This window comes from Chenopodium album, chromosome 6 (genome assembly GCF_948465745.1).
Source record: "Chenopodium album chromosome 6, dcCheAlbu1.1, whole genome shotgun sequence".
Classification (NCBI taxonomy): domain Eukaryota; kingdom Viridiplantae; phylum Streptophyta; class Magnoliopsida; order Caryophyllales; family Amaranthaceae; genus Chenopodium; species Chenopodium album.
Window position 1 is genome coordinate 1,807,598 of NC_137839.1, and position 143,871 is coordinate 1,951,468.

Here is a 143,871-nt window from a genome sequence, read left to right on the forward strand (position 1 = left end):
TATTAAGGGCATGTTCTCATACGTTTATTTTCAGTTCAGTTTAGTTCAGTTCAGTTCATTTCAGCTCAACTCAGTTCAGTTCAGTTCAGCTCCTAATTTCCTTCTCTTATAAAATATTCAGTTCAGTTCAGTTGATTTCAATTCAGTTCAGTCTATGAGAACAGACCCTAAGTTTGATACCATAGTTTTGAAGTACCTAGCTATAATAAAATCGAACACTCCAAAGAAAAAGAAAACATAGGCTACAAATAATTAATATTATATGTGTTTTTTAGGTACTCTATTAATATTACGTGTTGATGAAACAAGTATATTGAGCTTTAGAAATAAAATTTTTGTTTCTAGATAAACAAATATTGTCAGCTTGTGATGATGATGTGGCTTAGGTTGGTTTGGTAAGATTTTGGCTTAATTGCATATAAGATTATAACTTATAAGTATAATAAATAGGCTAAACATTATAGAGTATTAAATCCATTGCTATCGTTGAATTTTGAAGGGGCTTTCATCGGATTAACCGGCGGAAAGCCCCAATCGTTGTTTCTTTTATACTTTTTTTTTTTTTTTTTCTTGTTTTAGGTTTATAATAATTCTTTCTCTTCTAGGAGGAATATTTCCCCCTCGAAAGACAGGGTTTTTCTTCCTCTTTAGGAGGATTTGGATCCTTCAAAAGACCGGGTTTTTCTTCTCTATTTTGAAGGAGGATTTGCCTTTTTATTTCATGGATTGCTATATAGTTGTTTCATGGGTAAAATTTTGTGCGGGATTGAAAAAGAGATTAATATTTCGACAACAATCGAACGAATCAGACGGAAATTTTCTGCACGGCTACAACAGATCGATAGACCCCCTCGCCGAAGAAGGCTGTAAATCATAGCGATATGAAAGAGGGTATGAAGAATGTACGATTTGCAACAACGGTCGTAGCTTTGCTTACAGAATGTTTTTATTTGATTCAATTATTATGTATTTGTTAGATCTAAATCTCTTTGTAAATGTCGTATGACTTATTTATGAATCAATTTTATTTCAAAAAAAAAAAAAAAAAAAAAATCCATTGCTATCAATCTATACTAATACTTCTTATGTTCTTTTTTTATTGCATCATAAAGGGTTTCACGCTTGCCATTGCATTACTTTGACTATTAATATCTTTAATTTTACTTTTGTAAAAATTATAAAAAATTGATATTCAATAAGTAGATTTCGAGACGAATGTAACTAGATCACACATGACTATATTTTTCCTAATGGATAAATCACAAAAGATGGTCAAAGAAGATTCAGTGAATAGTGTAAAAGTCCTTATGGTGCAATAAAAGAAAAACGGAGGTAATATAAGTATATATAACGTCCCGTAAATCGGAACATGCCCTTAATCGTTATACCACATAACCTAAGCAACCCATATTACTTCATTTATTAATATAAGGTTAAGGGGATTCGAACATCCAATCAATTATAACAAAGTTGGCTATTTAACCATCTTAGTCTATTATCAAGCATGTTATAAATATGTAAAAGATCGAAATGTATATAAGTGTCAACCACATGATTTTTTTTTTAAAAAATTCAATAAATATCGATTTCAAATTTCAAAATCCTTAAAAAAAATACTTCAATGACACGATTACAAAAGTAGCAACCCAGGACAGCGTCCGAGCTACTCACTAGATTCTGATTAAATCGTGTCAAACAACTTCATTAAAAGTTCAGCTTTCAAATAGGGTAATTTAAATTGAGTAATCAAGTACAATTATATGAGTCAATATTAAAATAGTTGATATCCAAATTTCCAAATACTTATCTAAAATTCTAAATGCGTTAAATTAATTCATAACTAATCTCTTCATTATACAATAATTCACACATTCAAATTTACACATATACCAATTCACAAAGGTTAGCAATCTACTCTGTATATATTTATTAATGTATAATATTAATAAAGTATATTGAGTATAAATATAAATTATTATGAGGCGGAGGATTACATTTACAAGGTAAGAAACACACGCATTGCGTGTGTGTATGTGAAATATAGAAAATTAATTAGGCTATATTCTCATCTTTATTCTATAAAAACGATAAATATTTGTTGATATATATATTAGTAAAAAAAATTATGAAATAAAATGTTGCTAAACTTATGGAATATTTTTTTATTGTTTTAAAAAAATTAAAGCCTTCTATCATTTTGACTTAAATTTGAACCTTTGACATCAATTCCTGTGTAAAAGGTAAAAAAATAATTAAGAGCAATTTCAATTATTATAGAGAGTGGGAGCAGTTTTTTTTTTTTTTTTTTTTTTTTTTTTTTTTTTTTTTTTAAATTGATGAGTGAGAGCTGTTATGATAAGGTAGTTATTTTCCCTAAAAAAAAAAGTAGTTATTTTTAGTTTTTTTTATAAAAAGTAATTTTTATTTTTTATTTTTTTTTATTTTAATTGTGAATAAAAGAGGTAATATTGAAAATTGAGAAGGGCAATTTGGGAATAGTGAAATTTATCACCCAAAAAGCCCTTTCTCTTTATCTATAACTTTATACTAAAGGCGAAACCAGGAATGACACATGTCATTTCCTGGTTAAAAATATTCCCTCCAAAAGTTGGTTTTTTTTTTTTTTTGGTTTTTTTTTTTTGGTTTTTTTTTTTTTTTTTTTTTTTTGCCAAAGCTTCTTAGAGAAGTTTTTAATACAAACTATGCAATAATATTTCATTTCCTATTTGATAAGTATATTCTATTTGTACTAATTTAAACAAAGATATTATTTTTTTATACAATAATATGCAATAATAGTTTATAACTTTGTAATGTAATTCATAGTTATTTTTATGAGTCGTGCATATATTATTGTCTCTGTTTTCTTTAGTGTGATAAATTTTTAAAATTGTTTTTTGTAATTACAGATCTTTCATCCTATTTTAGGTTTAATTTTTAATAATTAAATAATAGTGTTAAACTAATGATAAGTATTAAGTATTAAAAATTACCGTGCATGGCACGAGACTTAACCTAGTATATTACTATAGATAGATAGATTAATGTATAATATTTATAAAGTATATTTAGTATAAATAGAAGTATAAATTATTATGAGACGGAGGAGTAGTATTTATTAGATACCCGTACAATAAACACTACACTAGTAACACGACGACACACGACAGTGAGTCCATTCCTAACTCTCTGTTGGTAATTAATTTTGTCAAATCCCTAATTAAAAACGCTAATTTTGACTTTGTGGCTAATTTGGAAATCAACTTCGAAATATAGAATTTGGGCGGTTCAATAATTTCTCTCTCTTCTCAAACAAACATTTTTTTCATTTTTAATTTTTTTTCCCTCTGTCTCTCTCATTTTCTCTCTCCTCTCCTCTCGCTCTATCGAATTCTTTCGTTAATGGCGATCTGAGAGGAAGAGGGACAATCATAAATCTACATTAATTTACGAATTACACGATTTTTGGGATTTTTTTGCTGATTATTTTTAGCTTTGATTTTTTTGTTAAAATTATTTGCTTGAAATTATAATGGCTGCGTTAGAATCCCTTGATTCGTTTTTGTTTGCTGCTAGTCGAGCTTGTCTTACCCCCATTGCCATATTCGTTCAGATCCAGGTCAGTTTTTTTGCTTCAATTATTTGATTTTATTTTGTTATTATGCTGATTTTTAATTTTTTTTGTTTTTGTGGCTGTTACTTTGCTGAATTTGTATATTGTTATTTTAGAACGAAAGATTATGTTTTGTTGATTAAATTCGAATGTTTTTTTGATATATTTTTTTGGGAATTGGTTAAAATTTTGAAGTATGGATGTTTTGGATAAGGTTAAATTGCAGTTAAAATTTGATAATTTGGGATTGCTAGGTTGAAATTGTGTTAATGTTTTATGTTTAATTAGACTATTAGGGTTTGCTAATATATGAGTTTGATGCTGGCGGGCAGCTTTTGAAGATTTGTTTAATACTAGCTTGATGTTCATCGCCTAGTATTTTGGTGGAGATGATCATATACAACTTTGATTGTGATGTTGCTGAGGACAAATTTGTGAAAGGTTTGGTTGCCAATTGCCATGACCATAATCTAATTTTCGAGGGCGAGGCTTGAATTTCATGATATGTTGATTTGGGTAATGGAGGAGGTGAATTAAGAACTATTGCTTCTTCTTAATCTAGATTACTTCCAGGGGTAGCTTGGGAGTGGACTTATTGGCCTCTGATAACAATTATCTCAACCTGTAAATTGACTTTAGAGTTGATGTGGCGGATCGAGGAATTTTAAATGGGATATATCAAATCAACCTCAACTTAATAATTTTTCTCCTTCCAACTGTTCCAAGATTATGCCTTTTATACTTTTGGGTTGGCATTTTTTTTTGGGAGGGCAAAAGTTAATTAAAAATTTCTCCTTTAATATTAAATCATGCTTTGGCAATAACATAGGCTCTCTCATCCATGTGTGGACAAACATAAATGTTAATCAGCAAATTTCACCCTGACGGTTCTGTGTAATTCGTTCGCAGCATCTGTCAGAGTCTCAATAAGGATTATAGATTCATGTTCTATTGCCTTGACGTTTGACTAATAGGGGGTGATTGGGAGTTTCCTGGACTAATTACTAAGAAGGGGACATTTTTGGTATTGTCCCTATGAGGTACTTCCTCGTATTGATGCTTGTTTTGTACGAGTATGGATGTTTTATATGGTCATTTGATGATAAAATGTGTTTATAAGTTCTTTAGAAGAGCTCTAGATCAAGGCAAATCCTCCCACGTAGTCACATTATTGCATTGTTCTTTCTAAGCAATAACCATTGCTGCCTAGAATGACTTTGACTTAGTTTAGACATATATGTCTGTATAAGCACTTATTGAATGAATCAATTGTGCAGTGATGTTATTTTTTCCATTTTGATTTCTTGTTTCTTTTTTGCATTTAGTTGTACCTTTCACACTATAATTTGTCTTCTTGTCATAGTATAGGGGGGTCTGTTCATCAAAACCTTTCTATTATCCTGCTGATACCACCCATTATTATTTTGATTGATGTTTTAATTTGGACGATAGATCTTAAGCTTCCTTGTTTATTGCTGCAGGGATGTTTAATATGTCTAGTTTTAGCATTTGGGTGGGCCTGCGCTGCTCATGTCAGGTACTAGTATTGGAGGACAGATTAATGAACTGATGGACTACATATACATTATGGCATTCAATATTTATTTGTTGGGGACCTCTGATGGATCTCTCTCTCTCTTCTTTTTCTTCAGGAATAGAGAAATCAAACGCATGAAAAATGAACTGAGAAAAGGAAATAGCTTTGGTTTTCTTTGTCATGACATTAATGAGCTTGAGCACTCTTATCAAGTCAATCTGCCAAGAGTCACAGTTGTTATGCCTTTGAAAGGATTTGGAGAGCACAATTTGCATAACTGGAAAAGTCAGGTGCAACACTCTCTTCCCTCCTTCGATTTTTTTAATGGATGAACAGTATATTCTGCTTTGACACAGTTTCTCATTCCACACCAAAACTTGGTATGTTATGTTTTTGGTCAGGGAATTTGGAATTTTGAATGGGTTGTGACATTTTTCTTATACTTCCTCTGTCCTTTAAATATTGCAACATGGGGGGAATTACATCTCCCAAAGCACAATTTAAACCTTTATCTTTTATTAAATAAATTTATAAGGTAAAAATATAATAATTGTGAAAATATATATCAAGATATCTAATAACACCCCACAAGACTGTATATTTCTTTACGTACAAGTCACAATGTGGTTAAAGACTTAAAGAGGAGTGTGTGAATAGTGTCAAAAAAGCAAATGTTGCAATTTTTTTTATATAACCGTTCTTTCTTGGGTTCATATCACCAAGGTGATTCATATTCATTATCTGGTGGCAATAGGTCTTCCATATCTTTGTGAAGAGTCCTTCATTTTCTCAATTTCCTTTTTGGCTAAGATGAAGTGGAATGCATATTGACAGTTCTGTTGATGTCTGTTTCAATGCAGATTACATCCCTATACGGTGGGCCTATAGAGTTTCTTTTTCTTGTAGAAAGTACTGAAGATCCAGCATATCACGCTGTATCTAGGCTTATAAAAGATTATCAGGTGTTCAACTTATTATTTATTATTACTTCATTGAAATTACTGTCAGTTAGATGCTTTGTGAGTAAAGTAAACATGCTTACATGCGATCATGATTCTTGTAAAATTTATAAATAGCCTTTGATGGCATAAAGTGTATTTTAAAGTAGCATGGGATCAATTTCATTTAACTGTAGAAGATTATAAGGTTGGTTTGTTTTTGCTATTATAGCAACCTTCATGACCTTATAATAGTGGAAGATCATATGGTAGCATGTTTGTGATAGCCTTACAACATCTTCAACACATCATAATGTCCTGTGTTGTGTGTATCCTAACTAATTATATGGGTAATGACAGGATGAACTTGATGCTAAGATCATAGTGGCAGGCTATTCAACCACTTGCAGTCAGAAGATTCACAATCAGCTTGTATGTTATTCTTTTCTTATTTCCTTCAGTTATGTGTAAATAAACCTGTAATTGAGTTTGATTTTGGCATTTGTGGTGCATTACAGTGACCGTGTTTTTAAATTTAAAATGTTTAACTATCTGGTTTCTGCTAAGAATGCTAACTAATGTACACACAGATGGCGTTGGGCTTTTTCCCCCAATAGCTCTTCACCCTTGATAAATTATTCTGCTGTTATCCGCTTATTTTTTTTTCTCATATTAATGGAATCGTGTATGTAATTCATCGCTAGTACACAGGGTGTTTCGTTTGATTAGAAAGAATTACTCTCTTTTTTGGAAGGATTTTTAACTGTAAATTGCATTGGGATATAGAAATTTGTAATCATGTTGTTCAGTTATAATTTGTAAATGAAAAGTTCTGGAATCTTGACTATAAATCTGTGAAATATGGAGGCCCACTGAAAATCAGATGGACTAGACTTGGGGTGTATGGATACATTATCAGTTTAAAAAATTTAAAACCATTTATGATCAGGTGACATTGTTCTGAGAGCTTGTCAGAGGTTTGGCCAAAATTTATCTGTTTATATCTATATACTGTATGATCTATTTGTACTTGCATAGATGCGATTTTGAAGCTGACTGCTGATGTTAACTTCATATGTGAACTTTGTTCGTTCTCAGGTTGGTGCAGAAAAAATGCATAAAGATAGCAAGTATATACTGTTTCTAGATGATGATGTTAGACTTCACCCAGGATCAATAGGTGCTCTCACGGCTGAAATGGAAAAAAATCCCGAGGTATCTTTTGGCTTCTGTATTGTTAAATTAACAGTTTCAAATGATATGCATGAAATTTATATTTTTACGATTTGTTTTATTGTATTAAATCTGGGTTTGATTCATTCTATGTTGCTGTTATGTGCAGATTTTCATTCAAACTGGTTATCCACTTGATTTGCCTTCTGGGAGCTTAGGAAGTTACTGTATATATGAATATCACATGGTATGTGGTATTCTATTGTTATGTTATTTTCAATTGTGTTGATAGATGATAGCCATAAGCAGCTTATATTATCTACGTTAAATATGTGTGATTATGAATTTTCTTTCCTATCCTTCTATTTTATGGTTCTGGACTATCATTATTGTTGCTGTATAATATGAAAGATGATTTATGGCACATTTGTCACGTATGATGAATGAAGATATAGTTTACGTAAGGTGAGTGATAATTCAGTGTCTTGTGATGGGCAGATAGATGGTAGGATGACCTTTTGTTTTACTAAAACAATTCTGCCTTAGAGTGGTATCCTGGATATATGCAATTCTGAGTTACGATCATATGCGTAAGAATACTAGCTTGTCACATGCCGTTGTACAGGGCTTGGTCTCTTCCATCCATGGTACCAAACATATGGGTGCAGTAGCAGTTGCGAAACTTGGCTGATATCGTTTCAGACTCCTTTCATTCCTTTTTTGTTGGTTATGCTTTCTACTTTCGTCCATTTCTGTAGGTTGGTTACCCTTTTTGCTATTTTCATATTTTGGCAAGTTTTAATTTCACCTTACCCAACATGAAACACTCCTTTTCATACTCTTCTTTCGCAAACCCCTGTGATAGCATTTTTTCTTCTACATTTCTTACACATATCCCCTTATCTACACTCTCTCTCCTAGCTCCTAGTGTGCTAACAGTAAGTGTAACCAACATTTAGGAAGGGAGGTATTTGTTTAATTTGTTGTAGTAACTTTTGGTTTTACCAGAATCTGCAACGCTCTGTAGACATTTTCCCTGGTTAAATTAATAATAAATTGGCATTCCAAATATGGGATTGGGCTGGTTGCATTGAAGCAGATTCTGTTTGATTCTTAGAATTTAACATTTGCCATATCACTTCTCAACTGAGATATGATGCGGTTTTTTAATAATACATGGAACAAGGACACTGTTCCCTTTATTATAAATCCTCGCCTTCAGCAATGTTATGATGCTTAACATCCTCATGCTTTTGAGAAGCAGAGAACCCACATAATTTCAGCCCTTGTTGTGAGTGTAATGTTGATATTGATTAGATATGCACTTACAGAGTTACAGACATGAGGATGTTAATTATTTTTCTTGCTGTTTCTGTGTAATTATATTTACCCTACTTAAAAATTCTTTGTTGTCTCTACAGCCTTGCTCTATGGGGTTTGCTACCGGTGGGAGAACATTCTTCTTATGGGGTGGTTGCATGATGGTAAGTAGTCACAGTATTGCCAATGGTGCACACACACTACAATTTGTTTTTTCCTGATTTCCTACAATCTCAGATGCATGCCGATGACTTCAGAAATGACAACTATGGTGTAGTCTCAGAACTACGAGATGGTGGATATTCTGACGATATGACTCTTGCAGCTATATCTGGTAACGTATCTACATCTACAAAATTAACTTTTCTGTTCCTTTTTGTCTAATATCCCTTCTTCTTGGTAATATTAATGCCCTTTGTAATGCCCTTTGTAATGCCCCTGGAGTTTTAAGTTGTGTTTTTACCTAGTTACTCTGTTCTGATTGACATTGACTTACCTATAGTATGTTTAGTAGACATTCAGCTTTCTTTTTCAAGCCTGAGTGATGAGGAGATGAGGACCTATATCAGTAAAAATATCCTGTATTGTAAGATGTGAGCTGGTTTTGCTGTCTTATGAAGCTTCAAGGTCGATGTGTAATATGCATTGGTTAAGGACAGCAATGTGGTTATATTGTGCATGTGATTGAACTGGAAATTATAGGAAAAGATCTAGAGAAAGACGAAGATGATATGAATGCATAGAAATAATCTGATTCAACATTTGAACACTTACAAAGTTAGCTAAGCAAACTAAAAAAAACTATTTAGTTTACTATATGCTGTCTTTCCTCCTGTTCCTCTATTTATTACGTTTCTTTTTTGTCCTTTTGTGGAAAATATTCTGATTTTCCATGTGGCTTCCCTCCCAAGAATTCACTTAGCTGACTTTGGTCTCCAATTCCTTTTATACACTTTCCTCAAATAATAGTCTGGGATGTTGCTGAACAGTGCGAAGAAAAACCTTATAATAATAGGCAGAGAATGGCACGCCTAAAAAAAGAAAAATCAAGAGGCTGTGTGTTGCTCAAATATTATTCTTGGGATATTTTATGAACAGTAAGGTGTCCATGTTCGATATCCTCGGTCTTTCTCATTGTTTGTATTTAGGCAAAGTATATAACATCTATTATGTATTATTAGCATCGAACACCGTAGCAAGAAAAGTAGAAATTCTTTGTCAGTGATATTGGCTTTATATGAGTTGTCAGATCTATTTCCTGTCCACTTATTACAGGTTTACAGCATGTAGTTGGATTCTATTTGACAAGGCATGCTCCTTGTGCCTTCTTATTTCGTAATTTATGCCTGGTAGTTTTCACCAATTTGGACGATAGTTAAAATGCAGTTATATTGAATCTGAAATGAACTAGCTTAACCTTCTAGAAGTTTAATGTCTTGCAGTTGATACCAGTCATAGCTGTTTAAGCATGCAATGGATGGTTGAAAGTGTTCAAAGTTGTAGTTCATTGAAACGTTGTTTCTTTTTAAAATTTTGATCTTGTAGCTTCATAAGAACCTTGCTTACTCATTTTAGGGACCTCAAAAGGCTCCTTTGACAGTTATCTGTTGCTTATTGCGAAGTGTGTTTTTGTTGTAAATCTGGTTGTTGAAGCACATTTGGGTATTCTATCTTTACAGTAGTTGATCCTTGTCATTTTTTTCAGGAGCTCACAAAAAACTCATAACATCTCCTCCAGTTGCTGTTTTCCCTCATCCACTTGCAAGTGATCTTAGTTTCTCCAGGTTTGTTGTAATATTTGAGTGGTTTGTTCTTTTATACAGAATTTATCTCTTAATTTCATCTGACTATATTTGATGATTTGGTCTCTTTGATCTTCTAATGTAGGTACTGGAACTACTTGAGGAAGCAAACATTTGTTCTAGAATCATATGTGTCAAAGGTTAATTGGATCATGAATCGTGCGTTATTTTCTGTGCACTGTTACTTCTCATGGGGATTTGTGGCGCCATATGTCATGGCTGTGATACATGTTGCAGCTGCACTTCGGATGCGGTACGGAGCTTATACAATTGAGGATAAGTTTCTTATCTCTGGTGGTAAGTATAACTAACCTCGTTGGTAGGTAACTCAACAAGATCTTATTAGCTGAATCACCTTGATTTCATGGGTTTGTCAAGTTATTATATCAGCAGAGGACCGCAATGTGTTAGGATGGATTCATGCTGATACTGTGGTTATTTAGGTTATCAGCTAATCCCCAATGATTCGCTGGCTAAATTGCATTTATAGGGCTCAGATGATTTGAAATAGGATACGAGGGGCTGCTACTAAAATATCATACAATTTATTTGTGATTAGGTCATGTACAGCTGGGCTGAGCAAGATTAGGTTTGGTATAGGATTTTCATTTCAGTATAAGATACTGATTTGGGACAAGTAATGATGAAAGGACACAGTAGGGGTGAAGAACCTTTGTGATATTGGTTGAGATATGCTGCTGAAGATACGTTTTTAGACTTCATCAAATTAAATTATCATCTGCCACTTAAGTATAGGACCTTGTTTGAAAAGTATTTACATGTTATCCTCTTTTTCACCTGAAAGTCCCTTATTTGAAACTTACTTATTAGACCTTATTTTATTTTTACTTGTGAATTAAACATGTCAGCCCATGTTTTGAATTTCTTGAACTTAATCTTAATGGAAATTCAAATTTTTTTTTGGTGATAAGATTGAGGCTGTTGTAATCTTTATTAAATTCCAAAAAGGAAATATTTCCTACAATGCTTATATCTTAGTACGTTAGAAGTCTTTTTTCTTGTATAAGACATACTTTTAGCTTGAGTTTCTTCTCTGCAGTGATTTTCAAGCTTTTTGATATCGTAATTTGGAAGGACCAAAAGCTTAATAAGAAGACGTTGATTTACTGCTCCACTTGAATGGAAAAAAATTAGTATTCTCAAAATGCTTGTAGCTTAATGTTTGCTTACTATAATCAAGTTTGGATTCTGCTGAATAGTTACATTAGTATACAAGATCACAGTTGGCTGTTAAGAGAAGCTTTTTCTTTGTGAAGTCTTGTTATGTAGAACCGAAGCTCACTCATAGAGGATTTTGTAGTCGAGATCTATAACGTAGCCACAGTTGTGCAGAAAACAAATTTGTAGGGCAATGATGAATAATTAAGTAATAATAAGTGCAATTATATATCTTGTCAACAGTTACTCATTTGCATCTTCCTTTTTCCTATTTTCTTGTAGGGTGGTTATTTGTGGGCTGCCTTGCCACTTGCACTGCTATTGAGTTACTTTCCATGTGGAACTTGACAAGGATTGAAGTTCACTTGTGCAACTTGTTATCCCCTGAGGCACCGCCTTTGTCACTTGCTACCTACAATTGGTGTCTGGTGTGTTTCTTCTTCTCACCATTAAAAATTTTGCGGTTCGACTGTTATTTGGCATTTGTTTCTGTATATTGTATCCTTTAGTATTTGCATTATATAATATATTTTATGCCAAAAAAAAAAAAACTCTCTTATTATCACTAGAGGTAGTAGTGTTAGAAATCAATAAGATTAACTCATGTTTGGTAGTGGAGATTGCATTATCATGGACATTCACCTAGAATATCATGTAAATTCATCAATAAAACAATCTGGAGAAGGTTTATGCTGAGTGAAGAGTAAGAAAATAAAAACAATAACGCTTCAGTGGTTTGTAGCTATAATAGATTCAGTGTAGCACTTAGTTTTCTTTTCATGGACTGTTTAAATCTGGGAGTGTGAAGTCATTGATATTACTTATCTTGCGCATTTTTTTTTTTGGTAATGTGGCCCATAATATGCTGCTAATGTTTTTTTTTTCTTCCTATTTGATGCCATGTTGAGCAGGTGTTTGTTGCAATGCTTGTGGACAACTTCTTATATCCTATCTCTGCGCTGCGATCTCACTTCTCACAATCTATTAATTGGTCGGGTATAATATACTACTTGAAGGATGGGAAAATATACAAGGTATACTAGTTTTGTTTTGGTTATTTTTTAACAATGTAGATCTATGCTCTCGTGCCTTTTTGTTATTTTTTTGCTGTCAAATTGGTGTTAAATGGCATGGAGAAGCAGCTATGAAGCTTTCATCTCCACTTTCATGCAAGTGAGTTGATAACAGGTTATAGGGAGGTTGTAGTGGTTATAAAAAGAGTGGATTGACTGCGTTCATAGCCCACCACATAGTCATCTTTGCCCAGATTTTCCCAAGTTATTTGGAGGCGTTCCACCAACACTAATGACCCAGAAGAGGCATTCCTTTAGATTGGGGAGTGCAGGAACTCGTTAATGCTAATAATCAGCTACCACAACTCATTTTTACATATTAAGTCTTTCCCATCCATGTTTTCTTGTTCTAGTAAGAGAGTATATTAATGTCCTCCATCAGTATGGTTTACTGCTACTTCTCCTTGCCACTTCACACCTTCATAAACGTACTTGTTATCATCAAATCCAATGTTTTTCATTAGCCTAGATTAATCTAATTGCAGTTAAATATTATTAAATGGTAACAGATTCATCCATAGTTTGTGAAATTCGTAGTATGGTTTATAATAATGCGTCTTTGGATGCTTGTCTTCACATGTAAGTGAAACTATAACTAGGTTGCTTAATGTGTGTTATTTTACAACTCGAGATAGTGTTCTTCATGATTTGATTTGAATCTGAGCTTTACCATCAAGCCATTTTTGTATTTATAAAACCTTGATTACTGTAAGTAATATTTTTTTGATGTGTGGTGACTTTGAGAATCCTGTAGGTATATTCATGTTTAGTTTAGCTCATATATTCCCCTGTGCAGATTGATAGAGGGAAAGATATTGGACCAACACATTCAGATCTCAGTGGAAAGAATTTGTACGGGAAAAGAGGATCTCCACCCAAAACTTCATTCATCAGTTCATTAGCAAGAACGTTGGTACAGTGGCGGCAACCCAAAAAATACGATGTGTAGGATCATTGATAGCATTAATGACAGGAGTTGCATTTATTCCAGATGCAAGGGACTTTGAAGCAATATTTTTTTTTGTGAATGTCACCCTTGCATGTCAATTTGGCCATTCCTTATTGATTGATTCATGCATTAGAATTCTTCATTTTTTGATTCTTCAGCCAGTTTGATCTTCGGCTTAAGGTGATTTTTTGTAATTTGTATCAATATCATTATGTAGTTTTTTATCAGTGTTAAAATTTCCTTGTACCATTGTAAAGTTCTGAATGTTCAGTTTTTCAGGTGATAACCTAGTTGTTTGATTTAATTTTTGTTTGTTTTGGCGCCAACAAGTTGTATATGTGATCAGTTGTAAAGTAGAAAAAAGCTCTGAATGGAAATTGCAAGTGTTTTTTTTAAAACTTTTTCAGACTGATTAAGAAATTATTACAATTCTTCATTATACAGAGCAGCAATTACCTATGCCATGCTTTGATTATAAAAGCAGGCAAAAATTCAATTTCAGTGTCCCTGAATGGTAGCAAATTAGAAAAAGGTCTACTTCTCATTGATGCTTACAATTTTCACCATATGAATTCTGAATACAGAAGATTCTAGCTTAATATAATACCTAAACATTTAACAAGTGAACTATAAAAGCTTGAATTGAATTTCTGCGAGAAGCTTTCTGTATAACATAACCATTAACAGATACAAATGAATTTCTTCATTCAAAATGGAGTAGGACTAAAAGTCACAAAACTCAAGAAATGAAAGTATCCATGACATAAAGTTGATTTGATTCGCGTTTTTGTAGGATTTCAACTTAAGTCATAGAGCTGGTAGCTCAAACAATCCAGCACCTGCTAAGAGTTAAATATAACATCAAGAACTTGGAAATGACATGAATAAGGTTGGGACAGCAGATTGAAGGAGTAGAGCCTCAGCCAAAAAAAATCTTGTCACCAAGCATTTAGAACCTTTAAGTGGTTGCACAAGCTCAGTTACTGTTCCAGTTCTCCAATGCAGAAATCTTCTATTATGTCAAAAACTCGTGTACCATGCTGTGGCCTGCCAAGCACACACGCAAGTGTAAGAAGGTAAGGGTGCCAAAATGTTCACAAAACATAGTTGCCAAAGAAGTTATGTGCATCAATTAACAACAACAAATAACAGTATGAAATCATAAATCCATGTGATTTATGGAACTTCAGGATGAGGAGCCCTTTATATCCCGTTCAGAGGGGGAGGGGACGTCCATATATTAGTTATTTTTCCTTGATTGGCCCTGATCCTTGTTCCTAGCCATGTCTAAACTATGTTTTTCACAAAATACAAAACAGCTTCAGATCACAGAGCCTACAATGCTACAAGCATTTCCATTAGCAGGAAGGTGCCAAAGCATTCCCTCCAAGGCAAAACTAGTGATTTCAATGCACTAGAAATAAGCAGTTTCCTTCTGAATAGAAAACAGTCCATACATGATCACAACATATTGGTATTGGAGCCTTAAAGAAGCTAAATAAGGTACATGAAGACTTGTTAGATTAAGTTAATACAGCATTAATTTGACTCAACCTAGATATTGGTAAAGATGAGGTCTAAGGAGGTCTCTATGCAAGCAACTTTACTTCTATCCAGCCACAGAAAACAGAATCGACAGAAGTAATGAAGACTTATAAGATTAAGTTATTACAGCAGTAATATGACTCAACCTAGATCTTGGTGTAGATGAGGTCTAAGGAGGTTTGTATGTAAATAAACCTTACTTCTATTAAGCCACAAAAAACAAAATCAAGAGAAGTAATCAACTATCAAGTAATGAAAGGTGCATTACTGTAACAGCAACATACAAGAATGACATAATAGACTCATACGGTCATACCCATAAAATCCTTCAGTTGAATCATCCCCTGCATGCGTTAATATAGCATCACCACCAGGGTGCTCCTCCACATATGAGGTTACATCATATACCTACATCAGCAGCACCAAAATGGAAATTAGAGCTTTCAAAGTAATTCTCATTTTTAAGAAACAAGTTACATTGGAAGACAACATGGAAAAACAAATATACCTTATCTTTGATGATGACCCAACAATCAGTCCTTTTGTCGTGCAATGAAACTTCAGCTATAGTATATTTTTTAGGTTCCTAGTAACAAGAAGAAAGTAAAATAAGAAATCTGTTCTGGACTTAGAGAGATCAAATCAAAGCGTTTTCCATGAGTTGATATCGATTGAAAATCATATATGTACAACGAAGATCCTGCAGATTCACCCAAAACTATGAAACCAAAGATTTATGTCTACCTTGATAATTGGAATACTTCTAACTAAAAGTTGACAAGAAAATCGAAAGCTCGAATCACTGAAGCCACAGTTCTTTCCTCAAGTCAAGGCATTTAAGATGCAGTCAAGCAACACAAATTACAAGATATTGTTAATGATTGCATTCAGCCTCTACAACTAAGCTCAATCGGCAATAATTCTATCATATATCCGGGTGTACTGTGCAACACTTTTAGAGTACAAAGTATTTCATAAGAACAAAAATTCTTTGAAGTATAAAATCAATAGGAAATTGATATGCTTACAAAGATGTATGATATTTAAATTAGCATAGATTCAGTAAAATAAACTTAAATGCACTTCAATTTAAGCATTTCATCAAAGATAATAAAACAAAGGCGAAGAAACCAATAATACCCACAAGTTAATAGAACTTTAACTCATCAAATATCAACAATTAAAATCCAATGTGATGATACCTTTGATATTTTTTTGGTGTTACTACTCAAAGCTTCAGTTTTCGATTGACCTGCATTGAAACAAACACCAGAAAATCGATTCAATAGTAACTCAGATTACAGATTATTTACATAAAAAAGTCAAATTTGAATTGGGTTTAGAGAAAGAGAGAAACTAATAACTGGGTTTATTAAATCGTGGGATAATGAATAGAAGGGCTAATAGAACACCCAATATCAATGTCACTGCTTCAATCATCTCCATTTTCTGTAATTTGGATACAATTGCAGCTCACTCTGAGAAGAAGAGAGAACATAGAATGAGAGAAATTATAAACGTCACATTTGATCGAATTATCTCAAACAAACACGAATTAATAGTATAAATCGTGGACTAAATTACCTGGAAATTGCAGTTGAAAGCTAGTAGCTAAGGAAGAACAAAAAAATAGGAGAGAAAATGGGCGATTCAAGATTAGAGTTTTAATTTATGTATATGTTCATAAAAAGCTTGAACAGATGGTTTATTATGGGAGGAAAGACAAACGAGAAAATACAAGTTTATTTTCGTGATAATAAAAATTGTTTATGCAGTGCTATTTTTGTAAATAAATTGACAAAATAACCGGATATGAGAGGTTTTAGACGAGGGAGCCCCACTCGATCTTAGTTCAGTTTATCTCTTCTCACAACTTTATGCATTGAAATTTGTGCCAAAGAAAAAGATTAGATTGTGAGAACCCGTTTTAGACTGATTTCTTAAAATTGTTTGACTGGGGATTTCAAAAGTTGATATTTAAGGCTAGTTTACCTTTTAAAAAAAATATTTAGTAAAAATAATTTTAATTCGGTAAAAACAAGTTCAATAAAATTAGTAACCGTAAAAAAGAAAAATAATAGAGAAATCAATAAAAAATATTAAGTTATGCAAAATTAATTTCAATTCAGTAAAATAAATTTCAATTCAACAAAATAATTTTATTTCAATAGATTTATTAATTTCACTTCAGCAAAAAAAAAAAAAAAAAAAAAAAAATAATGAAGTGAATATGCCGTAAAAAGTGCATATTAAAATGGATGGATCAAAATCCCAAAAAATTATATGCTTTGAGGTGAACTAATACTCAAAGTTTATTTAGAATTTGTTATAGACACCTGGGGTGTACTGTACACCCATAATGACCATAAGTATTTTGTTCTCATTTGATGATTGTTTTTTATTTAATCATCAAATGAAGAGCAAAAACTAACCATTGATTAGTTGGGTGTACCTTGTACGTAGAGCTGTCAAAAGTTGACCCGATCCAAAATACCGACTCAAACCCGATTATTAACAGATCCATCTGAACCGAAAAAATGGTGACCCAAACCCGACCTGACTCGACTTGAATTCAACCCTAAACTCGAGTTGACCCGAGTATGTGAGACCCGAACCCGAACATGAACTGACGTGGAGATGACCCGACTCGAATGTAACCCGTAAATTATTGACCTGAACCGAACTCGACTTGAACCGAAATTGACCCAAACCCGTGTTAACCCGTGAAAAACCGAATGTAACCCGACCTGTTATTAACCCGACCTAAACCCGACCCAAATCCGATAAGAAGTATGATCCGACGTGACCTGACTCAAGCATGACCAAACCCAAACCCGACCCGCATAGGTTATATTATTAATCCAAGTTGACCCGACCCACACTTACCGACCCAAACCCGACCCGTTTACCCGAATTGACAGATCTACCCGAAACCTCCAAAATTTCTCAAAAATCTTGGATATTAGCCTTCAATTTTGGAATTTTTTGACTTTTTTTTTTGCTCGGATATAAAAATTGCCGATATGTTTACCATGGTCCCTAATATCCTCCGGGAGTCCAATTAGGTGGGTGGAACCATCCAATTTGCCTTTAAACGACCAATTTACAGGTTTACAACTTGCACCGATTTCAATAATTCGGCCTACCACGAACATTTATGACTAAAATAATGATCCCGAGATGTATTCATTAAAATTTCAAGACTTTTTGACACTGTGCCCCGAATACTCCAAAAATTCTCAAAAAGCGTGGATATAGCCTTTAATTTATGAATTTTTTGACTTATTTTCGCCCGGAAATGAAAATTGCCGAAATCCAAGAGTCCAATTGGGTGTGTAGAACCATCCAATTTGCCTTTAAACGACCAATTTACCGGTTTAAAACTTGCGCCGATTTCATTAACTAAAGTCTACCACAAGCATTTATGACAACATATAATGATCATATATGGCTCCAAACGACATTATATGACCCCGAGATGTATCCCCTATAATCTAAAGGCTTTTTGACACCGGGCCCCGAAAACTACAAAATTTCTCAAAAAGTGTGGATATTAGCCTTCAATTTTAATTTTTTTTTTTTACTTTTTTCGTCGAGAAATAAAAATTGCCGAAATGTTTACAATGGTCCCTTATACCCTCTGGGAGTTCAATTGGGTGAGTGGAACCATCCTATTTTCCTTTAAACGGTCAATTTACCGTTTTACAACTTGCACCGATTTAATTAACTCAAGCCTATTACGAACATTTATGTCTACATATAATGATCATATATGGTTCGAAACGGCATTATATGATCCCGAGATGTATCCCGTAAAATCTCAACACTTTTCGACATAGGGCTTCGAAACATCCCTAATTTCTCAAAAAGTGTGGGTTTGGAATTTTTTGACTTTTTTTCGCCCGAAAATAAAAATTGCCGAAATGTTTACCAAGCTCCCTAATATCCTCTGGGAGACCAATTGGGTGGGTGGAACCATCCAATTTGCCTTTAAACGACCAATTTACCGGTTTACAACTTGCACCGATTTCATTAACTCAAGTCTACCATTAACATATATGACAACAAATAATGATCATATATGGTTTCAAACGCCATTATATGACCCTGATATATATCCCCTAGAATTTTTTTACACCGAGTCCCAAAACCTCTAAAACTTTTTAAAAAGTGTGGATATTAGCCTTTAATTTTCGAAAATTTTGACTTTTTTTCGCCCGGAAATAAAAATTGCCGAAATGTTTACTATGGTCGCTAATACCTTCTGTGAGTCAAATTGAGTGGGTTGAACCATTTAATTTGTCTTTAAACGGCCAATATACTGGTTTACATCTTGCACCGATTTCATTAACTCAAGCTTATCACGAACATTTATGACAACATATAACGATCATATATGCTTCCAAACGGCATTATATGACCCCGAAATGTATCCCCTAAAATCTCAAGCCTTTTTGACACCGGGCCCCGAAACATCCAAAATTTTCTCAAAAAGCGTGGATATTAGACTTCAATATTGGAATTTTTTGCTTTTTTTTCGCCCGAAAATAAAAATTTCCGAAATGTTTACCATGGTCTCTAACATCCTCCGGGAGTCCAATTAGCTGGGTAGAACCATCCAAATTGCCTTTAAACATCCAATTTACCGGTTTACAACTTGCACTGATTTCATTAACTCAAGCTTACCACGAACATTTATGACAACATATAATGATCATATATGGTTCCAAACGACATTATATGACCCCGAGATGTATCCCCTAAAATCTCAAGGATTTTAGACATCGTGACTCGAAACCTCCAAAATTTCTCAAAAAGCGTGGATATAGCCTTCAATTTTGGAATTTTTTTGACTTTTTCCGCCTGAAAATAAAAATTGCCTAAACTTTTACCATGGTTTCTAATACCCTCCGGTAGTCCAATTGGGTGGGTGTAACCATCCAATTTGCCTTTAAACGACCAATTTGCCGGTTTAAACCTTGCACCGATTACATTAACTCAAGCCTACTACAAACATTTATGACAATAAATAATGATCATATATGGTTCCAAACGACAATATATGACCTCGAGATGTATTCCCTAAAATATCAACTCTTTTCGACACCAGGTTCCGAAACCTCCAAAATTTCTCAAAAACGTGGATATTAGCCTTCAATTTTGAAATTTTTTGACTATTTTTCTCACGGAAATAAAAATTGTCGAAATGTTTACCATGGTCCTTAATATCCTCCGGGAGTCCTATTTGTTGGGTGGAACCATCCAATTTGCCTTTAAACGACCAATTTACCGGTTTACAAATTGCATCGATTTCATTAACTCATGCCTACCACGAACATTTATGACAACATATAATGATCATATATGGTTCCAAACGACATTATATGACCCCGAGATGTATCCCCGAAACCTCCAAAATTTCTCAAAAAGCGTGAATTTAGCCTTCAATTTTTGAATTTTTTTATGACTTTTTTTGCCTGAAAATAAAAATCGCCGAAACGTTTGTAGTGGTCCCTAATACCCTCCGGGAGTTTGAGTGGGTGGATGGAACCATCCAATTTTTCTTTAAATGCCAATTTACCGGTTTACAAATTACACTGATTTCATTAACTCAAGCCAACCACGAACATTTTTGACAACAAATAATGATTACATATGATTCCAAACGACATTATATGACCCCGGGATGGATTCCCTAGAATTTCAAGAATTTTAGACACTGGGCTCCGAAGACTCCAAAATTTCTCAAAAAGGTGGATATTATTAGCCTTCAATTTTGGAATTTTTTGACTTTTTTTCGCCCGCAAATAAAAATTGCCGAAATTTTAACCATGTTCCTTAATACCCTCCGAAAGTCCAATTGGGTGGGTGTATCCATCCAAATCGCCTTTAAACGACTAATTTACCGGTTTACAACTTGCACCGATTTCATTAAATCAATCCTACCACGGACATTTATGATAAAAATATAATAATCATAAATGGTTCCAAACGGCATTATATGACCCCGAGATGTAGCTCATAAAATTTCAAGGCTTTTCGACACCGAGCCTCGAAGCCTCCAAAATTTCTCAAAAAGCGTGATCTTTGCCTTCAATTTTAGAATCTTTTGACTTTTTCGCCCGAAAAGAAAAATTGCCGAAATAATTACCATAGTCCCTAATACCCTCCGAGAGTTCAATTGGGTGGGTGGAACCATCCAATTACCTTTAAACGACCATTTACGGGTTTACAACTTGCACCAATTTCATTAACTCAAACCTACCATGAACATAAATGACGACATATAATAATAATATATGGTTCCAAACGGTATTATATGGCCCCTAGATGTATTCCTTAAAATCTCAAGGCTTTGCGACACTGGGCCCCAAAACCTCCAAAATTTCTCAAAAAGTATGGACATTAGCCTTCAATTTTGGAAATTCTTGTCTTTTTTCGGCTCGAATATAAAAAATTGCCGAAATGTCTACCATGGTCCCTAATACACTCCGGTAGTCCAATTGGGTGGGTAGAACTATCCAATTTGCCTTTAAACGACCAATTTACCGGCTTACAACTTGCACCGATTTCATTAATTCAAGCCTACCACGAACATTTATGACAACAAATAACGATCATATATGGTTCCAAACGACATTAAATGACCCCGAGATGTATTCCCTAGGATCACAAGGCTGTTCGATTCCGGGCCCCGAAACCTCCAAAATTTCTAAAATAGTGGATATTAGACTTTATTTTTTGAATTTTTAGACTTTTTTCGCCCAAATATAATAATTGCCGAAATGTTTAACATGGTTCCTAATACCCTTTGGGAGTCCAATTGGGTGGGTGGAACTATCCAATTTGCCTTTAAACGACCTATTTACCGGTTTATAAATTGCAACGATATCATTAAATCAAGCCTACCACGAACATTTATGTCAACAAATAATAATCAAATATGGTTCCAAACGGTATTATATGACCCCGAGATGTATCCTTTAGAATTTCAATACTTTTCGACTCCGGGCCCCGAATCCTCCAAAATTATTCAAAAAGCGTGGATATTAGCCTTCAATTTTGAAAATTTTGACTTTTTTTCGCCCGGAAATAAAATTTGACGAAAAGTTTACCATGATCTCTAATACTGTCCGAGAGTCGCATTAGGTGGATGGAATCATCCAATTTGCTTTTAAACGACCAATTTACCGATTATTACAACTTGCACCGATTTCATTAACTCAAGCCTACCACGAACATTTATGACAACAAATAATGATCATATATGGTTCCAAACGACATTATATGAGCCCGAGATGTATTCCCTTGAATTTCAAGACTTTTCGACACCAGGCCCCGAAACCTCCAAAATTTCTAAAAAAGCATGGATATTAGTTTTCAATTTTGGAATTTTTTATCTTTTTTTCGTCCGGTAATAAAAATTACCAAAATGTTTACCATGGTCCTTAATATCATCCGGGAGTCCAATTGGCTGGGTGAAACCATCCAATTTGCCTTAAAACGACCAATTTACCGATTTACAACTTGTACGGATTTCATTAACTCAAGCATAATACGAACATTTATGACAACATATAATGATCATATATGGTTCCAAACGGCATTATATGACCCTGAGATGTATCCCCTAAAATATCAAGGCTTTTCTACACTGGCCCCGGCCCGAAACCTCCAAAATTTTTCAAAAAACGTGGATATTAGCCTTCAATTTTGGAAAATTTTGACTTTTTTTCATCTAGAAATAAAAATTGCTGAAATGTTTACCATGGTCCCTAATACCCTCCAAGAGTCCAATTGGGTGGGTGGAATCATCCAATTTGCTTTTAAACGACCAATTTACCAGTTTACAACTTGCACCGATTTCATTAATTCAAGCCTACCACGAACATTTATGACAGCAAATAATGATCTTCCTAAATTATAGACTATAGTTCCCTAGTATATTGTCATATATATTATAGTTAAAGGAAATAATTAGTTTGATAAAAATGATAATTATCTATTTATAATTAGTTGAACCCGAATATGACCTGACTTGGAAATGACCCGACCTGATTGTAACCTGCAAATTATTGACTTGAACATAACCCGACTTGAATCCGAGAATCACCCGACTTGGAAATAACTCAACCTAATTATAACCCGCAAATTATTGACTTGAACCGAACCCGACTCAAACCCGAGAATGACCCGACCTGATTCTAACCCGCAAATTATTGACTTGAACCGAACCCGACTTGAACCTGAGGATTACCCTAACCCGTTTTAACCCGTGAAAACCCGAATTAAACCCGACCTATTGTTCAACCGACCCGAATGTAACCCGACTTAAACCCGACCCAAACCCGATAAGAAGTATGACCCGACGTGACGCGACTCAAGCATGACCCAACCCAAACCCGACCCGCATAGATTATGGAATTAATCCGAGTTGGTCTGACCCGACCCGAGTTGACCCGACCCACTGTTACTCGATCCAAACCCGACCTGTTACCCAAATTGACAGCTCTAGGTGTACGGTACACCCATGAGTATATAACAATGTCTTGAGCCGCATCATTCATGAAGAACATGTAGGTGACAAGGTTTTGGAGTCTATCTTACCGCTACTTAGTACGATGTCAATTCGAAAGTAATTGGAAAGTATGAAGTATAGAGTAGTAGATTATGAATGAACTCTAGAGAACTGTACAATTTACTAGAAAGTGAAATTGCTAGTTAGTTGTATACTCGTACAAGTTAATTTTGAATTAGCTTTAGATATTTGATTGATGATGAAAAGTCTCTAGAACAGTATAAAAGACTGAGTCAAGGAAAAAAACAAGTCATGTAATTGAATTAAACCAGTAACCTGACTTGCTCTCCTTTTAATTGCTATATGATTGTACAATCGTACCTTTGTACGAAGTATTAATTAGGAAGAAAAATCCACAACTGACTTGAAATAACGAGTAAAGATAGATGGATCTTTTATTAAAAATGCAGTAGACTCGTATTAACCTTTGTGTAGAGTTTCAATGGGTTTTACAGTTAACAAACTAATGAAATTCATGTTATTCCTAGTGCAACTGATTCATACATTAGCCTACTATGGCGATGCAACTGATAAATTTGACACATCTTGGATCAAGTCAGGTTACTGGTTAACAGTTAGCGAATTTCCGGCTCCTGATGTTGATTCCTCTCTCTTCACCCACCTCTATTGTGCTTTCGCGGGCATAAACTCCACCACTTACCAACTCTCCATCCCTTCGTCTGATGTCCAATATGTCGCTTTATTCACAAACACTGTCAAACGCAACAACCCTTCTATCCAAACACTTCTTTCCGTAGGAGATCACAGTATCACACCCACTTTCTTATCTATGATCTCTAACTCTTCCTCTAGGAAGTCTTTCATCAACTCCTCCATTCAAACAGCCTTAACTTATGGTTTTAATGGGTTAGATCTCTGTTGTTTTCTGCCCAACACCACCTCTGACTCCTTAAACATGGCAAAACTCTTCGATGAGTGGCGGTCTTCTGTAGATCATTGAGATAAAAGATTAATCTTAAGCATGGGCATCCATTACTTGCCTACAACCTCTACTTTTGATCATGCTCAAAAGGATGGAACCGTCGCAGTTGATTTCCCTGTGGCTGCAATCCAGAAGAACTTTGATTGGGTTCATATGATGTCATTTGATTATTTTGTGCCCCAACAATATAAATTTGCTCACCCTCATGCTGCATTGTATGACCCTTACAATCCTCATGCTTGTACTGAGTATGGCCTCAACCAATGGATAAGTAAAGGTCTACCAGCAAACAAGATTTTGATAGGGATGCCTTACCATGGCTGGGTATGGACCCTTCTAAATCCAAAAGATAACCAGATTGGAGCTCCGGCTTCAGGTCCAGGAATCTACCCAGATGGATCATTGGGCTACCGATGGATCAAGAGCTACGTGAAGAGTTATGCGACTAAGATTGTGTACAATTCTATGTATGTTGAGAATACTTGCTCTTTTGGGTCTTTCTGGGTGGGCTTCAACGATGTGGATGCAATAAAAACCAAGGTTTCGTATGCTCAGAAGAAAGGCCTTCGTGGGCACAATGTCTATCAAGTTGGTAACGACGATAACTGGGTCCTCTCTAAGGCTGCAGGTAATTTAAAGTGTTAGTATAGCATTCTGAATGATATATCTCCTATTTCATACTGTAGTGACACAGAATAACAGGGTTACATTTATCAGCTGAAATAACAGGTGGAAATCAACTCAATAAAAGGCCACTTTTAGTAAAGGTGTTGGTTCCTGCAGCTAGTATCTGCTGTCTCAGCTTAATCTTCTATATTCTCAGAGCAAGAATGCTTAATTATTGCAGTAAGTAAACAGTTAAAGTATGATAGGTTTGGCAGATTAAATTTTGGAAATCAGTTGATTGAGATTATAATCATTTTTATTCTTCTAATTTCTGCTTGGGTGCTGTGTTTATAGGATCTAAAACAACAGACACTCGAACCTTTAGTTATGATTCACCGGATGTAAAAGCATTTGGTTTTGAGGATATTAATGAGGCCACAGATAATTTTTCATTTTACAAGAAGCTTGGAGAGGGTGGATATGGACCAGTTTACAAGGTATGCAAACTACACTTGCTTCGTTTTGGTTTATAGGAGTATACTGTTTTTTATGTCTGTGTCTGAGGAAATATGGAGAGGATATACCTCTCAGAAATTTTTGAAAACGGATGTTAGGTCAATTTTTGTTCTCATAAGCGAATAAGGTTGTGTTTGGTTGGAAGGAAATCTTTTCTAGAATAAGCATTTTCCCTCCTCGGCCCTTCATATAAATACAGCTTAAACATAATCTTATCCTCTTCTCCAGGGAAAATTAAAGACAGGACAGGCAATAGCAGTTAAGAGACTTTCAAAAGCATCAAAGCAAGGATTTGAGCAGTTCAAGAATGAAGTAATGCTCACTGCAAGACTTCAACATGTAAACTTGGTTAAGGTGATGGGATTTTGCGTGGAAAGAGAAGAAAAGATGCTTATTTATGAATACCTTCCAAATAGCAGCTTGGATTTCTACCTCTTTGGTATAGCTGTTGTTCGAATAAGTTTTATGATGACACACAATCTAGCTAGTGAGCACAAGCATAATGTTCTTCCAGCTTATAGTTTCCTTTCTGTGTCTTTTAAAATGTTGCAGATCCTGAGAAAAGTTTACAGCTCGATTGGGGAATTCGTGCTCACATCATTTAAGGAATTATTCAAGGCCTTCTGTACCTGCAAGAATACTCGAGGCTAACGATTATTCATCGAGATCTAAAAGCTAGTAATATTTTACTTGACAAAGATTTAAATCCTAAAATTTCACACTTTGGCATGGCAAGAATATTCGAAACAGACGAATATGAAGCAAATACAAGCAAGATTGTAGGAACATAGTGAGTATATGGTTATACTTGTATTCTTGTTATTCACCAATTATTTAGGTTATACTCGGAACAAACCAATCATATTTTGGCAGTGGATATGTCCCTCCGGAGTATGTGAAGCAAGGAGTATACTCCAGAAAACATAATGTTTATAGCTTTGGAGTGCTGCTGCTACAAATCATAAGTGGTAAGAGAAATAACCAATTCTACGGTGCTAATGAAGGATACAACCTCTTGGAATATGCAAGTAAATAAGCAGCCAAGTTTATCTAGTAACTGATTTCTGTATATGACAAACCTATATATTTCACATATATCAGACATAATTTCTATGGTTGTTAAATGAATTTATCAGGCATATGAGTTGTGGAAACAAGATGAAGGCATGGAATTTGTGGATCCAGCATTAGATGATTTAAATATCAATTATAAGCTAATGAGATGTATGCAAATTGCTCTATTATGTGTTCAAGAAAAGCAGGAAGACAGACCATCCATGCTGGAGATTTCAGCCATTCTCAATAACGAAATTGAACACATTATGATCCCCAAAAGACCAGCGTTTTCTACCAAACCAGATGCAGATGCGGAGCCAACTCCATGCTCACAACATCTGAATAATTTTAATTATGATTCAGTAATATCTGAGCTTGAACCTCGATAATGTTCTATTTCCCCTGATTCTCCTCAATTTCCGTTTGTTTTGTAGAATTAATGCTAAACTTATTTTGAGTTAGCAGGATTATAAATGTAATGTATAATTAGTCCCTCAAGCATGCAGGATATCATAAAGATATCACTAATCTAAATCAAGCAGAGGCAACTTTTTTAATTCAATAATTCTAAAAAAGAATCCTTCATTCATTCATTCATTCATTCATTCATTCATGCATGTAGCAAAAGGCAGAAAAGAGCGTGCTTACATGTTATTGATCACTCAATGTTATTGAGAGTTGGCCTTCAACAAATTAACACAGCCTACCTTCACATTCACACAAATACTACAATAATCAGCCAAGCAATGCAATGGGCTATCAGCAAACCACTTACCCAGATATTATCTACATGAGACGACTTAGTCCACTGATGTCAACATATACAATTGTCATTTCAAGTCTCTAAACATAAGCTTATTTATTTGGTTGATGCCAATATCCGAGATAGGTTCAATAGGCTGATCATCTTCAGCAGTTGATGTCATGAAACTTTGTGGGTCTCTGCTGTGCTCATCTGTCAAGCAAAACAGCATTAAAAGTCATATCTAACCTCCACGATGCAGGATAGAGGAAACATTCAGGGAAGTTTGACTTGGTTTCCAGCAGGAAAAGGTAGCTTACCATAAATCACATTCAAGGAAGTTGGGGAAGGAGTTGCCATAAAGTTGAGGCCTATATAAAATGCCAGTACCAAGACTATAATGACCATGCAATACGTTGGTACAGCTACAGCCCAGTACCTAGAATGAGAAACAAACATTAGCATATTTCCATATATATAGGTTGCCGTTCAACTGTGTTAGAACTTGAAACTCTAACCAAAATCACACAAGGGATAGCACTAGAAATCCAAATGACCATGCACTGATGCATGGGCAGCAGGTTCAATAGCAAGGTTATAGTGTAACCAACACTTGTCAATAGAGTTGTCAATTTGAGTAAACGGGTCAGGTTTGAGTCGGGTAAGAGTGGGTCGGGTCAACTCGAGTTGGGTCAATTCAGATTAATTCCATAACCTATGCGGGTCGGGTTTGGGTTAGGTCATGCTTGAGTTGGGTCACGTAGGGTCATACTTCTTATCGGATTTGGGTTGGGTTTAGGTCGGGTTAATATTAGGTCGGGTTACATTCGGGTCGGGTGAAAAATAGGTCGGGTTTAATTAGGGTTTTCACGGGGTAAAACGCGTTAGGGTAATTCTCGGGTTCGAGTCAAGTCAATAATTTGCGGGTTAGAATCAGGTCGGGTCATTCTCAGGTTTGATTCGGGTTCGATTCAAGTCAATAATTTGCAGGTTATAATCAGGTCGGGTCATTTTCAAGTCGGGTTATTCTCGGGTTCAAGTCGGGTTTGGTTCAAGTCAATAATTTGCGGGATATAATCAAGTTGGGTCATTTCCAAGTCGGGTCATTCTCGGATTCAAGTCGGGTTATGTTGGGTCATTTCCAAGTCAGGTCATATTCGGGTTCAACTAATTATAAATAGATAATTTTCAATTTTATCAAGCTAATTATTTCCTTTGACTATAATATACTTCCTTCGTTTTTTTTTACTCACAACACTCTCCTAAAAAGGAAATGTCACAATACTTGCAACACACTATAAAAGGAAAGTTACTTTAGAGAAAACTATACTATTTCCCTTATTTAAAGCACATGGCCCACTAAATTACACTCCTAACAACCACTCATCCTATTTTAAAGTTTATTATACTCCCTCCGTCCCCTTTTGATAGTCCCTTATGGGCAAATTTTGGTCCCAAAATGTTTACCCCATTTGCTTTTTCCAACAACCATTAATATTAATTTTTTACCAAAATTCCATCTAATTTGCAACAATACTTGTGCAAATATAAATTTCCCATGTAAATTTTGTTTTCCCATGTACTTTTATTACTTTCTCTATCTACTTTTTTGCATACCCAATGTCAATTTACTTTTTCAATGTATTTTAACTATTCTTATTTATGTTTATTAATTCCCGTGAAAATTGCCCATAAGGGACTATCAAAAGGGGACGAAGGGAGTATCATGTAAACCCCACCTTTCTTAATTACCGCGCTAAAGGGTGTGTTGCATCTAAAAGAAAACGGAGGAAGAATATGACAATATACTACGGAACTATAGTCTATAATTTAGGAAGATAAATATCTCCTTTGACCATACAACAAATATATACTATATTTAGCTCTTAAAATTGAGGATGATGCTCCTTTCTTTTGCTGGCCTGGACCGACTTGGTCTCAGAAGACAAATTGCTTTGATCAACAATAATAAGGTGGTCTAAATTGCATTTAAAGTGATTTGAAATCGGGTCAGAAACAATTAGGGTTGAATTTAGGTCGGGTCAACAACAAGTCGTGTTAATTTCAAATCAGGTTAGTAACAAATCAGGATGAACTTTTGGGTTCGGTAAGTCATAGGTATGGTAAAATCGGGTCGGGTCAATAACAAGTCCGGTTGAATTTGGGTCAAGTCAATAACAAGTTGGGTTGATTTTGAGTGGGGTTTGTAACATGTTGGGTTAAATTCGGGTCGGGTTAGGAACATGTCGGGTTGAATTCAAGTGATGTTAGTAACAAGTCGGGTTAAATTCGGGTTTTGACGGGTAAAACGGGTTCGGGTCAATTTCGGTTCAAGTCGGGTTCGGTGCAAGTTAATTAAATTGGCCGTTGTAAATTGGTAAATCGGTTCAAGTTGTAAATCGGTGAATTGGCCGTTTAAAAGCAAATTGAATGGTTCCACACGGGCACACACCCAATTGGACTCCCGGAGGGTATTAGGGACCATATAAACATTTCGGCAATTTTAATTTCCGAGCGAAAAAAAATAAAAAAATTCCAAAATTGAAGCCTAATATCCACGCTTTTTGAGAAATTTTGAAGGTTTTGAGGCCGGTGTCGAAAAGACTTAAAATTCTATAGGATACATCTCGGGGTCATATAATGCCGCTTGGAACCATATATGATCATTATTTGTTGTCATAAATGTTCGTGATAGAATTGAATTAATGAAATCGGTGCAAAAATTGGTCGTTTAAAGGCAAATTGAATGATTCCACCCACTCAGTTGGACTCCTGGAGAGTATTAGGGACCATGGTAAACATTTCGGCAATTTTTATTTCCGGGCGAAAAAAAATCAAAAAATTTCAAAATTGAAGGCTAATATCCACGTTTTTTGAGAAATTTTGAAGGTTTCGTGGGCCCGGTGTAGAAAAGTACTAATATTTTAAGAGATATATCTCAGGGTCATATAATGCCGTTTGGAACCATATATGATCATTATATGTTGTAATAAATTTTCGAAGTAGGCTTGAGTTAATGAAATCCATGCAAGTTGTAAACCGGTAATTAAATTGGCCGTTTAAAGGCATATTGGATGGTTCGACCAACCCAATTGGACTCCCGGAGGGAGAGTTTTAGAGATCGTGGCAAACATTTGGGCAATTTTTATTTGCAGGCGGAAAAAAGTCAAAAAATTCCCAAATTTAAGACTAATATCCACGTTTTTTGAGAAAATTTGAAGGTTTAAGGGTCCGGTGTCGAAATGTCTTGAAATTTTAGGGAATACATCTCGTTTGTCATATAATGCTGTTTGGAACCATATATAATCATTACTTGTTGTCAAAAATATTCATGGTCAGCTAGAGTTAATGAAATCGTTGCAAGTTGTAAACAGTTAAATTGGTCGTTTAAAGGCAAATTTGATGGTTCCACCCACCAAATGGGACTCCCGGACGGTATTAGGAACCATGATAAACATTTCGGCAATATTTATTTATGGGCGAAAAAAAGTAAAAATTTTCAAAATTAAAGGCTAATATCCACGTTTTTTTAGAAATTTTAGAGGATTCAAGGTTCGGTATCGAAAAGTCTTGAAATTATAGGGGATACATCTCGGGGTCATTTAATGCCATTTGGAACCATATATGATCATTATTTGTTGTCACAAATGTTTGTGGTAGGCTGAGTTAACAAAATCGGTGCAAATTATATACCGGTAAATAGGCCGTTTAAAGGCAAATTGGATGGTTCCACTCACACAGTTGGACTCCCAAATGATACTAGGGACCATGGTAAATATTTCGGCAATTTTTATTTCCGAGCAAAAAAAGTAAAAAAAAATTCCAAAGTTGAAGTCTTATATCCACGTTTTTTGAGAAATTTTAGAGGTTTCGAGCCCCGGTGTTGAAAATTCTTGAAATTATATTGGATACAAATTGGGGTCATATGATGCCGTTTGGAACCATATATGATTATTATTTGTTGTCATAAATGTTCGTGGTAGGCTTGAATTAATGAAATCGGTGCAAGTTGTAATCCGGTAAATTGGTTGTTTAAAGGCAAATTGGATGGTTCCACCCACCAAATTAGACTCCCAGAGGGGAGTTGGGACCATGATAAACATTACGGTAATTTTTATTTCCGGGCGAAAAAAATCAAAAAATTTTAAAATTGAAGGCTAATATCCACGCTTTTTTGAGAAATTTTGCAGGTTTCAGGGTCTGGTGTAGAAAAGCATTATTATTTTAGGAGATACATCTCGGGGTCATAAATGATCATTATATGTTGTCATAGATGGTAGTGGTAGACTTGAGTTAATGAAATCGATGCAAATTGTAAACCGGTAAATTGGTCGTTTAAAAGCAAATTAGATGGTTCCCTGTTGGATTCCCGAAGCCCGAAGGGTGTTATGGACTATGGTAAAAATTTCGGCAATTTTAATTTCCGGGCGGAAAAAATCAAAAAATTCCAAAATTTAAGACTAATAGACACGCTTTTTTAGAAATTTTGGAGGTTTCATGACCCAGTGTAGAAAGTCTTGAAATTTTAGGGGATACATCTTGTGTTCATATGATATTGTTTGGAATCATATATGATCATTACTTGTCGTCATAAATATTCGTGGTAGACTTGAGTTAATGAAATCGGTGCAAGTTGTAAACCGGTAAATTGGCCATTTAATGGAAAATTGGATGTATCCACCCACCCAATGGGACTCCTGAACGGTATTAGGGACCATAGTTAACATTTCGGAAATTTTTATTTCCGGGCCAAAAAATAGTCAAAATTATCAAAATTGAAGGCTAATATCCACGTATTTTGAGAAATTTTGGAGAATTCGGGGCTCGGTGTCGAAAAATCTTGAAATTCTTGGAGATACATTTCGGGGTCATTTAATGCCATTTGGAACCATATATGATCATTATTTGTTATCATAAATGTTTGTGGTAGACTTGAGTTAATAAAATCGGTGAAAGTTATAAACTGGTAAATAGGTCGTTTCAATGCAAATTGGATGGTTCCACTCATCCAATTGGACTCCCGGAGGGTTTTAGGGACTATGGTAAACATTTCGGCAACTTTTATTTTCGAGCGAAAAAAGTCAAAAAATTAAAAAATTGAAGGATAATATCTACGCTTTTTTTTAAATTTGGAGGTTTCGAGACTTGGTGTCAAAAAGTCTTGAAATTCTATGAGATACATCTCGGGGACATATAATGCCGTTTGGAACAATATATGATCATTATTTGTTGTCAATAGATGTTAGTGGTAGGCTTGAGTTAATGAAATCGGTGCAAATTGTAAACCGGTAAATTGGCCGTTTAAAGGCAAATTGGATGGTTCCACCCACCCTTGGACTCCCGGAGGGTATTAGGGACTATGGTAAACATTTCAACAATTTTTATTTTCAAGTGAAAAAAGTAAAAAAAAAAACCAAAATTGAAGGCTAATATCCACGCTTTTTGAGAAATTTTGGAGGTTTTGAGATCCGGTGTCGAAAAGTCTTGACATTCTATGGGATACATCTCGAGGTCATATAATGCCGTTTCGAACCATATATGATCATTATTTGTTGTCATAAATGTTCGTGGTAGGTTTGTATTAATGAAATCGGTGCAAGTTGTAAACCGGTAAATTGGTTGTTTAAAGGCAAATTGGATGGTTCCACCCACCAAATTGGACTCCGGAAGGGGTTTTAGGAACCATGGTAAGCATTTCAGTAATTTTTATTTCTGGGCGAAAAGAATAAAAAAATTTCAAAATTGAAGGCTAATATCCACGCTTTTTGAGAAATGTTCGTAGTAGGCTTGAGTTAATGAAATCAGTGCAAGTTATAAACCGATACATAGGCTATTTAAAGGACAATAAGATGGTTCCATTCAGCGACGTGTACTCACGAAGGGTATTAGGGACCATAGTTTAACATTACGGTAATTTTTATTTCCGGGCGAATAAAAGTAAAAAAATTCTAATTTTGAAGTCTAATATCCGCGCATTTTGCGAAGTCTTGGAGGTTTCGGGGGCCCGGAGTCAAAAAGTATCGAAATTCTAGGAAATAAATCTCGAGGTCATATAATGCCATTTGGAAACATACATGATCATTATATGATGTCATAAATGTTCGTGGAAAACTTGAGTTAAAGAAATCGGTGCAAGTTGTAAATTGGTAAATATGCCGTTTAAAGACAAATTGGATGGTTCCAACCACACAATTGGACTCCCAGAGGGAATTAGGGACCAGGGTAAACATTTCGGCAATTTTTATATACCGGTGAAAAAAAGTCAAGAAATTCAAAAATTGAAGACTAATATTAACGCTTTTTGAGAAATTTTGGGTTCTTGGGGCCTGGTGTCTAAAAGTTTGAAATTCAAGGGAATACATCTCAGGATCATTATTTTTAGTCATAAATGTTCGTGGTAGGCTTGAATTAATGAAATCGGTGCAAGTTGTAAACCGGTAAATTGGTCGTTTAAAGGCAAATTGGATGGCTCCACCCAACCAATTGGACTCCCGGAGGGTATTAGAGACCAAGGTAAACATTTCGGCAATTTTTAATTCCGAGCAATAAAAATTATAAAAAATCCAAAATTTGAATCCACGCTTTTTGAGAATTTTGGGATGTTTTGAGGCCTGGTGTCGAAATTTTTTGAGATTTAAGGTGATACATCTCGATGTCATATAATGTCGTTTGGAACCATACATGATTATTATATGTTGTCATAAATGTTCGTAATAGGCTTGAGTTAATATAATTAGTGCAAGTTGTAAACCGGTAAATTGGCCGTTTAAAGGCAAATAGGATGGTTCCAAACACCCAATTGGACTCCCGGAGGATATTAGGGACCATGGTAAACATTTCGGAAATTTTTATTTCCGGGCGAAGAAAAGTAAAAAACTTCAAAAATCGAAGGTTAATATCCACGCTTTTTAAGAAATTTTGGAGGTTTCGGGCCGGTGTCGAAAAGCCTTTTGATTTTTAGGGATATATCTCGGGGTCATATAATGCCGTTTGGAACCATATATGATCATTATATGTTGTCATAAATGTTTGTGGTAGGGTTGAGTTAATGAAATCGGTGCAAGTTGTAAATTGGTCGTTTAAAGGAAAATTTGATGGTTCCACCAACCCAATTGGACTCTTGGAGGGTATTATAGACCATGGTAAACATTTTAGCAATTTTTATTTCCGGGCGAAAATAAGTCGAAAAATTCAAAATTTGAAGGCTATATCCACGTTTTTTGAGAATTTTTGGAGTTTTCGGGGTCTAGTGTCTAAAAGTCTTGAAATTCTAGGGAATACATCTTGAGGTTATATAGTGTCGTTTAGAACCATATTTGATCATTATTTGTCGTCATAAATGTTCGTGATAGTCTTGAATTAATGAAATCAGTGTAAGTTGTAAACCAGAAAATTGGTCGATTAAAGGCAAATTGGATGGTTCCACCCACCTAATTGAACACCCGGAGGGTATTTGGGACCATGGTAAATATTTCGGCAATTTTAACATCCGAGCGAAAAAAAGTCAAAAAATTCCAAAATTAAAGGCTAATATCCACGCTTTTTGAGAAATTTCGAATGTTTCGGGGCCCGGTGTCGAAAAGCATTGAGATTTTAGGGGATAAATCTCAGAGTCATATACTGCCGTTTGGATCCATATATGATCATTATATGTTGTCATTAATATTCGTGGTAAGCTTGAGTTAATGAAATCGGTGCAAGTTGTAAACCGGTAAATTGGTCATTTAAAGGCAAATTGGATGATTCCACCCAGCTAATTGGACTTAGGGACAATGGTAAACATTTCGGCAATTTTTATTTCTGGGTGAAAAAAAAGTCAAAAAAATTCCAAAATTGAAGGCAAATATCATTGTTTTTTGAGAAATTTTGGAGGTTTCGGGAACAGCTGTCAATTCGGGTAAGCGGGTCGGGTTTGAGTAGGTAAGAGTGGGTCGGGTCAACTCGTGTCGGTCAACTCGGATTAATTCCATAATCTATGCGAGTTGGGTTGGGTTGGGTCATGGTTTATTTGGGTCACGTCGGGTCATACTTTTTATGAGGTTTGGGTCTGGTTAATAACAGGTCAAATTAGAATCAAGTCGAGTCATTCTCGGGTATGAATCGGGTTCGGTTCAAGTCAATAATTTGCGGGTTATAATCAAGTCTGGTCATTCTCGGATTCAAGTTGGGTTCGGTTCGTTCAAGTCATTAATTTGCGAGTTATAACCAGGTTGGGTCATTTCCAAGTCGGGTCATTCTCGGAGTCAAGTCGGGTTATGTTCAAGTCAATAACTTTGCAGGTTACAATCAAGTCGGGTCATTTCCTAGTCAGGTCATATTCGGGTTTAACTTACTATAAATAGATAATTATCATTTTTATCAAGCTAATTATTTCCTTTGACTATAATATTTATGGCAATATACTAGGGAACTATGGTTTATAATTTAGGAAGATAATTATCTCCTTTGACCATACAACAAATATATACTATATTTAACTCTTAAATTTGAGGATGATGCTCCTTTCTTTTACTGATCGACTTGGTCTCCCTAGACAAAATGCTTGATCAACAATAATACGGTGGTCTAAATTGCATTTAAGGTGATTTGAAATCGGGTGAGGAACAATTTGGGTTGAATTTAGGTAGAGTCTATAACAAATCATGTTGATTTCGAGTCAGGTTAGTAACCGATCGGGTAAAATTCGGGTCAGGTCAATAACAAGTCGGGTTGAATTTGGGTCAGGTCAATAAAAAGTTGGGTTGATTTCGGGTCGGGTTTGTAACTGTTTGGGTTTAATTCGGGTCGGGTTATGAATTCAAGTTAGGTTAGTAACAAGTCGGGTAAAATTCGGGTTTTGACGGGTTAAAACGGGTTTGGGTCAATTTGGTTCAAGTCGAGTTTGGTTCAGGTCAATAATTTACGGGTTACATTCGGATCGGGTCATCTCCAGGTCAGTTCATGTTCGGGTTCGGGTCTCACATACTCGGATCTAGGGTTGGTTTCAGGTCGGGTTTGGGTCACCATTTTTTTGGGTTTAGATGGGTCGGTTAATAATCGGGTTTGAGTCGGTATTTTGGAACAGGTTAACTTTTGACGGCTCTACTTGTCAAGCAGCATTAAAAGTAGACTATTAACTTGCTTGCCAACACAGTATTTGTTCTCCAATGCCTAAGGCTTGATGCATCTAGGGTTTCAAGGCAAGGGGATAAAGAACACGATGACTTGCGACCTTTGCTGTCAGACTAAAAAAAATCCTTTCCTAGTAAGGTTTTAACTCTTCTGAGAGCTCGTATGCCTCTGTTTAAGCCATGGAGGCATTGCTAAATGAGGTAGTAGAGGGTGCTCTTTTAGATTATGCTTAGTTTATTTACAGTCAAAGTTTAACAAGTGCACAGCTCACCTGTTAGGATAGTAGAAGATCCCAATAGAATGCAACCACTGCTCAGGAGCATATGCCCATATGAAGAATATAGCTGTTCAACAAATATAACAAAAATTCTGTTAGTAAATACCAAGAAAAAAGAACACAACATTTGCAGATCTCAGCAGATTTATTTATGGAAAAATGTAAACTAATAATCCCACCTTTAGTCGGTCTTCCACAAACAATCCCACCTTTTGAAATTCCAGAAATAATCCCACCTTTTACCCCTATCTTCCATTAACAATCCCTGACCGGTTGGATTGATTTGGTAACCGATTTTCTTAAGTTAAAAGACACGTGTAGGTTTTTAATAGGTTTAGTCCGATTTTTAATAATTAAAAAAAAAAAACAAATCTAATTAAAAAAAAAAAAATAAAGAAGAAAACCCCCAGCCCCGCCACTAGCCCAGCCTGCCACTGCACTCCTCTCCCCATCCCCGCCCTTGCATTCTCCGGCAACCACCACCCTGAAAACACCACCAATCGCACACCCCTTCCACAACCATCAATTTCGCACAATCCCGGAGTTCAACGATGATGTAATTCGAACACACGGAGTTTTGAGATTTTTCGTGGGGGTGGGATTTCGTCGGGGTGGTACTTGGGTTTTGTGGGGCTGTAGGCGTGGGTTTTGTGGGGGTGGTGGGTTTTGTATAGGTGGGTTTCATGGGGTGGTTTTTGTGGAGTTTTTCAGGCTAAGGGTTGAGTTTTTAGGGCCAAGAGGAGTTATTTGGGGCTGTGGGTGGTGTTTTCGGGGTTATCATTGGTGTTTTTGGGGCTGTGGGCGGTGTTTTCGGGGGTGTTAGTGGTTTTGGGGGCTGTGGATGGTGTTTATTTTGGGGCTGTCAGTGGTGTTTTCGGGGCTGTGGGTGTTTTCGGGGCTGTGGATGGTGTTTTCGGGGCAGTTAGTGGTGTTTTTGGGGTTGTGGGCGGTGTTTTTGGGGCTGTGGGCGGTGTTTTCGGGGGTGTTAGTGGTTTTGGGGGGCTGTGGATGGTGTTTATTTTGGGGCTGTCAGTGGTGTTTTCGGGGCTGTGGGTGTTTTCGGGGCTGTGGATGGTGTTTTCGGGGCAGTCAGTGGTGTTTTTGGGGTTGTGGGTGGTGTTTTCGGGGCTGTGGGTGGTGTTTTGGGGGGCTGTGGGTGGTGTTTTGGGGGGCTTTCGATGGTGTTTTTGGGGCTGTGGATGGTGTTTTCGGGGGCAGTCAGTGGTGTTTTCGAGGTTGTGGGTGGTGTAATTTGAGTGAGGCTCGGGTTTTGGGGGTGGTGATGGTATTCCGGCGTGTTTGGGTGTAGAAGAGATTAAGTTTTAAAAACAAAGGGAATTTTTTTTTAACCTGTTTAACAGGTTGTAGGTCAAAGGGATTGTTAGTGGAAGATCCCTATCAAAGGTGGGATTATTTCTAGAATCTCAAAAGGTGGGATTGTTTGTGGAAGACCGACTAAAGGTGGGATTATTAGTTTACATTTTTCCTTTATTTATTCCAAGAAGCTCAAACGAATCACAACCAGAAAAATCCATGAGACAATGGCACGACGGTTAACTGTACCTGTTGCAACAATAGTTGTTATAGAACCCACAAAGCCATATACTTCAGCTGGTTTTGGACCATGTTGACCAGATACACCCAATCCAGAAGCTTTATTATCAACATTTAAGAAAGAGCCAGCACCTTTCCTTTTCCTTGACAGGCTGAGAACTCTTCTTGGGCTATTAACAGGTTGAGGATCTTCCATATTGTTCTTTGGTACAGCACCTATCAGACCCATTAAATACAAGCTGAATTCACTTACGTAATTATTATATGAGCAATTTTGAAATCATCAAGATCCAGCGTTCTGTTACCTATTTACAGCCATCTGAACTTCCAATAAAAAGGTAAAGAATACAGAGCATTACAGATGATAAGCTACTAAGCTGTCAGTGCAGCTGTAGTCACAGTCTACATAATCAATCTGCTTGTCATTATATTAAAGAAAACTTCCTTCATTCATATTTCTTTATAATTCTAACAGGAAGAAAAAGGAGCAAACATCAAATATTATAATCTCTCTAACTTTCTCATTTGTATACCATGATCATTTACAACTAATTTACATGTTCTTCATGCTTTTATTAAACTTTCACAAAAAGCAAATCCAAAACATTTAAAAGAGTGATCTATAATAGAATAATCAACATAATTTAAATAAAAATATTTCCATATGAACCAAGTTGCTCCATATCAGCATCACAAAAGCCAAATTTGATACTTCTTAAACATCATCTACAACTACCCACGTAGCATCATCATCAAATTATCAGATTCTTCTCTCGTTCAAATTGGCTTTTATCTCCCAAAAGTCCCAGTATCTCACACCCTTTAAATTTGTCACCTCATTGCTCAAATTCAGCTCAAAAATCAGAAAAGAGACTTAACTAATTACCACGCAACATTTCAAACCCCACATTCCCATTCAATACTCCTAAAAGTAACCTACCTGCCTACTTCTATGCCTATGACCCTTGAAGACAAGCAGCCATATGCCCATATCTCTCTCCTCACACTTGTTTCTCTTTTTGAATTCAATTTTTTATAAAGGGTCTTTCACCAGTCTTATACTTGCTTGGTGCAGTCATGGAGCACCTTATATGCCAATACATTCCCCTACTTCATACTGCTCCAGAAGCTTCAAATACATACATTGAGGGAATAGAAGGAGGATTGTGGGCTTAGAAATGCTGCTAAGATCTACAGGACAAAGTTTGGATCCTCAGTTGATTTGGAGGAGAAATGGGTTGAAAGAGCAATGGGATGGGTAAGTCTAAGTGGATAAGGGTTGCTGTAGTGAGTAATCTACTTTGTTAATCATAGTGTTTGGTGATAGTATCACAATTGGTTTTGGCCTTCTGCGTTCTATTTTGGAGATGAGAGCTAATTCAGACCAGAAAATCATGAAATCTAACAGCTAGCATATGTTGCCTAATAAATTCAGATCAGAAACTCCATCAATAGAATACAGTACATATCTAACTAGAATGCTCTTGCAGAAACCTAAGCCTTGATTTGTTTAGTACTGCACCCATAAACAAAGTTGCTTGCACCTATAAATCAAATTAGCTTGTACCTGTAAACCTAAGTTGAAGACTGTTAGGTACTGCACCTATATGGATCTAACAATCTTCTACCTCAGCAATAAGTTACTTGCATACTCAGCTAGTTCTACCTTTCTGCACTGAAGTCAGCATTAGCATAAATATAAACACGTCATTTCCCTCAAATGACAATTCCACTAGACATGAAAGGGCTTGGTCAAACTAACTAAGATTACCAGGATTTTTTTTTTTAAAAAAAAAGGGATCATGCATTCCTTTTTATCAAAAAAAGTATGTTTGTACGGAGTATAATTTTTCCAAGAAACAATTCCATAATATGATTAAAAAAAAAAACATATATGTGGACTTGCAGGTTAAGGATCATGGAGTTCAATATTTTACAAAGTCCCAGCTTGCATCTATTAAAGCAGAACTAGTAGCATACAAGTACATCAAAGTTACAACACAAACAGACTGTTACCAGCTAGGTAAGGTAACAAGATTGCTTCTATTCCATCATGCACTAAAACATTTTAGATTAGCTACCATCTAAATTCCTTCAAACTTCAAGGTGTCGTAAACTATTGCCAGTTTGTCGTTTTCAGTTAACAATGATATTTACAATCTGTAGCACTGTCAGTAATTTAGCAAATAATTGTTGTGCACACAATATTCCAATCTTGATGCCTAATTAAACTTGTAACAAAGTTTACAACCCCCCACAACTCGATAAAGTGCTGCAGGATGATCTGGCAGTTGATACCACATTGAGGACAGCAGAGCTTCTAAAATTGAGCTGTTGACCCAAATTGCTAATCACTTACTGGTCACATTTCACCATTTATTTCAGCCTTTGCTGAACCTCCCACAGCAACATTGAGGAGCTCATTTCTATTTGTAAATTAAAGATCTTTCACCATTATTACGCGACACGATTACTGACCCTAATAGGCACCTGACATGCTAGTCCATATTCCATAACAAAAGGCCAATTTTATCAAAGTCACTTACATGTAAGAGTGAGACAAGGTTTTCCTTTAAAAAAAAAAAAAAAATTTGCTTCTGTACAACATAATTACTAGTTCATTCTGAAATAGATTTAATTGTTAGAAACTAAAAAGATAATCACTATTAATTGGACAGAAATTATGATAGCAATTTACCAAATCAACAACAATAAGAATACCAATCAAAACAAAAACCAAAAAAGAACCACAATTCAACAAAAACTTAATTAAAGCACCAAAATAGAACTCAGATTACATGAACCCTAAAACCCTAACATAATCGGCGCGAAATCTGGAAGTTTAAATTTGGGGAAAAACAAATTACCTCTAAGAAGGAGTGGAAGACGATTTGGCGGTAATTTAGCGTCGTTATAGTAGAAGCAGCTCAGAGTTGCACTAACAATGGTGAGATTGTTGATGGTGAAGGCGACGCCATTGATGCAGCAGACAAGTGCACAAGTTTACAGTTTTATTCAATCTTTTACCAAAAAAATACAGTTATTATCGTCACTAATTGAATGTATGACGTATTTTTTTATGCAACATTTTTACATGTGATTTTTCGCCGTTGACTAGTTGAGTATAATTTGATAAAATATCTACTCCCTCCGTTCCTAAATTACATTCCTCCGTCCCTAAATTACATTCCTCTTTGGAAATTTACACGGGAATTAAAGAGGAAAAAATAAGACAAATAACAATAATTAGATAATGCAATGGAAAGTACAAAGATAGATTAGCTATTACTCATGACATGTCATCAATCCTTTGCAAAAAAAAAGGACCAATCACATGCTCCTAATTGAAAATTTTTAACCAATCATATTCATTGTAATTTGGCACAAGGATTATGAGTGAGATTAGGTAAGGATGAGTGAGAAAACATTAAATATAAAACAGAAAAAGAGAGTTGATTTACTAAAAAAACTTACCAAAAATAGAAAGGAGGAATGTAATTTTAGAATACCAAAAATAAAAAGGAGGAATGTAATTTAGGAACGCAGGGATTAGTAAAATTGTAAGTGGGGTTTGTTGAAATTTTAAAATGAGAGTGAGAATGAATATTCATAATATAATTCCTCCATTACTTTAAGTTAACACATTTTGATTTTAGCTTATTTGATTCAAAGATATGATAAAACATAATCACGTGAAATCTGTTTGAATCGTTTCAATGTAAATTTTATTAATATTTTATGACTTTGCAATGTTATAATTAGATATATTAATTGTTAAAATTGTGCATTGACTTCCTTCCAAAAAAAAAAAAAAAAAATAAAATAAAATTGTGCATTGACAAGGGTGAAAAAGAAATATGCAAAAATAAAAAATAATAAATTTATAACTATATACATTGGACAAGGCTGAACTGAATACGTTGGAGCTGAACTGGACTGAATAGTTTATAAAAGAAGGAAATTAGGAACTGGATTGAACTAAAATAAACTGAAAATAAGCTGAATAGAACAAACACTTACTCCCTTAGTATGTAAAAACAAAGGATGTAAAAAAAAATATATTACGAGTAAAAAAAGTGGTAATGGGGTGCGACCGTATGAGTGTAAAGGAATCCTTTTTTGTAAACAATTACTTATTCAATTTACAAGTTACATTTCTTTCTTCCTTTCACTTCTTTCTCAAAGTGTCTAACCTGATTCATAAGAAAATTTAGGTTTCATGAGACATACTTGAAATTTTATAACATAAATAGTAATTTTCTTAGAGAATTTGCATGTTCAAATTCTGTTTACCAAAAGGCTCCTTTGCATTTTGGGTTCAAGAACTAAACTAGAGCTTAAATTGGGCTTAATTAAAAAACTAGTCTCGCCTTTAAAAATTGATTTCTTAGAAGTTTCTACTCAACTTTCTATGCATCAGATTAATTGACTACCTCCGTTTCATATTATTTGTAACAATTTGACATAAAGTAGAAAGGAAAAATATCTAATCGTTTCAAATAATATGAAACGGATGTAGTACTTACGATTTTAAAAGTAGAAAGGAAAAAAATATCTAATCGTTTCAAATAATATGAAACGGATGTAGTACTTACGATTTTAAAAATAGTAATGGCGCAATTGTCAACTGAAAATAGTACGGAGTAGTGGCCCAATTTTCAACTAAAAATAGTAATGGCGCAATTTTCATAACTACCCACAATGTTATACACCTGTGCCAAGTATTACATTGGAAAATAATGCACGCAAGTAGGCAACTAATTTCAAAGTTCAAACTTCAAAGATAAAGGGGACCTTAAACCTGTCTCTTTTAAAGAATGATGGACTAAACTATTAAGCTTGTGTAAAGCTTCAATGGAATATACAGTTATCAATCTCATGAAATTCTTGCTATTTCTAGTACAACTGATTTTTATACTAGAGTCTACTATGGCGAGGCAGCCGATGGAATTAAAAACATCATGGATCAGGTCAGGTTACTGGTTAACAGTGAGTGCAAATCCGGCTCCTGACATTGATTCTTCTCTCTTCACCCACCTCTATTGTGGTTTCGCCGGCTTAAACTCCACCACTTACCACGTCTCCATCCCTCCATCCGACCTCCAATACTTCGCTTCATTCACCTCCACTGTTAAACGAAAAAACCCTTCAATCCAAACACTTCTTTCCATAGGAGATCATGGGATCAAACACACCTTCTTCTCTATGATCTCCAATTCTTCCTCTAGGAAGGCTTTTATCAACTCTTCCATTCAAACAGCCTTAACTTATGGTTTCAATGGTTTAGACATCTGTTGTTTTCTGCCCAACACCACCTCTGACTCCATAAACATGGCAAAACTCTTCGATGAGTGGCGGTCTGCTGTAAATCGTTCTCCTCATGAAAAAAGATTAATCTTAAGCAAGGGCATCCATTACTTGCCTACAATTACTACTTTTGATCATGATCAAAAGAATGGCTCCGTCGTCGTTGATTTACCTGTGGACGCAATCCAAAGGAACTTTGATTGGGTTCATATGCTGTCATTTGATTATTTTGTACCCCAAAAGGACAAATTTGCCCACCCTCATGCTGCATTGTATGACCCTTATAATCCCCATGCTAATACTGAGTATGGGCTTAACCAATGGATAAGTAAAGGTCTACCAGCAAACAAGATTTTGATAGGGATGCCTTACCATGGCTGGGTATGGACCCTTCTAAATCCAAAGGATAACCAGATTGGAGCTCCGGCTTCAGGTCCAGGGATCAATTCAGATGGGTCACTGGGCTACCGATGGATCAAGAGCTTTGTGAAGAGTTATGCAGCTAAGAGCTTGTACAACTCTACTTATGTCGAGAATACTTGCTCATTCGGGTCTTTCTGGGTGGGGTTCGACGATGTGGAAGCAATCAAAACTAAGGTTTTGTATGCTAAGAAGAAAGGCCTTCGTGGGTACAATGTCTTTCAAGTTGCTAATGATGATAACTGGGTTCTCTCTCAGGCTGCAGGTAATTCAAATTGTATGGTACAGCATTCTGAATAATTTATTTCATATGTTAAAACTGTAGAAACACAAAATAACACGGAGTATGTTTATCAGCTGATATAGCAGGTGGGAATCAGCTCAATAAAAGGCTGGTTTTAGTTAAGGTGTTGATTCCTGTGGCCTGTATCTGCTGTTTCAGTTTAATCTTCTATTTTCTCAGAGAAAGACTGCTTAATTACACCAGTAAGTACAGTTAAAGCATGACAGGCTTAGCAGCATGAATTTAGGAAATCAGGAGATTTTAATATAAGATAACAAAACAATCATATTAATATTTTTAATTTCTGTTTGGGGTACTGTGTTCACAGGATCTGTAAGGACTGACACTCAAAACTTCAGTTACGATTCACCAGACGTGAAAGCATTCAATTTCAAGGATATAAATGCTGCCACAGATAAATTTTCATTTCACAAAAAGCTTGGAGAGGGTGGGTATGGACCAGTTTACAAGGTATGCAAACTAGGCATTGCTTCAGTAATCAGTATCTGAGTCTTAGATTATCAGAGTATATTTTTAACTCTCTGTCTCAGGGATAGAGGGAGAGGAAATACCTACCAAAACAAAGAAAAAACTGAAACCAATAGTGTAGGTCAGGTCAATTTGATTCTCATAAGCGAATAAGGCTGTGTTTAGTTGAATGGAAAATTCTTTCGAGAAAAAGTAATTTCCCTCCTCATCCTTCTCACATAAAATACAGCCAAAGTAACATCTTATCCTCTATTACAGGGAAAATTAAAGACAGGACAGGAAATTGCAGTAAAGAGACTTTCAAAAGCATCACGCCAAGGATTTGAGCAGTTCAAGAATGAAGTTATGCTCACTGCAGGACTTCAGCATATAAACTTAGTTAAGGTGATGGGATTTTGCGTGGAAAGAGAAGAAAAGATGCTTATTTATGAATACCTTCCAAATTGCAGCTTGGATTATTATCTCTTCGGTATAGCTTTTGTTTGATTAAGTTCACCGATGACAACAAATCTAGTCAAAGAACTGCTGAAAACATGGACATAATGTTTCTACCAGCTTATTGATTCTTCTGTGTCTTTCAAATCATTACAGATCCTGTGAAAAGTTTGCAGCTTGACTGGGGAAAGCGTGCTCACATCATTGAAGGAATTATTCAAGGCCTTTTGTACCTGCAAGAATACTCAAGGCTAACAATCATACATCGAGATCTAAAAGCTAGTAACATTTTACTTGACAAAGATTTAAATCCTAAGATTTCAGACTTTGGCATGGCAAGAATATTCCAAACAGATGAATATGAAGCAAATACAAGCAAGATTGTAGGAACATAGTGAGTATATGGTTATGCCTGTATTCTTGTTCTTCACTAATTATTTAGGTCATACTCTGAACAAATTAATCATATTTTGGCAGTGGATATGTCCCTCCGGAGTATGTAAAACAAGGAGTATACTCAAGAAAACATGATGTTTATAGCTTTGGAGTGCTGCTGCTACAAATCATAAGTGGTAAGAGAAATAACCAATTCTATGGTGCTAATGAAGGATATAACCTCTTGGAATATGTAAGTAATTAAGCAGCCAGCTAAGTTATATAGTGAGATTTAAATCCTGTATATGAAAAATCTAATTTTGAAAAATATATATGGTTGTTGAATAGGCATATGAATTGTGGAAAGAAGATGAATGCAAGGAGTTTGCGGATCCATCATTAGATGATTCAAATTCAAAATATAAGCTAATGAGATGTATGCAAGTTGCTCTACTATGCGTTCAAGAAAAGCAGGAGGATAGACCATCCATGTTGGAAATTTCAGCCATTCTCAATAACAAAATTGAACACATTATGATTCCAAAAAGGCCGGCGTATTCCACCAAACCAGATGCAGAGTCAAGTCAGGCAACTCCATGCTCACAACATTTGAATTTTTGTAATCTTGATTCAGTATTATCTGAGCTTGAAGCTCGATAATGTTCCATTGCCCTGCACCCCCCCCCCCCCCCCCCAAAAAAAAAAAAAAAAGAAAAAAAAAAACCCACCAAAATTATACTCATTTTAGTTTGTTTTTAGAACTCAATTTAAAATTACTTCTGAGTTAGCAGGAGTATAAATGTAACATTTTATTAATCCCTCTAGCATGCAAAAAATCCTAAAGACATCACTGATCCAACTCATGCAGAGGGAAATTCTTTACTTCAAAGGTTTAAAAAAAGAATTCTTAAATTCATTTATGTGTGTAGAGGCAGAAAAGAGCATACATATATGTTACTGAGCCCTTGATGTTATTACAAGTTAGCCTTACAAAAATTTAACTAATCAGACAAGCAATGCAATGTCGTTTGGAACCATATGTGATCATTATATGTTGTCATAAATGTTCGTAGTAGACTTGAGTTCTTTAAATTGGTGCAAGTTGTAAACCGGTAAATTGGCCGTTTTAAAGGCAAATAGGATGGTTCCACCCACCCAATTGGTCTCCCAGAGGGTATTAGAGACCATGGTAACATTTCGGCAAATTTTATTTTTGGGCGAAAAAAAGTAAAAAATTCCAAAATTGAAGACTAATATCCATGCTTTTTGAGAAATTTCGAAGGTTTCTGGGCTGGTGTCGAAAAGAAATGAGATTTTACGGGATACATCTCGAGGTCATATAATGCCGTTTGGAACCATAAATGATCATTATATTTTTTTCATAAATGTTCGTGGTAGGCTTGAATTAATGAAAATCGGTGCAATTTGTAAACCGGTAAATTGGCCGTTAAAAGGCAAATTGGTTGGTTCCATCCACCCAATTGAACTCCCAGAGGAAATTAGGGATCATGGTAAACATTTCGGCAATTTTTATTTCCGGGCGAAAAAAAGTCAAAAAATTCCAAAACTGAAATCCACGCTTTTTGAGAAATTTGGGATGTTTCGAGGCACAGTGTCGAAAAGTTTTAAGATTTAAGGGGATAAGTCTCGAGGTCATATAATGTCGTTTGGAACCATATATTATCATTATATGTTGTCAAAAATGTTCGTAATAGGCTTGAGTTATATTAATCAGTGCAAGTTGTACACCGGTAAATTGGTCGTTTAAAGAATAGGAAGGTTCCAGGTTCCACCCACCCAATTGGACTCCCGGAGGATATTAAAACCATGGTAAACATTTCGGCAATTTTTATTTCCGAACGAAGAAAAGTAAAAAATTCTAAAATAAAGGCTAATATCCACACTTTTTGAGAAATTTGGGAGGTTTCGAGGCTCGGTGTCGAAAAGCCTTTAGATTTTAGGGGACACAACTCGGGGTCATATAATGCCGTTTGGAACCATATATGATCATTATATGTTGTCATAAATGTTTGTGATAGACTTGAGTTAATGAAATCGGCGCAAGTTATAAACTAGTAAATTGGCTGTTTAAAGGCAAATTAGATGGTTTCACCAACCCAATTGGACTCCCGGAGGATATTAGAAACCATGGTAAACATTTTGGCAATTTTTATTTCAATACGAAAAAAAAAATCAAAAAATTCAAAAATTAAAGGTTATATCCACGCTTTTAGAGAATTTTTGGAGTTTTCGAGGACCGATGTTGAAAAGTCTTGAAATTCTATGGAATACATCTCGGGGTCATATAATGTCGTTTGGAACCATATATAATCGTTGTTTTTTGTCATAAATGTTCGTGGTAGGCTTGAGTTAATGAAATCAGTGCAAGATGTAAATCAGTAAATTAGCCGTTAAAAGGCAAATTGGATGGTTCCATCCACCAAATTGGAATCCCAGAGGGTATTAGGGACCATGGTTAACATTTCAATAATTTTTAATTTCGAAGAAAAAAAAGTCAAAAAATTCTAAAATTGAAGGCATATCCACGTTTTTTGAGAAATTTTGGAGGTTTCGGGCCGTGTCGAAAAGTTTTGAAATTTTAGGGGATATATCTCGAGGTCATATAATGCCGTTTGGAACCATATATATGATAATTATTTGTTGTTATAAATGTTCGCGGTAGACTTGATTTTATGAAATTGGTGCAAGTTGTACACCGATAAATTGGTTGTTTAAAGGCAAATTGGATGATTCCACCCACTCAATTGGACTCCCGGCAGGTATTAGAGACCATGGTAAACATTTCGGCAATTTTTATTTATGGGCAATAAAAAATCAAGAAATTTCAAAATTGAAGGCTAATATCCACGCTTTTTGAGAAATTTTGGAGGTTTCGGGGCCGGTGACAAAAATTCTTGAAATTATTAGAGATATATCTCGAGGTCATATAATGCCGTTTGGAACCATATATGATCATTATTTGTTGTTATAAATGTTCGTGGTAGGCTTGAGTTAATGAAATTAGTGCAAGTTATAAACCAAAAAATTGGTCGTTTAAAGGCAAATTGGATTGGTTCCACCCACCCAATTGGACTCCCGGCGGGTATTAGGGACCATGGTAAACATTTCGGCAATTTTTATTTCCAGGCGAAAAAAAGTAAAAAAAAATTCCAAAATTGAAATCCACGCTTTTTTGAGAAATTTAGGATGTTTCGAGGCCCGTTGTCGAAATTTTTTGAGATTTTAAGGTATACATCTCGGGGTCATATAATGCTATTTGGAACTATATATAATCATTATATGTTGTTATAAATGTTCGTAGTAGGCTTGAGTTAATTAAATTAGTACAAGTTATAAACCGGTAAATTGGCCGTTTAAAGACAAATAGGATGGTTCCACCCACCCAATTGGTCTCCCAAAGGATATTACGGACCATGGTAAACATTTCGGCAATATTTATTTCCGGGAGAAAAAAAGTAAAAATTCCAAAATTGAAGACTAATATCTATGCTTATTGAAAAATTACGAAGGTTTTGTAGCTGGGGTCGAAAAGCAATGAGATTTTAGGAGATACATCTCGGGATCATATAATGACGTTTCACACCATAAATGATCATTTTATGTTGTCATAAATGTTCGTGATAGGCCTGAATTAATGAAATCGGTGCAATTTGTAAACCAATAAATTGGCCGTTTAAAGGCAAATTGGTTGGTTTCCCTACCCAATTGGACTCTCGGAGGGATTAGGGACCATGGTAAACATTTCGGCAATTTTTATTTCCGAGCAAAAAAAGTTAAAATTTTCCAAAATTGAAATCCGCGTTTTTTATGAAATTTAGGATGTTTCGTGGCACGTTGTCGAAAACTTTTGAGATAAGGGGATACATCTCAGGCCATATAATGTCATTTGGAACCATATATTATCATTATATGATGTCATAAATGCTCATAATATGCTTGAGTTATATTAATTAGTGCAAGTTGTAAATCGGTAAATTGGTCGTTGAAAGGCAAATAGGATGGTTCCACCCACCCAATTGAACTCTCGAAGGGTATTAAGCACTATGGTAAACATTTCAGCAATTTTTATTTCCGAGCGAAAAAAATTCAAAAATTGAAAGATATCCAATCTTTTTAAGAAATTAAGGAGGTTTCGGGGCTCAGTGTCGAAAAGCCTTTAGATTTTAGAGGATACAACTCGGGGTTATATAATGTCGTTTGGAATCATGTATGATTATTATAAGTTGTCATAAATGTTCGTGGTATGCTTAAAATAATGAAATCGGTGCAAGTTATAAATCGGTAAATTGGCCGTTTAAAGCATATTGGATGGATCCACCCAACCAATTGGACTTTAAGAGGATATAAGGGACCATGGAAAACATTTCGGCAATTTTAATTTCCGGACAAGAGAAAGTTAAAAAATTCCAAAATTGAAGAATATCCAAACTTTTTGAGAAATTTTGGTGGTTTCGGGCCCCGGTGTCGAAAATTCTTGAAATTATAAGAGATATATCTCAGAGTCATATAATTCCATTTGGAACCATATATGATTATTATTTGTTGTTAGAAATGTTCGTGGTAGGCTTGAGTTAATGAAATTGGTGCAAGTTGTAAATTGGATGGTTCCACACACCCAATTGGACTCCCGGCGAGTATTAGGCACCATGGTAAACATTTCAGCAATTTTTATTTCCTTGCAAAAAAAGGAAAAAAAGTTCTAAAATTAAAATCTACGCTTTTTGAGAAATTTAGGATGTTTCGAGGCCCGGTGTCGAAAAAGGTTTGAGATTTTAGAGGATACATCTCGGGGTCTTATAATGCCGTTTGGAACCATATATGATCATTATATGTTGTCATAAATATTCGTCGTAGGCTTGAGTTAATTAAATTGGTGCAAGTTGTAAATAGGTAAATTGACCGTTTAAAGGCAAATAGGATGATTCTACCCACCCAATTGGTCTTCCAAAGGATATTAGGGACCATGGTAAACATTTCGACAATTTTTATTTCTGGGCACAAAAAAGTAAAAAAATTTCAAAATTGAAAGCTAATATTCAGGCTTTTTTAGAAATTTTGTAGGTTTCGGGGGGCTGGTGTCGAAAAGAAATGAGATTTTAGGGGATACATCTCGGGGTCATATAATGCCGTTTGGAACCATAAATGATCACTATATGTTGTCATAAATGTTCGTGGTAGACTTGAATTGATGAAATCAGTGCAATTTATAAACCGGTAAATTGGTCGTTTAAAGGCAAATTGGTTGGTTCCACCTACCTAATTGGACTGCTGGAGGGTATTTGGGAGCATGGTAAACATTTCGGCAATTTTTATTTCCGGAAGAAATAAAGTCAAATAATTCCAAAATTGAAATCCACGCTTTTTGAGAAATTTGGGATGTTTCGAGCTCCGGTGTCGAAAAGTTTGAGATTTAAGAGGATACATCTCGGGATCATATAATTTCGTTTGGAACCATATATTATGATTATATGATGTCTTAAATGTTCATAATAGACTTGAGTTATATTAATCAATGCAAGTTGTAAACAGGTAAATTGGTCGTTTAAAGGCAAATAAGATTGTTCCACCCACCCAATTGGACTCCCGGAGGGTAAAATAGATCATGGCAAACATTTCGGCAAATTTTATTCTTGGGCGATGAAAAGTAAAAAATTCCAAAATTAAGGGCTAATGTCCACGCTTTTTGAGAAATTTTGGAGGTTTTAGAATACGGTGTCGAAAAGCCTTTAGATTTTAGGGGATACAACTCGGGGTTATATAATGCTGTTTGGAACCATATCAGATCATATCATTATATGTTGACATAAATGTTTGTGGTAGGCTTGAGTTAATGAAATCGACGCAAGTTGTAAACCGGTAAATTGGTCGTTTAAAGGCAAATAGGATGGTTCCATCCAATTGGACTCCCGGAGGGTATTAGAGACAATGGTAAACATTTTGGCAATTTTCTTTTTTCTAAACGAAAAAAAGTCAAAAAATTCCAAAATTGAAGGCTAGTCATTGCTTTTTAGGAATATTTGGTGTCTTTAGGGCCCGGTGTTGAAAAGTTTTTAAATTCTAGGGAATTCATCTCAGGGTTATATAATGTCGTTTGGAACCATATATGAACATTATTTGTAGTCATAAATGTTCGTGGTAGGTTTGAGTAAATGAAATAAGTGCAAGATGTAAATCGATAAATTGAACGTTTAAAGGCAAATTGGATGGTTCCATGCACCAAATTGGACTCCCAAAGGATATTAGGGACCATAGTAACCATTTCGGCAATTTTTATTTTCAGGCAAAAAAGTCGAAAAATTCCAAAATTGAAGGCTATCTATGGTTTTTGAGAAATTTTGGAGGGTTCGAGGCCCGGTGTCGAAAAGTCTTGAAATTATAAAGGATAAATCTCGGGGTCATATCATTCCGTTTAGCACCATATATGATCATTATTTGTTGTCATAAATGTTCATGGTAGGCTTGAGTTACTGAAATTGGTGCAAGTTGTAAATCGATAAATTGGTCGTTTAATGGCAAATTAGATAGTTCCACCTACTCAATTGGACTCCCGGCGGGTATTAGGGATCATGGTAAACATTTCGGCAATTTTAATTTCCGGACAAAAGAAAGTCTAAAAATTCCAAAATTGAAATCTACGCTTTTTAGGAAATTTGGGATGTTTCGAGGTCAGGTGTCGAAAATTTTTGAGATTTTAGAGGATACATCTCGGGGTCTTATAATGCCATTTGGAACCATATATAATCATTATATGTTGTTATAAATGTTCGTAGTAGGCTTGAGTTAATTAAATTGGTGCAAGTTGTAAACAGGTAAATTGGCTGTTTTAAGGCAAATAGGATGGTTCCACCCACCCAATTGGACTCATGGTTGGTATTAGAGACCATGGTAAACATTTCTGCAATTTTTATTTTTGGGCGAAAAAAAGTAAAAAAATTCCAAAATTAAAGGCTAATATCCATGCTTTTTGAGAAATTTCGAAAGTTTCAGCGATGGTGTCGAAAAGAAATGAGATTTTAGGGGATACATCTCGGGGTTATATAATGCCGTTTTGAACCATAAATAATCATTATATGTTTTCATAAATATTCGTGGTAGGCTTGAATTAATGAAATCGATGCAATTTATAAACCAGTATTGGTCGTTTAAAGGCAAATTGGTAGGTTCCACCTACCAATTGGATTCCCGTAGGGTATTAGGGACCATGGTAAACATTTCGGCAATATTTATTTCCGGGAGAAAAAAAGTCAAATAATTCCAAAATTGAAATCCACGCTTTTTGAGAAATTTGGGATGTTTCGAGGCCCGGTGTCGAAAAGTTTGAGATTTAAAGGGATACATATTGGGGCCATATTATGTCGTTTAGAACCATATATTATTATTATATGATGTCATAAATGTTCATAATAGGCTTGAGTTATACTTCCTCTGTTCTTTTTTACTTGACCCGCTTTGACTTTTACACTATTCACCATCTCTCCTTTGACCGTGTTTTGTGAATAATATGTAAGGGAAAACATATTCATGTTGGATCATTTTGAATTTGTCTCAATAAGTACTATCATAATATATAACTTTTATATTTTTTAACTATGGAGAATTAAAGTTATTGACCGTTAAAGTTTTGCATTGGCAAGCGTGATAAAAGAAACAGGTTAAGAAAAAAGAACCGGTAAATTGGTCGTTTAGAGGCAAATAGGATGGTTCCACCCACCCAATTGGACTTCCGGAGGGTATAAGGGACCATAGTAAACATTTCAGCAAATTTTATTTTCGGGCGATGAAAAGTAAAACAATTCCAAAATTGAAGGCTAATATCCACGCTTTTTGAGAAATTTTGAAGGTTTCGGGGCTCGGTGTTGAAAAGCCTTTAGATTTTAGGAGATACAACTCGGGGTTATATAATGCTATTTGGGAAACCATATATGATCATTATAAGTTGTCATAAATCTTCGTGGTAGGCTTGAATTAATGAAATCAGTGCAAGTTATAAATCGGCAAATTGGCTGTTTAAAGCAAATTGGATGGTTCCACCCAACCAATTGGACTTCCAGAGCGTATTAGGAATTTCCGAACAAAAAAAGTCAAAAAATTCCAAAATTGAAGGCTAATATCCTAACTTTTTGAGAAATTATGGTGGTTTCGAGGCCCGGTGTCGAAATTCTTAAAATTATAGGGGATATATCTCGAGGTCATATAATGACGTTTAGAACCATATATAATCATTATTTGTTGTAAAAAATGTTCATGGTAAGCTTGAGTTAAAGAAATTGGTTCAAGTTGTAAACCGATAAATTGGTCGTTTAAAGGCAAATTGGATAGTCTCACCAACCCAATAGGACTCTCGGCGGGTATTAGGGACCATGGTAAACATTTTGGCAATTTTCATTCCCTTGCGAAAAAAGGAAAGAATTCTAAAATTGAAATCTACGCTTTTTGAGAAATTTGGGATGTTTCGAGGCCCGGTGTCAAAAAGTTGAGATTTTAGAGGATACATCTCGTGGTCTTATACTGCCGTTTGGAACCATATATGATCATTATATGTTGTCATAAATGTTCGTAGTAGGCTTGAGTTAATTAAATTGGTATAAGTTGAAAACCGGTAAATTGGCCGTTTGAAGGCAAATAGGATGGTTCCACCCACCCAATTGGTCTCCCAAAGGATATTAGGGACCATGGTAAACATTTCGGCAATTTTTGTTTCTAGCCGAAAAAAAGTAAAAAAATTCCAAAATTTAAGGCTAATATCCATGCTTTTTGAGAAATTTCGAAGGTTTCTGGCTGGTGTCGAAAAGAAATGAGATTTTAGGGGATACATCTCGGGGTCATATAATGTCGTTTGGAACCATAAATGATCATTATATGTTGTCATAAATGTTCGTGGTAGGCTTGAATTAATGAAATCGGTGCAATTTGAAAACCGGTAAATTGGTCGTTTAAAGGCTAATTGGTTGGTTCCACCTAACCAATTGGACTCCCAGAATAATAAACATTTCGGCAATTTTTATTTCCGAGAGAAAAAAAGTCAATAAATTCCAAGATTGAAATCCACGCTTTTTGAGAAATTTGGGATGTTTTGAGGCCCGATGTCGAAAAGTTTGAGTTTTAAGGGGGTACAGCTCGGGGTCATATAATGTCGTTTAAAATCATATATTATCATTATATGATGTCATAGCTGTTCATAATAGGCTTGAGTTATATTAATGAGTGCAAGTTGTAAACCGGTAAATTGGTCGTTTAAAGACAAATAGGATGGTTCCACCCACCCAATTGGACTCCCGAAGGTTATAAGGGACCACGGTAAACAATTCGGCAAATTTTATTTTCGGGCGATAAAAAGTAAAAAAATTCCAAAATTGAAGGCTAATATCCACGTTTTTTGAGAAAATTTTGTAAATTTCGGGGCTAGGTGTCGAAAAGCCTTTAGATTTTAGGGGATACAACTCGGGGTTATATAATGCCGTTTGGAACCATATATGATCATTATATGTTGTCATAAATGTTTGTGGTAGGCTTGAGTTAATGAACTCGGCGCAAGTAGTAAACAAGTAAATTGGCTGTATAAAGGCAAATTGGATGGTTCCATCCAATTGGATTCCCGGAGGGTATTAGAGACAATGGAAAACATTTTGGCATTTTTTTTTTCTGAACGAAAAAAAAATCCAAAAATTAAAAAATAGAAGGATAATCAACGTTTTTTAAGAATATTTGGTGTCTTTAGGGCCCGGTGTTGAAAAGTATTCAAATTCTAGGGAATACATCTCGGGGTCATATAATGTCGTTTGGAACCATATATAAACATTATTTGTGATCATAAATGTTCGTTGTAGGCTTGAGTAAATCAAATCGGTGCAATATGTAGATCGGTAAATTGGCCGTTTCAAGGCAAATTGGATGGTTCCATCCACCAAATTGGAATCCTAGAGGATATTAGGGAACATGATAACCATTTCGGTAATTTTTATTTTCAAGTGAAAAAAAGTCAAAAAATTCCAAAATTGAAGGCTATCCACGGTTTTTGAGAAATTTTAGAGGTTTCGAGGCCCGGTTACGAATAGTCTTGAAATTATAGGAGATATATCACGGGGCCATATAATGTTGTTTGGAACCATATATGATCATTATTTGTTGTTATAAATGTTCGTGGTAGGCTTGAGTTAATAAAATTGGTGCAAGTTGTAAACCTATAAATTGGTCATTTAAAGGCAAATTGGATGGTTCCACCCACTCAATTGGACTCCTGGCGGGTATTAGAGACCATGATAAACATTTCGGTAATTTTTATTTCCGGGCAAAAAAAGTAAAAAAAAAAAAAAAAAAAAAAAAAAAAAAAAAAAAAAAAAAAAAAAATCCAAAATTAAAGGCTATCCATGGCTTTTGAGATATTTTGGAGGTTTCGAGGCCCGGTTACGAAAAGCCTTGAAATTATAAGGGATATATCTCGGCGTCGCCGTTTGGAACCATATATGATCATTATTTGTTGTTATAAATGTTCATGTTAGGCTTTAGTTAATGAAATTGGTGCAAATTGTAAACGGATAAATTAGTCGTTTAAAGGCAAATAAGATGGTTCCACCCACCCAATTGGTTTCCCGGAGGGTATTAGGAAACATGGTAAACATTTCGGCAATTTTTATTTCCGGGCAAAAAAAAGTAAAAAATTCCAAAATTGAAGGCTAATATCCATGCTTTTCGAGAAATTTCGAAGATTTCGTGTCGAAAAGAAATGAGATTTTAGGGGATTCATCTCTGGGTCATATAATGCCATTTAGAATCATAAATCATCATTATATCTTGTCATAAATGTTCGTGGTAGGCTTGAGTTAATGAAATCAGAGCAATTTGTAAACCGGTAAATTGGCCGTTTAAAGGCAAATTGGTTGGTTCTACCCACCCAATTGGAACCCCAGAGGGTATTAGGGACCATGGTAAACATATCGGTTATATTTATTTCCGGGCGAAAAAAGTCAAAAAAAATCCAAAATTGAAATCCATGCTTTTTGAGAAATTTGGGATGTTCGAAGCCCGGTGTCAAAAACTTTTGAAATTCAAGGGGATATATCTCGTGGTCATATAATGTCGTTTGGAACCATATACTATCATTATAGGTTGTCACAAATATTCGTAACAGGCTTGAGTTAATGAAATCGATGCAATTTGTAAATCGGTAAATTGGTCGTTTATAGGCAAATTGGATGGTTCCACCCAACCAATTAAACTTCAAAAGGGTATTGAGGACCACGGTAAACATTTCGGCAATTTTAATTTCCGGAAAAAAAAAAAGTCAAAAAATTCCAAAATTTAAGGCTTATATCACAACTTTTTCAAAAATTTTAAAGGTTTTGGGGCTTGGTGTCGAAATGTCTTGAAAGTATAAGGGGTATATATCGGGGTCATATAATGTCGTTTGGAACCATAAATGATCATTATTTGTTGTCATAAATGTTCGTGGTAGGCTTGAGTTAATGGAATCGGTGCAAGATGTAAATCGGTAAATTGGTCGTTTAAAGGCAAATTGGATGGTTCCACCCACCTAATTAGACTCCCTGAGGGTTTTTGGGACCATGGTAAACATTTCGGTAATTTTTATATCTGAACGAAAAAATGTTAAAAAATTCCAAAATTGAAGGCAATCCATGCTTTTTGAGAAATTTCGGATGTTTCGGGGCCCGGTGTCGAAAAACATTGAGATTTTAGAGGATACATCTCGGGGTCATATAATGCCGTTTGGATCCATATATGATCATTATATGTTGTCATAAATGTTCTTGGTAAACTTGAGTTAATGAAATCAATGAAAATTGTAAACTGGTAAATTAGTCATTTAAAGGCAAATTGGATGGTTCCACCCAAGCAATTAGACTCCAGAGGATATTAGGGACCTTGGTAAACATTTCGGCAATTTTTATTTCCGAGTAAGAAAAAGTCAAAAAATTCCAAAATTGAAGGCTAATATCCACGGTTTTTGAGAAATTTTTGAGGTTTCGAGTAGAGCTGTCGATTCAAGTAAACAGGTCAGGTTTTGGTCAGTAAGAGTGGGTCGGGTCAACTCGTGTCGAGTCAATTCGGATTAATTCCATAACCTATGCGGGCCGGGTTTGGGTTAGGTCATGTTTGAGTCGGGTCACGTCAGGTCATACTTCTTATCGGGTTTTGGTGGGGTTTAGGTCGGGTTACATTTGGGTCGGGTGAACAATAGGTCGGGTGAGTACACAGGTTAAGGTAATTCCCGGGTTCGGTTCAAGTCAATAATTTGCAGGTTAGAAACAGGTCGGGTTATTCTCGGGTTTTAGTCGGGTTCGGTTCAAGTTAATAATTTGGGGGTTATAATTAGGTCGGGTCATTTTCAAGTCGGGTCATTCTCCGGTTCAAGTCGAGTTCGGTTCGTTCAAGTCAATCATTTGCGGGTTATAATCAGGTTGGGTCATTTCCAAGTCGGGTCATTCTCAAAGTCGAGTCGGGTTATGTTCAAGTCAATAATTTGCAGGTTACAATCAGGTCGGGTCATTTCCAAGCAAGGTCATATTCGGGTTCAACTAACTACAAATAGATAATTATCATTTTTATCAAGCTAATTAATTTTTTTGACTATAATATATATGGCAATATACTAGGGAACTATAGTCTATAAATTAGGAAGATAATTATCTACTTTGACCGTTCAACAAATATATATTATATTTAACTCTTAAATTTGAGGATGATGCTCCTTTCTTTTGCTGGCTTTGACCGACTTAGTCTCCCTAGACAAAATGCTTTGATCAACAATAATAAGGTGGTCTAAATTGCATTTAAGGTGATTTGAAATCGAGTCAGGAACAATTTGGGTTGAATTTAGGTCGGGTCAATAACAAGTCATGTTGATTTCGAGTCGAGTTAGTAACATATCGGATTGAATTTTTGGGTCGGGTTAGTAATTGGTCCAGTAAAATTCGGGTCGGCTCAATAACAAGTCGGGTTGAATTTGGGTCAGGTCAATAACAAGTCCGGTTGATTTCGGGTCGGGTTTGTAACAGGTTGGGTTAAATTCGGGTCGGTTAGGAACGGGTCGGGTTGAATTCAGGTCAGGTTAGTAACAAGTCGAGTTAAATTCGGGTTTTGACGGGTAAAAACGGGTTTGGGTCAATTTCGGTTCAAGTCGGGTTCGGCTCAGGTCAATAATTAAAGGGTTACATTCGGGTCGGGTCATCTCCGGGTTAGTTCGGGTTTGGGTATCACATACTCGGGTCTAGGGTTGGTTTCAGGTCGGGTCGGGTCAGGTCAGGTTTGGGTCACCATTTTTTTTGGGTTCAGATGGGTCGGTTAATAATCGGGTTTGAGTCGGTATTTCGGGTCGGGTCAACTTTTGACAGCTCTAGTGCTAATGAAGGATACAACCTCTTAGAATACATAAGTAATTAAGCAGCCAGCTAAGTTATACAGTGAGATTTAAATCCTGTATATGAAAAATCTAATTTTGAAAAATATATATGGTTGTTGAATTGGCATATGAATTGTGGAAAGAAGATGAAATGCAAGGACTTTAGCATATAAAGACAGGACAGGAAACTGCAGACTGCAGTAAAGAGACTTTCAAAAGCATCACGCCAAGGATTTGAGCAGTTATGGGATTTCGCGTGAAAAGAGAAGAAAAGATGCTTATTTATGAATACCTTCCAAATAGCAGCTTGGATTATTATCTCTTCGGTATAGCTTTTGTTTGACTAAGTTCACCGATGACAACAAATCTAGTCAGTGAACTGCTGAAAACATGGACATAATGTTCTACCAGCTTATTGATTCTTCTGTGTCTTTCAAATCATTACAGATCCTGTGAAAAGTTTGCAGCTTGACTGGGGAAAGCGTGCTCACATCATTGAAGGAATTATTCAAGGCCTTTTGTACCTGCAAGAATACTCAAGGCTAACGATCATACATCGAGATCTAAAAGCTAGTAACATTTTACTTGACAAAGATTTAAATCCTAAGATTTCAGACTTTGGCATGGCAAGAATATTCCAAACAGATGAATATGAAGCAAATACAAGCAAGATTGTAGGAACATAGTGAGTATATGGTTATGCCTGTATTCTTGTTCTTCACCAATTATTTAGGTCATACTCTGACAAATTAATCATATTTTGGCAGTGGATATGTCCCTCCGGAGTATGTAAAACAAGGAGTATACTCAAGAAAACATGATGTTTATAGCTTTGGAGTGCTGCTGCTACAAATCATAAGTGGTAAGAGAAATAACCAATTCTATGGTGCTAATGAAGGATACAACCTCTTGGAATATGCAAGTAATTAAGCAGCCAGCTAAGTTATATAGTGAGATTTAAATCCTGTATATGAAAAATCTAATTTTGAAAAATATATATGGTTGTTGAATTGTGGAAAGAAGATGAATGCAAGGAGTTTGCGGATCCATCATTAGACGATTCAAATTCAAAATATAAGCTAATGAGATGTATGCAAGTTGCTCTACTATGCGTTCAAGAAAAGCAGGAGGATAGACCATCCATGTTGGAAATTTCAGCCATTCTCAATCACAAAATTAAACACATTATGATTCCAAAAAGGCCGGCGTATTCCACCAAACCAGATGCAGAGCCAAGTCAGGCAACTCCATGCTCACAACATTTGAATTTTTCTAATCTTGATTCAGTATTATCTGAGCTTGAACCTCGATAACGTTCTACTGCCCTGCAACCCCCCCCCCCCCCCAAAAAAAAAAAAAAACCACCAAAATTATACTCATTTTAGTTTGTTTTTAGAATTCAATTTAAAATTACTTCTGAGTTAGCAGGAGTATAAATGTAATATATTATTAATCCCTCAAGCATGCAAAAAATCCTAAAGATATCACTGATCCAACTCATGCAGAGGGAAATTCTTTACTTCAAAGGTTTAAAAAAAGAATTCTTATATTCACTTATGTGTGTAGAGGCAGAAAAAAGCATACATATATGTTACTGAGCCCTTGATGTTATTACGAGTTAGCCTTACAATTATTTAACTAATCAGACAAGCAATGCAATGTGCTATAAGCAAAACCGCTTACCAGATATTTTCAACGTTTGGTCCACATATGTCAACATAAACATTTGTCACTTCAAATCTCTAAACATAAGCTCATTTATTTGGTTGATGCCAATATCCGAGATAGGTTCAATAGGCTGATCATCTTCAACAGTTGATGTCTTGAAATTTTGTGGCTCTCTGCTGTGCTCATCTGTCATGCAAAACAGCACTAAAAGTCATGTCTGATCTCAAGTTCTCAACAATGCAAGTGTAAGGAAAACATTCAAGATATTGAGGTTCCAGAATTAGCTTACCATAAATCACATTTAAGGAGGTTGGAGAAGGAGTTGCCATAAAGTTAAGGCCTATATAAAATGCCAGTCCCAAGACTATTATGACCATACAATAAGTTGGTACAGCTACAGCCCAGTACCTAGAATGAGAAACAAACTAAATCATCATCATATTGCCAAATAGGTTGATAAACAACAGTAGTTGAACATAAAATCAGGGCAAAAATCCCAAAAAGGATAGCACTAGAAGTCTAGAACTCCAAATGACCAAGCACCAATGCATGGGGAGCAAGTTCAATAGCATAATTAAAGTGTAACCGACAAAGTCAAGAAGCAGTGAAAGAAGATTTTTAACCTGCTGGCCAGCACAGTATTTGTTATACAATGCCTGAGGCTTGATGCACCAAGGCAATGGGAATTTTTACAATGATCTGCATCCTTCAGTGTCAAAAAATCAATTTTTTTGTAAGGTTGCAACTCCTCTGTGACCAGTTATGCCTCTGTTTAATTGTTTCAGTTTCCAATAAGAAGATGAATCCCCTCCCCCTCCCCCCCCCCCCCCCACCCCCCGCCCGCTTCCCTCCTCACCCCTAAGAAAGTGTAGACTTGCAAGCCAGGGAGACATTGCTTGATAAACAGTAGAGGCTGCTCTTGTAGATTAAATGCTTGGTTTATTTAGAGTCAAAATACAAGAAGTGCACAGCTCACCTGCTAGGATAGTAGAAGAACCCAATAGAATGCAACCAGTGCTCAGGAACATATGCCCATATGAAGAATATAGCTGTTCAACAAATGTAACAAAAGTTCTGTAAGTGAATGAAAACAAAAAAAGTACAACATATGCAGATCTAAGCAGATTTATTTATACCATAAAACCCAATCAAAGCACAAACAAAATACTCCACGAGAAAATGACACGAATATCAAATATACCTGTTGCAACAATAGTTGTTATAGAACCCACAAAGCCATATACTTCAGCTGGTTTTGGACCATGCTGACCAGATACACCCAATCCAGAAGCCTTATTATCAACATTCAGGGAGGAGCCAACACCTTTCCTTTTCCTCGACAGGCTGAGAACTCTTCTTGGGCTATTAACAGGAGGAGGATCCTCCATATTGTTCTATGGTACACCCCCTGTAAGACCATCAAATACAAGCAGAATTCACTTAAATATCTGAAATATGAGCAATCTTGAAATCATCAAGATCCAATGTTCTGTTACAACTTTACATCCGTCTGAAGTTCTGATATTCCAAAAAAAAAGAAGGAAAAATTGTCCGGAATAATCTCACTTTTGAGCCATCCGCCCAAAATAATCCCACCTTTGGATTAATTTTAAATAATCCGACCTTTATAGTCAATCTGCTCCTAATGGTCCCAACCGGTCATGTAACTTGTTATAATAGGTTACCTGACACGTGGCGGCCTGTGATTTGGTACAAAAAATAAATGTGAAATAAAAATTTAAACAAAAAAGTTAAATTTTTTTTTTTGTAAAGAAAAAATTTTTAAAAAAACAATTAATTATTTTAAAGCCACCCCACTAGCTGCCAAGCCACCCCACCGCCACTTGAATCCCTGCCCCGACCACCCGAAGTCGGCTTTGATGCTAACTCCAGCGCCAATTCCGACTCCGCCCACGCCAGCCTAACACTCCTCCCCCAGAACCACCAACCAGCCTCGTTAAATCCAAACCCTCGATTCACCGCCAGTTCCCACCCCAACCAGCCACAACAACCACCAACCCCTGCCAACGAGCCCTGACCCCGACTCCAACTAGCACACAAACCCCTTACCCCTGCCAATGAGATCCCACGCCCAGCCCCCAACCCCTTGCCCCACGAAACCCTAACCTATCTCCCTACCGGCGACCGTATTAAAGCCATTGACCCAGTCCTACCACCTAGCCTCAACCTTGATTTCGGTAACGGTTGATTGGTTGTGGTGGTTTAGTGGCGACGGAAAGGGGTAGAGGGGAGGTCGGTGAACCACGTGCGGGGAAGCTAGTGGCTCTGAGCCTCGTCTAGGCCGACGCTAGGGGCGGTCAGGGAGGTAGCTGGGGTCGTGATGGGGCTAGGGTTTGGTTTAAATTTTAGGGTTTTTTTTTTAAAAAGAAATTAAAAATAATTAACTAATGTTAATTACTAACAATCATTTCTTAAAACAAAATTAAAATAAAACATATTTTTTACCAATCACGTGATGACACTTGTAAATTAAACTTAATTAAAAAAAAAATTACCTATCCCGGTTACACAGGTTAATTGGGACCATTAGGAGCAGATTGACAATAAAGGTCGGATAATTAAAAATAATCCAAAGGTGGGATTATTTTGGGCGGATGGCTCAAAGGTGGGATTATTCCGGGCAATTTTTCCCAAAAAAAAAAAGTACTCCGACCATACCTTTTCAATCTTTACACTTTGACCATTTTTCAGCAATAAGTTGCTTGCCTAGTCAGCTATTTCTCCCTTCCTGCAATGGTGTCAGCATTTACATGAGTGCACTGGTAGCATGTTATTTGTCCTTCTAAAAAAACCCACAGGACTGGAAAGGGCTTGATCAAACTAGCTAATTTTGCCAGAAAAGAAGCACTATGCATTTAATTTCTATCAAAAAAAAGTACTTGTTTTTCAAATAGTTTTTCCAAAAAAAAATGCCGCAAAACCATATCTCTATACTTGTGGGATAAGTATCATGAAGTCCAAAATTTACCAAGTCCCCCTTGTATCTCATGAAGCAATATTAGTAGCATACAAATACATCAAAGTTACAACACAAAACTAGGTTTTTACCAGCAAGATAAGGCAATTAAGATTGCTTCTAATCTTCTATAGGTCTATTATGTCTTGAACTAGATGGTACGGTTAAAAAACACATTCTAGAATAGTTCTCTATCGCCAATTTGCCACTTTTCAGTTAACAATGATTTCCAATATCTACGGCAATGTCAACACTAAACAAAAACTTTTTTTCCACCCAAAACCAATCCGGATGCCTGATAGAACTTGTACCAAAAATTATAACACCCCTCCCTCCTTCCCCCACTGGAAGTCCATATCACATTGAGGACCGCAGAACCTCAAACAAAGCATTGAGTTGTCGACCAAAATTCCCAATCACTTACAACTTCCAAAGAAAATGGTGACATTACATCACTATTCATAAGTTCAGCCTTCATCTTGCTAAATCTCCCAATAACAACCAACATTAAGGAACTAGTTTCTTTTTATAAAATCAAATTTCCCTAAAGGTATCCAACACCATGAAGGTTCACCATTGTTACGCGACGCAGTTACGGTTCCTAATGGAGGCATCCAATAAGAAATTCCATAACAAAAGGCCAATTTCTATCAAAGTCACTTACATTATATGACAGTGGAACCATTTTTTTTTTTTTTTTTTTTTTACTTGTTCTAAAAAAATCTACATAATTTTCTAGAACTACCAAGATAATCTCATAATCAAGATTAATTAGACATATTTTTTATGTTCCCAAAACAACAATCACAATAACAATCAAAACAAAAACCCAAGAAAATCAAAATTCAACAAATACTTAATTAAATTTCAGATAGACAAATTAGAACTCAGATTTACAAACCCTAAATACAACATAAAATTCCCAAAATTTGAAGATTTAAAAATGGGGAAAAAAATTTACCTCCTCCAAATTTAGATGGTAGTTTTGGGGCGTTACTGAAGAAGCAGCACAGTGTTGTTCATAGCTAAAATTGTACTAATGCCATGAAAAAACGGAGCATTGTAGCCGGTGAAAAATGCGGGCAACTGGAGGTTGCCGGTTATCACAGCGGCGCAGGAGAAGATGGTGACCGGCCACTGGTTAAGGTTGTTGTTCGGTGAAAACAGAGAGGAGAGACAAACAAAAGGAAATTTGGCAGATATCGGAATTACAAAAAAAAAAAAAAAAAAAAAGGGCAATTTGGTCTTTATGAATTTTAATGTAAAATTAGTGAAAACTGAAAAGCTTGAGGCCTTGTTTGGGCAATTCTTTTTTTAAAAAAAATTAAAATATATATATATATATATATATATATATATATATATATATATATATATATATATATATATATATATATATTTTCACATTTTTGTTTTTAGTTTTCAAAACTATCATAATTTTAATAAATTTAACTAGTTTTTGATACATTATAGGACAATCATCAATCATCAATAACTATATACTAAAAGACACACCAGCTATGACACATGTCAATTTCTGGTGTGTCCTTAGTTTTTTTTTTTTTTTTTTTTTTTAAAAAAAAAAACTTTAATATTTTAGGAAATTACATTATGTACAAAAATAATTGTCATCGATAACTATATAAAATAAGTAAAGATCTTTTACATTCTATAAATGGACGTATATGCAACTACTATAAGTCTATATGTGTTTTGACGTTTTGGCAACATATAATTACTTTAAAATATGCAATCTTTGAGAATCATTTTGTAAGAATATATTATCTTCATGTACTTGACAATAATAATTACTAAATTAGGAAAAAAAAATATTCTTTGATTAATAGTAAAAAATAAAAAGAATACATCGATTTTGTCTTTGAAAAATTAAAATTACCCATACGATCAAAGATCACTACAAGAAAACGCGTTTTTAGCGACCAATATTAACGATGGGCATCAAATCAATCGGTAAAATGAAATATTAGCAAATAATTTTGAAAACATTCGCTACTTACCGACCGTTAAGATGATAATCAATCGCTAATTATCAATTGTTTTAAAAAGCAGTCGTTCGACATAATTTTATAATAATCATTTGATTAAAGTACTAAAAAAACTCTTTCACGAGATATTCAATATTTAAATTTTTGTAAAGACATGAAACAATAAGAAAATAACTATGTTTTGGTAAAAATTTATTCACAATAATTTTAGAATTTTTTTTTTATTAAAAATAATGCTAATTTAATAATGAAAATTAAAATATTTCGTGCATTGCACGGGACCTAACCTAGTAATACCCTAAATTAGGGTTCGTATGTCATAATAGAAAAACAAAAAACCAAAAAACAGAAAACCACGACGATATCAAACAAATCCTGAATTAGGCTTTTGCCTTGTGACTTTTTGGGTTAGCTCAACAATTTTTATTTTTATTTTTTATTTTGACAAAATGGAAAAAGAGGCTAACCTCCTACCCATTAAATCAAAGTGTTACTATTTTTATTTTTATCTTAAATCCGCAATTTCTAGCATAGTCCTGGAGTACCATGACACGGTACTCCAGGTTTTATAAAACTCATGTTATTTTGATGTTAACTCTTTGTTACTTCAAATTATATATTTGTTATTTTTAAATACATGTATGTTATTTCGCCATTTTTCTCAATCATGTTCCTCCCGCACTCACTCTCTCTTCCTCTCGGTTACTCCAATTCAAAATCATACACTTTCTCCCTCCTTTCTTCTTCCAATTTTCTGGGTTTCTAGGAATCAACCTCACTCTCTTCCTCTCACTACTCCAACTCCAAATCTAACGCACTTTTTCTCTCCCTTTTCTTCTTCTAATCTTCTGTGTTTCTTATAAATCAATTGATTTGAAGATAATTCTAAGGGTATAAATGTGTTTATGTCCAGAAATTTAGTATCTTCTAAAATGTTTGATTCTCTTCAAGATGCCTTAAAACTCAACACTACTAATGTTATTTTGATGTGAATTTATTATTATTTCAATTTATATATATGTTATTTGTTAATTAAATGTAAATTAAAAATAGCATGAGTTGGGTTGAAGTAATAAATAAGTAAATAATATATTGTTGTAAGAAAATAACACAACATTTAAACAAAATAACTGTATGCAAAATAACTCAAATATATTATGTAAGGAGTACCATGATCCATAGTACTCCAGGAGTACATAATACTAATTGTCTTAAATCAAAGTGTTACTATTTAAGATAAAGTGGGGTTTAACTAAAATATTCCGAATTTACACTTTAGATTTTGATAGCAATTAATTTAATCTAAACATTATATCTACATAATCCAAGTCCAAATTACTTTTTAATAACAAAGGGTCTTGTATGGACCCGGTCTACAATAAATTATTGTAGACCCAAAATTTGACATTTTCAAATAATATAATCACATTCTGGATGATATAATCACTTTTTTAGATAATATAATTATCTTTTTGTGAGTCATATTTTGAATTATATAATCTCATATTAAACCATTTAATGAGATTATATAATTATCTTTAGGATGATAAAATTTAAAAATCATGTTTTGAAATGATGTAATTTACTATTTGATACTTTTTATAATGATAAATTCACTTTTTGAGTTATACATTTATATAACAGTTTCAAAATGATGTAATTACTTTTGTAGTAATATAATCACATCTCGTATGATATAATCACATTCGTATGGTATACAAGAAGGTTGGGTCTACAATAAGTTATTATAAATCGTGTCTATTCTGGTCTTTGTATTTTAATAATATAGATTTATGAATAATTATGCTCTTCCTATTTAAGGATCTCATTTGACTAATAATATTGATCAAGTATGTGTGTGGTATGTCCAATGCAATGGTGTGCCTTAATTCAACTAATAAACCACACTTTTCATGTTCTCAATAATAATAATAATAATAAACCACAGTTTTCACTGCACGATCCCATCAATTTATAAGTAACTACTAACTAACCATTGTTGTACTAATATAATAATTCAAGAGACGAGTATGTAATGACATATTAATCAACTGAACAATATGAGAGATCAGATCGGATGACTTTGTTGGCACAACAATTTGTGTCTTATGGGAAATGAATCAATCCCCCATCACATAAGTATGAAACAAATATGAATGATAAGTAGGTTTCATCTAGCCCAACGCATGAAAGCCAAACTATTCCAAACTAGCAAGTACCTAAATAAAGGTGTTCCTAGCTTACCAAATATATTCCTTATTACTAGCTTTTGCAACATATAGTACGTACCACTATTTATAATCAAATTCCCTTATCCTCTCTTTTAGTAAAGCTATGCTCTACTTGATCCAACAGAATATATACTTATGATCTTCTAATCTTATTCACACACACATTTTTCTTTCCTACCCTTTATTGTCTCCCTTAATTAATTTGGCCTTAGCTTTACTACATATACATACTAGTATATGCATGTACCTTAGCTAGTACTCCTTAGTTCTTCCTACATACCCAAAACCTTAACAAATTAAAACTATGATGTCTTTTAGTCCTTTTTCATCAAAATCGCGGTCATCTAACCAAATAAAAATCGAAACCAACACAATCAAGCACGAGCTTTTGCTCCGTATACCAGGATGTATAGTCAACTTGATGGAAGAAGGACAAACCATAGAGCTAGGACGAGGAGATTTCTCTATATACATCCTTTCTGACCAAAATATACCCCTTGCAACCATCATCAAGGTCGCGAATAACCTACAATGGCCACTCACGAAAGATGAGCCCGTGGTTAAGCTTGATGCTTTTCACTATCTTTTTACGTTGCCCATGAAAGGAGGTGATCCTTTGAATTATGGGGTGAGTTTCTCAGACCGATGTGACAAAAATTTGTTAGGGTCCTTGGATTCTTTCCTTAGAGAACATTCTTGTTTTTCTTGCTCATCCACGACGAAAGGGAGAAATAATAATGATCTTGATTGGAAGGAGTTTGCCCCTAAGGTTGAAGCTTATAATGGTGTATTGGCTAGGGCAATTGCTGGAGGAACTGGCCAAATTGTTAAGGGCATTTTTATGTGTAGCAATGCTTACACCAACCAGGTATGATAGTATATTGCTTAGATATATATGTTGTTCTTTAGTTCCAACCATATTGTTTAATTGTTTATTAGGTCACGTCTAGATTATACTAGTTCAATTCTATAGTGTTTGATCAATCATTTGAGTTTCATTTGGGTTATGTAAGCTAACTGAGAAAGCAACTAAAAAAATTAGTGTCTTTTTATTATTATTTTTTTTCCCTTTTCATTTTTTTTTCTTTTTTACCCTTTTTTTTTTGTTTTTTTTTTTTTACGGCTATAATGCCGATAAAAATGTTACGGAGTACATCGAGGTCATGGGACTTTAGTAGTAACCAAATAGCAAACTCGAATTATATTAAGTCCTCATTTAAGCAAAAAAAAAAAAAAAAAAAAAAAAAAGAGGGGGTCGGGGGTCGGGCAAGGGGATAATGGTAGGAATTGTGTATGATATTGGGCGGATTGGACCTTTAAAAAGTAATGAATAACGCACAATGTTATCATAATAACAAGTTTTATTTTAAAATTTAAATTGTGAAACTACCAAGCATGTATGGTAAATAAAAAGCTCGATACGCTTTTACTAGGTGCAAAGTGAAGGGAATATGATTCTTAGCCAAGAGAACAAGAATGGGAGAGCCACACTTGCAAAGACTAAAAGCAACAACAATACTGCTGCAAAAAACAATGCCATGAATCAAAGCATAAAGCGGTAAATCTTGTGCTATAATAGTTAGATTTTATTTCCTAGTGACTAATTAAAAAGAAGTAGCATCAATACTATGCTTATCCTTAATTAACTTTGTACCGTGTTTGGATGGTTGCATAATTAGTGCAAGAAATTTGTCAAATGCAACACAACAAATGAGCAAAACTATGCTAAATGGAGTTGGGATAGCCACTGGATCAGTGATGGGGCCCTTGGTTAATTCCAAACAAGGCAGAGCATTTTTCTCTATGATGCCTGGAGAAGTTCTCCTAGCTTCTCTTGATGCTGTTGGTATGTTATTTTAATACCACAATTATATACCTTATAGGATTTACTAGTATATCAATGAGCTAGGTTAGATTTATTTAAGATTGTGCGGCAAAAGTAGTTGTTATATTACGTGTTACTGTTGGTGTGTTGATTGTTTGGTGTAGAGTAAGTTGTAGATTAATGTGTGAATGAAAGTATATTTAATGTAATTGTCAAATTTGATTGCACAGATAAGATAATGTGTGCTGCGGAAGCTGCTGAGCAACAAGCTCTCCAAGCCACCTCCGGGGCTGCGGTTAGGATGGTTTCCAACAGGTTTTTAACGATCACTTTATCACCTTATTATTACTGTTATTGTGACGTAAAAAAATACTTATCTTTAGAAAATAAAAGACATATTTTAATCGAGAAAATCTTACTTTAATTATTGTTGTGTTTAACTAAATTCACAAAATGCTATCATTTTATCATCTTAGGTATGGAGAAAATGCAGGGCAAGCCACAGATGATGCCCTTGCAACCGCTGGACATTGCGCTGGGACGGCTTGGAACATACTCAAGATTAGGAGAGCTATAAATCCAGCTTCCGTGGCTAAATCCGGGACTATTCGGAGTACCGGAAACGCTATCAAAAATTGAAGAATAAAGATGTACGAAATAGGTTCAAGGAACAATATACTTTGTAATCCTGATGCTAGTGTGATATGTCTATTTTTTCAGGATTAATGTCGTTTTTAAGAATTGTTTGGTTGAGTGTTGTGTATTTAAATACTATCTCCGTTACATATTATTTGCATATGTAACGAAGGTAGTACTATACATCATCGTGACTATATATGTTTTTAAAAGCTCCTCAAATACTACTTCCTCTATTCATTTTTACTTAACCCGCTTTGACATTAATATTAATCACCACCCCTTCTTTGACCGTCTTGTATGAATGATATGTAAGGAAAAATATATATGGGTGACATCTTTTTAAATTCGTCTCAGTAAATACTATCTTAAAATACAACTTTTATAGTTTTTACTTATGGAGAGTTAAAGTTGGATATATTTTAATTGATTTCATTGAAAAAAAAAGAATTTAGTTTAAAATTCTATTTTCAATCAAATTTGGATAGAATTTTAGGATAAAGTTGTTAATTGAGAGTTTTATTTTTGATAAAATATCAATATATTTCATAAGTATAAATTAAATTATAATTTTATTCAAAAAAAATATTAGATTATAACTTTATAAAAATTACCAATATTATTATTACTCATTTACATGCCTACTACATAATTGACATACATATTAAAAATTTATCTCAAAATTTAATACGTCCCCGATTGATAGTCACTTTTGCCATTTTTGGTGACTCAAAATGTTAGTCACATTTGCTTTTTTCAAGTACCATTGATATTATTTTTTTTTTATCAAAACTCTCTAACATTTGCAAAAATTACCTTCCCTCACTACTTTTTTTTGCATATCCAAGGTAAATTTTCTTTTTCAATGTAATTTAATTCTCCTTAATTCCCGTGATTTTTCTTCAAAAGTGATTATCAATCGGGGACAGAGGGAGTAAACAATTAAAAATAAAGGGAGTATTATATTGAAAACCTAATTAAAGACATAAATCTTCCCAACAATAAAACTAGAATAAGAAACTACATATTATTATCAATGGAAATAGAAGAGGAAACATTGAGACAGAGCATATACAAAGCATCAAGAAGCATAAAAAAGAGAGACAATACTTTGTATAACGCCTTACTCTCAATCTACCATGACTCCATTTTTGTCGGAGAGATTTCTCAACTATGGCCTCGTCTTCCACTTGTTGCTAACCTTCGTTGCGGTTTATGGTATTCGCCTCAATTCAATGGCGGCACTTGTTACTTCAAATCCACTGATGGTCACTCCAACAATTGCTCTTTCAATACCTCCCGCCTCAATCTCCACCTCGCCCTGCTCGCTGGTATATATCTAATTTTTGTTAATTAGTAATTGATTCTTTGATTTTGTACTCCGAAAGGAGTTTCAATGTTAATTAGTTATCGATTATTTGATTTTTTAAATTGTAAATGGTATGTTTGTTATAGTTGTAAATGGTGTTCAATTGCTATACTACCTCCGTTAACTTTTATTTGCAACTTTGGGGCATTATTTGTGACATACTCCCTCCGTTTTTAAATACTTGCTCCATTTCTCCATGCGCTGTGTTGTTGGAGAAATTGAAGAAAGTAATAAAATATGGAGGTAGTGGGGTAGTTGAAAAATAAAAAAATTGTAAAAAGCAAAAGTAGTAGAAGAATAGGAAGAGAGAGAGTATTATGTTGGGTCCACTAATTGGAAAAATGAATTAAATGTTGTAAAAGTTTTCCATAAAAGAAAATGGAGCAATATTTAAAAAAGGCCGGAAAAGAAAAGTGGATGAAGTATTTAAAAACGGAGGGAGTTTAAAATATTCCAAAGTTGCAAATAAAAGTTAACGGAGATAGTACTTGTATGTAAATGATTAAATCTAGACTACGCCTTTTATTTTGAATTAGTTGATCCAATTATAGCATTAGAACTCTAAAGATCAGTAATTGGTAATCCTTTAAACGTTTGATTTAGAATTATGAATGAATGGAAAAAAAATGTAGAATTATAGACAAGCTCTGATGGAGATTACTAACTTAACCACAATTCTGGTTGAATAATGGATTCAATGATTCATTTAGCAGTTTGGTTAAATTGCAGTGTGTTTTGTTGCGGAACTAGTTGTAATATAGGGCTGCTTGAATCTCGAGTTTGATTGGAACGAAAGATTTTAAGGTGCTATGGAATATGGAGTTTTTGGTTCTTTAAAAGATATTATCAAGTCTGTCTTTATTTCATTTAATAAAGTGGATAATGAGAAAATCTTATTATTGGGTGTTAAAAAAAAATGTGATCGGAGAAAGAAAGCGATTAAACATGAACAGGAAATGGGAAGTTTTTGTGGGGTGCATCAAAAAGGAAAGTTGAAAGTTAAATGCTGGGCATAAGAGTAACCAGTAGAATAATAAGGGGGTATATGGGATTTGAAGACCTTTACTTCTTGAGCCTTGCTGTTTTGGAACTAAATTTGTCGATGCTTTGTAGAAGACTTAATGGAGGTGAGTAAGTGACTAAAAGTCCGAAAGATCCTACTAGTTTACTTGAGAATATGAGATATTGAGATGCAATTTTGTTTGTCCATTTGTGTTCATGCTGTGTGATTTTTTTTCAGCTTTAATTTTTGGATTAATGAATTACTTGTTTATTTATTTATTTATTTTTTTACTATCATTGTTTAGGGAACAAAGGTGGGTGTATAATTGTTGATTCAACTCGAAAAGGGAAGCGATTTCCTGATAGCATGTCAAAGACGATACCTGTTTGGTCATGTGTATTAAATCGTGTTATTCAACGGTACAAAAACATGATACATGAAAATTTCTCTGCTGCAAATGAAGAAAAGCCTAAAGAAAATTCAACTGATTGGGATTGTCACTTGCATCTACCTCTATGGGTTCCTAAGACAGAGAAGGCTTCTATTGAAAATCGCCTTGATGACTTTACTGCACTGTTGGAAGAGAGTGGTGCTGATATTGCTTCACTTGCAGCATCCTTAAGAAAACCTCTACGCCCCTTATGGATCTCCCAAAAATCTGTTATATGGTTAAATGAAGTCCCTGATCATGATTCCTGGGATTTCACACCTCTAATACTTGTTTCCGGATCCTCCTCGAATGGCTTTCTTCCACAAAGGACAAGCTCTGAGTTCAGTTGGAACTATATTCCTGGTGCAGGAGATGATGAAGAAAGTTGGGCTAGGGGTTTAACTCCTGACCTTTTCTGGAATCATGTATATGACCTCATAAACTGCGGGCCTGATTTGTGTAACAAGAAAGTTTCTGAAATAGTCGAAAAGGATAGAGTATATCGGGCACAACGAGGACAAGACGCTCCTCAGATTTTGGTGAAGTCTCAAAAGTCTTTAGAGACCAATGGACATCACGAGTTTCCATTGCACTCAGAGTTTGAAAGTATAAAAGTTGGCGTAAGTCCTTCCACCAAAAGGGATTCTTCAATATGTTGGCTAGGATTGACAAATATCTCTGTGAGCACAACTCAACTTGGTAATTTATTAGTTTGCTATTATTATTACTATTATTGTTATTTTGTTTGTTTTGGTTGGTTCTTTGTTTACCATCAAGCCTAACTGTCTGACATCACCTAGAACGCAAGATAACTGAACCCCCTATAGTCTTAGGCCTTCCATGACTTGGTTTTGTTGTCTGTTGCTTCTCCATGTCAATTTTAAGATATCCTTGTTCATTTCCCTATATTCCTATAACTGTCTCGGCTATGCTCATTCTGAGCAGTTTGCTTTCCTTGATTTTCTTTGCTTTTATTTGCAATCCATGATCCAATAACATTCAGACGACCAAGTTGCAGGAATTCTATTGAGTACTTGCCAGAGTAATACTATTCTCTAAATTTTAGTACTAAACTGTTATGAGGAAAAAGGTTCGCCAGAGTATCATTAGAACATTGATACAACACACAAACTGGACACCTGCACTAGTTTTCACCTTTATTTCATTTGTAGCTGCTGTGTAGCACATCACCAATTATAATTTCTCCTTTCTTTCATTTGTTACCGATGTTGTTGCACATCACCAGCCACAATGTAAACATAGTTCAGAATGTTTGTAGTATAATCACTAACTTGTTTTTATGAGTTGTGTTATCATATCTCCATAACAACACTTATATTAAAACTTGAAATGGATATGGTAAAAAGTATTATGTCTTTATTCACTTTTTTGTGCCAAGTTTCCCTGTTTCTGTGACATGGAGTCAGTTCTCTCTCATAGTTTCTGTAATAGACTGATTCTCTGGCTTTGTATTTTGAAATAAACAAGGCAAGTAAACAAAGATGAAAGCTTGATGTTTGATTGATGATGGCAAAAGAGGTCACTCTCTTTGATAACCTTAGGTTACCTCTCTCTTAGTAACTTGAGGTTACCATTCTCTCTCATTCCGCAATACAAATCCCATGCCTCTCTCATTCTCCTACATGAAGTATATACAAGGATTGTAAAAAGGTCTAGCTAGTTTCAATTGATCTTGTCTTTTTCTACCAAGCACCACTCTTCATGTCTCTCAATTACTTGCTGAGTTGCTGCTGCCTCCTTTATTCTCAGTCATTAATTGTATTGTCTTCTTGCGCCAGCTTGGCTTACCTGTTCCCCTTTCTCCTTTGTTTGTCTTAGAAGTGGATATTTGGTTTGGCTAGGCCGAATATGAGGCCATTACAGTTTCTCACGTGCTGCTTTATATTGTGTATCTATGTGGGCAGCTGCGACTAAACCAGATGTTGACAGTATACTGAATTGTGGCAATGAGCTTCTCAATGTTGACCATTCATATGCTTATTTGCATCTGCCTATAGTGGTATGTCTTCTTGATCATTTCATCTTAGATATATATATATATATGTTATAAGTGTGTAAATTTGGAGTGCCAAGTTTCTCCTTAGTTATCAATTAAAAGACTCTAAATGGCTAACATGTTTGCCATCTAGCAACTATTGAATTGACAGTATAACCTTGTGTAATGCATAGGTTGAAGTGTGATCTTGGAAGGAAAAAAAACTTGACTTAGTCTAGTGTTAGGTGGCTTACACTAGCCATTTAACCTCATTATTTACGTAATTATGTAAAAATTATCTAGCAACTATTGAATTGACAGTAACCTTGGAAGGAAAAAAAACTAAACTTGTTAATTATGTAAAAATAATCCACAATATATTCACGTGGGCTTGTGTAGGACAAGAGCTAAAACTCTAAAAGGAACATCTATTGAACTGAGTGAAAATGCTAACTGCCTTTTTTTTTTTTTTTTGGAATTTAGATTGATATCTAATAGTTTTCTTTTTGTTCTTTTTCCTCATTTTTCCTCTTTAATCAGAGCTCAAAGTTGGACCGATTTTCGCTGTTAAATAATCTTCCTTCAGCAATGAAGTTTGCTAGGTCAACCTTACTCCAAGCAAAATCTCTTTTAGTGTGTTGCCCTGATGGTAAGTGAATTTGCTTCAGTTTTGAAATTTATTTCAGCATAACAGAACGACATATTTAATTTTTTGCTTATTGCCTGTGAAAATGATCACCTAGGGACTTTTGTTCTCACTGCTTGTATTTTTTGTGCCGCTCTAAGTCATCTTTATTTCAACTCAAACATGATTTTTCACGTCTCACCTTTTGATATGAAGTGAGTTACAACACATAGGCACATCGACCCTACTCAAATGGTGCATAGCTCCTTCAAAAAAACTTGTTTCAAACTTTAAATTATTTGACACCTATTCTTCATCCTCATATAACTTGAGGTTTCCATCAGATATATCATGCACTAAAGTGTCTATCTCTATGTTTGTTTAAGTATACCATTGGATTCATTTCATATTAGGGAGTTTCAATCAGTATTCTTCCGGCTTATACAAATTTGCTCTATCAAAATGTTTCTATTTAGTTGATAATTGTGAAAGCACACTAACTATTGTGTGTAAATTTTTCAGGAGAAGACATCAGTGTATGTGTTTGCCTAGCAATCTTAATCTCATTATTCACTGAAGACGGTACATTCTTCTCTTCTTTCTCTGGCTTACATCAGTTATCATATACAATATAAAAAACTCATGTCAAATATTGTATAGCTTGTCTTTGAATTCAGTAGTAGTGAATTACTATCGTGCTTATACAGTCAAAAAGCTTATTGCTTGGTACTTTGATACACAGGATCCTTTGACGATGGGAAGTCTTTTAAAGAGAGAGAGATTTCTAAATTGGAAATGAGGCGACGACTTGTATTTATGTGCAAGTTTTCTACAAATGCAAGGCCATCCAGAGGGAATTTAAGACAGGTCTTTTGTTTCCTTAACACTTTGTTTGGATAGGAAGAAATAGAAGGAAAAGAAGAGAAGAGAAATGGAGGGGGACAAAATCTCTTGTTTGGGTAAAAGATTGGGGGAAGGAAGGGGAAGGAGAGGGAGGGATCTATTTTCCCTCTCTCTATAACAACCATAATCTCTCCAAAATTGAAGAGATTTGGAGGGAAAATGGAGCTCACCTCCCCCTCCCTTTCTTTTCCTTTCCTTTCCTCCATTCTCCCTCCCCTTATTTTCTTTCCTTCTTTGCTATCCAAACAAACCGTAAGGCTATGTTTGGATAACAAAAAATGGAAGGAAAGGAAGGGAAGGGAAAGGGAGGGAGACAAAGTTCCTTGTTTGGATAATATGTTGGGGGAGGGAAGGGGAGGGGGAGGGAGGGATCCATTTTCCCTCCTCCTTTAATAAAGACCATCCCTTCAAAATTAGAGAGATTTGGAGGGAAAATGGAGCTCATCATTTCCTCCACTTTCCTTTCCTTCCCCTTCCTCCTATTTCCCTCCCTTCCATTTCCCTTCTAATTTCTTATCCAAACATAGCATAAAAGTGGAACATCATATTCTTAGAGCAAATTTCTGTAATGAATAATCTTCAGTAGTTTTAATACGTATTTGTTGTATCAAGACATCGATCTTTCTATTGCGATAGTTATACAGAATAAAAAGAGGGAGACACAAAAGACACTTTGATATACTGCTGACTAGCTAATCTTTCTTATTATGCCATTCACTTGCATATTTTAATTGAAACATTTTTTGTACCACCTTGACTAAGTTTATTGATCACAAGTTGGGTTTTCTACTACCCTTCTCTATTATTGTTTCTTCACTATGTTTCGACTTTCGAGGATGTTCTTCTCCTTGAGTTTGGTTTCGCTTGCTCATGTGTGTGTTGGGGTCTGATGTTCTGGTTTATTCGCTAATTAGAAAGCTTCTGGTCATCATTTTTTTTTACGGGGTCATCATCTTTATTAGCTTAAACATTGTGAATCAATGATTAAACAAAAAATATTCTGAAAATAAAATATAATTGGAAAATTTGTCAAGAATAAGCCAACCTTTGCATGATTAGCTCAAAATAAGTCAACTTTTCAATTAACTCAAAATAAATCGACTTTCAGAGATATTTTCTTTTAATAGGTCCAATGACCTAAAACCTACTAAACAAGTCATTCTTCAATTAAAATAACTTATTATTTTATTAAACGTAAATAATTACAATAATTTAAAAAATAAAAAAAAATCTCAGCAACCCCATCTCCACCAGCTCTCCTCTACCACCGTCAGCGATTCCCCCCCCCCCTTGCCGGCATGGTGCTTGTATCCCCTCCCTTTCCCCATCCATGTCAACACCCCACCTAAACCCAAACACCTATCCCTCCCTTTTCCCTTTCCTCTTTTCCCTTTCTCGCTTCCCCTACCGTGAGTTGACCCCTCTGCCCTTCTCCACCCCAAACCCTTAAACCAACCCCGAAACCAACCGTTGACCACGTTGAAGCAATAAAGAATTCGAAACCATTGGAATTGTACCAGAAAACAAATCGGCAGAAGAAATGTTAAGCTATTAGGCCTATTACCCACATTTTGTACGGCGAATTTCTGGTGAACTACAGAGCGAAAGAAGAGTAGGTGTCGGGGTTTGGGTTTGAGTTTGGGTTTGGGGAAACGGGAAAGGGGTAACCGGGTAAGTAAGGCTGGGAGGGATACGTGTGTTCGTGGGTAGGGGTTGGTCGCGTGGGCCAGGGGAGGGGGTGACCGCCGTTCGGCGGCCGGTGGCAAGGGAGATGGTGGGGAGTGAGGCTGGCAGTGGGTAAGTGGCTGAAATGTTTTTTAGTTTATTTTTTTATTTGATATTATTGTTAATTGAACAAAAGGTTTTTTAACATAACTAATCAAAATTGAATGTTAATCAAATTTTTTTTATATAAAAGGACCAATTACATAATGACATGTGGCATAATTAACCCAAACAACCGGTGATCTTAAAATTCAACAGGTCATGACTTATTTTGAGAAGATACTCTATAAAGGTCGAGTTATTTTTAGTTAATCAAAAGGTTGACTTATTTTGAGTTAACCGGACAAAGGTTGGCTTATTATTGACAAATTTTCCAATATAATTTTTATTTTCTATATTTATCACCAATTTTAAAATTAGCAATTGTTTTTCTATATTAAAATAATGTTAAAAAGAGTATCTAAAAAGTTTTTTAAAAAATGTATATATTAAAAGAATAAAACAGTTGATGAGTTAGTTGGGTTTTTTAGGATGGTAGTTTTCCTAAAAAAAATAAAAATTAAACATAATAATAATTAAAAATAAAAAATATATCAAAAACTACCTATTTAGATTAATTTTTTGTACCAATAAAAAAAAACGTCGTGAGAAACTACCTATTAAAATAAAACGTTGGGAAAGAAATCCTTTTGAAGTCCGTTATTCAGGCGATCCCGGCATATTTAATGGGAGTATAAATTTCCATCATCAGTGACTCAGAGCATTCGTTCGGCTATGGGAAATTTTTTTTGGGGTTCGGGTTCCCGGAGGAAGATCCATTAGAAATCATGGGAGGTGATGTGCACGCCAAAATGTGTAGGGGGTATGGGTTTCAAAGACTTGGAGGTGTTCAACATTGCGTTGCTTGGTAAACAAGCTTGGCGAATTGTGCATAAGGAAGATTCCCTCCTTGGTCGAGTCATGAAAGCGAAGTACTACCCTATAATTCTTTCTTGGACTCTTATTTGGGAGTGTCCGGCAGTTTTTCATGGAAGAGTATATGGAGTGCGAACGCACTATTGAAGGAAGGACTAATATGGCGAATTGGCAATGGGTCTACGGTGAACATTTGGAAAGATCCTTGGGTTGCGGATGAAAATGGGATGTTTATCACAAGTGCGGTAGTGGAGGGCTTGAATAATGTGAATGAATTGGTGGATTTTTCGAAAATGGAATGGAGGGAGGAGCTAATCTCTTCGGTGTTCAATGAAAGGGACACAAAGTGTATCCTTTCGATTCCTTTAGGTGCGCAGGCTTCTAAGGACGTAATTACATGGGCTTTCTCGAACGATGGTATGTACTCCACCAAAACTTCTTATATGCTGGGTAAAGGGTGCAATTTTGATCTTTTTCACAAAGCTTGGGCTGAATTATGGGGGTTATTAGAGGCATCACCGAGAGTTAGACACTTTCTTTGGAGGATGTGCACGAACACATTACCATCAAAAGGGTTGTTGAAGGCCCGTCATTTGATTGATTCTGCCAGATCTGTTTGGTGTGATGAGGAGGATGAAACTGATGCCCATCCATGCCATCTTTGAGTGTAGGCGAGTGCATGAGCTATGGTCTGACGTTGCTGCACTGGTGCTAAGCCGCAGAGTGAAGAAACAATGTGTGAGCTACTTGTGAGGTGGGGTCTGGCAGGGGGTAAAACTAAGCGGAAGGCTGCAATTTTAGCTTGGGTTATTTGGAAGGAGAGTAATGATAGGATTTTTGCGGGCACTACCACTCCTAACGAGATTTTGCTTGCAAGAGTCAGGAAAGCTATGGAAGAACACGACCTATATAGCAAGAAAATCTATGCTGTTGCGCCAAGTAAACCGAAGCAAAGCAGCAACAAATGGATTCCACCCCTGTTGGGGTTGTAAAGCTCAACTCGGATGCATCTTTGTGTGACGAGGGTTGGGCTGGTTTGGGTGTGGTAGCTCGAGACCATGATGGGAAGGCTTTATTTGCTGCAACTCGTAGAATTCGTGAAGGGAAAGCACTCCTCTTAGCGGTGAGACTTGCTAGACGATATGGTTATGAGAATGTCATTTTAGAATCGGATAGCCAAGTTCTTATCAACCGCCTCTCGAAAGCTTCAGTTTATTTGTCTGATTTTGATGTAGTTTTAGAGGATATCTTGTCGATTAGTAGTGCTTTTTTGTCTTTCACTTGGTCTCATGTTAAAAGGGATGATAACTTAGTAGCCGATAACCTTGCTAAGCTAATGTCATTTGGTACTGAACAGATTTGGGTGAATCATTGTCCTGTAATGATCTCCCCGCATGTACTCTCGTACAATTTGTCATTGCATTAGCTCTGTTTTCCCTTAAAAAAAAATGTTGTAAGAAACTACCTATTAAAATAAAAAATAAGCAAAATTGGTATAAACCACCTTTTTGTCCAATTTTTTTTGAAAATACCACCTTTTATGTTTTTTTTTTATTTACTAAACCACCTTTTTAAGTACCTAAATTCTTGATTGCATCACCCCTATTTCAAATTTTGACGAAAAAATTAACTGAGACGTCAAAGGGGCCCACAACTTGTGTCTTTCACTCCTAAATCATGTATTTTTTCACCCTCAAAAACATTTGACCCTTCCCTGTATATAAATGCATGACTAAATTGAGTAAAGCTCTAAAAAAACCAAACCTAATTTTGCTACGAAAATTAAATTGTAGTATTTGTTTATTCTCAAACCCTAAATTGAGCTAATAAAAGTGATGGTTGAGATGCAAGGGAAGGTTTTGCTATAGTTGATGATTTGGAAGTAGATGGTTGAGATGCAATCTGTTAGATTTGAAATTGGGGTGGTGCAATAAAAAATTTAGGTACTTAAAAAGTGGTTTTATAAATAAAAAAACATAAAAGGTGTTTTTTTTAAAAAAAAGTTGGACAAAAAAGGTGATTTATACCAATTTTACCTAAAAATATTGTAAAAATGATCCTTTGTTGGATTTCTGTCATTGACAAATTTCTACGATGTGTACCAAATGACCACCCTCATTCGGTCACATGATTATAAATTAGCCAAATTCTCACCTTTTGCTTTCCCAATTCGGTACCTAGCATCCCCATTTCATCCTTATATCCCTTAAATTCTCCTTCCTTGGGTCATTTCTCCCATCCTATACTTCCATTTGACAATATGCATTTTGGTGAAAATCTCATGTGCGGTTTTGTAGAGTGGCAATAAGGGTCACTTATCTGTCAACTTTTCCACTATCACCCCACAAAACCAAACTCTGTCTTACGTAAAGTTGTCAGAGTACGATTAACCTCCTCCATTTTACTACCCACACCACTTCCTACTTTTTTTTTTCCTTTAAAAAAACGAAACCCCAACGGGGTAAACTTTACTCTTTAATTAAAAATAAAGCCCTAACAGACAAGAGCGGATCCATAATTTATTTATAGACCGGGCCAAAGTTATAAAGTATTTCAATTAATAAATCCATAAAGAAATATGAGTATAAGAAATCCACATGAAAAATTAAAAAAAAAATGTGCAAACAAGGGGAATTGAACCCTTAACCTTCCCACATCTATACATCAAGTAACTAACCAACTAAACCAATTACAAAACTTATACTTCCTCCGTTCTGTTAATATTGGAATGAGGAAATTACGCATCCCGAAACATCTTTTATATGCTAAATATCTATAATTGTGTAAGAGTAAAAATTATAAAAAGTTGATATTGTAAAAGTATTTTATGAGACGAATCTAACAAGGTCCCACTTGACTATATTTTGCTTAACGTATAACTCATATTATATGGTTAAACAAGAGTGATGAATAGTGCAAAAAGTTCATTGTTGCAATATTAATAGAACGAAGGAAGTATATTTTACACAAGATTTTTTTATTTATATGTATCAAAATCTGGGCATAGGGGGGCAAGGCCCGGGTAGGCCACCCCCTAGCTCCGCCTATGCCAACAGAGAAACCAATTTACAAACATTAGAAGGAAAGTGCTACTGCCAAACAGGTATACCAACTACCCAAGGAGGCACATGGGCCACCTTATTACCCTGCGAACTCAACTCCAAGAAATTGAGGAAAAAGATTCATCATCCAAGTGAAAAATATCCTCCAATAGAAGATGATAGTTGTTGCACCCAACTGCATGGTTCTTCAATTCTTTAATTACAATTTCATTATCATTTTCAACCTGTACAACAGAAAATCTAGCTCCCTCGCAACTTTGCAAGCTCTAATCCGGAGATAAGGTACGTTTTTTTTTTCAAATTTTCTAAAATGGGCTAAAACGCCCTTTTTCGAAAAAGCAATGCGGAGATGCCTAGTTATTTTGAACCACCGTCTTTTATAATGTTTTTTTTTTCATTTCTTAATTATTTATTTGATTAATGTGACGGAGATCTAATTATAAGTATGTTAAAAGTCGTGGATTGACACCAACAAGTTTTCCAGACGATTACAGTATTGGTTATCATATGAATTTATGGACCAAGACTGAAGGCATGGATAATGATCCAGCTACTAGGAAGCACGAGTACGGCAGTTTTAGGCCGTCTCCCGTACCGGGGACGATTAGGGGGCAGGTACGGTATGGGGAAGGCAAAAATACGTCCCCGAGACGTTTTCAAAATTTTGGGTACGGCTGTAAATTTTGGGTAAGACCCGCGCTAAAGCTGGGGACGTTTCGGGTACGGTTCAGCACATTTTAGATGTCCCAAGAACAAATTGAACTTTCTGACTTTCAAAGCCCAAGCCCAGTTCAAAAAATAATAATAAAAAAAAAGAAGGGCCCAAATTAAAAAAAAAAAAAAAAAAAAAAAAACTTACTCGTTGAATCTAAGATAGCAGGGCTAGGGCACTCATTAGTTGAAGACGAGTTGATTGTTGAAGAATGATGTTCTTTGTTTTTTTACATGCTTTTGTCAAAAACTTTAATCTTGAATTTGTAGTAATGACTTATGTATGGATCTAATTTTCTATATTTTTAGGGTTTTTTTTTTTGTTTTTTTTTTGTCATATCCATGTCGTACTAGTTTTTTACATTTTTAATTTTGCCGTTTTCCGTCTCCGTACCTGTACCCGTTTTTTATCCCCGGGCCCGTTAAGTTTTAGTGCCCTCATTTTAGTGGCGGATTGAAGGGTATTAAGTGGGTCATTTGACCTTACTTGAATATAAAAGAAAAAATTAATAAAAAAAATTTTTCTTATAAAATAACCTATATTTTTAACTAAATGACCCCATAAAAATTTATCATACTTCCTCTATTGTTTAATTATTACACCGCCTGCCTTTTAAAGAAGTTTCACAAATATTACTCCATATTCATTTATAAAAATAAAATATCTCTGTTCACACTATAAATACCTAATATACCCTTACTTTAAACATTTGGTTCTCTAATTTATGCTTACATTACATGGTTAATGTTGTACTTCTACCCTTCTCTCTCGTCCTTTTTTCCACTATAAAAATATTGTGCCCAACCTATACGGTGCAAAAATAAAATAACGAATATATTTTGACCCCGTTAAATATATATATATATATTTTTGGATCTGCCATTGTCGTTTTAGCCTTTGTTGACATCAAAATTAAAACATATGGAAGATGTGATTAGAATTTGCTTCGAATCTCCTTTAACTGCTAGCAACATGTATGTATATCAATTACTACCTCTGTTTGATAAGTGTTTTATTTGTCCACTTATCATGGTATTTTTAACACGATTTTGTTGTCATTTTCCCCTATTTAACCCCTTCTCTAACCCCTTTTTTGTGCAAGAATGTAGCTTTTGGTGTTTCTACTCCTCTTTTGTGTGTGCTTGTGTCTATAGGTACAAAGACAAGATGAAGATTTAGCTTAGGCGGCTCAAAGACATGTTTAAGGGTACCCATCAAGCTTAGGAGCGGGCGCTCCTAATCCCAGCTCTACAGTCTGCCTTGGACTTGTTCTTAGTGGAGCGGGTGCTCCCAGTCGAGCTCCAACCATCTGCCCCAATCTATGCAGTTAGGAGCAGGCGCATAGGAAGGCTAGGAGCGGGCGCTCCTAATCCCAGCTCGACAATCTGTCTTGGACCTGTGCTTAGTAGAGTAGGCACGCAACCTTCAAAGGGCGGGTGCTCCTAGTCGAGTTCCAACCATATGCCCCAATCTATGCAGTTAGGAGCAAGCGCGTAGGAAGGCCAAGAGCGAGCGCTTCTATGTTAAGGAATGTGCACTCCTCTTTGTAATTCTGTAATCCTGTAATCCTGATTTTCTTGATGGATTTTACGATGTAATTTTTTGGGGTATAAATATGACCATTGGCTTCCATTTTACATATCTTCTTTCCCTTAGTTTTTCTTAGACTCTTATCTCTTAGTTATCTCTCTAAAATCTCATTGATTAGTTTAGTTTTCCTCAAAACTCAATCATTGTAATAGTTAATTGAAGTTTGTTCTATTGATTCAACATTTCTTCAACTTTGAAGCTTCATTAGTAATCTTTTTCCTTTAACTCTTGTTCTTTATTTTCAGTTTTTAATTGCTTTGAGCTGTTAATTTCTTTCTTAATCTTGCTTAATTGTTGTTGCATGTTCAATCTACTTTGTCCTCAACTTGTTAGATTAATGTTGAATAGATATTGTTGTTAGATTGTTCTTCACCATGATTAGTGAGTAGTTATTTGGCTAAAGGTTGGGTGAAGACCCAACAACAAAGCCATGGGTTGATTGATATTAGCACTTGCATGTTCATTTTAGGTTGATGATTGATTGTTAAAGAACTGGTTAATTAATTGCATGTTTAATTGGATGACCACTTATGTAATACCCCGTATTTTTATGTATTTTTATAAAGTATTTAAGTATTAATAAAATGTATTGTCAAAGGCTCAAGTATTTTAATTAAATATTCTAAAGGGTTAAAGTATTTTAAATATAAAGTTTTATAAAAGTAAAATATGTTTTGGGCCAAACATTTATTAATTATTGGGCAATGTAAATTATTCCTACATACTCTTATCGGAATAACCCATTTCAAAACCTATAACTTAAGCCCTATCCCATAACTCAAGCCCACATTTTTATAAGCCCAAATTTAACCCTACACTCTCTACTCTATAAATACCCCATGAATCCCCAAAAATTTCCCACACAAAAAGGTTAGTCTTATTTTCTCTCTCCTTTGTTTTATTAATTTGTGTAATTATAATTATTGATTTATGGGTTTTAATTTTATTGTTTGAAATTAATTTAATTAGTATCAAATTGTATTTTGATGATTAAACTTTATAATTTTCAGATTTTGTAAATTTTATAACCTAGGGTTTTTAATTATTGAAAATCATGATTTTATGGTTTTTATGAATAATTGATTTAGGGCTTTTATAGTAATGATGTTTTGAAATTTTGGTGATTATAACTACTTATTAATTTAACTTAATTCCAGATTATTTTGAACAAGTAAATTCATGTTTTAATTATTAGATTTCCGTTCGTTAATATTAATCCCGTTTTAATCCCGATCAGGTTCTAAACTCCTCCGATTTTGATAAAAAAAAAGTAGTGTTCTAAACCCTCTCGTGGCCAAATTCAGCCTCTAAATACGATTTTCGAGCAGTTTTTGATTTTTAACGAAGTTTTTTTTTATGCTTTAAATTTTATCTTTGAGTTTAAAAGGGGTAAGAGATAATTTAATGTTTATATGGATAATTTAAGTATAAATATGTATTTTGATGAAGTTTTAAAGGATTTTTGATTAGTTTAAAACGTTGGAATTTTATTTAAAGTAGTATAATTGTGATTTTTAATAAAAGGGTGTGATTATCCATTAAAAAGGAGTTTAATTAGGGGTTTTTAAATAATTTTCAGATTATTATAAGTTATTTAAAGTGAGTTTAGGTTGCTGAAAATTGTGTATACAAGGGTAATTAATATAGTATTATTGTCCCTTTATGTAGGAGACCTGGTTCGAGAATTGTTGTAGAGTACTCGGTTATTTTAAGAGTTTATTTGAGGTACGTTCGCGTACTTAGCATATTTTGATGATGTAGAATCATGCTAGGCTTGATTTCAATCAATTACAAGTAGTATCATGCTAAGGTTTATGTATGGAATTGTGAATTTATGGTGTTGGTGATTGAATTGTGAAGCATGAATCATTTGTGATGGTTTATGGTTGGAAAATTATATTTTGGGCATGTTGTGTTTGAACCACACTTTTATTTATGACATGTTAGAATGCATGATTAATTAAACTACATGTTTAATTATGTTTGGAATATTGAAAAGGAATTTTATTATTGTTCAAATAATTTTTATTGATGCTTTAAGCATGAGGAAGGAGCTATATAAGTGTCTATGTACACGAGGAATAAATTGTATGTTGGTGCCTTTGTGCACTTAAGGTGTTTTTAACACCGAGGGATAGGATTTTTGGCGCTTTATGCGTTTAAGGTGTCTTTGACACTGAGGTAGAATTAAAAAGGGTTCAACATTAAATAATATATGATCACTAAGTGCTCAAGAATTAATTTGGTATGTTTGGTTGATTGAATAATTATTGTTGATTGTTTTCTGATGCTTTGAGAGTCATCACCAAGTCCAATAAAAGGTAAATAACGTAAAGTGAAAAAGATTACGCACCAAAACTCTTGGAACGTATATACCTTGAGTATGAACAATGGGGGGAGTTATGCGGTTTTATATTTAACCATAACTTCTAATGGAGTACAGGACGCTGTACATTCCTTTTTATTTATTATTATGCGCAGGAATTCCGCCACCTTTGAGTGGTTTTGTCGCTGGCACGGTTAGCTCCCGTATCAGTTAACCTCAAATTTATTTGGGGGAGGTTAGGAGGTGGAAACCCGTTCGATGCGTAATCAACGCTAAATGAATTAATTAGTGTATAGTCATTGTGTCTTGTTGATTGGTGTGTGTGCTTGTGAACAGGTGCAATGAGGTAAGTGTGTGTTGATAAGTGAAAGCATGATAGTGTGTTTAATTACGCTTATGTACTCAGCTTTGCTGATTGTGTGTATTTGTGTGTTTTGGCCATGTCTTTATCTTGGCCCTATGATGACCCATTTTTAATGGAGAGTAGTGGAGACAAGTAGAGATAAGCTTTTCAGGTATTGAGGCATATTCATGATGGGGCACGAGTGAAGAGCGAATCATGCTAGTTTCTATAAGTATATGATGTGTTTAACGCTTTAATTATTTATGATATTATTATCATGCATGACTAACGCAAAAGTTTTAAAGTCGGTTTGGTTTTAATAAGGGCCTACAATGGTTCCAAGTTGTAGGATGGTTTTATTTTACTTCGTTTGACTTTGGTTTTGACTTTACTTTCGTTGGTTGACTTTTCAAGTTGACTTGTTTTGAATGGTTTTGAAATTAGTCTTCCGCTGTGTGTCTTTGATGGTTGCCTTAGCCGTTTTCACGGTGGCGGTAATATCTTAGATATTCCTATTTAAATTTTTAAACAGGGTAAAACATGTATTTTAAAAGAAAGGAATTTTTAGGGTGTTACAACTTATTGCTCATGTATTTACTTCTATGCTTACATTGAAAGATGAGGTCTAGTTGTGAGCCTTTTCTTGTATGATTATGCTAAATTCCTCTTGATTACGGTTCCTTGATTGGATGATGTAGTAGTCTTAGTTGGAATAATTAGTGAGAAATCCCAATTACTTGTGCCTTAATGCTATTTTGGACTGATCGAAAAACAAACATGAGTTATTAGTCTATTTTCCATTATTAAGACTTGGTTGGCCTATCATGTTAGTTGAGTTTGGTTTATGAATGCTTAATTAGTGTTGTTGCTTTGAAAGAAGGCAATGTTGAGTGCCATTTCTATCATCCAATTTGTGTTCATGTTTGCATATTGTTTTGACCTATTGGTTTGGTTAGTGTCGATTCCCATTTCCCCTAGTGTTTGTCCTCATAGTAAACTAATCAAAATCCTAATTTGTGACCGGACTAGCCTACAACCGTTTCATACTCTTGGTGTTCTTTACCCATTCTCTGTGAATATGATCCTCTACTTATCCTAGACTTATCTTAGGTTGGTTTGGGTAGAAATATTGTTTGGCTTAGGGTGATTGTCCAACGACTAATTATTTATTCTATCACCGTTTTATACTATTTGCAACTATTAGATATTTTTCCTCTCTCCTTTATGTCAAATCGTTGCAAATAATATGAAACGGAGGTAGTATATATGTTATCGTGTACAATGGGGGTGGAAATAATTTTGTTAGGTGCTCAAGTTACTCGTATGCAAATGATATATTCGGTAGACTTTCTTTTGATGTATCGACACGAGATTGATCATTAATGATGGCGGTAGCATCTTTGTATTTTACATTGTATTTTGAATTGCTATTTGAATCATCTGATTCTATATTCAGTGTCATACAAATACTGTCAATATATAAGGGTATGTTCTCTTCAGCTTAATTTCAGTTCAATTCAGTTAAGTTCAGTTCAAAACATAACTTCATTATCTCATAAACAATTCATTTCATCAGTTCAGTTTAGTTTAGTTTAGTTTAGTTTAGTTTCAATCAGTTCAGTTCAGCTCAGTTCAATAAATCAAAACAAGCCCTAACAATGGATATAAATCATAGAACATATGAAGAGTTTAACTTACATGCAATGGACTATCTAGGTAACTAATTATTTGACCTCATTCTCAGAACTTTCAAGAGCAATTGGATGTCCTCGTGGCCTACTAAGGAGTAAGGACCCTAATCAAGTTTTATGATCCTAAGGGATACCCCACACATTCACTTTATTTTTAAAAATTATTTGAAATTGACCCGAAAGCATATATTATATAGATTACGAGCGATTTCGTACAATTTTTTACTTTTCCAAGCTCGTGATTCTAGGAAGCCATTTGGGGGCTTGAAAACATCTCTTTTAGCTCATGACTACCAATAATGCGACGAAAATCTGAAGTTGCCAAATAAATATATAGGACTCATCATTCTTAAAACTTCGACAAAATGCTATTAGTAGGTTTATTATTGATCCAAACCAACTTTTATGCCTTTTTTTTTTTTTTTTTTCCCTTACAAACAACTTTTATGAGTCATTGAAATCCATATATTCACTACATTTTTCATTGTCAAACGTGATATTAATAACGTATCAATTAAATAAGAACGAAGAAAATACTTGATTTAGAGACAACATTATACTGAGTAGTATCCAAACTTTGAAAGTAATTAGCATTATTTTGTTTTTTTAATTAATTAATTAATATTGGAATCATATTGTTGGTTAAACTCGGTATTGTGGGATTTGAAAGTTGAGAACTTTCAACTCTTTGAAGATGTTGAGTGACGCATTTCTCCACTTACATAAACATATTTTATAAAAGCAATAACATCAATTCATTATGTCTGTCCCCGTTTAATGTTCGTTTTGACTATAATGAATCGTGAATGTGACATAAATTATTCCCTTTACGTATGCATGGCTTTAGATATTCTTTTTATATGGATGAGTTTTGAACGTGTATCGGGCATTCGGGTGTAATTGATACATAAATGTTAGATCAATTTCGTAAAGGAGTGATGATTACATAATTTGAAGTGACTAAACTTATTATAATACGAGTAGTACCTATGGAAAGTTATCTTGTACTCATCTTGTTTGGAAAAAAATATATACATTTTTAAAGGAAACAATTTTACAAATGATGCTTTTATTACTCGCTCCATTTTTAAATACCTGCTTCATTTTTTCTTGTGCGGAGTTTTAGGAGAATTGGAGAAAGTAATAAAATATGTAGGTCGGGGTAGGTGGAAGAATAAAAAAATTGTAAAAAACAAAAGTAATGGAGAAAATTGAAGGAAAGAGAATATGAAAATAATACAATATTATCATGGTGGGTCCATTAGGTGAGAGAAATTAATTTAATATTGTACTTCCTCCGTTTTTTATAGTTGCTACACTTTTGTTTTTATGGTTTGTTAGACAATTTTTTAAGGGAAGAAAGAGAGATAGATAAAAAGAAATGTCAAAAATGGAAAGTGTTGCAACTAATTAAGAATTTCCAAATTAGGAAAGTGTAGCAACTAAAAAGAAACGGAGGAAGTAAAAGCTTCCAAATAAAGAAATGAAGCAAATATTTAAAAACAGCCGAAAAATGAAAGTGAAGGAAGTATTTAAACACAGAAGGAGTAATATATAAAGACATCTATAATAAAATACACTTTAAATTTGTGTGTGATGACTTGAATTTTTTTAAATGATGTTTTATTCCATTATTTTTGATGACTTGGAATTTTTTTTAGAGTGCATATTGGCGCATAGCACATATATGTTAAGCATGCATATAGGAGGGCATTATAGGGTTTTTATTATTTTTCTTTTGATGATTTTTTTGCCGTGGTACATTTTTGTGTATTATTATGCATGTATAATGCACCATTAAAGTATAAATTTTCTTAATATTACTTTTTTTGTATCATATTACATGTAGTAATACTACTTATCATCCTTTGTTGTTGATTATTTTCTCCTAAAATACCTATCACTTATCATCTATTATGCTGTGGTGACTAGTGGTAAATTTTACATCCTATATGTTTCTTAAACATATAGATTGTATGTATATAGTTTCATGAAATTTGTTAATATATAACTCATATATATAATTATATATAATTTGTTTCATGTAAATTAAAGCCACTAAAAATGCTATGTTCCTCACTATGAGTTGGTGGGGTTTAGTTTTTATTAGGAACTCAGACGTCAACTCTAGCAGATTTTAACTTTTCAAATTTCTTTTCATCCACTGTAATCTATTGCGCATTTCCAAAGATGGGCACAGTGTATGATGTGCACATAAAAGTGAAATAAAACGAATTAAAGATGAATTGGTAACTATAATTCTTAACGAGAAACAAAAATGAAATTGAAATTTACTCGTATACTTTTTTGATTTTGACGTAAATTTGTCTCGAAATTCAAAATAGACATGGTATTTCAGGCGTATATTTGCAACCATTGAAAAAGGTATCGGAGCTATAGAAATGTCAAAGAAATGGTGATCAAAATATTTTTCCTTAAACAAATCACCTAGAATTAGACTAATTATCATACGTCTCATTGGCGTTTCCTTGAAATCGACCTCAAACCCTAAAAATCAAACAAGTCTTTATCTCTTCACAAGCACAGGATACCACTTGTCACCGGCGTTCCGTCCAACACCCAACCTTGAATCTCAAACGTCCAGTGATAGATATTCCTCAATTCTCCTTCTTTCTTTTCCTATTTTATTTCTTCCTCACATAATTCTTTGAAAATATTGAGTTATATACAAAGTATGATGCATTTTCCCGCTTATTAAACATTGAGTAGGTTCTAACTTATCATATTACATAAATTTATTTCATATAAGCAATAACATCACTTCATCATGTCTGACCCCGATTTATGTTATTTTTTACTATAATGCATCATATATGTTTGTGTGTTACATAAATAATTAATTTCTTCCCTTTAATTACTTAGGCATGGCTTGAGATATTCTTTTCTATATGAATGGTTTTGAATGTATATTGGTATTTGGTTGCAATTAATACATAAATGTTAGATTGATTTAGTAAAGGGGTGATGATTACATGATTTGAAGTGACTAAACTTATTGTAATAGTGTATGCGCAGAGTTGTATTATACTAAAAATGCGCATTGTTTGGGAAAAATTATTTTAAGGACATAATATGATAAATGTTACTTTTATTAGTATGGAAAAACATCTATCACCAAATACACTTAAAAATTTGCGTGTGATGGCTTGGATTATTTGTAATGTTACTTTATTCTATTATGTTTGATGGCTTGGATTTTTTAAATAATACTTATTTCCATTATGGTTGTTCAATTCTTGTGTTATACCTTAGCTTTTATCCTTCTTTTAATACATTTTATTTCCCATACCAAAATGTGTTAATTACTCTTGCCTCCCTGACTACCATTTTAGAGCCATATTATTCTTTTCCTATTAGGGAAAAAAAAAATCTAATTGCTTTAAGCGAATGGTGGTGCATGATCATTGTAGCTTTTACCATAATATGTCCAAGAAAAAGAATAAAATAATTGGATTGGAAAAAAAGAGCATTTTATCACGACTTAAAAAAATAAAAAAAAATTATAAAAGAAAGGTTATTTGAAGTTGTGAATTGATACATAGAGAGAAGTACCAAAGCGATATATTTTACTTTACTCTATACTTGTTCATTGAATTTATATGGAGCATATAGTGATATAGTCAAATAGAATCGATGTACTAAATCATATATATATATATATATATATATATATATATATATATATATATATATATATATATATATATATATATATATATGCGATGCCCAAAAAAATATTATGATACAAAAAATAATTTATTAATTTTTAAGAATTTTAATCTAATAATTTTTTTAATAAAATTATAATTGAATTTGTACATTTGAAAATATTGGTATTTTATCGAAAATAAAACTAATTTTATCCTAAAATTCTATCCAAATAGAATTCTAAATTAACTTTAGGTCTATTTAAATCTATCCAACGTGGCGCGACACTTGGCGAAAAGTTAGAACACCAAGTGTCGCAGCCTCGTGACCTGGCTAAAAGTTTAGCTTTATATATTAGTTATATGATATGATATATATAAACAAAGAAGAGCTAGTTATATAATGAGAAGTAAATCATGATTATTTCTTTTCTTTCTTTAAATTAATAAGGTAGGGTTTGGACTTGAGAAAATATATAAAATATGTTCTTTGTACAATTTTTTAATGTGAATGTGACGTAACATTGTCTATGGTATTCGTATAATATAATTTATGAAGTATTTATTTATAATTTAATTAATTTACAAATTCATATCCCGGTTGTATCCTTAAAAAAAGTTGTGCTTACTTTATTTCCCCTTGTAAACGGCTTTTTACGTACCAACAACAGTTAGTGGCAAGCAAACAAACAAATGGAACATAGTTTAAGAAAATATTAAGCATATATTATTGAAAAATCTAAATAGCACATGAGTCTAATGACGTAAAAATTAATTTTAAATTTCTATCACAAGGTAGCTAGAGTGTATACTATATTTATAGACTAAGAAATTATTAAGTTAATTGTAGCCATATAGGTCAAAATCACATTAAAATTATTGTAGTCTTATAATTATTATCTTGCACAGTTGTACCTAAATATATACTTTCTCCGTTTCTTTGGTCACGTTTGTCAATGCATTTATTCAATCATTAATATCTTAATTATCGATAAACAAAAATTATGAAAAGTTGATATTTTGAAAGTATATAACGTGACGAATCTAACAAGATTCCACATGACTATATTTATCATATCTTATAAAGCACAAAACACGGTCAAAGGGAGGAGTGTGAATAGTGTTAAAGTTAAAACGTGTCAACTAAATAAAAATGGAGGTAGCTTAAGAATTGCCAAAATTTCAGATCTAAAGTGTAAAACTATCAAGTTGATATACTACCTCCGTTAATTATTATGTGCAACTTTGGAATATTTTATATCTCACAAATAATACTCCAAAATTGCACATAATAATTAACGGAGGTACTATTTAACTTTGCCCGAGAACTATGACAGAATATATGCTTCTTAGAATATCAACATATCGGTCATATTCCACGTAAAACTTAGGCACTTAACCATAATGAATAAACTTACTTTTAAAAAAATGAATAAAATTACTTAGCACATGGCTAATGTGGTCGGCAGAGTATGTAACTAATGCGGGTCTATAAATAAGCCTTCAAAAAAAATTTACAAAAAATTTACTATCACTTTAAAGGTAATACTAATTTAAGGACCATGGATCAAGTACTGAAGTACATCATTAACTCTATTTAAAAATTCATTTTAAGAAATTGGTCCGAAATCCTTAAATAGAATAATCACTATTTACTAGAATATTACGTATAAGTTTGTACATTTTGATTACCACCTCATACCTTCATAAGACTGGTAACTCATAAGGTGACTTTTCCTAGCTATATATTCATATATTTTCAAATTTTTGAACTACATAGCTAAATTATTGTTCTCACATCTTTTAACTGTATATATTTTCAATACTAATGTTGTACCAAGTATTTTTTATCACAGATCAAAGAATTTCTGTAGACATTGCTTAGATACAAATCTATATATATATATATATATATATATATATATATATATATATATATTAAAGACTTTATTTCTTAAGAATCAAAGTTCCAACTTGACAAGGAGGCAATACAATTTGCTATCAAAGTGTACCTACAAAAGCATGTTAGAGTAGACGCGACATTGCTGGAGTAATATAATAAGATATCATGGTAATTAGACAATTACGGATAGGGGTGTTCGCGGTGCGATTTGGTGCGATTTTGATCATAAACCGCACCAAACCGCAAAAGTGCGGTTTGTAATTTTTTCAAACCGCACTTTTAAAAAACCGCACAGCAAAATGCGATTTGGTGCGGTGCGGTTTGCGGTTTAACCGTATTTTATTAAAATTGTAATTATTCTTTTAAAAAAAATTATTCTTTTAAAAAAAAAACTTTTATTTTATTTTATAATTATTAGTTTATATTTTTTTTTACCCATATAATTATTAGTTTATAATTCAAATATTAAACTCTTTTAATTAATCTTTAATTAACTAATAGTTAAAGATTAGCTCATACAATTTATTTTTTTATATAATAGTATAAAAATTACAAACCGCATTAAAGTGCGGTTTGCGGTGCGGTTTGGTCTCAATATTTTTTGAAACAGCACCAAACCGCAAACCGCGGTTTGGTCATTTTTAAAAAAACCGCACCGCAAATTTCAAACCGCAAACCGCACCAAACCGCAAAATTATGGTTTGATTTGCGGTTTGGTGCGGTCTAAACCGCACTCTGTACAGCCCTAATTACGGAGTACTAATTAGCCTTTAATTAATAAATTAATAATTTGATGTCCTTAATGATGCTTATTTCACTTTATGCCACTAATAAATATGCTTTTTACAACATTGGACCTTAAATTATGTCAATAATCATTGTACTCGCGCAAACAGTTTTGACCTTGGACTACTACAGCTCGTACTATACTAGTATACTCTATTACTCTCCTTTTATATACTTCGTATTCACTTGATTGGCCATTTTCAATACCTTTTGTCTCTAAAGAATCGATCCATTTACTTGTCTTAGTCTTCAAAATACAACTAACACCTTTAATATTTTAAAAATATGTATATTCCTATCTTATAAAAAGTACCAGAATATTTTTATGAATAATGTAATATCAATTATACCCTTCAAAAAATGCATTTACATGTCTACGTACCCTTATTAATATGTAAAAGTTATTATTTTGCCTTTATTAAAATTGATTACTCTCTCCGTTCTACAATGATTTTTTGTTTAGATACTTAGACTTTTAAAAGTAAGAGTGAATCTTCTAAGTTTTTCTCAGTCGATAATAAGAACAAATATAGTTATATGGGATCTAGTTTGATTCGTCTTGGTGAGTATGTACATTATTAATTTCTAACTTTTATAATTTTTTACTAACGTGGGATTAAAGATATTTACGCTCAAAGATAAATAAAACCTTGCATCAATTTACGTAAACAGAAACATCATTCTGAAATGAAAGGAGTACTTTTTTTTTTTGCCTTCATTGATGTTAATTGCCTTTTTTTTAAAAAAAAAAAAAAACACTACGTATGTTAATTAGTTGCTTTTTTTGGTTAAACTATTTAGAATAGTGTACAGACATATATACCCCTAAAATATTTATTTACATATTTTCCTTTATTAGGCTCTGTTTGATTCACCTTAATTTTGCTGAACTGGAATTATTTTTACTGAACTGAACTTATTTTTACTGAACTGAACTTAATTTTACTGAACTGAAATTATTTTTACTGAACTTAAATTAATTTTACTGAACTTAAATTAATTTTACTGAACTGAAATTATTTTTACTGATTTTCTATTATAATTCTTCTTTAAGAAAACTGAATTATACTGAACTGAAATTATTTTTACTGAACTGAAATTAATTTTACTGAACTAAAATTATTTTTACTTAATATTATTTTTTTAAGGTGAATCAAACAGGGCCTTAATGTAACCTACAACCAAAAAAGCTCTCCAAATAAGACTAAGCTAGTATATATACCTCTAAAATATTTGTTTACATATTTTAATACTAGGGTGTCATACGCGTTAAGCCACTCTAGTATAAAATTAAATCTAACAAGATTTTACATAATCATACTTCTTATAGATTAATGGAAAATCGCGATCAAAGATTCTACAGATACATGGAGAACCAACATGAGAAATTGTATTTATTTTTTTATTTTATTTTTTTTAAAAAAAAATGGTCTTCTATTGTCATTTTGCATGAAGATGTCATTAGCTTGATTAGTAATTATGCGGAGTAAGTCATGATAAAAGTAAAACAGTTCAATTTCTAGATAAAGCAAGATCAATAATCAGATTTATCATAATCATGATCAACATGAATTATATATATTTATTTAGAAGATACCCCAACTTTAATTTTATGCAAATTAAAGTGGAATAGGACATGCATGAAGATTTCGATCTTGTTGGATAATATTATAGTAATAGTGAGTATACTCAAATGACTTTTATTGGAGGCTTACAAATGACCTATAATGTCATTGTTTTGCCAGTAAATGTGGATAAAATGACAAAAAAATTAGGTACAAATACAATGACATTTTAATTATTAGTAGTGATATTGAAAGTTACAAATAAAATAATCTTTTATATTGATTGAATTGAACCAAGTACTATTATTAGATGTTTTTTTGGTATTCACACTTGAACTTGGTAGTGATCCAAATGGTATGATGGTGTGATTTTTATTATTATTTTTTTATTTATTATGATCTCTAATTGGTTGGATTGTCAAGTTTGATATACGTATATGATTAACTAATTATTGAATTAAACTGATGCACAAATTAAGGTCTATGTTAGGTACAAGTGCGACTATGTGAGTAAATTTTTTTAATTGTCATATGTTGGAACTTGAAAGATAATGTTAGAAAACTTATAATTTATAATCGGAGTGAGTTAATCTCCAGAAATTTAATATTTGAATTGGTCTCTTGTGGAATTGTAGGGCTACTTTAAATCTTGAATTCATAATTGATGATTTAGCATTTTAGCTGTTAGCATAAAAAGAGCATCAGCTTCCATGAGAAGCAGTGCTAGAAAGCTAGATTAATTAACCAAAATAATATTATTGAACATAGTAATTTTTTGATGATTAACTAGGATCCAATGAAGATTAGATTAATTGATTATTAATTTATTAGTGATACTTATATTATGAGACTAAGTTTGCATGGTATGCCATTTACCAAGCTAAGGGATGCGGGCTTACAACATAATAACTCTATTATTAATTTATATGGAGTATATATTAACTAATTAACTTTTACAAATTAAAGTAAGGCAATAAACGACATGTGATCAAAGTAATGTCATCATGCATCTCCCTAATTAAAGCCCCTAAAACATTAAACTAATAGAAAGAGGAACATAACCAACCACAAATGGACATTTTTTTAAAAGAGGCAGCATCACCTTTTTGGGAAAACATGCTTTGTTAAGAGTTAATTAATTTAGTCAAGGTGTGAATGTCCACACTCCAATTTCTTCATTACATTTAATGTAGTAGCCAACCCTAATTGCCACCCTCTAAGGTTATAGCCCACAATGTAATAGTGGTTTTTACTACTATAAATAGCCATGTAATTTCACTTGTATGACACACAAAAAATATTACCAAGAGTAATACATAAAAGAAGTAATACTTCTCTTATTACCTCCTTCTCATAATCCTCTAATTTCTATATATTTCATAACACGTTATCAGCACCATCTTCAATCAGGTATACTTATACCGATTATCCAATTTTTACAAAGATTCAATTTCCTTCACAAAATATATTTTGAGGAGTATGCTCTATAGTTGCCCATATGGGATCCTCTATACCAGAAACTCACAATATATTTCTCCACAAAATTACTCCACATAATTAGCCATGTTGATTAAAAATGAGGATATCAATACATACCTTATTTATGATACTTAGTTTGGTAACTCTCATGCATGGTTATAGAAAGTAATATATAATTACTTTTGCATGTGGAAATATTTGTTGTATGCATGTTAATAGAGTAAATTTCATGGTCACACAAATCATGTTTATACTTACTTACTTGTGCATAATTACTAAAATGAAAAAAAAATGATGCAGCCTTTATATTTATTTAATTTTTAGATTACACACTTTTATGTTTCTTTCAAATTTCGAACCCTTGACCTCATGAATAGATTAGGGTTCTCGGACCACTACGGCTTGCATCCCAGTGTGATACTTATTTACTTTTGTAAATATTAATAGTTTGATTACGATTATTTTACCAGTCTACTAGAACATTGTATGATACTTTTACAGTAGTGTAAAGCTGAAACGGATAATTTACCCCCCTATAAAAGGCGGATTACACCCCCTTATTTCACCATACAAACCTTATCCCCTCCTTAAACTTTACCCAAATTATCTCCTCTTCTTCTTCCTCCATCTACACCGGTCACACACCATGTTCCCCGTCGACAACCGACAACCACCACACCCCTTTACCTTTGAAGAAGATTTAAGGAAATTAAAACTATATTTAGTTTTAATTATGGCCCTAGTAGTTTTATTAATGGCAATGATGATTTTCATCATTTTACATAAGTAGCGCTCGGTTTTTCGACAAAGGGAATTCATGCATGTAATCTCCGTAGTACTTCAAGTTTTTTTGTCTTCTAGGTAGATTATAAGTGCATTTTGTTATAATAAATGTTTCTTTTGTCTTATCATTAATGTATGTCATTAATATTATTATTATTATTATTATTATTATTATTATTATTATTGTTGTCGTTGTCGGTGATGTAGTAATAGTAGTAGTATTTATTGTTATTGTTATTATTATCATTGTTATTGTTATTATTGTTGTTGTCGTTACTAACGTAATTATCATGTTTAATTTTAGCTTAACTTTATGTACATCATAATAATAACCCAAGGGGGAGAAGCAAATATGTTTTAAATGGATTATTATTATGATTACAATTTGATTACTTTAATTATCACTTGCTTAATTGGCTTAATAATAATTACCTACTTGATTGTAGTTAAAATGGGAGACTTGATGAAAAGACAATTTGACGTATTAGACTTGTCCGGACATAATTATCTTGAATGGACAGTTGATGCCCAAATGAATTTGAAGGCTCAGGGATTGGAACATACAATCAAAGAAATTACCATCCCAGGAAACGAAAAAGATGCCCCTGCTCAAGTTAAAGTTCCAACTGATCAAGAGAAAGCAAAAGCTATAGTTCTCTTAAGGCATCATTTACATAACAGTTTGAAAACTGAGTATTTAATGGTGGAAAATCCCAGAGAACTATGGGATAGCCTGAAAGGAAGATATGACCACCATAAAAGGGTACTCCTTCCTTCAGCACAATTTGAGTGGACAAACCTGAGATTTCAGGACTTTAAATCTGTCAGTGATTATAATTCATCACTATATAAAATCGTATCAATATTGAGATATTGTGATCAACCAGTCACTGAAGTGCAAATGATAGAGAAAACACTCTCTACATTCCATGCTAACAACATTGTATTGCAACAGCAATACCGTGAAAGAGGCTTTGCAAAATATTCTGAGCTTATTTCTACATTATTGGTTGCTGAAAAGAATAATGATCTTCTGTTGAAGAATCACAACCTAAGACCAACTGGGTCTCAAGCATTCAATGAAACAAATGCTGTAGAAAGCTCAAATCCACCCGAGACAAATGTTGCTCATAGAGGTGGACGTGGAAAATATAATAACCGTGGCAGAGGTCGTGGAAATTTCCGCGGACGTGGCCGTGGACGTGGTTATGGCCGTGGTAGAGGCCAATTTCCCCCTAGAAACAACACTCAAAGGGGGCATCAACAAGGAAACAAAAATCAAGCCACCACAAAAGGAAAAGACACATGTTATAGATAACTGGACATTGGGGACGTACTTGTCGTACGGCCAAACATCTGGTAGAACTATACCAGGCTTCCATTAAAGGGAAAGAAAAACATGCCGAAACAAATTATGTTAATGAAGAAAATGTCCCTGGAATTAGCCTTGATGTGTCTGATTTCCACATAGACAATGGTGAAGCTAGTGGTGAATTTATCTTTGGAGAGAATAATCATGTTTAGATAATTCATCAATTACTATGATATGTATTATGTTTTCATTATGTACTTTTCTTGTATGTTTTTTTTTTTCATGTTCAAGTTATGTACTCTTAATTATTCATTATTAATAAAGTACGTCCAGTTTAATTATCTTAAACTAATCTTATACTTATTATTTTATGAAGATATGGATCTGCCCGAAGTTGGTTCCAAATTTCAATGCCTTTTGGACAGTGGAACAACACACACTATTCTGAAGGATAGAAAATATTTTTTAAAGTTAAAATTATTTCAAGCAAATGTTAATACCATTTCTGGGTCAGCCAAGCTAATAGAAGGTTCTGGAAAAGCTTGCATAATACTCCCAAATGGAACAAAATTAATCATTAATGACGCTTTATATTCGAGTAAATCTCGAAGAAATCTTATAAGTTTTAAAGATGTGCGTCAAAATGGTTTTCATTTAGAAACAATGATAGTGGATCAAAAGGAATATTTATGGCTCACGGCAGAAAAACATGGCAAGAAACATGTGTATGAGAAATTGCCAGCATATTCTTCAGGGTTATATCATATAGATATACGACCAGTTGAAATAAATTTGATATCTAACCAGAAGTTAGATAATAAGAATCTGCTAAATTTATGGCATGATCGTTTGGGTCATCCTGGTACAGGAATGATGCACAAGATTATAGCAAATTCAGTAGGACATTCAATTAGGAATGTTAAAATCCCTCGATCAGATGAATTAACATGCTCTGCATGTTCACTTGGCAAATTAATAATAAGGCCATCTATGAACAAAATTGCTACTGAATCTCCAACATTTTTAGAGAGGATTCAAGGAGACATTTGTGGACCAATTAATCCTGCATGTGGACCATTCCGATATTTTATGGTATTAATTGATGCCTCAACTCGATGGTCACATGTAAGTCTCTTATCCAGTAGAAATGTTGCTTTTGCAAAACTCTTTGCTCAAATTATTAAACTAAGAGCACAATTTCCAGACCATACAATAAAAAGAACAAGGCTTGACAATGCTGGGGAATTTACATCCCAAACATTTAATGATTATTGTATGTCGATTGGAATTGTTGTAGAACATCCAGTAGCTCATGTTCATACACAAAATGGACTTGCTGAGTCATTAATTAAGAGACTACAATTGATTGCAAGGCCATTATTGATGAAATCAAAATTGCCTTCATCTGCTTGGGGTCATGCCATAATACATGCGGCAACTCTAATTAGGTTGAGACCAACTGCTTATCATAAGTTCTCACCACTACAATTAGTTTTTGGTCGAGAACCTAATGTCTCACATCTAAAAATTTTTGGTTGTGCGGTGTATGTTCTTATTGCTCCACCCCAACGAACAAAGATGGGTCCACAAAGAAGGCTGGGAATTTATGTTGGGTTTGAATCACCCTCCATAATTAAATATCTTGAACCAATGACCGGTGATTTATTTACGGCCAGATTTGCCGACTGTCATTTCAATGAGACAGTATTCCCAGCCTTAGGGGGAGAGAAAGTGGACCCACGAAAGAAAGAAATAGAAATCATTTGGAATGCAACACAATTGTCAATGTTTGATCCACGAACAAATATGTGTGAACAAGAAGTTCAGAAAATTGTTCATTTACAAAGCATTGCAAATCAGCTGCCTGATGCATTTATAGATGCAAAGAAAGTGACAAAATCACATATACCAGCTGAAAATGCCCCTGCACGAATTGAAATTCCTTCTGGTGATAAGATCATTGAAAATGAATCTCTAGCACGCCGAAAGCGTGGAAGACCACTTGGTTCAAAAGACTCTAAACCAAGAAAATTAAAAAGACCTGATGAGATCAACAATATTCCCCTTACAGAAGGTCAAGAAAGACAAAGTACAAATGAGAATAGAGAAAAAGATGATAATTCGAAAGGGGATGAACAAGATGACCATGACATCGATAACAATGAAACTTCAATAAACTTTGTTTCTACCAGGAATTATTGGAATAGAAATGATGTTATCGTAAATGAAATATTTGCATATTCCATTGCAATTGAAATGGCATCTGACGAAAATGATAGTGAACCAAGAACAGTGGAAGAATGTCGTTGCAGGCATGATTGGCCAAAATGGAAAGAGGCAATGCAGACAGAGTTAAAGTCACTCGAAAAACGAGAAGTGTTTGGAAAAATAACCCTTACACCAGAAGGTGTAAAGCCAGTTGGATACAAGTGGGTATTTGTGAGAAAACGAAATGAGAAAAATGAAATTGTTAGATACAAGGCAAGACTTGTAGCCCAAGGTTTTTCTCAAATTCCAGGGATTGATTATGAGGAGACATATTCTCCCGTAGTTGATGCAACTACGTTAAGATTTCTGGTAAGCTTGACAGTCTCAGAAGGACTAAAGATGCGATTAATGGATGTAGTAACCGCATATTTATATGGGTCACTCGATACAGATATTTATATGAAAGTCCCAGATGGACTAAAATTACCAGAAAACCACAAGCCTAGACATTTACTTTCCATAAAATTGAAAAGGTCACTTTATGGATTGAAACAGTCTGGGAGGATGTGGTATAATCGTCTTAGTGAATACCTTATGAAAGAAGGGTTCAAGAATAATCAAATCAGTCCTTGTGTTTTCATTAAGAGATCACAATCAGGGTTTGCAATTGTTGCAGTTTATGTTGATGACTTGAATATCATTGGAACCCCAAATGAACTTGAAAGAACTGCAAAATACTTGATGAAAGAATTTGAGATGAAAGACCTTGGACAAACTAAATTTTGCCTTGGATTGCAAATTGAGCACTTAAATAATGGTATTTTCGTCCATCAGTCTAACTACACCGAAAGAGTGTTAAAACGTTTTTTCATGGACAAAGCGACCCCAACAAACACCCCGATGATTGTTCGGTCTTTGACTATGAAATATGATCCATTTAGACCTCGAGAGGAAAACGAGGATGTCCTTGGTCCTGAAGTACCATATCTAAGTGCAATTGGGGCTCTAATGTATCTAGCTAACAATACTAGACCAGACATAGCTTTTTCTGTGAATTTGTTAGCCAGGTTTAGCAACGCACCAACGAAGAGACATTGGAAAGGAGTAAGACACTTACTACGATATCTACGAGGAACAAAAGATCTTGGTTTGTTTTATCAATCAAGGCAAGATGCCACCCTCATCGGATATGCAGATGCTGGATATCTATCAGACCCACAAAACGCCAAGTCACAAACTGGATATCTGTTCACCTATGGTGGAACTGCAATTTCTTGGAAATCAACAAAGCAAACCTTAACTGCGACATCATCAAATCATGCTGAGTTGATTGCCCTTTATGAAGCAGGACGTGAGTGTGTATGGCTAAGGTCAATGATCGGCAATATCCAAGAAGAATGTGGGATGAAAGAAGTAACTGAAAGTCCAACCATCATTTACGAAGACAATACTGCATGTATTGCACAAGTAACTGAAGGATATATTAAAGGTGATAGGACTAAACATATATCCCCAAAACTGTTCTTTACACACGATTTGCAGAAGGAAGGGAAGATAAATGTCCAACAGATCCAATCATCTGATAATCTTGCAGACTTGTTTACAAAGTCCCTACCTTCGAAGAGTGTTGAGCGGTTGGTCCACAAGATTGGGATGCGTCGTCTTCATAAACTATGTTAAAATCAGGGGGAGCATTATATGCACTGCACTCTTTTTCCCTTCGACCAGGTTTTTATCCCAATGGGTTTTTCCTGACAAGGTTTTTAATGAGGCAGTACACTAAAGCATATAGTAATATATTGTTGTACTCTTTTCCCTTAGCTATGGCTTTTATCCTAAAGGGTTTTACCTAGCAAGGTTTTAACGAGGCAACATATACCCTATTCTGTATGGACATTCAAGGGGGAGTGTTAAGAGTTAATTAATTTAGTCAAGGTGTGAATGTCCACACTCCAATTTCTTCATTACATTTAATGTAGTAGCCAACCCTAATTGCCACCCTCTAAGGTTATAGCCCACAATGTAATAGTGATTTTTACTACTATAAATAGCCATGTAATTTCACTTGTATGACACACAAAAAATATTACCAAGAGTAATACATAAAAGAAGTAATACTTCTCTTATTACCTCCTTCTCATAATCCTCTAATTTCTATATATTTCATAACATGCTTAAATTTTTTTCTGTACTTGTTTAGTTATTTTTGCCCTTGTTGTAGGGGTGATAAAGTAGAAATTTTTTATAGGAAGTAATCCGTACTAGTATTTTATTTAGCATCCAAAATAGACTTGTCAATTACAATCCGTCTAAAAAGATTGGATCCTAGCTAGATGCAAAATTTAATTTTTAGCATATACCAATTTTATTTTATTTTTTGGTGTTCCGCCCGCTTCACCCTTTGGGCTAATTCGGACTTGAGGATCAGACGATCAGTTCTGGATGGTTAGGTTCTAATCCCCTCCCAATTGTTGATGGGGGATCAAGCACGCGGTCATTCATATAAAGTGCAATCTCAATCACCACTGCACCAACAACCAATTGGTAGCATGTACTGAATCTAATTACCCAACTAACCCACCCAATTGACAGGTCTACGCCCCAAAACAATCAACCATATCATATAGCCACAAAGCTTAGAGTCATGATTGACATACTTGTTATTGGAAGCCCCACATAATGCTTAATGCATGAGTATATAGTTTTGATACAGGTTGTTTTCCTAGAAAGACCACCTATATATAAGTTGTATATAATTCCTTTCTTTTCAGCAAATTCATAGCTTATCTAGCTACCCACTCTCCCTTCTCTTAGCTTTTTTTCTCCTTTTTAAGGGGTAATAGCCAACATTGTAGTTGCACTTTGAAATTTGTATTTTGATGGAGTAGCTAGTAGCTAGCAACCTTGTACAACTCTTTAAACCCCCCCCCCCCCCAAAAAAAAAAAAAAAAAAAAAAAAAAAAAGGGGTTTACAATACATTGAAGAATATACATGGAGGAAGAAAAAGAAGGAAATCATGGGATGAAGGAAAGAAAATCGAATGGAACAATAATAATATTTCGGTATGCCGATTGGATCGATTATCTCCTAATGATATCGGGTGCCATTGGAGCTATAGGTGATGGAATGTCCACAAATTGCCTCTTAGTGTTTGCTAGTAGGCTAATGAATAGTCTAGGCTTTGGCCAAAACAAACAGAATAATAATGCTAATAAGACCTTCATGTCCGATGTTGAAAAGGTTAGTTGTAATATTATACTTAATTACTTATAATATGCTTCATATATAAATATCATATAGTAAAAAATATATATATGCATATGGAGGATCTCTAGAATAATTCCAATGGTTAAGATCTTGATCAAATTAAAAATGTAATTTATTAATGATAATAATATGTATATATAGTTTAATAATTTATATTATTAATTTGTTAATTATTACACTGCCCTATACTAATAGTTCTTTTGTTTTACCAGTGCAGCTTATACTTTGTTTACTTGGGACTAGCAGTCTTTGTATTAGCTTTCATGGGTAAGTAACACATTTACCTGCTAATTTAATTAAGTACACAATAAACCCTAGCAAATTTATTGAATAAACATATTGTATACCTAGATTTTGGTAAATATGATCTAATTAGTTTATCATGAAATATGAATCTTGTAGAGGGTTTTTGTTGGAGCAAAACTAGTGAGCGACAAGTGTTGAGGATTCGATACAAGTATCTGGAAGCTGTGCTAAGGCAAGAGGTTGGCTTCTTTGATTCACAAGAAGCTACTACATCTGAGGTTGTGAATAGTATATCCAAAGATACTTCACTCATTCAAGAGGTTTTGAGTGAGAAGGTATGTTTAATTTGAACATATATATGTATGTTTGAACATAGATCATAATAATTATACTTTGAAATTTTGTGTTCTTGGATTAATGTAACCCTTGTTTCTTAACATTGTCAAACATCGATCACTTATCTAATAATCTCGGATTCTTGGCATATATACTAACATGGTTGAACACAATTTGAAGTTATACTTATGTAAACCCTTTTTCTTAACTTTAATTTGTCAAACACATAACTTTGTCTAATAAGCTCAGATTCTTGGCATATATAACATAATTGACTAAATGACGCTTTTATATGTAACAGAACATGGATTTTTTTTTTTTTTTTTTAAATGGTTTAGTTTACTTGAGGCTAATAAGTATTGGCCGGGAGTTCAATTGCCCCATCTCCGGCATAAGGACTTGAGGTGATGTATGTAACATAGAGCCTATTTGTTCTAGACATAGTATTTTTCATGGCTACATTTTGAAACAATCTATAATTTCCTTTTTTTTAGATGCTCTCCTTTTTCATAGTGCTTTGGAGCTGTGCACAATTTCCTTTTCTCCTTGCATTATTTTTTCCATTTTTTCCTTCAAAATGTGTCCATTATATATATTGCTACATTTGCTAGTGTGTTTCTTTTTTTCTTTTTTTTTTAATTATTATAATTTTTATTTTTTGGCTGTGGTTCAATCAATTCATAAGTAACCTTTCATATACTGATATACATAGTAACTATTGGACTTAAGTAAATTTGGATCTTTACACCTTTAATTACAATTTCATAATAACAAGTCCTTTTTTTATCAAGCTTTTTAATAATTAATATAAAAAAAATTATTACAAAATATGTATTAGGAAAAAAAAAAAAAAATCTATTTCATTTTAGCTAAAGAGATAGATGGAACACTTGCCTTATTTTGCTTTAAAATCTAACATTAATTTCTTGCTTTTTTGAGGGTTATTTCAGGTACCAATATTCTTGATGCACTCATCATCATTCTTATCAGGCATTGCATTCTCTGCTTACTTCTCATGGAGGCTAGCAATAGTAGCCTTTCCAACAGTCATACTCTTACTAATTCCAGGAGTAATCTATGGTAAATACCTTCTTATTTTATCAAAAAAGTCGTACCAAGAATACAGCAAAGCCAACAGCATCATAGGAGAGGCCTTAAGCTCTATCAAAACTGTGTACTCTTTCACTGCTGAGAAGACGATTCTAGAGAAATATGGTCTCATTTTGGACCGGACAATGAAGCTAGGGATTAGGCAAGGGGTCGCGAAAGGGCTGGCTGTTGGAAGCACAGGGCTTGCTTTCGCGATATGGGCATTTATTGCTTGGTATGGAAGTCGTTTGGTTATGTACCATGGAGAAACTGGTGGTAGAGTTTATGCTGCTGGTGTTACATTTATCATGGGAGGAGTGTAAGTATTCTTCTTAGTTTATCACACTAAACTTTTCTTGTGTTTTTTCTCTACTTTTTTTAGCATGCTAATTTAGTTTATGTGACTAGTTTGGTTGATGCATATGTGATATGTTCAAGCTAAGATGTACATGCTAACTAGTTAATGTATGTTAGTATGTAGCAAATGATTTGTGAAATTTTTCTTACAAACAATTTATTTATGATTGACAGTCGATCTTTTGCTTGTTGTTAACCATTAACCTAGGGTTTGTTTGATATCACTATAAGTTTTTGTTGTAAAAAAAAATCATATATGTCATATGATGAATTAAAATATTAGTCAAACTTATTAAAATTATGATAATATTAAAAACTGTAACAAAAAAATGGAATCAACTAAACAAAAAATCGAAAACAAAAAACAAAAAACGATGTCAGACAAGTCCCTAGTTTTGGAAAACGATTAATGAAATTTATATGGTATGGTACTATATATGATGCAAAGGGTATTGAACATAATTAAAATTCAACGATACAAATTAAGATGTGAAATAGATACAATACATGTATCTAATTAGACAATGAACTCGAAAATTATATTCAAGGATAAATTAAGACTTCATAAAAGTATCAATATATTTATGATTGCATCTTCTATTTCATGCATCATAGAAAATTGAGTGTCACATGAAAGACGAAGATAGTATCAAATATATTCTTGTCCTCTATTAATATTAATTTCTCTTGTTGTTGCTTCAACTTTCTTTTTTCTATTTACTTATACAAAGTCTAGTCTTCTTCTTATATTATATATATTATAATATATAGTGCATTATTGTTCTATGATCTTGTGAATCAATGTGATATTGATGCCTAATAATGCGTTGGATTATTGTTGCTTCAATGCTTCATGCTTGATTATATAAGGGTTGTCATTTTTTATCATCTTATTAATTATTACGTAAACAAGTACGTACATGATTTAACTTATACTCAATTTCTCATAATGTTTCACCTACTTTTCTATTTATATATCTTCCTCCTAGAATTAATTAATAGTCATATAAATTAGCATGTTAATATATATATATCTAAGGTAGAACTGACTTATTGTCAATCAGATTTTTCTATATTGATAACTTAAAATGAGGTACAAAGAGATGATAGGTACTTCGTATGATCCATGTAATATAAAGGTTTTTGGTAAAATCATGTACTAAGTATTTAACTCTTACTTATGTAAGGTTTGACATTATAAGACAACTAATTTTAATTTAGACGAGTTATGGGAGCATTTACATTGTATTCATAATTAATAATCTTTAATTTTTCAAATATAGTATTTAGCATTTTAGCATAAACTTTAAGAACATAATAATCTATAAATCACTACTTAATTTTGTTTTTTGTTGTTACAAATTCGTAAACATTAAACTAATTTGTTACTTGCATTTCAATCATATGCATGAAATTGATGCAGAGCACTTGGAAGTGCACTACCAGAAATGAAACACTTCACAGAAGCCTCAGTAGCAGCATCAAGAATTTTCGAGAGGATAGACCGGACTCCATTAATCGATGGTGAGGCTAAACAAGGCCTAATTCTAGACAAAATTCAAGGGGAGGTACAATTTGAACGCGTTAACTTCACCTACCCTTCTCGCCCTGATACCATCATCCTAAAAGATTTTGACCTTAAAGTCGAAGCAGGGAAGACTGTTGCCCTTGTTGGAGCAAGTGGGAGTGGAAAATCCACTGCTGTCGCGCTACTTCAGAGATTCTATGATGCCAATGAGGGAGTTGTGAGGATTGATGGCATTGATATAAGAAGGTTGAAATTGAAATGGATTAGGAGTCAAATGGGACTTGTTAGCCAAGATCATGCTTTGTTTGGTACGTCGATTAAGGACAATATCATGTTTGGTAAGCTTGATGCTACTATGGATGAAGTTATTAGTGCTGCTCAAGCTGCAAATGCACACAACTTTATTAGGCAACTTCCTGAAGGCTATGAAACTAAGGTACACATATATGTTATCGAATGTATAAATTCTTAATTTTTGTACGTGTACCGTATTATTGTTGTGTTATAACATGTTAGCAAGTACGCCTTTTCTTATTTTTAAAAAATGTTTGAGACGGCCCTGATCTTTTAGACCTTGTTATATGCTTTTTTTTTTTTTTTTTTTTTTGTTGTTAATGTTGCACTCTTGCTTTTTGTTGTATTAATCATGTATCACAATAATAGATTGGAGAAAGAGGATCGCTTATATCCGGAGGTCAAAAGCAAAGAATTGCGATTGCTAGGGCAATTATAAAGAACCCTGTGATTCTTCTGTTGGATGAAGCTACAAGTGCACTTGACTCAGAGTCTGAAACTCTAGTTCAAAGCGCCCTCGATCAAGCCTCTCTTGGGAGAACTACTCTGGTACATACAAAAACTTCAATAAGCTAGTTTTTATGTACATATAAAAATTCATGTTGATTAATTTCAAAATGATGACCAGGTAGTTGCACACAAGCTCACCACAGTGAAAAATGCAGATATGATAGTAGTAATCAACCACGGCGAAATCATGGAAACAGGATCACACAAAGACCTTATTAACAAAACTAATGGACATTATGCAAAGCTAGCAAAAATGCAAAAACAGTTAAGTTGCAATGACATAGACCAAAGTTATGAACCTAGTGCTACTTCTTCTGTTCCTAGAAGTGCAGGAAGGTTAAGCACTGCGCGATCAAGTCCTGCTGTTTTCACTACACCATTACCTGATTCTGAACACCAAGACTCCTCAACAAAATCCCATCTTTCACCATCCTTTTCGCGGCTTCTCTCTCTGAACTTGCCTGAGTGGAAACAAGGCCTAGTTGGAAGTCTCTCTGCAGTCGCCTTTGGTGCAGTGCAACCTACCTATGCCTTAACAATAGGGTCAATGATCTCTGCCTTTTTTGTGACAAATCATGAGGAAATGAAGTCTCGAATCAGAAACTATGCCATAATTTTCTCACTTCTTTCAATTTCTTCCATCACATTCAACCTTGCTCAACACTCGAGTTTTGCATACATGGGTGAGCGCCTCACCAAGAGAATCCGCCTCAAGATGCTTGAAAAGATATTGAGTTTCGAGCCTGCTTGGTTCGATGATGAGGAGAACTCAAGTGGGGCACTATGTTCAAGGCTAAGCAATGAAGCAACCATGGTGAAATCCTTAGTAGCTGACAGAGTTTCCCTCATAGTTCAGACCATTTCGGCTGTTACAATTGCAATGATAATGGGACTAATCACAGCATGGAAGCTCGCGCTTGTAATGATCGCAGTTCAACCCATCACAATCCTCTGCTTCTACACAAGAAAAGTGCTACTATCTAGCATAACAAACAACTTTGTAAAGGCACAAAATCAAAGCACACAAATCGCGGTAGAGGCAGTTTATAACCATAGGATAGTAACTTCTTATGGGTGTGTAGGAAAAGTACTTGAACTATTCGACGAAGCACAAAATGAGCCTAGGAAGCAGGGGAGGAGGAAGTCATGGTTAGCCGGGGCCGGTATGGGTTCGGCTCAAGGACTAACATTCATGTGTTGGGCATTGGATTTTTGGTATGGTGGAAAATTGGTTGAAAACAAAGAGATTTCTGCAGGAGATGTTTTTAAGACTTTCTTTGTGTTAGTGAGTACTGGTAAGGTTATTGCTGATGCTGGGAGTATGACTTCAGATCTTGCTAAGGGTTCTGCTGCTGTTGCTTCGGTTTTTCGAATTCTTGATCGAAATTCCCAGATTTTGGAGCCATCATCAATGTCTCAGGTTAGCAACTGAAAGTCTGTTTCTTGTGTGATATTTTTTTAAAGCAAATAATTAATCAATTCAGAATTAATATTAGTACATAATATAGATAGTTGTATCATAGAATGTTCGAGAAAAGTTAGTCAATTTAGTACATATCGTGGGCCCCGTGGCGTTGGGCAAAATGGATAGGAACGCTGAGGATAAGAAGATAGGATAAGGATAGAAAATTAGTAGATGAGATAAGGATAAGAAATTAGTAGTTGAGATAAGGATATAGATGATACTATCTCTTATTTGGTATGTGCTAGGAATTAAATTGCAATAAATAGTAAAGGATATTCATCCCTTTTATATCGGATAACATGTATCTTCTCAAACAAATTAAATCAAGGAGAATGAGATATGAGACATGAGGGATTTTAAAACACTATTCCATTTACCTTTAAAAAAAAACACTATCCCATCAATAATCCTCACAAATAAACAAGTTGAACACATAATTTCAATATTGTACATCTCTTTTAAAGGTTATCTTTGTACATCACGTAGACCTATCAATTCAGGTCAACGGGTCGGATTCAGGTCAAATTTCTGATTGTTTGGGTCATTTGGTTCGAGTAGTTTGGATTGTTTGGATCATTACAAACAATAATAAATGGGTCAAATCGGGCTAGGTTGGGTCGGGTTCGGGTTTTCTCTCAGTAAAATGGGTTTGGAATTGGGTCAGGTCGGGTCAGGAATTGATAGATCATCACTCATCACGTCATATGTTCATTAAAGGTCAGGACAATGTGTAAACTAATTAGTATTTTTTATTCAATATATATATAATTCTTTTTGTGTAAACTGCATTTAACCAATGTCAAATGTTGTTGTGTAACTTACAGGCAACAACACTAGAAAAGATCATAGGAAGAATAGAGCTACGGAAGGTGGACTTTGCATACCCAACACGATCCGAGAGCGCAATCCTACGACAATTCAGCCTAGAAGTGAAGGCAGGCACAAGTGTAGGGCTTGTGGGAAAGAGTGGGTGTGGGAAGTCAACAGTGATAGCCTTAATACAAAGATTTTATGATGTTGATAGAGGAGCAATAAAGGTAGATGGGGTGGATATAAGAGAGTTTGATGTGGTGTGGTATAGAAAACATATGGCCCTTGTTAGCCAAGACCCTATAATATATTCAGGATCTATTAGGGATAATATTGTTCTTGGTAAGGTTGATGCCACTGAGAATGAAGTTGTTGAAGCCTCTAAAGCTGCTAATGCCCATGAGTTTATTTGGTAAGTAGATTATGTGCTCAATATTATTTTAGTTTTTTTTTTAAATAAAAAAAATTCTCCTTTTCTTTTTTTAAAAGGAGCTGGGGAAGAGTGGTGTTGGTGGTACTAGTGTCGTTTATGAAACACATAACTATTATAAATTGGATGGTAATCAAATAAGACTTGGATTACTAATCAAAATCGATCTAGATAACTCATACTCATCATACTCATATATGACTCATCAGAGAGAGTGAGGGATAGCTCAAGTGGTTAGAGCCTTCTTCCCGATTCCAGGAGATTTTGGTATCGATTCTCACCTATATATATACATATATATGACTCATGAGACTACTAATCCCTCCAACTCCCTAATATAATTTAGTGTGAGAACAATCATCATTATCATTTTTTATTTATTTCATTTTAATTATTATGAACCTTAACCAAACCAAAATCATGATGCATATATGACTCATACTATGATCCAACCCAACTCTCTACCAGAGATTAGTATGAACACATTCATAATTTATCAAATCATGTTTTAATTTGGCTTTTGATTTTTACTTTTTCCTTTCATAAGGCTTTCTTGATATATCTTTTTATTTTTATTTTTATTTTTTCCTTTCATAAGGCTTTCTTGATATATCTTCTTTAAGGAAGGATTCAAGATAATCTCTAAAATTGACATGAAAAGTTAATCTTCTCTCATAATATATTGTTGTACTTTTAGTTTTTAATTAAATAATAAAAGTGAAATGATAAAGTGGCACGAAAACATATGCATAAAGTTGTGAGAGGAGATTAACTTGGAATGTTAATCTCGGAGATTAATTGGGGCTCCCTCCTTTTTTAATTATCGATCCTTGATTTATTTCCTATTAATCTTGATTTAGCTAAATCATAAAATGGACTAATTCATTGATTTGCACACAGCTCCTTAAAAGAAGGATACCAAACCGAGTGTGGAGAGAGAGGGGTACAATTATCAGGAGGTCAAAAGCAAAGAATTACTATAGCAAGAGCAATACTCCGAAACCCAATTATTTTGTTACTTGATGAAGCTACAAGTGCTTTGGACATGCAATCTGAGAAGTTAGTCCAAGAAGCCTTGGACCGAGTTATGATAGGCCGAACCACCCTCGTGGTGGCTCATCGGCTTAACACTATTAAAAACCTTGACTCCATCACCTTCATCGAGGATGGAAAGGTGGTGGAGCGTGGGACTTACACCCAACTCAAGCACAAGCGTGGCGCTTTCTTTAACCTTGCTAGTCTTCAAAGCTTAAATTAAGGTATGGAATTAAACTAATTGAATTAGGGTAGTATTATGTATTATTTTCATCAAATGAATCATGTTTTATAGTATATATTTGTATTACGGAGTACTATAATTACAAGAGTTGTTCCAAATCATTCATGTAGGCTGCTGATGAAGGAAAGTATGCAGTAATGATATTCTCAACAAAATTAGGCTGAGTATCTTCTAGGGACTCCACTTGTAAAAAGAACTCATTCACAATCCCCTCCATGTTAGAAATGGATACTTAATATCTTATGGAAAAGCACATAGACTTGTATTAAATTTAAGCGAGTCTAATTTTGTTTATAAAGCCATAAATTATAATTCATTATGATACCATTATTTCAAATTCATTTTTCAATAAATGATTTATTAGATCATGAATAAGTTGAAAAATAAAAAGCGGTATTGTTAGCTTACTAATAATAGGAAAAAGTGGAAAGACCCTTAAGAAAGGCTTAATCCCGATTAAATAAATTACATTGTCGGAACATATTTGAATTTATATTATTATAATTTATAATTATAGAAAACATATTTGATGCTCTCTCTCCCTCTTTCTCATCTTTTCCTTTCGATCCTCTTCCTTCTAGACTTGTATGTTATTTACTTATTTCCAGTCTTTTGTTCTTTATCTCCCAAATTCACTTCACTATTTTTTTATCAAACTTTAAACTCATCATATACTAGCGTGTCGAAATTTTCTTCTTTCATCTATCCTTAACAATTAAAAAAAATAAAAATAATTTATTCCGCAAGCAAAAAACTAGTTTATCCTTTTATTTTTATTTTTTTCTTTTTTTTACAACAGTGTAGTTGATCCTTAAAGGATTAATTAGTTACCTAAATTTCTTTAGTTGAGGACCTACAACACTCATTTCAATGGTCTTTAAGTTTATTTAATTGTATTACATATATATATATATATATATATATATATATATAATATATTTGCACCCATTGTTGCAAGTTCTACTGCAATTATTATAATTTTTTTTTTGCAAATGTAATGAATTAGTGTCTTTAATACGGAGTATTATTTTTAATTAAGTGAATCATGTATGTTAGGTATTATTTATCTCAAATAAACTAAGCAACTAATTGAAATTTTAATTATAGGCCATCTAGTCCATGCATGTAGAAGTAAATTTATATCAAAAGCCATTGTCAATTCTTGATCTTGAAGAGCCACTTAATTTCGTTATGAAAGTACATAAACAAAATCACACAACAATTCATAACACAGAAATTCAAAAAAACAAATGAACAAAAAGTTAAGAACTGAACCTCGTCAATCAAGAATTGTCTCTTCTCCACTAGCTGTTGACACAATTGATCCTTATTATTCATCTTGATTTCAATCAGTCTCACAATTAAGGCACAAAAATGATCAGAGAGAAAATAAGTGATCTTGGAATGAAAAAGAGCACGCACATTTGAAGGGTTAAATAGAGTTGAATCAAGATATCAGAGTTGCGAATGAAAAAGAACACAAAGGACTATCTGTACTAGGTATATCATAAGTCGGGTTGTTTTACGGTCAAGACGGGTTATATTTTTTAAAACAAATTCATCTAGATATGTCTGCTATAGGTCCATTGACATTGACAGAGTCTTATGATCTTGGAACATTCTCCCGAAATGGAATTTATTTATTTTAGAGTCGAAGGCATACAATACCTTTTTAGGTTATGTAAGTTTGCTAAGGATGCATTGAGGAGTGGCATCTTCCAAATCCGCTCAGAAGTTAATGTAGACCAGTCTTGTCTAGACTGGATTTTGTGCTTGTGGACACCTACATTCAACCTCCTGTCCCAAATTGAAGTGCAATAATGATACAAAAACCCGTTTTTCGAGCTAGATCAAAGTTGAAGTGTTGAGGGATATCAAATGTCATATAAAGTAAGTTTTGAGACTTCAATCCGCTTATTAATAGGCTTGAAGTATACTCGCACATAATTAATCTTGATTAATAACGGACCTAAACACGTCAAATCCTGTGCTTAGGTCTAATGGACCTTACAAACCGAGTGCAAGGTCTGTATATGTGGATAGCACTTTCAAAGAGCTTTCCAACTACATTATAAGCCCAATTCTAACTTATAACGAAATGTATATAATAAAAACAATAAACTAGGCCCAAAACCCACACTTATTAATGAATCGATCATATCTTAAAATCCACAAAAGCTTTTGAACTAACTCTGATAGATTTGGAAAGTAGACTCCAAAGCTTCCAACGCTATCTTATTTGTCTGATCATGTCGAGTTCTGAATCAAAAGTTATGTAAGTTGTACTACACCGCATTTTTTAACAAGATAAGTCGGGCACGCATGATTGTTGCGCAAGATTCCTAGCTAGAGTTGCACACAACACCTGAGCACAACTTTCTTTATCGCATGCACCTCCTAACATGACGTCACTTAAACCCTAACCCTAGAGTCTTACACCTATGTAGGGGTCACTATTAGACCTCAATAGACTAAAAAACTCCAAAAATTGACTGCAAAGTTCTTAAACCCTAATCTCATATATCCTCATATTATTCTCATACTACTATCATAGTACCATACTACTTTTTCCCTCTATCCCAAAGACGTTTAACCCTAATTAATTCATCCGAAGTTTTTAGAGGTTAAGGTGAAAGAGGAAGTCCATAAACACGCAAGACGAAGGTTTAGCTAAAAGGAGAATGATTAGTTTTCTAAGCACTTAGTTAAATCACTTTCCTAACTTCTCTGCAACCCTTTTTAACAAAATTCCTAACTTCCCTACACCCCTTTTTAACAAAATTCCTACTGTACAGAAAAGAAAAAAATAATAATAATAGAGGTCCAAAAGGGAAGATAATACATACAGTAATTCAAAACAGGGAACCAGCCAATGTCACTAAAAAGAAAAAAAAAAATATGGTGTTATAAAAAAGATTTATACCTCCAACATTGTTTTAGTAGCACATACTCCATAGCATGATAGCATTACATAACATTCACTACATTAGTAGTACATAACTATACATGACCTTAACTATAAAAAAATTTGCAAATGAATACACTGAAGGGAGGCATTCAAATCCGGTTAGATTATTGAGCATGAACGACAATTGGCTGCAGCTGATATTTACAGGATCAGAGCTTGAAGCCGAGGCAACATCTTGATGTCTTCAGCTTTTCATTGACACCAGAAAAAATGATAGCATCATTGCTAAACATCGATAGTTTGTTTAAATTTTCCTATTTCATATTTTTGTCATTTCCACTTTCGGAAAGTTTGGATCAAACCAACTAAAATAGAGGGTTGATCCAATAATTTGCAGTAATACAATTTTGAAAGTCAGGAGCGCTATTTCACCAGCATTGTCAGCTTTGTACAGTAGAAAATAATAGCTGATGAAGGCTGCCTAAAAATATCTAGAAAGCTTCGTTGGAGCTTTATATTTTCTCAACAGACCTCAAAGAAATGAAGAAAATCAATATTCAATACCCTGCTATGTTTGTTTCTTTGCTTGATTTCTTCTCCTCGATTTCAGATCAACGACTATGATTGAGATGTTATCAGAACTGTTTCTCCCAATAGCAAGCTGCCTGAGATTGTCAGCAACCACTTGTGCAGGACAAATTTCACTGGATACTGTGGACCTTCGCATTCGCCTAAGGAGGCGGCGTGCAACCTCGCCTACCTCATCATTTGACATGACATCCCAAAGCCCATCACTTGCCAATATCAAACACTCGTCTTCATCACTTCTCGTCATGAAAGTGATCTCGGGCACTGGAATTATGTAAGGGCTCATATACCTATCACCTGAAACAGAAGTAATGCAGCACATTAGAATCCAAATGCAAAGCCAAGTAGCTAATATATAAGTTAAATGCAATCAACGGTTCAAAATCTGAGTATTAAGTGAACGAGAGCTCGTATTTGAGACCAGGTTTCTTAGATATCTTTGAAGAAAAGAACAATGAACAAGAAATGACTTGAATTGCAAGCAGTCTATGTATCAATAGTACGGAGTAGATACACATACTTGAAGCTCTACGATGGATGATGGTTTACAACTTTTATGCCCACCTGACAACCAATTTGGTAAAAAGGTTTATTAAGAAGTACTTGGTTTGACATGATTTTGTTGTTATTTCTTTGTCAGAACTCCAGAGTAACAAACAGGTAGCTGTACAAGTTAAAATCCCATCTCCGATCAAAAACTAAAGCATCCTCAGAAAGTAGTTAAAGACTTAAATTAATCAAGGGACTCCAGCAAGCAAAGAAGTGAGCCTGTAGTCAAAGAAATTATAAGGGAGCAACTGCTTTGAAAAGCCTAGTCCTTTGCTTAGCAATTATTGATTCATAAGCAGGGTAGGGCCAAATCCACTTACTAAGGCTTCATTGAGCTAAGTTCCTTCCCCACTCCTTTTCATTCATTTGTCCTAGTAGGGAAATTCTTATTCGCAATGATGTATTGCATTGCCTTATGATAATGCGTTTCCTAAATACAAGAGCCATACTGACTTGTTGAAGTTCCACAGGAAGTTACGAGAATGCAAAACAGGGCCAAAATATACCAAGCTTGGTCCTTCACAAGAATTAAGGATTGCTCTCTATCAACATACACAGAATTGGGATCAACAAAGATTTTTGGTATTGCAGAGACAGCAATAGATGACAGGTGCAGCTTTTATTTTATTTTCAGTTTTTACTTTTTTTTTTTTTACTCCAGTTTGTTGTGCCAATGTAATAAAAAAATAAAAAGAAGTTCTGCAATGACTGGCAAGAAATGTGTACATTTAAACGGGTCATGTGAAGGAAAATCGTAAGAGTTAGTGAAGAAAAGGACCTATAGCTCGAGACATAGCAAGGACTCCAAGCACCCTAGCACCATGCCAGTTTATGACTCTCCCACCCTCTCCTTCAATTCTCGATAATTCATCAGCTCTATCTGGCTGTAAAACACACAGACATGTTTTAGTGACAATCATAGGAAATTGCGAAATTGAACAGCTAATTAAATAGTTATTATACAGGTACTACCAGTCACCAAGAGCAGGCAATGATGAGCATGCAATTGTTAGCACTAAACACAAGATTTTTCAAGACATGCATGCATTGTGAACACGAGGACAGGTTTACAAGAGCACTCACCTAAAATGTGGAATGTCTATCAAAAACAGCTGACTTTTCTCTAGCAGACGAAATTAACTAATGGCAATTCATGTAGCGAAGTCTGCACCCACAAATGCAACTAACTGTAGGAATAGACAACATCTTACTGTGCAATGCTAATCCTGAGGTGCTTTTAGCACCCTTAAACTAAGAAATCATTTGCATATATCAGACACATAAGAGAGATTAGGCGTCAACTTGTCTCACCTTGTGATCAACAGTCAAAGGAATGGTCTGTGTCCTTCTACAAAGAACAGCCCTTGAATCCCCACAATTGGACAAAATGATCTGACAACCAGAAACAACTGCTACAACAGCCGTGGATCCAACCATCTCTGAGGCTTTAGCTTCTGAGACAACCTTGTCATCGGCTCTCCGGAAGCCACTGGAAAATACTTGTTTCCACTTCTTCTGCCACTCAAATCCATCAACTCCTTCCCCATTTAACTCCTCTGCTATAACCTCATGCATCTGCTCGGCACAGAAGTCAGCAACCTGCCAACAAAGGGAGGAAGGATTTTCACATCAACATATGGAAACACACTTATGTATATTGATTCTCCCATAGGAAGGGTGGAAAAGAGGAGGGGGGGAGATGCAATGTGGATATCTACAGAGTATATGTGACCTGTGTGGCCTAAACTTCACACACTGGGTCTCAAGTATGAAAATGATTGACAAACTTCCGTGCACTCATTATAGAAGCTATCAAACATTCACTTTGCCAATGTTTCAAAAGATTAATTAAAATAATCCAGTATTTGCCATGTTATACCCAAGTGTATATCTTACAAGATGATGACAATCAAAACAATTGCTGAACTCAGGATCAAAACTAAAAGGGAATAGCACAAGCCACATTTCTAATTGAACCAAAAAATTTAGATAACCAATAGAAAGGAAAAAAAATAAAAAATAAAAAAATAAAAAGGAAACAAAAAATAAAAACGAGTTCTCTAGATGAGCTAGCTATATTTATTTATAAACATATTACTCCCTCTATAATTTTACTACTTTACCTGCTTAAAATGTCAGGGGTGTATTTTCAAAATTAGAAAATTTTACCCTGTTTGGTGATATAGATGTATAAAAAATGCAGTCAAGTGGAATCTTGTGAGATTTGTTATAATATTCATCTTTAGAATATCAACTTTAAGTCAAATCTAATATGTAACCAAATATATATTTTGTACATCCACCTATACAAAACCGTGAATTACAGATTTTAGCTGTGAATAAAGATATTGTTCCGAATGTTCTCTTACAAAGACTTTTATTTACATAATTTTACAAAGTATAAGAACATATGGAGTACTCTAGAATTTCCTTCTTCACACTTTCAACAAAATTGTAAAGATATGTAGACTTCCGATTATTTATATAGTATATGTCTTTGCTGCTTAATTGTTAATAAAATGGAGATATTAAATTTCATAGGAACCTTCCTAATATTCATATTAGCTGGAACATCGTGTTGGGTTGGTCAAAGCCATCATAAACATGTAGCAGTTGGAAGCTAAAAAGCAATCAAGGTGGCTCTCTTAATGGAGAGATTTAGATCCATCCACATCCAGAAAAAAGATTATCTATGTTATTGTATTCTAATGAACTTTCATGGACCTCCTTAATTGCTTGCCACGTATGAGTCTAGATGTTTAATTAGCTTAAACAATACCAAATTTCTGGTCATATACTTTTAGCATTTGTTTAATCTTAAGCTAATCAACATCCAACCAGAAGCGGAAAGAGATCAGCTCAGTCAACTTTTGAGAAATAAGAAAAGATCTAAACATAGAATACACATAATTAGTAAGTCTAGATTTGTCGTTTACTATATCCTCGCTGGTTCCTGTTATTTTACCATTGAAAACACTAGCTTACCATAAATTTTTATTTTTAAAAGATGACTAGCCTATTTTATAACTGGTATTTAAACTTTCAGGTCTACCACGAATGAGCACGCGTACAACCCAAGAAACTACCAAATAATGAAGCTTTTAAATTTTAAGCATGAAACCAAACTACACACCTTTCAAACAAGGGAAAAAAATATACACCAGAAAAAGGGAACAAAATTATCCTGCTCCGACTGATGTACAGCTAAAACAGGATCCAGGTTGCCACAAGGTTAGAAACTACAGAGGTTCTGAAAACAAGATATTACGAAATAATACACAGTAATAAGATACTTAAAGGAGGAAACGGAAAGAAAAGGCAAGTCCAAGGAACCAATAGCCAACGTCTAAGGACTGGAACAATAACACGGGGCTGCTGCGGGATAAAGGTACCAGTTCTATTTAATTTGACCTTAACAAAGCTCAACAACTTGTCATCATGCTCATAGACCAATAACAGGATGCAAAAAAATCTATATTCCAATAGTTTACCGGCTACTATATTTAAGATCACAAAACAGCAATTTAAAATCCTCTCTGATTATTCAGGTAAAGAATCTTTACGGTACACACCAATCCCAACATAAATTGGTTCAAGCTAATAATTAAGTACATATATGTTTAACAATATCAATCAAGGATTCAAGGATCAACCAAGATTGTTCTTTCTTCCATCCAAAGAAGTCATTTTTTGGCAGATTTCCGCAATTGATTAGACCAATTACTCAGCAGCTGTCAAGCCTGTCATCTACTTCATCACTGCAACATAGTATACCCGCAATTCCAATTCTACCTAAGGTTAAGCCGTTAAGGCCATTTAAATCCTATTCCCATAACGCGCAAGGGTATAAGCATCATGATTGGTACTCCTTATACGTAGTAAATAATAAAGTTAACCGCATGAATCAATTAAGTAAAATTTCAACTTATTACCATTGCCAAGTTTCATATGTGATTATTGGAGGCAGTTCCTAGATTTTCAACAAAATTTCAATCATTGCACCAACTAGACACTCACGAAAATGTCTTCTTCCTGATAAAAAAAATTCAAACTAACTGATTTCTTCGCGTATTTCTCTATTCATACACGTAAAAATACACCAAATTTGATCATCATGTTTCATAGAACACCCACAGCTTATTCTTTATTTAGCGTTCTTTAGGTTTAGAACGAGCTACAAAGAGCAATGATGAAGACGAGATTGGGATTCAATCCCTCGAAAACATTACTAACTACACATCCTGATCGCCTGATCTACACTAGAATACTCAAATTCCAAAAATCATCTAAGATTTGCAATGAGAAACCAAAGTCTACAATATTTATATCAGAATTTCACACCAAACCCCAAAATTCACACTAAAATAACATTTGCATCATAGTTTCATACTTCGTATCGTAGATGATAAATCATTACTACGATTATTTATTACCGCCTACCAAACAAGCCGTTAATAACAGTAATTCAAAACTCACGATATTATAAAACTCCATTTGTATAATAATAGTAATAATTTTTTTAAAAAAAAGAGTGATAATAATTGGGAAGAAGAGAAAGAAGGAAGAATACCTCGGGACCACCATGACCATCAAAAACACCGAAGAAATGAAGAGGAGAGAGTTCAAGGGAGGTTCTAGAAGCAGGAGCAGTACAACCACCCACGTGAGAGCACGTGCTGGAGACAAACCCAGGGACCACCGCAACAGCATCCTCCATTTCAGCTCTCCGACCAATTACACAGGTATATCCCCAGGTAACCCTATCATGTCTCCCAACACACTTCTCTCTCGCCGGAGATTCGCCGGAGATTCCAACTACTGTCTCCGAAATCTCGCCGGAACTTCCGCTGCTCATCGCCGACGACGACGAAGATGATGATGACGTCAACGCTTCTTCGCCGGAGAACATGGAGCTCTCGTCGGAGGAAGAGGATTCCATTGATGGGGGAGGAGAGAGAAAGTAGAGAGAGAAAGGAAGAGGAGAGAGAAAGTTGGGAGACGAGAAGAGAGGAAAGGGAGAAGGAAAGAGGGGAGAATAAAAATGAAGAAAAGAAAAGGGGGGGGTGGGGGATTGACGAATCAGGAAAGGGCACGTGGAGGAGAGAGAAAGTAGGTTTTTTAATTTTGGGGATTTTTTTTTATTTTTTATAATTTTTGAATAAAAATGGAAAATGACTTGAAATTAATTTGGGATGATTAAATTTTGGGGAATAGTGAAAAGTCGTACTTGTTATTTCAGCTGCTTTTTGGCTTGTCTACGCCACGTGTCTTTTTTCTTTCTTTTTCTTAGTTTTAATTTAATGTCGGTTTTTTTTTTTTTGTAAGATCGTGATTTTGTGCTCCAATCAGCAATCAGTCGTCACAATTTACACGACACTTTCGTAGACTAATTTTTTTTTTTCTTTTTTAGAAATATAATTTCGTATTCATTCCTTAAAATACAAACAAATTCCCTATTTCCCTAAAAAAAATTAATGAAAAATGATAAACACAGGCATAAGCGGTATATATAAAATAAAAAAATAAAAAAATAAAAAAACTCAAAAAGGAAAGATTGAGAAAAGTTTAACATCAATTATACCGATCTGCACATCATTTTAATCATGAATTCTCAGCTTAACTCCATTTTGGGAGTATATTGAATGCTTATACAGTTATACATAATGCTAATGGTTACATACTTCCTCCGTTCTTTTTTTATTGCACCATGAGGGATTTCACGCTTGCCAACGTATTTTTTTTTGCTATGAATAGCTTCAATTATACTTTTGTAAAAATTATAAAAAATTGATATTTGAAAAGAAGATTTCGAGACGAATCTAACTAGATCCCACATGACTATATTTTTCCGAATGGATAAATCAAAAATGATGGTCAAAGAAGTTTAAGTGAATAGTGTAAAAGTCCTAATGGTGCAATAAAATAAAAACGGGAGAAGTATATTATTACCCTTAATTTATTAAAATATTAGATAATGATGCATCTAAAGAACTTTTTTTTTTGAAAAAAAAATGTTCTTTCGCGTTAGAATTCATGATAAAATACTGACCAATAATACTAAGTCTGTTTCATATTGTTTGCAATAATTAAACGTTTTTCACTTACAGTTTATATCAAATCGTTACAAATAATAGGAATGAGAGGTATAATTTATCTTTACGTGATATATACAATAATCTGAAATAAAAACTTGATCTTGAATGTATCTCCAATCTCCATGCATCACATCCATGGGAGACTTGTCCAATCTCTTGAAATGGAATGGCTTTTGTGACATTGATTGCAATCAAATGTCGTGATTGAACTCTAATTTTCAAATTGTGGAAAGATCTGATTCATATACACATTTGTATTCGTTTCTAACCAGGTATTTAAGAGATTGGAAATCTTAATTAAGGATAGTAAAGAAGTGTGTTTGAGCCTTGAGTATGTGGACCTCTTGGGAGCTCAACCAATCTTCTTATTGTTTTACTCTAGTTGTAGAATAGCCAACTTCAAGAAATGAGACAGGCATGTTCTCAGTGACTGAACTAAGCTGAACTGAACTTATTAGAACTGAACTGAACTGAACTGAATTGAAATAAACTTATTAGAGCTGAACTGAGCTGAACTTATTAGAGTTAAGTTGAACTGAACTTATTAGAGCTGAACTGAACTGAAAATAATCGTATAAGAGCAGACCCTTACTCCGTATGATTTATCAATGGTTTTTAGTGATTTTATATTGATAATAAAACAAATATGGACACTATTTTATTTTTGTGATCTTGTGATTTGTTATAATGTTAAGGTAAAGTGATGAACTTTGTTTTTTTTTTAAAAAAAAAAAAGTTAAAAGATGAACTTTAAATTTTGTATACAGTAGAAATATTGTCAAATCCTAACACGAATGTATTTTAGCCCTAGAAAATACAAGAATCTTTGCCCCGTCAGCTTTTAATTCCTGGCTACGCCTTTATTTGCTATGTTGAGTAATAATAATTTGATGATATCTACTCATAAACTTGAAAAAAAAAAAAAAACAGAGCCTTACCATTATTAACCCATATATCCAAGGTATCCACAATAATGTAACCAGTAAATGAGTGATGACCAAGATTTTCACTCATTCTTTAAATCTTCCTTTGGATTCCAAAATATATAACTAGGGTACGTGTCATATAACAAAAGCATCAAGGGCCCACAAAACGTTTTTTAACTTGACCTTACTTTTCATAAGTCAAGTTTATATCTTGGCACCTTTTGCTTATCGCCTACCCTCTAAACCTAGGCTAAAAAAAAACTTCAAAAAAAACTTTAAATAGCTTCAATCTTAATTGTCCATTTGTACAATGTACTTCCAAATCGGACGGTTCAATTTTGTTCATTTAAAAAAAACGTTTCGTTTCGTAATTAAAGTGAATTTCTATTGAGTGCACAACAGAACAGCTCATTACTGTGGACCCCATTCTAAAACAAAAGTCAACATCAAACGATGATACGTCGTTTTTGGTTCTACCAAAAATCTTATTTGGGCTATTCATATGTTTACACGTTATGATGATTTATTTGACAAGTGTCCAAATTTTTTTCCTAAAGTTTTGGATTAAATCATTAAAGTACTAGTAAAGAAAAGGATTAGGAAAAAGAAATGTATATTAATTAAGATTTATACGTTGTTTATTTGATTAGTCATCTAAATGGATTGGTCTACTACATATACCCGTTTTCAATTTTTGGTTTTGAGACTTCAAAAGATAATTAATCATATAATTTTCAAGTTATACAAAACTTGATTATTTAGGCCACTATGAGGGCGGATTTTGATTTTAGTTTTTTATAAGATAAACATTGCATAAAACTATGAGGTCGGATTTTAATTTTTTAAGTGTATAACTTTGATTTCGACATTCAATTTACTAGTATTTTATTTTAAAAGGTAAGATGAAAGACACTATTAAACCAACAACTCTTACAACTTTAGCCAGTCCAACACTACAGGTCAGCGCTTGAGAGTAGACGAGGGAGGTAAGGGAATTCCCCTACTTCCAAGTATTTTGTAGTTAGTAGGGTTCGAACTTGTGACAAGGTGAGTTCCCCACCAAGCAAAACTTAGTATTTCAACTTTCAATATACAAGTGACACAATTACTCCGTATATTGAAACAATGTATGTATGTTGTATGTATATCAATTCGTTTTAATTATGTGATAGCAAATAATCATTAAAGTTAAATCGTTGCTGATTTTAATTAGGCGGAAGTGAAGTACAAAAGGAGTAGAGGAATTCATACATTTAAAAGATTAACATCTCATAAGAGTGTCTCCAACGAGCTAGCGACACGCTAATTGCCAAATAAACTTTCCATTCAACATATGTAAGATTTCAAGCAAACTCGCTTTGTTGCTAAGTTGTGCCGCATTGATTAGTATGAATGTATGATGCAATTATAGTGAATTGAAATAACTTGTGTATGTTAGTTTAAGTCATCTTAATTCAGTCATAGCGAAAACACGGGAAGAGAATGAAAACTCGCAACAATAATAACGAACAAAAAACATCTAAACAACTAAACAAGTATGGTGGTAATTAATATACATTCTGCTTTGCTAACAGATGGCATGGTTGAGACATAAAACACTATAAATGAGTTCGTTGGCTGACCTTGCCAATTTTTCACATGAAGAAAAGTCTCTCACGCTTTCGAAGAAAATTCGTTTGTCTGTTGGTTACCCTCCATTCGCCACGTATACTAGTATAGGAACTTCCATTTTTATTAATTTATTTTTTCCTTAATTGGAAAAGTTTTTGATGCAACGTTTTGTTGGAATATAGTAAACCCTTTTTATTTTATTAATTTTATTAAGTGTTATATTTTGATCGACATATGTAGTATAATTTTGTACAACTTATTTGATTTAAATAAAATAATAGATAAATGAAGTATTTGGAGTATTAAAATTTTGTATTACTGCGTTGTAGAAAGATAAGGGGTTAATAATCTATTGAAAAATAATGAATGTAGGAGAAAAAAATGTAGATTTTTAGCAAAAAATAAAATAAAATTGTACTTTATAACACTTATTAAAAATTTAAAATATAATTACATTTGATAAGAGTAATTATTAAAATACGGAGGGATTATGAAATTTACATTTGTTTTACTATTATTTTCTATTATAATCCAACATTTTTCTATTTTGATTTTTTAATGTTGTGTTTCACACTTTAGGTTTGATGTATGTACGTTACAGTGTTTATACATGTATGATGAATTGTTAGTAATTTATTATTGATGATTATTAGTATTATTAGAGTGTGATACAAAAGCAAAAGGCTTTGCTTATTGTCAATGATATTTTTTGTCGTTGATACTTTTGCACATCAGAAACATCTTCGTCATATTGTATTATTGTTGAAGCTTTTATTTCTCAATTTAATATTAATCCAATAATTATATGTTGGTTAATAATAATGTCAAAATTTTAGGATGATTAAGAAATTTTCATAAAAGTGTACCTAAATTTTCATCTTTGACTTATTATTTTAGTAAGGTGTAATTTTAGTGGTTCACAATTAACTAATTGTATTAACGAAATTTCCATCTCAAGTAACAGTATATCTCAACTCCAAAAATTGACTTCACAATCTTACAACGTAATTTAATTGGTAGAAAAAATAGGGATAAGATGTAAGCTTGAAAATTGTGGAGTGGTAAGTATAGAGTACAATTCATTATTCAATTATTTGTACTTGTACATGGTAAATCATATTATATTCGAGCTTTAACGAAAACATAAATACCACCTCTATTTTATATTTTTTGCAACTTTAAATATTTTATATCTCACAAATAATATCCTAAAATTGCAAAAAATATAAAACGGACGTGTAAGAAACTTCTAATGAGGCTAATCCATCCATATATTTATATACTACCAAATTCTTGCAATGTTCTACTCCATACCTTGGAAGTTAGAAAATCCGTGGTTAAGAAATTGGCATCATATGCATGTTTTATATGCGAAAATTAAAATTACGTAAGAATTGTTGATTGAATATCTTACCTAGCTTGGACCACAACATCTACAAGATTATTGCTTACCGTTGCACTTATTTAAGATAATATAGTTTATAAAATTATAATATAAGCCCAAATGTTCTTAAATGGACTCAAATCACTCAACACCTATAATTTAGCACTTTCTTTTATCGTTTTGTACTAGCTATACCACTAAAAGAACACCAAAATCAAATATGATGGTGAATAACTTTGGCCTTTGCATTGGGATCATTTTAGAGTTTGATCATTGTTCTTGGGAAATTCTAGATTTGTAAAATAGTTTATGGGTCATGTTTTTTTTAAGGTTTTGTACAATGACAATTTGTTATACCTAAAAAAAAAAAAAAAAAAAAAACCTTATATTTGAAATTGACATTAATCTTGTCCATATCAATAAAATGACCAATAAGGATTAGCATAATTTTTCACGCGATTGATGATATTATTTTAATGTAAAAGTAGGACCAATTTTATTGCTATTGATTTATAATCATTTATTTATTTATCTATTTATTTATGTATTTAATTATTTATTTGTTTTGTAACAGTTAGAACATAAACAAATCCAAAAGAAAGCGTTAGCCAATTGGACTATTCCTGACATGGGCTATCAAACTATGGGACAAGGCTTATTTGATTGCTCGGTGAAGATTGCAAATTGGGCCTAACTGCCCAAGGTATCTAAGAAAGAATAGGAGAGAGAGTTCTGAATACCACTTATGAATAGGGATGACAATTTAATCCGAGTTCGATTCAAATCCGATCCGATCCGAAGGAAAAAATCCGTTTCGAATCCGTTTAAAATTAGTCCAAATCCGAATCCGATAAAATAGATCCGAATCCGAATAGGAGGTAGATCGAACATAAGTTATGTAACAATGGAAATTCTATTCCAAAACATTTGGAATATTGGTACAAGACTACAAGGAGTGAGTTTCTCAAACTTATTAGGTGTTTATTGTATTTTCTATTTTTCAAAACGAGTCGATATAAGTATAAGCAAAACATGAGGTTCAACATTAGTAGACTACCCTTCGTTTGTGATTAGAGGTAAAAGATGAGATATTAAATGTGTTGAAAACCCGTGACAACAACTTGACCTACGTGATAAATCGTATTAAAATCCCTGATACTAACACAACTTTAATAAAAATCACTAGGGTGGTTGACTAGTTAAAGATGTTAAAGTAATATTTTCAAGATACTTATCCATTAAAACTAGAGATTATTTATTATCCTAGATTCATTATATTATTTGGTCAATTCATTCTTGACCAATCCTTAACTTGCTAGAATATTAAAGCTACGAAGAATTAACGTGTATATGCTACTTCATGTCTTTAAACTGTGCTAAAAAGCTAAATGTTCATCATTTTGGTTGAAAATCCCCAAATTTGAAGCCCTAATTTGTTAAATTTCGAATTCTTACTCAATTTTTAGCAATCATCGTTAACTTTCAACACTAACCCAATCCATTTATTAAGCGAAAAGACTTGTATTCATCCACGTAAATTAATGGGTCAAAAAGCCTAAGCCCAAAGGCCCAAAAACCCAAAGGGTCCAACCAAAAAAATGTAATCCTCAAAATTAAATTATTGTATTTTTCCTCTTTCTCCTGCTCTTTTTCTTTTTACTGCTTTTTCTGGATTACGAGTGATTAAAATTGTTTTTTTTTTTTTCTCTTTTTCTTTTATTCTTTTTTTAATGTTTTTTTCATTAAAAAAAAAAACTTAAAACCCTACAAAATATTTATGTTCATTTCCTTCGGAAAAATCAACCACGTTTTTCCAATTCTCCGAGATCTTCACGAATTCTAAGCTCAGAGATCTGAAGATCATCGATTTGAATTTTGTTTCAGGTAATAATATTGGAATTCATTTCGAATTTACATTTAAATGTTCATCATTTTGGTTGAAATTCCCCAAATTTGAAGCCCTAATTTGTTAAATTTCGAAATCTTTTTCATTTGATTTGATTTTTGTTGCGATTTGATTTGATTTGCAGTTGATTAAAGTAGGAAAAAATGGTGAAGTTAACGATGATTGCTCGAGTAATGGATGGTCTACCATTAGCAGAAGGATTAGATGATGGGCGTGATGTGCAAGATGCTGAATATTACAAGCAGCAAATCAAAGCTTTGTTCAAAAATCTTTCGAAAGGTCAAAATGATCCTTCTAGAATGTCTGTTGAGAGTGGACCTTACATATTTCAGTATCCTTCATTTTTTTTCCAGCAATTTTTGATTGATTACATGCAATGTGTGAAGTTGAGTGCATTGTAGTTGTGTAGATGTTAATTGTGTTGTTCTGTTGGTTGTTAATTGTTAGGAATGGGAGAGAGATGGCGGTCGGGGGTACGAGTGTTTGGGATTCCGTAATCTCTCTCTTTTTCGCTTTGTGTAATGGTGTAGTATATGAATTTTAGGAAGAGGAGCATTTGGATTTGAATTGCACTATATGCAGTTATGGCTTGTGTTGATGAGGTGCTTGTAAATTGGTTGAAAATTGGAGGGAGGCGGCGGTAGGAGGGAGATGAGAGCTTGGGATGCTCGTATCTTTCTCTTATGTTTGCTTCGGGTATTGATTGTTGTATTTTGCTAATCATGAATTATAGGAAGAATGAGTCTTATTGATGGTGTTTTGATGATGAGTAGTACTTATGGGTTGATCGATGGCAGTTGTTTAACCAGTCTAAGTTGGTATGGGATAAGGTCGTGGTTTCGTATGGTATGCCCCCTTATAAAGTGTCCTTTTGGTTTTGTCATCTGATCAACCGAATTTCAATAATCAACGTAGATTGGTGATATGGCAAGATGAGAAATTTGTGCGACTATGTGTTCCTAAATGAGATGTTAATTTGGGATAGAGAATTCCTTTTAGTGAGGTAGCATATGTTGATCTCTCTAAATCCTACCCTGCGGGAGCTACATTGTGCTATTGTTGTTGTTGTTGAGTTAGGCCTATGGCCTTATTGGCTGAGGTCTGGATTCTGTTTATTTGGTCTTGCCTTTTGTTTTTGTGTGAGAACGAGTTACTCCGTATCTGTTAATTGTTTGAATGCTTTTTATTGATAAACAGGAATGAGTTTTGCATCAGATGTAGGCTGTTTGTATTGGTGTGCCGGTTGATGTGTTAATCTTGCTTTAGTTAGTTTCTTATAAAAGATTACTATGTAGGTAGAGAATATTGTCTCATGTGTACTCAGTTACTCACACTTGTTTGGATAGCTAGATAAAAGAGGAATTGAAGCAGAGGGAAAGAGATGGAAGGGTAGGGGAAAAAGGGAAGGGGAATGTGGAGCTCAATTTTTTCTCCAAATCTCTCTATTTTTCGGAGGGATGATGTTTATTTAAGGCAAGGGACAATGAATCTCTCCCCCAAGCCCCAACCTGTTATCCAAACAAGGGACTTGTTCCCTTCTGTTCTCTCTTTACCAAGAAAAACCAAAGTGAATCTTCAGTGCTGAATTTGCTGGTCCCTGGTGATTTACTGATTATGGAGTTATGGACCCATTTGACATCTTCTTTAAAATTAGAGTGTTCTGCCTATGCTTCTATGCTTGTGCCTTTTTCTCCAATTAATAAAATATGGAGGTGTCTTTGTTTTAAAAGAAAAAAACACACGTTGATCATATTCAAGTGCGCTTGTGTAGCTTGGTCTGAGACTTCTTACTATCGGAACCTTTTCTGTGGCATTAGGCCTGCTATCTGCAGCTTTTTCCCATATTATCCTTGATTCCATGCCAGTTAAATTTCCTTTACTGATTGTTAGCAAATGTTGTGTATATATTGACTGTTCAATGTTTGGCTTTCTTTTCTCCTTTGAAGTGTTGAAATGCAACTATCGTACATTATTATGATGGTTAATCCTGCCAATGTGCTCTCCCTCTTTAGCTGATAGTCTGATACTGCCGTGACAAACTAGTGCTAGGATATTTTGATTTCAGTATGACCTTAACATTGGGTAACAGCTATATCATTGAGGGCCCTGTTTGTTATTTGACAATGTGTGATCGGGCTTACCCAAAGAAGCTTGCATTTCAGTACCTGGAAGATCTCAAGAGTGAATTTGAGCGTGTAAATGGGAATCAGATAGAAACTGCTGCTAGACCTTATGCGTTCATTAAGTTTGGTATGTTAATTAGTTAATGTCCTGTTTGTATTTGCATTTGCTTTTGGTTCATGACTTCAAGAAACTGTGCCACTAATTATATTTTTTCATAATATTTATTGTTTCCTTCTAAAGATACATTTATACAGAGAACAAAGAAGTTGTACCAGGATACCCGTACCCAGAGGAACATTTCCAAACTGAATGACGAACTCTATGAAGTGCACCAAATCATGACCCGAAATGTGCAAGAAGTCCTTGGTGTTGGAGAAAAATTGGACCGTAAGTCACACATGCCCAACACATAATTTCTTTTCCTGAACCTTTTTCTGCTCAACAGATCTTGAAACTTTGTTTGCAATGCTTCCAATATATTATACCGCAGCAATAAGCTAGGCTTTTACGACAGATGTTTCCTAGATTTGACTGGAAATATCCTAGGATACCTTACCCATGAATGGACTTTCGAGTGACATGGTAAATTGTGTACATTAGTTCTTGTTTTTGAGCAATGAAACTGGAGAGTGCATGAGAGTTTGCAGTGAATAATAAAACATAGAATAGTTGATAGCATTGCTTGAAGTAAGACTAGTATTCTTGTTAGGCTGTTTTCTGAATAAGATACCAAGATAGCTCATAGCTGTGGAGAGGAAGGGCATGCTAGACCATCATTCTTCTTTGCACATTAACTATCTGCAAAATCATCAAGTTCTTCTGGTGTTTGGGATGGGTTGGATAAGAGTCAATAGAATAGTGTTGCGTGGTGTTGACCTATAAGCTGAAGGTATTGTAGGCTTGTAGTACTGTCTAGCATAGTTGTCCTAGAATATGTATGCAGATTACTGTTTTTTTTTTTTTTTTTTTTTTTTTTGGGGGGGGGGGGGGGTTGATGTTTTATTTCTTTGACATAATTTACTTAAAACCGCAGGCAAGACCTTCTGTATGTAGCAATTTTACTTCGAACTCTCTCTTGGTGAGCTGCTCTAGGAACAATTTGGAAGGTTGTGCCTCTCCTCTTAGCTTTTCTCATGGATGAATTATGCCTGAAGTCTGATTATCTCCATGGAAGTTTACTTTTTTCCAATTTTAGCTTGTAGACTAGTTGCCTCAGCCCTCACTTGCCTCCTTTCCAACTTTGTTTTGAAAACAAAGTACTTCATTCTAAGCTTAGCTATCTCTAAGTATCATTTTCACTTTTCTTGATACTATCTTTTATGAATGCCGTCCTAGTAATTGATAGGAAGAGTTGCTGTTGTTGAATTGCTCTTTTCCCTTTACTTCAAACTCCATAGTCCTTAGGCATAGATGTATGAAATTTACTGTCACTTTCTCTGGGTTATATATATATATATATATATATATATATTTTGGGCCAATGCTAAATCTCCTGTTCATCTCTCTCTCTCTCTCTCTCTCCATGGTATCAAGGTATAAAACTTATAATCAAGGAGTCTTTAAAATAGCTGTGCCTTGCAATGAAGAATAAATGATCTGGATGTAAAATTGATGATATTTTTCTTGGCACTGGACCATGAACACGTTTTATGACATCACTTTTTGATTCTTTAGCTTAGATTCTGGTTATATTATGAACAAGCGATTTGTCTTTAAATGGTTATACAGGTATGGCCGTATGGGACATGGCAACCGAATTAGAAGATGGCATTTTCGATTAATTGGATATGAAATAATGCAAGTTTTGCATGCCAAAGGATGTGAAATGAATTAATTGCTGGCTGTAGGCCTATGAAGGAATTAGGTGTCCATAGAAATATTTATGTAGTGTAAACTGTTGGATTTAAACCTGAAATCAAAATCTAGAATGCATGTAAATAAACTTTTTAGCTCTGTATGCCTACTTATTCAAGCCAACTCAAGTTGTAACTGTTCATTTTTTGCCTTATTTGAAATTAATTTGGGAAATTTAAGGCTGGGGAAGGGATTCGATATTTAATACTTCATAACTGGGAATATGTGGAAAAAAATTGTAAACATTTTTGCTCTTTTTGGACGGGGACCATGGCTGAACATTTCAGGGGTGGTTTCTTTTTTGCTGCCTCTCTGTATGGTGAACTGAATTGATTTTCAATTGATAAACATCTTTTTTGAAGCTAAGATTTTCTCCATAAGGCCATAGATGACACCTGTGGGAATTGTTTGCAAATTAGGATGGTGATAATCTATTATGTTGGAAGGCAGCTGAAAATGCATTTATGTGTGTGCTTTCCAATAATAGAAAATAATTCTTGGTGAGTTTGTTCATAACATATTTCCATATTTGGCAGGCCATTGATACTTTTTTGCTTCTTTGTTTGCTTGCTTGCTAGCTAGCTAGCTTAATTTTCGCTCTTGTTCTGCTTCATTGCATGCTTGTGTGTGTTCCTGTTTGTCACTCCTTTACCTTGCTTAGTTGTTGCTATGTTGTCTATGTGAACTGTTTTAAATGTTTCTTTTGCCATTATTTAGCGTAACTGATTATTTTTCCTTCTCTTTTGAGGCGAATCAGCTTTTTTGTTCACCTCCTACTGTTAGTTTGCACTTTAATTGGTATCACTATGGTATCTTTGTTCTTTTTTCTGGGGGTGCTTGATAAAAAAATTCCTTAGCTATTGGCTGAGATAAGTTGTGTATATCTACTCCTAATGTCTTGCTCTGTGTTGTTTAAATCATTTTTAATTCACTTCTGCAGAGGTCAGCGAAATGTCAAGCCGCTTAACATCTGAATCACGGATTTACGCTGATAAGGCAAAAGACCTAAATCGACAGGTTAGTTTTTACAGCACTAAAGGTCTTCTAATCTGTAACTTTTAAAGTACTGCTGCAGATTTTGAACCTAATGACTAAATGCAGATCACATCTTTTTCTTGTTAACTACCTATGTGAGAAAACTGTTATCCCTTTATAAAAAATGTTGGCAGTTATTTGTCGAATGGAAGTAGTATGTTCAAATATTATATATTGATCTATTGTGAATTTGTAGGCTCTGATCCGGAAATGGGCGCCTGTAGCAATTGTAATCGGAGTTGTGGTGCTACTCTTCTGGGTCAAAAAGAAGATCTGGTGATGCACTGGCCTTTTTTGGCTTCCTGAAAAACTATTCAGACATATCTGCTGATTACGATGTTTACTCTTTAAACATATGGGCAACCAGTCAACCACACTACAGGACTAGGCTTCTTATTCGGTGTCTGGAACTAGATAGACACGAAATGTTTTTTCAGTGATATGGAAAAGCTATATATATGCATGACTTTGTTGTATATCATATAAACTCCATTTTGATGTCAAAATTCGAGATAGTGAAACTTGAAAGCTCAAAATCCATAGTAAATGGGCTTTCTGCGAATTCGAGTAATTTTGTTTTTGTTAAATAGATTCGAACATCAAAAAACTGTTTCTCTTGGTAGTTTTATTCTCACTTGTCAGTTGTCACTACCTGAATTATTTAGTACTTCGCATTTTTTAAAATTGTAAATCTTTTACTTTTATATTTGGGTACTTATAATCTATACACAAGTTTGACATTTAGTACATTTACATTTAAATATTTTTGACAGACATTTTTTTTGCTTACAGTAGTAAAAGCAATTGGAATTTGATTTTGTTAATCCAGAATTTCAGATTAGTTCCATAACCTATGCGGGTCGGGTTTGGGTTGGGTCATGCTTGAGTCGGGTTGCGTTGAGTCATACTTCTTATCGGGTTTGGGTTGAATTTAGGCCGGGTTGATAACAGGTTGGGTGAACAATAGGTCGGGTTTAATTCGGGTTAGGGTAATTCTAGGGTTCGAGTCAGGTTCGGTTCAAGTCAATAATTTGCGGGTTAGAATCAGGTCGGGTCATTCTCGGGTTTGAGTCGGGTTCGGTTCAAGTCAATAATTTGCGGATTATAATCAGATCTGGTCATTTTCAAGTCGGATCATTCTCGGGTTCGGTTCAAGTCAATAATTTGCGGGTTATAATCAAGTTGGGTCATTTCCAAGTCGGGCCATTCTCAGATACAAGTCGGGTTATGTTCAAGTCAATAATTAGCAGGTTATAATCAGGTCGGGTCATTTCCAAGTCAAGTCATATTTGGGTTCAACTAAATATAAATAGATTATTATCATTTTTATCAAGCTAATTATTTACTTTGACTATAATATATATGACAATATACTAGGGAACTATAGTCTATAATTTAGGAAGATAATTATCTCCTTTGACCATACAACAAATATATATTATATTTAACTCTTAAATTTGAGGATGATGCTCCTTTCTTTTGCAAGCGTCGACCGACTTGGTCTACCAAGACAAAATACTTTGATCAACAATAATAAAGAGGTCTAAATTCTATTTAAGGTGATTTGAAATCGGGTCAGGAACAATTTGGGTTGAATTTAGGTCGGGTCAATAACAAGTCGTGTTAATTTCGAGTCAGGTTAGTAACAGATCGGATTGAATTTTTGGGTTGGGTAAGTAATAGGTATGGTAAAATTCGGTTCCGGACAATAACAAGTCGGGTTGAATTTGGGTCATGTCAATAACAAGTCGGGTTAATTTCGAGTCGGTTTTGTAACAAATTTTAGGAGATACATCACGGGGTCAAATAATGCCGTTTAAACAATATGTGATCATTATATGTTATCATAAATGTTCGAGTTAGGCTTGATTTAATGAAATCGGTGCAATTTGTAAACCGATAAATTGGTCGTTTAAAGGCAAATTGAATGGTTCCACCCATCCACTTGGACTCCCGGAGGGTATTAGAGACCATGGTAAACATTTTGACAATTTTTATTTACGGGCGAAAAAAAGTAAAAAATTTCCAAAATTGAAGGCTTAATCCACGTTTTTTAAGAAATTTTGGAGGTTTCAGGACGCTATGTTGAAAAGACTTGAGATTTTAGGGAATATATCTTGGGATCATATAATGTCGTTTGGAACCATTTATGATCATAATTTGTTGTCATAAATGTTCATAGTAGGCTTGAGTTAATGAAATCGGTGCAAGTTGTAAATCAGTAAATTGGACGTTTAGAGGCAAATTGGTGGTTCCACCCACCCAATTGGACTACCGAAGGGTATTAGGACCATGGTAAACGTTTTGAGAAATTTTTAGGTTTCGGGGCCCGATGTCGAAAAGTTTTGAAATTTTAGTGGATACATCTCGGGGTCATATAATAATGTTTTAAACCATAAATGATCATTATATGTTGTCATAAATATTCGTGGTAGACTTGAGTTAATGAAATCGGTGCAAATTGTAAACCAGTAAATTCGCCATTCAAAGACAAATTGGATGGTTCCACCCACCTAATTGTACTCCAGTATTGTATTAGGGACCATTGTAAACATTTCGACAATTTTTATTTACAGGCGAAAAAAGTCAAAAAATTCCAAAATTTAAGGCTAATATCCACGCTTTTTGAGAAATTTTGGAGGTTTCGAGGCCCGGTGTCAAAAATCCTTGAGATTTGGGATACATCTCGGGGTCATATAATGCCGTTTGGAACCATATATGATCATTCTATGTTGTCATAAATGTTCATGGTAGTCTTGAGTTAATGAAATCGGTGCAAGTTGTAAACCGGTAAATTGGCCGTTTAAAGGCAAATTGGATGGTTCCACCAAGGCATTTGGACTCCCGGGGAGTATTAGGGATCATGGTAAACATTTTGGAAATTTTTATTTTCTTGCGAAAAAAGTCAAAAAAATTCAAAAATTGAAGGCTAATATCCATGCTTTTTTAGAAATTTCGAAGGTTTCGGAGCCCGGTGTCGAAAAGAAATGAGATTTTAGGGAATGCATCTCGGGGTCATATAATGCTGTTTGGAACCATAAATGATCATTATATGTTGTCATAAATGTTCATGGTAGGTTTGAGTTAATGAAATCAGTGCAAGTTGTAAACTAGTAAATTGGCCGTTTAAAAGCAAATTGGATGGTTCACCCTACCCAATTGGACTCTCTGAGGGTATTAGGGAATATGGTAAACATTTCGGCAATTTTTATTTCCGTGCAAAAAAAAGTTAAAAAATTCCAAAATTGAAGGCTATCCATGTTTTTTGAGAAATTTTTGAGGTTTCGAGGCCAGGTGTCGAAAAGGCTTGAGATTTTAGGAGATACATCTCGGGGTCATATAATGCCGTTTGGATTTGATCACTATATGTTGTCATAAATGTTCGTGGTAGGCTTGAATTAATGAAATCGGTGGAAGTTGTACGTAAATCGGTAAATTGGCCGTTTAAAGGCAAATTGGATGGTTCCACCCACCCAATTGGACTCCCAGAGGGTATTAGGGACCATGGTAAATATTTCGGCAATATTTATTTCCGGGCGAAAAAAAGTAAAAAAACTCCAAAAATTAAAGGCTAATATCCACGTTTTTTGAGTAATTTTGGATGTTTCGGGGCTCGGTGTCGAAAAGGCTTGAGATTTTAGGGGATAAATCTTTAAATCATATAATTCCGTTTGGAACCACATATGATCATTATATGTTGTCATAAATGTTCGTGGTAAGCTTGAATTAATGAAATCGCTGCAAGTTGTAAATCGGTAAATTAGCCGTTTAAAGTAGGGGTGAGCATGGGACAGGTATCTGTACCGTTAGTACTAACAGTTCGGGTACCCAATAACCAAAATCACTAAAAGTGATACCCATAACCGGAACCGATAAGTTCGGGTACCCGGACTTCAGGTACCCGGATTTTCGGGTCGGTTATCGGGTACCCAATAAGATATCTAATAATGATAATTAAATTTAATTATGTAGTTATTATGATATAATTTACAACTAATTAACAACAATACCATATGATCTTGACCAAGTTATTAATAATATTACTAATCATTGATATTATAAAGTGATTATGATGTAAAGTAAAAGTTTAGATTTATATTAATAGTTTTAAGTAGGGAATTAAAGCAAAAAAAATGATTATCGGATCAGATCGGGTAACCGTTAATTTTAAAATGATACCCATAACCATACCCGATAACAAATTATCGGAACGGGTACCCGAATCGTTATGCTTATCGGATCGGGTACCCTAATTTTCGGAACGGTTACGGATCGATTTTTCGGGTAGTTTTGCTCAGCCCTAGTTTAAAGGCAAATTGGATGGTTCCACCCAACCAACTGGACTGCCAGAGGGTATTAGGGACCATTGTTAACATTTCGGTGATTTTTATTTCCGGGGCAAAAAAAAAGTCATAAAATTCTAAAATTGAAGGCCAATATCCACACATTTTGAGAATTTTTGGAGGTTTCGGGGCCCGGTGTCGAATAGTCTCGAAATTCTAGGGGATATATCTCGGGGTCATATAATGTCGTTTGGAACCATATATGATCATTATTTGTTGTTATAAATGTTCGTGGTAGCTTAGGCTTGAGTTAATGAAATTGGTGCAAGTTGTAAACCGGTAAATTGGCCGTTTAAAGGCAAATAGGATGGTTCCACCCACCCAATTGGTCTCCCAGAGGGTATTAGGGACCATGGTAAATATATATTTCGGAAATTTTATTTTTGGGCGAATAAAAGTGAAAAAATTCCAAAATTTGAAGGCTAATATCCATGTTTTTTGAGAAATTTCGAAGGTTATGGGGCTGGTGTCGATAAAAAAAAAAAAGAGATTTTAGGGGATACATCTCAGGGTCATATGATGCCGTTTGGAACCATCAATGATCATTATTTGTTGTCATAAATGTTCGTGGTAGGCTTGAGTTAATGGAAATGGTGCAAGTTGTAAACCGGTAAATTGACTGTTTAAAGGCAAATTGGTTGGTTTCACTCACCCAATTGGACTCCCGGAGGATATTAGAGACCATGGTAAACATTTCGGCAATTTTTATTTCCGGGCGAAAAAAAGTAAAAAAATTCAAAAATTGAAGGCTATATCCACGCTTTTTGAGATTTTTTGGAGTCTTTGGGGCCCGGTGTCAAAAAGTCTTAAAATTTTAGGGAATACATTTCGGGGTCATATAATGTCGTTTGGAACCATATATGATCATTATTTGTTGTCATAAATGTTCGTGGTTGGCTTGAATTAATAAGAACGGTGTAAGTTGTAAACCGGAAAATTGGTCAATTAAAGGCAAATTGGGATTGAACTGAATTGCATTGAGCTGAATTGAATAGAGCTAAAAAGAATTGTTTCTGAGAGAAGGAAATTAAGAACTGAAGTGAACTGATTGGAGATGAACAGATTAGACCCTTTGTTGAGATAACTAAAATTTACTTATAATTTAAACTTGAATATCTCTTATTAATACTTGTACAGTATATACTAATATGAATACTTCCTCCATTTCTTTTTAATTTCATCACTTTCTATAAATAGAAGTTTTAATTTAGTTGCATTATTTTCTCTTTAAGCTAATTTCTTTATCTCTTTCTTATCACATGGATCCTCTTGTTTTTTTTTCCTCTCTCTCTCTTCCAAAAATTATATAGGAATCCACAATTGTAAAAGAGATGTAACTATATATATATATATAAAAAGAAATTAGATTTTCCTTATCATTTCTTAACTACTTGTATATACTTATTGCAAATATTATTTTTTAATTGAAATTAGTTAAAATAAGTTGAATAGAAAATGACTTAAAAATCTGTTTTTAATTAGTTATGGTCTGTTTTGTTCAACTTAATTTCAGTTCAGTTAAGTTTAGCTTCAATCAGTTCAGTTTCTAATTTCCTTATCTCATAAACAATTCATTTCAGCTCTATTCAGTTTTGATCAGTTTAGTTCAGGCTTAATCAGTTCAATTCAGTTCAGTAAATTGAAATAGACCCTTAATTAGAAAATATATTATGTCTCGATTGCTGCATGCCTATATGACTAGAACACTATGTATTTCGTATTACACAATTCAAGTAAACCTCTTGATTCTAGAGGATCATCTAGAATTATTCAATGACTAAATTGAGAAAGAGGAGAATTGTAAAACAATTTTTTATGTCTAAAATCACTATCCAATTTCCTTCCATGTTCAATTATTTAATAGGATCTTGTTCACTTAACATGTGTTGTAAGTGGAGTCGTGGACCATAAAAAGATTATTAATAGAGTTGGAGTATTTAGTACGAGTATAAAATAGTCGAGATAGATTGACTTCTAAAAATAGTAGGTGAATTTGTTGAATCACAAATGACGTTGGAATACGGTGTTAGTTGGCCACAAAGTTAGTTTAATCAGTCAATTTAACTTGTTATGAGTAATATGGGTGAGTTGGATAAACTTGTAAAAATATAACTACATCTAAATTGTTGAAATTCAAATTAAGATAAACTTACCAAGTACTCCTACGTAAGAGTTGGCTTACTTAGTACGGAGTAACACTCTTAAACTAGGCTATCAGGGTATGATTTATATGTTTGAATTTGAGCTTGGGCTCGAAATTCCTTAACCATTCTACTCCGTATCTCTTAATATAATTAAAATTAAATGTATATTTTATCTACAATTTTGGACAAAAAAAATTGAGATTGATAGTTACTAATTTTTATAAAAAATTAAAAAATAAATTGAAATAACGCCATAAAACACACAAGTACAAGGTTAAGCTAGTTGATCATAGCCGTGGAGAAATGGAGAATTGAAATAAACACACTTGATTGTATGAACTTCTAATTCTCAATTCTCAATAAGCATAGATTTTTTAGTTTTGTTTCCTCATTAATCATTCTTGTTTAAAAATTAGAATCCTTTTAATCTAATCTTCCTCTTTTTCATCAATATAAACATAATAAGGTGGGGTGTCAAATTATAAGAAAGCAACCTAAATGTAAAATGTTCCGAGTAATATATTGTGAACTCATCATACATGCATGATTTAGTGCTCATAACATGCGGTGTTTCATAAATATATGAGCGAGATGGAATTGACATAAAATGGATCAAATTGATGCATGATTGTGAAATGACATTTGATTTTTAGCCGATTTATCAAGTTTTCCATGAGACTATGATATACATGCACTTTAGTAATATAGTTACATACTATGTTCTCAATGGAAGTAATTTTGAGGTTGAAGGGTAGTTGGCCTGACCGGCTGGTCCCATAGGGAAGGCGGACCGATAGGGCTGACGGCTGTACCCACCGGCACCGGCCACCCTCCCTCCACCTATATTGGGACCAACCAATCTTTCCATCGAGTATTTATTTACTTATTTTCTAAGTTCTAAATTTTGTACAATGGATATATATTTTCTCCGTTTTTTTTTTATTGCACCATAAGCGATTTCACATTTGTCAATATATTACTTTTCCTATTAATATATTTAATTACACTTTTGTAAAAGTTATAAAAATTTAATATTTGAAATGTAGATTTCAAAACGAATCTAAATAGATGTCATATGACTATGTTTTTTCTTACAAATAAATCAAAAATGATGACCAAATTAAAGAACATCATGTGTGATTGTGTGAATAGTGTAAAAGTCTTTATGGTGTAATAAAAAAATTAACAAAGGATCGGAAGTATTAACTTATTCAAGGCATAGTCTTGTGTGTGTGCTTCTTATAATTATTTTTGACATTCTTCTTATTTTAACTAATTTAATTTTACACAAAGATTCTAAATATATAGGAAGTATAATATAAACACGTACGTAGGGACTAATTAAAATGATTTCACGAGCTAAATTAATTCAATTCATACCAACTCCTCTATCTAGTTATGTTGATGTTCATTTTAATGATATTTGAATACAAGTATCTGTCTAGAAATTTGAAAATTTGAGCACATATTACTTATGAATATAAAGCAAAAATAAGTCAAATTTTTAATACCTTGTACTAAATTTTATAATAAATATACAGTGATAGCTTGACACATTAAACATATTAATTGGTTTAGTTGTGAAAAATCTCTTGTTTGCTTGTATTATATTCTACACTAATAAGAATAGAAAAAATTAGAACACATTACACATGCACAAATATTATACTAGTATGTTGCTTTCTACGCATCTTTTATAAATAATCCTAGTAGTAGTAATAAATTAATTACACTAATAATACTAAAGCATTTTCATTATATATTAATATAATTATATTACTTCCAACTATATACATGACACATTAAGATGATCGACCTACATATCTTTTGCGGGCCTTGCCTAGTCAATTTTTTTT

The 143,871-nt window shown here is 34.2% G+C and overlaps 12 protein-coding genes and 3 pseudogenes across 16 annotated transcripts; 11 read left to right on the top strand and 4 right to left on the bottom strand.

The window, feature by feature from the left end:
* Positions 1 to 3,291: 3,291 nt before the first annotated feature.
* LOC145635534 (uncharacterized) lies at positions 3,292 to 13,987 on the top strand. The gene is made up of 14 exons (XM_081686834.1): positions 3,292 to 3,619; positions 5,095 to 5,150; positions 5,266 to 5,440; positions 6,011 to 6,112; positions 6,449 to 6,520; positions 7,187 to 7,303; positions 7,431 to 7,508; positions 8,683 to 8,745; positions 8,819 to 8,915; positions 10,287 to 10,365; positions 10,469 to 10,680; positions 11,845 to 11,990; positions 12,474 to 12,596; positions 13,432 to 13,987. Exons 1-14 carry the CDS (start codon positions 3,533 to 3,535, stop codon positions 13,582 to 13,584), a joined length of 1,560 nt encoding a protein of 519 aa, XP_081542960.1. The 5' UTR covers positions 3,292 to 3,532; the 3' UTR covers positions 13,585 to 13,987.
* A 112-nt stretch (positions 13,988 to 14,099) lies between these two features.
* Positions 14,100 to 16,849, bottom strand: LOC145635535 (cytochrome B5-like protein). Of its 3 annotated transcripts, XM_081686836.1 has the most exons (7): positions 16,714 to 16,849; positions 16,494 to 16,605; positions 16,332 to 16,381; positions 15,638 to 15,715; positions 15,446 to 15,537; positions 14,541 to 14,631; positions 14,100 to 14,423 (listed from the first exon to the last, which is right to left on the bottom strand). In XM_081686836.1, exons 2-6 carry the CDS (start codon positions 16,573 to 16,575, stop codon positions 14,565 to 14,567), a joined length of 369 nt encoding a protein of 122 aa, XP_081542962.1. In that variant the 5' UTR covers positions 16,576 to 16,605; positions 16,714 to 16,849; the 3' UTR covers positions 14,100 to 14,423; positions 14,541 to 14,564. The 3 variants fall into 3 exon arrangements, with proteins under 3 accessions (XP_081542962.1, XP_081542961.1, XP_081542963.1); XM_081686835.1 differs by having other exon boundaries at positions 14,100 to 14,631; XM_081686837.1 differs by having other exon boundaries at positions 14,100 to 14,631; positions 16,494 to 16,578; positions 16,714 to 16,836.
* A 7,273-nt stretch (positions 16,850 to 24,122) lies between these two features.
* Positions 24,123 to 41,520, bottom strand: LOC145634230 (phosphatidylinositol N-acetylglucosaminyltransferase subunit P-like). 2 transcript variants are annotated; one of them, XR_014113384.1, is made up of 7 exons: positions 41,380 to 41,520; positions 38,522 to 38,728; positions 36,953 to 37,025; positions 27,891 to 28,009; positions 27,604 to 27,783; positions 26,178 to 26,401; positions 24,123 to 25,272 (listed from the first exon to the last, which is right to left on the bottom strand). XR_014113384.1 is itself a non-coding variant. In XM_081685654.1 (5 exons), the coding sequence occupies exons 2-5, from the start codon at positions 38,706 to 38,708 to the stop codon at positions 27,659 to 27,661; spliced, it is 504 nt and encodes a 167-aa protein (XP_081541780.1). In that variant the 5' UTR covers positions 38,709 to 38,728; positions 41,380 to 41,520; the 3' UTR covers positions 27,414 to 27,658. The 2 variants fall into 2 exon arrangements, 1 of the variants encoding a protein (XP_081541780.1); XM_081685654.1 differs by lacking the exons at positions 24,123 to 25,272; positions 26,178 to 26,401 and having other exon boundaries at positions 27,414 to 27,783.
* Positions 24,690 to 27,052, top strand: LOC145636111 (cysteine-rich receptor-like protein kinase 10; annotated as a pseudogene).
* Positions 41,521 to 43,195: 1,675 nt separating the features above from the next.
* LOC145634231 (class V chitinase pseudogene) lies at positions 43,196 to 44,760 on the top strand (annotated as a pseudogene).
* On the top strand, positions 44,590 to 46,481 carry LOC145636121 (G-type lectin S-receptor-like serine/threonine-protein kinase CES101; the record flags this gene model as incomplete). Its single annotated transcript, XM_081687581.1, has 6 exons — positions 44,590 to 44,725; positions 44,851 to 44,993; positions 45,270 to 45,480; positions 45,603 to 45,840; positions 45,924 to 46,074; positions 46,170 to 46,481. Coding segments are annotated over 6 exons (1,191 nt in total), but the record flags the coding sequence as incomplete, so codon positions are not given.
* Positions 46,482 to 59,279: 12,798 nt separating this feature from the next.
* LOC145634232 (phosphatidylinositol N-acetylglucosaminyltransferase subunit P-like) lies at positions 59,280 to 64,975 on the bottom strand. Of its 2 annotated transcripts, none has more exons than XM_081685656.1 (7): positions 64,806 to 64,975; positions 63,547 to 63,616; positions 62,069 to 62,275; positions 61,844 to 61,916; positions 61,157 to 61,275; positions 60,883 to 61,053; positions 59,280 to 59,723 (listed from the first exon to the last, which is right to left on the bottom strand). In XM_081685656.1, exons 3-6 carry the CDS (start codon positions 62,253 to 62,255, stop codon positions 60,929 to 60,931), a joined length of 504 nt encoding a protein of 167 aa, XP_081541782.1. In that variant the 5' UTR covers positions 62,256 to 62,275; positions 63,547 to 63,616; positions 64,806 to 64,975; the 3' UTR covers positions 59,280 to 59,723; positions 60,883 to 60,928. The 2 variants fall into 2 exon arrangements, with proteins under 2 accessions (XP_081541782.1, XP_081541781.1); XM_081685655.1 differs by lacking the exon at positions 59,280 to 59,723 and adding an exon at positions 60,206 to 60,524.
* Positions 59,444 to 60,129, top strand: LOC145636123 (cysteine-rich receptor-like protein kinase 10 pseudogene; annotated as a pseudogene).
* A 3,288-nt stretch (positions 64,976 to 68,263) lies between the features above and the next one.
* LOC145634233 (senescence/dehydration-associated protein At4g35985, chloroplastic-like) lies at positions 68,264 to 70,788 on the top strand. Its single transcript, XM_081685657.1, has 5 exons — positions 68,264 to 68,949; positions 69,515 to 69,639; positions 69,761 to 69,927; positions 70,137 to 70,221; positions 70,383 to 70,788. The coding sequence occupies exons 1-5, from the start codon at positions 68,386 to 68,388 to the stop codon at positions 70,543 to 70,545; spliced, it is 1,104 nt and encodes a 367-aa protein (XP_081541783.1). The 5' UTR covers positions 68,264 to 68,385; the 3' UTR covers positions 70,546 to 70,788.
* A 708-nt stretch (positions 70,789 to 71,496) lies between these two features.
* LOC145634234 (tRNA A64-2'-O-ribosylphosphate transferase-like) lies at positions 71,497 to 77,608 on the top strand. Its single transcript, XM_081685658.1, has 6 exons — positions 71,497 to 71,873; positions 73,219 to 74,043; positions 75,270 to 75,364; positions 75,881 to 75,989; positions 76,488 to 76,547; positions 76,708 to 77,608. The coding sequence occupies exons 1-6, from the start codon at positions 71,579 to 71,581 to the stop codon at positions 76,863 to 76,865; spliced, it is 1,542 nt and encodes a 513-aa protein (XP_081541784.1). The 5' UTR covers positions 71,497 to 71,578; the 3' UTR covers positions 76,866 to 77,608.
* Positions 77,609 to 79,420: 1,812 nt separating this feature from the next.
* On the top strand, positions 79,421 to 80,173 carry LOC145636130 (uncharacterized). Its single transcript, XM_081687590.1, has 2 exons — positions 79,421 to 79,500; positions 79,615 to 80,173. The coding sequence occupies exons 1-2, from the start codon at positions 79,421 to 79,423 to the stop codon at positions 80,171 to 80,173; spliced, it is 639 nt and encodes a 212-aa protein (XP_081543716.1).
* Positions 80,174 to 80,472: 299 nt separating this feature from the next.
* Positions 80,473 to 80,934, top strand: LOC145636133 (uncharacterized). The gene has a single exon (XM_081687593.1). The coding sequence runs from the start codon at positions 80,473 to 80,475 to the stop codon at positions 80,932 to 80,934; it is 462 nt and encodes a 153-aa protein (XP_081543719.1).
* Positions 80,935 to 105,888: 24,954 nt separating this feature from the next.
* LOC145634235 (putative ABC transporter B family member 8) lies at positions 105,889 to 114,815 on the top strand. Its single transcript, XM_081685659.1, has 9 exons — positions 105,889 to 106,177; positions 106,417 to 106,471; positions 106,607 to 106,785; positions 107,737 to 108,194; positions 109,656 to 110,196; positions 110,424 to 110,603; positions 110,683 to 111,984; positions 112,854 to 113,251; positions 114,170 to 114,815. Exons 1-9 carry the CDS (start codon positions 105,929 to 105,931, stop codon positions 114,525 to 114,527), a joined length of 3,720 nt encoding a protein of 1,239 aa, XP_081541785.1. The 5' UTR covers positions 105,889 to 105,928; the 3' UTR covers positions 114,528 to 114,815.
* Positions 114,816 to 117,429: 2,614 nt separating this feature from the next.
* LOC145635536 (putative protein phosphatase 2C 6) lies at positions 117,430 to 123,613 on the bottom strand. The gene is made up of 4 exons (XM_081686838.1): positions 123,164 to 123,613; positions 119,905 to 120,192; positions 119,372 to 119,477; positions 117,430 to 118,341 (listed from the first exon to the last, which is right to left on the bottom strand). The coding sequence occupies exons 1-4, from the start codon at positions 123,530 to 123,532 to the stop codon at positions 118,025 to 118,027; spliced, it is 1,080 nt and encodes a 359-aa protein (XP_081542964.1). The 5' UTR covers positions 123,533 to 123,613; the 3' UTR covers positions 117,430 to 118,024.
* A 6,725-nt stretch (positions 123,614 to 130,338) lies between these two features.
* Positions 130,339 to 136,162, top strand: LOC145635537 (25.3 kDa vesicle transport protein SEC22-1-like). The gene is made up of 6 exons (XM_081686839.1): positions 130,339 to 130,493; positions 130,640 to 130,846; positions 132,605 to 132,765; positions 132,880 to 133,026; positions 135,434 to 135,510; positions 135,725 to 136,162. Exons 2-6 carry the CDS (start codon positions 130,659 to 130,661, stop codon positions 135,806 to 135,808), a joined length of 657 nt encoding a protein of 218 aa, XP_081542965.1. The 5' UTR covers positions 130,339 to 130,493; positions 130,640 to 130,658; the 3' UTR covers positions 135,809 to 136,162.
* Positions 136,163 to 143,871: the final 7,709 nt, after the last annotated feature.

Coding starts and splice junctions, on each gene's coding strand:
- LOC145634232 (XM_081685656.1), bottom strand. CDS start 62,255: ATGGAGGATCCTCCTCCTGTTAATAGCCCAAGAAGAGTTCTCAGCCTG. Junction 61,917..62,068: donor AACAACTATTGTTGCAACAG/GTATATTTGATA, acceptor TTTGTTGAACAG/CTATATTCTTCATATGGGCA. Junction 61,054..61,156: donor CTCCTTAAATGTGATTTATG/GTAAGCTAATTC, acceptor TTTGCATGACAG/ATGAGCACAGCAGAGAGCCA.
- LOC145634234 (XM_081685658.1), top strand. CDS start 71,579: ATGGAAATAGAAGAGGAAACATTGAGACAGAGCATATACAAAGCATCA. Junction 75,365..75,880: donor ATTTGCATCTGCCTATAGTG/GTATGTCTTCTT, acceptor CTCTTTAATCAG/AGCTCAAAGTTGGACCGATT. Junction 76,548..76,707: donor CTCATTATTCACTGAAGACG/GTACATTCTTCT, acceptor TTTGATACACAG/GATCCTTTGACGATGGGAAG.
- LOC145634233 (XM_081685657.1), top strand. CDS start 68,386: ATGATGTCTTTTAGTCCTTTTTCATCAAAATCGCGGTCATCTAACCAA. Junction 69,640..69,760: donor ATGAATCAAAGCATAAAGCG/GTAAATCTTGTG, acceptor TTGCATAATTAG/TGCAAGAAATTTGTCAAATG. Junction 70,222..70,382: donor GTTAGGATGGTTTCCAACAG/GTTTTTAACGAT, acceptor TTATCATCTTAG/GTATGGAGAAAATGCAGGGC.
- LOC145634230 (XM_081685654.1), bottom strand. CDS start 38,708: ATGGAAGATCCTCAACCTGTTAATAGCCCAAGAAGAGTTCTCAGCCTG. Junction 28,010..36,952: donor ATCTTCTACTATCCTAACAG/GTGAGCTGTGCA, acceptor TTCTCATTCTAG/GTACTGGGCTGTAGCTGTAC. Junction 27,784..27,890: donor TTCCTTGAATGTGATTTATG/GTAAGCTACCTT, acceptor TTTGCTTGACAG/ATGAGCACAGCAGAGACCCA.
- LOC145635537 (XM_081686839.1), top strand. CDS start 130,659: ATGGTGAAGTTAACGATGATTGCTCGAGTAATGGATGGTCTACCATTA. Junction 132,766..132,879: donor TTATGCGTTCATTAAGTTTG/GTATGTTAATTA, acceptor TTCCTTCTAAAG/ATACATTTATACAGAGAACA. Junction 135,511..135,724: donor CAAAAGACCTAAATCGACAG/GTTAGTTTTTAC, acceptor GTGAATTTGTAG/GCTCTGATCCGGAAATGGGC.
- LOC145636133 (XM_081687593.1), top strand. CDS start 80,473: ATGGATTCCACCCCTGTTGGGGTTGTAAAGCTCAACTCGGATGCATCT.
- LOC145634235 (XM_081685659.1), top strand. CDS start 105,929: ATGGAGGAAGAAAAAGAAGGAAATCATGGGATGAAGGAAAGAAAATCG. Junction 106,786..107,736: donor AAGAGGTTTTGAGTGAGAAG/GTATGTTTAATT, acceptor GGGTTATTTCAG/GTACCAATATTCTTGATGCA. Junction 110,604..110,682: donor CTCTTGGGAGAACTACTCTG/GTACATACAAAA, acceptor AATGATGACCAG/GTAGTTGCACACAAGCTCAC.
- LOC145635534 (XM_081686834.1), top strand. CDS start 3,533: ATGGCTGCGTTAGAATCCCTTGATTCGTTTTTGTTTGCTGCTAGTCGA. Junction 5,151..5,265: donor GCCTGCGCTGCTCATGTCAG/GTACTAGTATTG, acceptor CTTTTTCTTCAG/GAATAGAGAAATCAAACGCA. Junction 5,441..6,010: donor TGCATAACTGGAAAAGTCAG/GTGCAACACTCT, acceptor GTTTCAATGCAG/ATTACATCCCTATACGGTGG.
- LOC145636130 (XM_081687590.1), top strand. CDS start 79,421: ATGGGAGGTGATGTGCACGCCAAAATGTGTAGGGGGTATGGGTTTCAA. Junction 79,501..79,614: donor GTTCAACATTGCGTTGCTTG/GTAAACAAGCTT, acceptor AGTGTCCGGCAG/TTTTTCATGGAAGAGTATAT.
- LOC145635535 (XM_081686836.1), bottom strand. CDS start 16,575: ATGGAGATGATTGAAGCAGTGACATTGATATTGGGTGTTCTATTAGCC. Junction 16,382..16,493: donor CCCACGATTTAATAAACCCA/GTTATTAGTTTC, acceptor GTTTCAATGCAG/GTCAATCGAAAACTGAAGCT. Junction 15,538..15,637: donor GGGTCATCATCAAAGATAAG/GTATATTTGTTT, acceptor CTGCTGATGTAG/GTATATGATGTAACCTCATA.
- LOC145635536 (XM_081686838.1), bottom strand. CDS start 123,532: ATGGAATCCTCTTCCTCCGACGAGAGCTCCATGTTCTCCGGCGAAGAA. Junction 120,193..123,163: donor ATGGTCATGGTGGTCCCGAG/GTATTCTTCCTT, acceptor CTTTGTTGGCAG/GTTGCTGACTTCTGTGCCGA. Junction 118,342..119,371: donor TGCTATGTCTCGAGCTATAG/GTCCTTTTCTTC, acceptor CTTCTGTTTCAG/GTGATAGGTATATGAGCCCT.